Below are 144179 nucleotides of genomic sequence, written 5' to 3'. Positions count from 1 at the left end.
TTTTAATATAGATGGAATATTGCCAAGCTGTGGAAACAGTTCTCTTTCAGAAATAGTACACTACAAAAATTCAAAGAAATGCACTGAATACTGAGAGACCACTAGTGAGCAGTTATAAATTAAGGCCAAGCACGTGCTTTGGTTTTACATGGAACAAATAGTTCCTCTATTCCTAAGGAAAACTCAGAATAGAAAAAGGTAAGCAAGAATTTGAGGCCTTGCAGGTCTGGAATTTTATGAAATAACAAAAAAAAGGAACTAGGGATTAACAAAGTGCATTTGTAAGTTTAAAAACAACCAAACTAGCCAACCAACCAAATACCTCCTTCCCTCAAACTACTAAGGAAATAACAGATCACTAGGACACATCAACCCATAAGTTAATTATAAAATATCAAAAAATGTGGAACTTCTAGGCATTTGAAGACATACAATGTCATACTATCAATAATGTTGATGAATTTCAATGCTTGTAGATCCCAAAGCTGAAGATTTAGGCAAGTGCTGAATTTCTGCCCACAGAATAACTTAATACAGACTTACTGTAAATACTGCAGTGAGAAATTAGTCCCATGTAACCAAAAAAAAAGTAGTGTGTTTGTATGAAAATAATGTTATTGGACAAGCTGCTGTCACACAAAATATGCAGCATTCTTCATTTGACCCAGTTTATTTTTGGAAATTATGTAACCTTTTAAAATTACTGAATATTTCAAGCATTAAAATTGAGGAACAATCAGAATTTTTATGATGCTTACTAGTTTTAAGTTAGACAAGTACAGTGACTATTGCCCATTACCACTTAAAATAGGACAGAAGAAAGTATTGCAACAGAACCATCTACTTCCCCAAAATATTTGGATAGCAAACACAGTCCCCAAGGACCCTAACAGACTTTACCCACCACTGTAAACATCATCTCAGTCATAACACTCATTTTCTTCTTCAGACTCAATGAAATCCTCTCAAACAAGTGAAAACTTCAAGTAAATCTACCATTTTGGTATATAATGAATATGATCTGAACTGCTACCAAATAAACCACATGCAATTGAGCACAAGATTTTTCCATATAAAATACGAAGTCTCTGCAAATACTGGTAATTTGCTGTCAATTACTACAGAATAGCTTTTGTTCTGTTGCTGCTCAATTTGTTAAGATATCCATCAGCTATGGTTATCTGCATTCGCAAAAGTCTACTTTTAAGTTGACTGAAACATATTAAGACAGGAACAGCTGTAGTGTCAGATAGTCCAGAATGATATCCTTTACCCAAGAATATACCAGATGCTCACAGAAAAGCACAAAGAAGAACCTACTGCTAGTTACAGACTTGCAAGACCTAGCCAAGCACTGAAATGTGAGAATTCACCCTTGCCAAAAGGTGTTTCTGTTCTTACATGAAAATCTAATTTCTCAAATCCTGTACCCTGCTCTACTTAGGGTGTTTCCCTTCCTTAAAAGTGTGACCAACAGGAATCTTGAATATGTTCCTAGAATTTTATTTTTTCCAATATTCAAGATTGTCTTCTTAACAAACTGCTTATGACTTTAAAAAAAACAACCAACCAACCAGCCAACAAACCAGAAAATATAAGAAACTAAACCTTTTGCACAGCTTGGTGCTTCCCCCCACCCTTTCCTCCTTCCCTCCAGCAACATATGGCAACATCTTTTGCCTTGCTGCTGGACAACGACTTCTTAGAATTGACTTTTCCACTACTAAAACTTTTTAAAGTAGAAAAATTCAGGTACAACTAAAAAAACATATATAAGCACAAATATGGGCTTTCAAATTCTTGCAGACTGGTGTACTGCATCAACATGCAACTACTTCTCTGAAGTCAACAGACTGTGTATAAAGCCCATCAAGACAACTCTGCTTTCTTGTTGAGAAAACACAAATTAGCTTTTGCTTACTATGTGATCATACCAGCTGTGAACAGGAGGATATTCTCATTTTGCAAAGTTAAAGAGCAGACACTTCAAGTTTCAGACATTTATTAGGCCTCATCAAAAACTTTCAAACACATGACTAAGTGCAGTGTGAGGCAAGTTTGATTATTTCTTGGATGATTAAGCATGACAATTGTGCGGATGACTTTTGGAAGACCTTTCTGTGCAGCTTATGGAGATGAGTGTGCTGTTCAGAAGTCAGGACGGTCCTTTTTCAGTCTACTGTAGTCTACGTTAACTGAGTAGAACTAGGAAAGAGATGGGGAAACGAAAAAATGAGTATCCATTTTCCATAGTATTTACTAAAAAACATACATCATTCGAACTCACGTCAGGGAGCTGAAATCATAGTTTGACTCTGGACACTAAACAATAATAAATAAATAAAACTTTTGAAGAGCAGTAACATTTTAATACTATCTTTATTCCGCATACAGTATTAGAAGCACTGCATTTAAAATGAGGCAGTGTTTGTGTTTACAACTAGAGAAAACCCTGTATATCTCTTGTTTAAACCCAAGAATTAAAAGCCCATTCACAGGAGGTTCTTACAGTAGTGCTGAGTTTATCTTTTTTTCCCCCAAATCTATGTGTTTCTGTATACTGAAGCACCACCTTGCTTACCAAGTGGCACAAAGCATGGTGTACACAATGAGATCACAAGTGAACATTTTAGAGCAGTGCTGGAAAAGCTTGGTTTAAGTATCTGTATACAGAACTGTAAGATATGACAAGGAGGAAGGAAAGTAAGAATAGATCCTTTCACACTCTCAGTTCATATTAATAAAGTTGGATCCCATTACAAGCAATTCAAAACAGCCTAAAAAGTCACTGAGGACAATGAACCTCCAGACTAAAAGCATACTTTGGCATCCCAAACTGAATTGACATCAATCACATGATGCTACAGCTTTTCTTTAAAAACTAAGAAATATTTATATATTAGCTTGATTATTTTTAGTTATGACCAAATTTAGTATTTGTTTTCTCTGAGGAAGTAAAAAAGAAAACAGCCTCCAGCACACTCAAATTAAACCTTTCTGTGAAAATTCTACAGTAATGATCAGATCTTCAACTCTTTGTTTTTTGGAAGACTGAGGAAGTCAACACACCTCCTCAGTCTTTTTTGTAAACTTGAGAGAATCTATGAAAGGAAAAACAACTGCACCAAACACTAAAACTTTTACTCAACACTCATCCTCAGTTTAAGAGTATCTGCTTTTCCATTTCCCACAGTGCAGATATGGAAGAAAAAAAATCCCCAATGATACACACACACCCAAATATGGTAAACCCCGAGGTTGTGTTTGCATGCTAAGAGAGAAGGGGAATGCTACACAAGGCATGAACTCTTTAAGAGAATTTGCGCTGTGCACCAAGTTAAAATTTGCCTCTTTTAGACACTTAAGAAACAGTAACATTCCAGAAACAGCAATGAAAACAAAGTATCGTGTTCTCCTGGACCTTGAGGGGAGACACAACGTATTTTATTTTGGAGCATGGGGTTTTTTTGCTTATTTCAGCAGCTGGAATGGTAAGATACGGTGCTGACCAGACACTAGCTTTGAAAACATTGTAGGTTTACTTTTTTAATAGCGTAAAGATAATCCTTAACTATTCTTAACAGGAACCTAATAAAATAGCACTTTAGTAAAAACATAATAAAAACATAATTTCTGCAAACTACCAAATGTTTTCATATCTTTGCATGCCTTCTCATTAGTTCATGGAAATAACTTGAATATTACTTAAAGAACACTGCTACTGCATCCGGTTACTTACAGAGAACTGTTTTGTTTCCAATCAATCAACTGTAGAACTGAATTAGTGATTATGTTAAACACTGACATTTTCCTGCTGTGCTTCTCATGAGTAAAGGCCAACAGTTTAAAGCTTAGAAAGCTTTAGTTCAGAACTTACATGGTTTTGTCCTTCTCCCTGTAGTTTATTTCTGATTATTATGAGCTGATATAGTCTTCCTCTCACCTATGATTCCTCTTTTTCTGAGAGTGTAATATATACAACTGCTTCCATACAGAATTCTTTCACCCCATTACCAACTAACTCTAGAAAAACTTTAATTCTCAACTCAGCTCTCTCTGCTTGGAGTTCTAAAGACAAGCAAACATTACACAGCAGAGGAAATACATCACTCATTCAGCTACTTCCCAATATACTCAAACATCCTAAAGCAATGATTTTATGTTTACCTTGTACTGGTCACTGGGAGACAGCTTGTTCCAAGGTTCTGGATTATTTGTCTTATCCCAGCTATTGAGAAATATAAGATATGAAAATATATTAAGAAAAATCAAACTACTTTCAAAATAAATAAAATTCAAACGTGTACTATGGTTATTAGGCCATGGAGTATCACCCATCCAAGTACATTTACACAGAAAAAGACTCAGTCCTTTGTTAGCAGTCTCTAAATATCATATGATAAACAAACAAATCTTCTGATCAAGGAAATATCCTCACACTTAGTGCCAATGATATTGGAGCAAGACATTAAGGTCTCCAGAAACATAAAAACCAAAGTAGTGAAGTTTACTTTAATATATGCAACAAATGGACTGGGGACTGTGAATTATTTTATACATACCAGACATCAGGGTTGAACATTGCCAAACGCATAAGATACAGGCCTGCACCAATGCCTCCAGATCCAATGATCAAAAACAGAGGGATCAACTAGAAAAAAAACCCAAAAATGTTATACCAGAATATAACAAACAGTATTATTACCTAGCATTTCTAGCTAGCACAGTGACAAACCAAAGACCAAGCTCACGTACTTTGCGCCGTAATGCACAGCCCTCTAAACCCCTGACATAAGCTTACGGTGTGCAGGACATGCCTGGGGTCAGAGAAAGATTAGTATCTATGAACAGGGAGGCACGAAAAACATACTGCTACATGCAGGACAACCAAACGTCCTGTAACAGCACATGCCTGAAACACAAACATTACTCATTCCACCGTCCAAAACAGTCTCTACTATTGTACCCCTGATCATAAACAAAACGCGAGTGGGGGAGTGTAAGGAAAGAGGCGATCAGGATCAGTGACAGAGCCACCTTGACCGTCGCTGCTGCATTACAAGAAGGGCCTACATATGCTATAAAAAAAAAAATAGTCGTGGCGGTGTCTCGCGGACGAGCTCTGAGCCACCCCCACGCCGTCAGTCCCGGCCAGCCGGAGGGGCCAAGCATCCAGAAGGAAAGGGGATGGGCGAACGCGGAGAAGGGCGGCAGAAGGGCGGCCAAAGGGCCGGGGGCACCGATCACCGCCGGCGGGGGAGAGCGCAGGGCGGGGAGGGCAGCCCGCCGGGACACGGCCGCAGGGCACTCACGCTGGGGTGCTTCTTGGCGTGGCTGATCATAACGCGGAACATGGCGGCAGCAGGCAAAGATCCCCCTTTCTACCAGACTCAAGAACCCGTCCTCCCCCTTCAGCTGCCGAGGCCCAATGTCACCAGAGGCCCCCGGCGCAGCAGGTGCCTGCAGCTGCAGCCCGGATGTAGCAGCTCCGGCGTTCGCCTGTCCGCCATCCGCCGCGACATCCCCGGCCCGCGCTCTCCGCGGCACCCCGCTCCGACACCGCCAGCGCGCCGGGCTCCGCAGCTCCTGTGCTAGCGGGGCCCGGCCGGCAGCGCCGCGCGGAGAACAGGCACCTGCAGGGGCACCCCGAACCCTCTGCAGGGCACCGAGCAGGCGCCAACGTCGCGCCACGTCCCGCCCCGCCCGCTGTGAGCGCGGTGGGGGAAGTCCTTGCGCAGAGGGTATCGCGGTGGCCGCAGGCAGATGATACAAGGTAGCTGTGCGGCGTGAGCTTCCAGCGGCCGGTCCTTGAGGGCCGCCCGCCTCCCGTCGCTTCCCCTCACCTCCGTTTAGCTTTCCCTCTCTGGCGCCTTCCTCTCACGCCGCCTTGTAGCCTCTGCCACGAAGCCGGGGGCCAGGAGCCGCCGCAGTCTTCCCGCTCGGCACCTGCCCACTCCTCTGTGGTAACCGGACGGCTTTGAAGGTGTGCGGCGGCGTGTGGGTGCCCAAACGTGCACACGTGTTTGCCTCCTCCGCTGTAAGGTAAATCTCACTGTGGAGGTCTGTCTCTGCCATCACGCGGGTTAAAGGCTGAGGTGGTGGTTAAACGTGAGGAAAGAGTTAGGGTTTTGTTGTCTTGAAAAACAAAAAAGTGAAATTAATCATAAAACCGCCAAGTTAATTATTATGGTATGGTCAGGGTGGCAGAAGTTAGGTGCATATGTAGCCCTGTGAGAGACCTTTGATATTCACATTCAGTGTACACATGATACACAATGAAACACTTTTCTTTGGCAGAGCAGTTTGTAAGGAAGTCTTTCATACTTTGGCCAACGTTGGGTTGGAATTTGTCATTCATTAGGTAAGAAAGCCAACAGGATGTTGGGTTGCATCAACAAAGGCATCACCAGCAGAGGTAAAGAAGTCGTTGTCCCACTCAGGCGCCTGTCAAGCCAAACCTGGAATACTGTGTTCAGTTTGGGTCCTCATAATACAAAAAAGACTTGGACAGCCTGGAGAGGGTCCAGAGAAGGGACACAAAGATGAGAGAAGGACTGGGAAGCTGCATGAGGAAAGGATGAGAGAACTGGGTTTGTTTGGCCTTGAAAAAGGCTGCTCAGGGGAGACCTTATCACCATGTTCCAGTAGTTAAAGGTGGAGACTTTCTTTTTACAAGTGTTTACATGGAAAAGGGGTAATGGGCACAAGTTAGTCCCAGGGAGATGCCTACTGGACACAAGAGGAAAATTTTTCACAATGAGAACAATCAGACATTGGAATAAACTCCCTAGGGAAGTGCTGGACTTCCATAAATGGACACTTAAGATTTGGCTGGACAGGGTGCTGGGGCATCTAGTCTAGGTCATGCTTTGCCTATAAAAATTGGATCACATGGTCCTTGAGGCCCCTTCCAACTTGCTATTCCATGATTTATGAATTCTAAATCAACAGGGCCACTTACTGTATAACAGTGTGTCTGAGTGCTGCCCCTAGTTTGTTCTACATTGCTGTACATCTTATTTTATACAGAATTGGGAACCTAAAGCCTGTCTTTGGCTAGGATCACTGGCTGCTTTGATGCATGATTTCTTTTACAAAAGGTAACCCCAAAGGTATGTTTGCATCTAGTCATTGAGAAGTTAATTTTTAGGTAGAGGGAATGTCAGCATGCTGCTAATCTAAGACAAACAGTCCTTTTCCTAGGGTAGGAGCAGGATAGCGTTACATGTATGTTAATGGTTTGTGTGGATTTATATCAAAGTAAAATTTAGTGGTAAAGAATAATGAAGTGGCAGAGAATAAATGTATTTAAGCAAACTGATGTCTTTTATGTCATTTGCCAGTGCACAGCCAGGCTTATGCTTATTCTCAAGAATTGTCTCAAATTGTCCCTGTCACAACAAATTAAAAAAAAAATCACATTCTTTACTTATTCCATAATCCAACTTCATGGCATCTAGATTGTGGATCCATGGTAGAAATACTGCCATGCTTGTGTGCTTGAACTATGCTGTAGTTACATAAATTGTATGTATTAATTTATAGTAATGCTGTCAATGTATTGGATATACTTGAAGACTAAGAATTTTCTATTGCCATGAATCCGTCCATTCCCTTAATGGGAGTGAACACTAAGGTGGAGAATTTTACCACGCTTTTGTCTGTCGCTTAGCTACTCAAGCTAAAAATAAACACATTTATTTCCTCTTAAAGTTTGCTGTCTTTATGTTCACACCTGACAATTAAATTGATGCTGCTTTAGTTGGACTAGTCACTTCTTTTATTTTGCATAAAGTTATTTTTGTGTAGGTTTCTGCTTTTTAAATAAGTGAATCCATAAATCCTTCAGATGTTTTGGCAAGGTTTTATGATGAACCGGTCCATTAAGGTCTAAGGAGCTAGATTTGCAGTAGTGCTTAGCAAGTCCTTGGGTTATTCCAGTACTTTATCACTTATTTTTTACTCTTTTCTTTTGTTCTCCAGTACAGCCTCACCTCATGCCTTCTGTCTCTCGCTTGTCCTTCTTTGATTGCTATCATACCTTGTTCATTTGTCCTTTTGGTTTCAGAAACTTTCTTCTATTCCAGATGATTAATTTTCGTATTTGGTGGTCCTTCTGTTTCTAATGCCTTTCTTCCCTAAAGCTTACCTGTTATTATGAATCATATATCCATAGATTTCTTCTCTGTTTAACATCAGTAATGGTGTGCTTCATTTTTTTATATTAAAAGCAATCGATTTTAGTCGCAGCTACAAGCATGTCTGATCTCCTGAAGAACAGGAATATGAAGTCAGTATAAAACCAGAGGTTAATTTTATTTTTTATTATTATTATTTGCTAATACTTTATAAAAAATTGAACTGAGTTTGCTGTCTGAATAAAGGTGTTCTGCTTTACCAGAAAAGAATAATAAAGTATTGACAGCCATTTTCAGGACATACTGCTGCCTAGGAGAAACTGATGCAGCTGCCACAGGAGTGTCTGTCAAGCAGACAGTCTGGGAACAGAGCAAGCTGCTCAAAAGCAGCTTCTGAAATGTAAAAAATGCAGTGTAAAAAAATATATAAATGACTGCAACAGCTGTAAGGAATGATGCATGAGACCTCACATTCACTATGTATTCTAAACATTAAAGAGAATATAATGTTAACAAAGAAACATGAAACCAGCATATATTTACACAGTATAGTCTTATTGCTGTGGTATTATCTGCACAAGCTGTGCCAACAAAGGATTACAGAGAAAAGAATAAAAAGATTCTGTATTCTAATGTATTTTTCTGTATTTTTGCCTTCAACAGAGCATGTCAGTATTTTAATGGAAACACAATTTATAAAAACAATATGACTCCCAAATCTAATAGTTTCAATAAGCTAAAACTTGTTCTCATTTAAGACAGTGATAAAGGCCTTTGAGGACAGTATGAGACACAGATTCATAGATCCAGAGAATGGTTTGGGTTGAAAGGGAACTTAAATATCATCTAGTTCCAACCCCCCTGCCAGGGGCAGGGACACCTTCCACTAGACCAGGTTGCTCAAAGCCCTGTCCACATAATCCTGACCAAGGTATTTTCCACAAACCTGGGCTGAAGAAAATCTCATCTGTGTTCCACTAACATGAGTCATATGCTTTTGTTTTCTGTATGGGAAGTGGAAAGATGTAATCTTGCAATTTATGAAAAGGATACTGCTATTTTGGAAGTAAGACTGTTATTCATGTACCTTCCAGAGGAAAAAAAAAATCTGCCTCTCTTTTCTGCTGTAGTTTTTACAGGAAGGTTATTGGTTTACTGGATAGAACTTGGAAAAGAATGTTTTGCAGGTAGTTCAGAAATGCAGTATGTTTTATGCATTGCAGCAAGAAGAGACATGTCAATCCAGCTGCTAATATCAAATGAGAGAACTATTATTGATTACTTTAGCAGTCTTTGAATTATGCTGCAGATCTTGACACTGCTGGGTAACAAAGCAATCTCACAAGCATCAACGTGGAGCATGTTTTGTGTGTGTTTCAGTGAATGGCAGTGCTGTGAGGCAGTACATTTCACAAAACTTTAGAAACAGAAAACTTAGGGTTTTAGTTTAACCAAGTCTCTGAAAGATACAGATGGCTCCCAGGGGCAATCTAAAGTAGAGCTAGAATAGATGACTCTTTCAGGATGCCATCCTTCGCCCTTGCCAAAACCATTGGAGATACAAGCTGATGCCCAGGGATAGACTTCAGCTGAGTTTCAGAAGATGTCACTGGATAAACGTCATTCTTCACTACGCTTCACAGCAAACCCAAGATATCTGTAGCATCCTGCTATAAACCTGTTAAGACCTGGACAGCTTGTGCAAAACATCTAATAATACCTGTTTCTTGGTATTCTCATGTGGTTCACACTGTGCAAAAATATTCAGCTCAGGGTTCCTCTGACAAGGGCTTGTGGTGTTAGACACTGCAAGGGCTGATCAGTTTTGTAAGCAGCCTGATTTTGCAGACAGTTGCATTTATAACTGAGGATAAACTATTGAGATCTTGGCAGTGGTTTGAACCTGTCCCTGGTTTTGCCACCTGAAGTATAATTTAGAAGCAAACAAAATCTGCATGGAAAGGCATAGTGCCAGGTTCTTCTAAAGAAGGAAGCAATGGACCTCCAAGCTGTCACCGTCTGACAATTACAGTATCTCAAATTATCACATTCACTTGAATCATTAGTACTTTAGGCACATCATTTCTAGCATAGCAGAATATGCATCCAGTCCCAGCTTGCCTCCTTTCTGGGTATTGGCCACTAAATAAATATACGGTACTTGCTTTACTTGGGAGAAAGGAGATAGACCATGTTTCAGCTTGGATGCAAATTGAAGTGCTGCCCTGTACTCCAACTCATCTGCCACAAAATTTTGCAAAATGACTTTTTTTGACTGTATATGCGTTATCTAGATTAGTACAAAACTGTGCTCTGATTCTAAGAATACAACATATCCCATGATCTCTCTTTAAGAAATCACAAAAGATTTATCAAAAAGTGCATGAAAGTAATTGCTTTGGCTACTCCTGAGCTTTAATTGTGGTGTTTTTGGAAGCTCCTACTCTCTTAAGAAGTGTGGTGTACCACTTACCAAGAAGTAGTATTCCCATATAATTTCTTTAAATACTGTTTCCTTTAAATGTAATGAATTGTATTACTGTATTTACGGGAGAAGGGTAACATGTTTGATGGTGACTGAGCCCATCCTCTGTCTCTGAAGAATATGTACAGCATACTGTAAGATTCACATTATGTGACTGCATGAAATAATTACCTGTAATATGACTTCTGAGTAGGAATGTATTATTTTATTTGAACAGTAGAGTCTAGACTTAAATGAAAATCAAGTGAAGGGGAAAGCTACAGTATATCTCGATATTTTGTCTTATGTGTACAAAGACATCAAAACTTTTCTCTGAGAACAGGCAGAGCATAAGAGCAAATTTAATTAAAAAGGAGTTTCATAAAGTACATTCTGTTTTTTATTATTCTGTGAAATGCGGTTTTCATCTTACGTCGCAGAAGAAATGAGATTAAAGACAACAGAATGTTCTGTTTGTTTACTTGCTTGTTTCAGAGTCCAGAAAAGTTGGCTCCTGTCTTTCACTAACCTCTCTGTCTGCCTAACTTACAAGCCTATATACTTGGAGATGTTACTCCGTTGATGCTGTCTCTGCCCATCTGTTTTTCCTCTTTGGGACTTGCCCTTAAGAAACACCTCCTTCAGGCTGCCATCCCTATTTACGAAGACATAAGCAGAACACTAACACTTCTGTGAAAGAGCTGTCTCAACAAACACATATAGTACTCCTAAAGTGTTCAGGCTCTTGTCTTTTCTCCATGGAATGCAGAACAGATGTGGATAAAATTAATAAATTTTAAAATTGGTATCTTCTGCAAGCATAATTTAAAATGCTGGAGCTCTGAAAAGCAATTAAAAAAAAATCATGGTTCTTTTAAATTGACTTGCTGGTATACTGTTTCATGACCGCAGAATCTGGAAGAGAGAGAAGAGTCATTTGAGGGGCAACAGAAAACACTCTGGATTTCCCAAATCTTTTTTCTTTAGAGCCACAGAATACAAACAAAGAGTACTGAGAACACAGACAGGTATAGTTTTATTATGTGGAACAGTAAAGAATGTAGTGGATCACTAAGGCCAAGGTAATCCACAGTAAGTCGAAAATGCTACTCAGTTGTGCCCATCCTTTGCCTTTGGCTACCTGTGTACCAGCATCAGTCAACATACGGCTGTGGAAAAGAGATGGAACAGAAAATTTTTATCTGGATCAGTTCCAGCTCCTTGCTCATGCTAGCATGATGGAAGAGACTGCAGAAACCATCCAGGAGAAGCAAATGGTAGAGGGGTAATGGGATCATCCCCTTTCACTACAGGCTGGACTGATCTGCCATGTAGCCACCACTGACTATGTGTTACACCTGATCTAATGAGCTGCTGGGTGAGTAGGCACTTGTACCTGCTTTCCTCTCTTCCCCTGTGTTCCTGTCCCCATGTCCCTGCCCCTGGCTTGATCGATGGGTCTTGGAGCCACAGGGCTTCTTTGTAAGGTAGATTTCTGTCAGATCAGAATCTGCCTCAATGTATGGTTTGAAGATTGCAAAATTTGATACAGGTATTGAGAGTGGAAGATGGCAGATTTCATGTGAAACTGCATCTTACCATTGCTGTAAGGACTTCATTAGGGTTGAACATTCACATTAGGAAAAAAAAAAAAGTAACTATAATCATGTCAGTGTAACTGAACTTTGCTATTTCATTTTTTACAGCATTTCCTGATTTTGACAAATATTTAAAGCAGTCTGATAATTGATTCCATTCAGTATTTGATGTGAAAAATTCCAGTGGCCTCCTATTTTCTGTTTGTGTTTTGTTTACCTTTCCAGTAGAAGTATTGAAGGGAGAGAGTTTAGTACAGAGTCTCTTATTTGTCACCTTCTCCTCATTTGGCAATGGAAAAAGAAGGGGAATGAGGAAGTGGATATCAATCCTTTTACAATTAATTAAAAAACAAAACAAAAAAAAAAAAAAAGGAAAGAAAAATATAAAGCTTTTGAAACACTTCAGAGGACAGAAAAAAGCATGTCTTCAGTGTCAGAATGTTGTTCCTGCTAAATTTCAAAGACTGTAACAAAAGCTTCTCAAAGCTTCTCTATTATTTTCTAAAATTCAGCTATTTTGTGTTAAATATTTTAAACATGTGGTTTCTCCTATTTCTCCCTATAATTGTCACAGTGTAATATGTGTACTTAATCTGTATAAGCATAAAAATGATAATCATTATAGAATAATAATTAGCATACAAATAGCTTCATGGAGTGGAGTGGAATATTCTAGCTAGGAGTCTGCCTGTGTTTGTAACTGGAGATGTTAAAATCTCTTGAGCATCTCTGGTTTATGAACCATCACAATCACGATGGATTCCTTTCCCACTCACTAAAACTAAACCCTCCAAAACTGAGTACTGCCAAGTCGGATTTTTCATAATGTGGAAATAAACCCTACCAAACAAAACAAAACCCGAATATCTGTATTTCTCTTTTTTACATGGAACAGGTCATCACTCTGAATGGCTCAGCAATAAGACAGAATGAAAGGAAATCTGGTTCTTTTTCAGAAGTCCTGCAGCTGCAGGATTTCATCCCAGTTCTCAAATATTTGAAATTGAGATTGACCTGCAAAAGCTTAAATTAGCGTGATTATTTCTTAAACATTTATACCTTGAAATATTTATTTCACAGTAACATATAAAACACAATTATGCAGAGACTTTTTAAGTTCCAGCTCTAACAGGAACTGCTTGCAGGGCTCTACTTAGAAAGGTAAAATCTCTTTCCCTGACTTGCAAAATCAGTTTACCTTCCCTCATCTGTTTTCTGGAACTCGTGCTTCTTGCCAAGCAATTGATGGTTACAGGCCATAACATTGGTCTTCACTCTAGTCTGTTTTCTCCCCAGCCACAGAATGAGTTCAGATCTATCAGATCCTGCTGCATTCTCCAGGCAAGGTGCCAGTATTTTTGCCATATGCCGCCAGCAGGGTACCTTAACAAAGACATATCTTGGAGGTTGTTTTTCAAAAAACAAAACTGTGTATATATGTCTTGATCAAGTGGAGCCCTAACGTAACTGAATGCCTTTTCTTCTGCAGTAAATTGGATCTTAAATCCATTCAAATTCCTAAAATACACTTTTTCGAGAAAAAAACCTGAATAATTTGGCAAAACCAGATTAAAACCAGATTAGTTTCTATAAAATCTGTGATGATAAAAGATACTTTTTGTGTCTTTGTTACACATTGTGCTAATCACTGGAATACAGAATATTAGAAAAAGAAGCAAATTGATTCCTAAATGTCACAATTACATTTAACAGAGAACATTAAAAGCAGTTATTTCCTTTCTTTATTGCTTCCTGGTTTTATTATTTCATTATATTTTTCATACAAATCCAAACCAGGTCAGCTCAACTTCTGTTATTTACAGATAATAACTAAATAGAATTTAAAACGAAGCTATAGAAACCCCTTCACTAGGGTTTATTTTAGAGCAATTCACAAAGATTTTTGTCAGTGTAGCTGAAGTATCTTTTGTCCTCAGTGAGACCAAAACAAGATTGTATTGGAAAAGCTTTATGTGAGACGGGTTATTGGCACTCACATTCAAAGTAATTATTCTTGTAAAATTAATTAACTTTTTTTTTTTTTTTTTTTTTTTTTAATTCAAGCCCCTTGACTACTTCCCATTAGTAACAGCAGGTCTGTGCCTTTTATGTTCATTGTGGCAGATGTTCTTTACATCCTAGATTTTTTCAGAACAGCAGAATGGTTTGATGGATGAAAGACTGCATCTGGAAAATGTGTATCAGTCAGTGTCATTAAAAGCCTGAGCCAGAGCCCACTGAAATCAGTGGGAATCACTGGCTTATGATCACATTTTTCATATCTTGTTAAGAGGGAATAAGTCTTCATTATTAGAAAACAAGGGGATGGCTTTCTTTACTTGATTTGCACATATTTCTTTTTCCAACAGTCAGGAAGAGAAAGGTTGTATTGGTGGAAGAATCTGTCATTATAACTATTGATAGCTGGGTTTGTGATCCCATGAGGGTTGCAAGCTTGCATAGTGTCTACCAGGTGGAAAACCTCCTCAGGGAGTCTGGATAGGCTCCTAAGAAGGGCTGGGAAGGCGTAACTGGCTGTGATGCACCAGTATTACTGACAAAGGGAAGAACATTCAAGCAAGCAAGCTAAAGACTAGGATTTCTATAATTATTTTTGTAAAATGCTTCCTGCCCTCCTTGGGACCATGGAAAGAGGTGGCAGGGAAAATTTTTTACTACCTTGATCAGGTAATATAAGTAGGAAGTATTCACATTCATCATGAATCAAGAACAGTTTCAGAATAAAGGGAGTACTTTATCTGAAATTCATCTGATTGAGGTTGGGGAGCCGTGAGAGGGAGGTACTCCATAAGGGAAGGTGAACAAGGAGCTGGTGCTGAAAGTAAGGCATAGGGAGCAGAGTGCCAAGGCCCCCCCAGAAAAAAAAAACAGCAGAACAAGTCTGGTGATTGTAACCAGGGTTAGCCAGACATTTGATGACTGCCAGCCAGGTATATGTCCATAAGGCAAGCGTACGGCCAAGCCAGGATCAGATAAAACCCCGATGAGATCAGGCAAAGCAACAGTGTTGTTCAGACAGGGACCATGGGCTAGACCTGACCTTAAATGCACCTCCCATAAATGAACCTCCAGAACTAAAAGCACCCCCAGCAAGGCTTCTCCTGGCTTTTTCTCCCACAGCTCTTTCTCCAGAGTCTGATCCAAGGTCACAGGGCTGATGGTCTCGAGCACTGGCAGCCAAACTGTCCTAGGAGGGTGAAGAGCCTGTTGGTGCAGGTCCCTAACAAAGAGTGCTACTCTGTGATTTTGACACTTAAAATCTAGAAAGTCATAACTCAGGGTATTAACTCATCTGTGAAAAAGCTCACAAATGCACAAGAACACATGGTTCTAAATGGTGATTCTTGCTGAAAAGAAAAACTTGGAAGTTTTGTATTCTCCAGTAAAGAATGGGCCAAGGGATGTAAATAGGCAGGAAATGGGAAGCCAGCTGAGTGTTACTTAAATGAGTTCCCAAGATGGGTACAAAACAGAGGTACATATGCTTATAGGCAAATGCTAGAAGTTTAAGAAATAAGATGGAGGAACAGGAATGTCCTCACTTACTTAAAAAGTGACATAGCAGACACTGGAAACTTGGTTTGCGAAGAAGACAGTGGCACATGGTAATATCAAGACAGAAAATATACATGCGATGATAGAATAACCTGTGCAAGGGCAAAGACGTAGTATACATTCAAGAAATCAGAATGAAATAAAATCAACAAATTAACCACCTCACTGAATTTATATGGACTGAATTTCCAGGCCTGAATTGGACAGAGGTAGTACTGGGTCTCTCTTAATAACCATCCAGAGAGGATGGCAGCACAGACTGCAATATTCTGAGAACAGCCAGAAAGGTAGCGGCTATACTGAGGGACTTCAGTTACCTGCCTTCAGACTGGATGAACATGATACTGAGATACAAGCAGAGATTAAAATATTAGACAATATGAATGGCTCTGTCATGGAATAGGTGGTTAGTGAGCCCCCATCAAAAAATACAAACCTTGACTTCATACTGAATAACTAACGAGATCTAATAAAAATTTTACTGCTGAATTTCTCTTCCCTAACAGTGACCATGCACTTAATTCAGCATTCCTACAAAAGCAACAAATTTCACAAACCCCACACTTTTTGTGCTCTACTTCGAAAGGGACATGTAGAAAATGAGGAAGCTTCTTAACAAGGTATCTGAAAGTCCAAGAAATTAAATTCTCATAGGCTTGTAAGATTCTGGAGAACATTATACTGGAACTGCAGCATTAGTGCTTATCACCTATGGAAACAGGAGAAAAATATGAAAGGAACTGGAAAGCACTTCCCAGGAAAGTGAAGGAAACCACTATAAACAGGAAGGAATCGTTCAAATTGTATTTAAAACAAGAAAGTGAAAAGTATCATAAACTCAAATAGATTCATTGTAAAAATATTAATTAGGCAGAATAGAAAAAGAATTTAAGAATCAACAAGATAAAAGAATAAAAATTAGTACTAAGTAATATTTCAAACAGCAAAAAAACCCTGCCAGCATCCATTGGCCCAGCAGGTGATTTGTATGAAACATGTACTTAAGTAGATGAATTCTTTCCCTCAGTATTTTCTGTGGAAAAGAAATGAAGATACTCTTCGTGCTACAGTGATGTTTTCTGGGGGAAGAGGGCTTAGCAGACAATCTGAATTCGAAGTTATTGTGGAAGCAGCTACAGAAAAATATTAAGAAAAAAAGATAAACTGCTCAGATAAAATTCTAGGAAACCATAACTAACAAAACTTCTGAAAGGCTGGGTATGAATCAGTTAAACTACTAATGGTTTAATCTTTTATTTGTCTGGGCAGTAAATAAAATAGTAGGTGAAATTCAATCTAATTAATGCAAAGGAAGTGAAATGCAGTGTAGCTAAATGTAAAGAAATCAGTGCTTCTGAGGAAAAGCAATCCTAGCTTCACAAATAAAATGATGCACTCTGAGTTGACTGTTTCCGCTGAGGAACAAAACCTTGGGATTATGATATTTTTATGGAAGTGTCAGTTCAGTGTAGTCAATGCTCACTCCATGTCCCAAATAAAAAAATCTTAAAGATTACTTGGAAAGGAATAAAGAACAAAACAGAAAACATTATTATTCAACTGAACAAATGCACTATTTGCCTGCATTTCACTGTTGTCCTTTCATTACAGAAAGAGTATTATAAAGCTTGGAAAAGATTTATGGAAGGAAAATAAGGGTCGTTGGAGAAATGGAAGTCTATCTCAGTCACACTATGAGAAGTGACTGTGTTGGCTGTGATTCTTCAGCCTGGGAAAGAGGTGACTTATGAGGTATAGCAGAAGAAGCCAGGTTCAAAACAAATGAAAAAGAGATTGTTTTCATACATAAGATAGCAGATCTGTGGAATTCTATGATGAATAATGTTGTAATAACAAATAACTCTACATGGGTAACAAGGGAGAATGGACAAGTTCTAAGAAGAAAAACTCATAGAAGAAAGACTCACTGCAGGCCACTAAATGGACAAACTACATGAGGATCAAGAAACTCCCCAAACTGAAAATCACCAGAAGTTGGGAAATCAGTAGATAGTATCATATATACTTGTTCTCTTCCTGCTTTTCTCTGGCTGTCCACTTAGGCTAGATAGACCCTTAATCTGAACCAGTACAACACCTCTATAGTCTAACACTTTAATAATTTTGTACTATTATGAAGTATTCTTGTTTCTGAAATTATACATACTTTACAAACAAAAAGAACATGGCTTACTTGATGAGCTCACTATCTGAAAGTCACTGATAAAAATCATTAATATTGCTTCTATAGCTTTTATGTCTAGGAGTTTTAATCATGAGAAAAAAATTCTGCTACTGCTGAAACAAATCATAGGCAGAAAAGCAATACAAAAATGGAAAAAGTCTGCCCCAATTGGACTGGAAATACAAGCATAGAACAAGAAACAGAAGCAGACAGCTATAGCAGGGAAGTACAAGCAAACTGTGAGACAATGTGAGAGACAGTATCCATTGGACCTTACAACATTTTTTGGGAGCATAGTGATAGATTTGTGAGGAAAAATGAACTGAGTTTGCAGGTGTTTACTAGGATTACATTTTAAGTATGAAGGATGCCTGGTAAAAACAACTTTATCCAAAAAATTGAACAGAGAACAGGAGGCCAATACATTGTGTGTACATTATATGGCAAATGTCATCTGCCACAAATAAATTTCAGATGAAAGAGTAATCTGTGAAGTGTACTGAAATCAAACTCAAGAAATTTATGACTGATGTAGCAGAGGCGAATTCACTGGCAGAATAAAAATGTAAAAGGAACATGGTAGAAGCTGAGAAGAATCATTACAATAGACATGGCAACATCAGAACTGTGTTTCTGAAAGCCCAAGAAAGGAATATTTACGTAAATGAAAAGGGAGATGAGCCTAGACAAGAATTTTAGCTGGATGGACGGATAGGAAGGCTGCATGTGAGGTATGTTTTCCATTGAAACTTTCAGATATAACTTCAGTGGCATGATCTGCAGCAAGGTCTGAGTCGAGGATGATGTCCTTTGTATGGGCATGATGGGGTGGTTTGGTAGTGGCTGAAAAGGAAGTAGGCATATAGAGCTTAGAGCTTATAGCTTATAGGGTAAAGGTGGCAAGATCTCTTTTAGCTCTATCAAGCTTGAGCTCACAAAAATCTACAAAATGGCATTTTTTTAAAGTTAAAATAGCTGTCTGATTAAGGGGTTGCAGGACTGGAACTTACCACAGAGTGGGAAAGAGGGTACAGAAGGCAGGAGTTTGCTGCCTGTAAGTATGAGCACAGGTGCCTTATGTGGATCTGACTGTAACAAAAATGCCTGGATCCATCTTTCCTGATTCTTGGCTTTAACACCTGCATCCTGTATCAGCAAGTAAAAGAGGGAGTGGGGCCTTTCTCTACCTAATCCTAAAAAGAGCATCACAATTCACATAGCACTGAAGATATAGGTAGCCCTAATTCTCGTATTTCTTAACCTGTGCAATCTTAATAGAGATATACATCTTTAATTCAGAAAGCACTTCTACTGAAGACATATACTGTTGTTTTTTACTTTTCCTAGACTTTTTTACAACATGTGTACCACATAATAAAAAAACAAGCTCATGGGCTGAGGCTGAGCATGGTATGGCGAGGAGGAGTGCAAGAAATATCTTTGTATCTGATGGGAATATTCCATGGCAGCAGCAGACCTTGTAGCAGTCTGCAGTTTATTATTGCAAAGCCTTATTGTTCAGAGGCTACTGATACTGAATTTCCTTCCTTTGTAATTTAAAACAGTGAGGACATCTGATTCAGTAATTTTATATTTTAACATATAATACTAGACAAAAGAACAGAGATCACTGAGCGAGTTTGTTGTAATGGCACAGTTAGAGGGAAAGCTGGAACAATTTGTATGAAGACAGGCTGAGAAAGTTGGGGCTGTTCAGCCTGCAGAAGAGAAGGCTGCATGGAGACCTCATAGCAGCCTTCCAGTATCTGAAGGGAGCCTATAAGGATGCTGGGGATGGACTCTTCATTAGGGACTGTAGTGCCAGGACAAGGGGTAACGGGTTCAAACTTAAACAGGGGAAGTTTAGATTGGATCTAAGAAAGAAATTCTTTCCTGTGAGGGTGGTGAGGCACTGGAATGGGTTGCCCAGGGAAGTTGTGAATGCTCCATCCCTGACGGTGTTCAAGGCTAGGTTGGACGAAGCCTTGGGTGGCATGGTTTAGTGTGAGGTGTCCCTGCCCATGGCAGGGGGGTTGGAACTAGATGATCTTAAGGTCCTTTCCAACCCTAACTATTCTATGATTCTATGAATTTTCTTTGTTCAGATATTTGAAGAGGTAAGTCTCCCCACTACAGATGGTGATGTTTTGATGGACAGAGTTTGCTGTTTGGATTCAGACAGGCAGGTCATGACTTTAACTGTCTGCTCACTGACAGAAGGGGGAAAAAAAGATACAAGATTTCATACTATTCTTTCTCCATTCACAGTCGATGGATGAGTTAAAAACATACATACACTTGAGTTTATTCCCTTGGCAAGAAAATGTTGTATTATTGTATTTCTTTCTTTGAAAACTCAACACTTTCATTAAGCTAGGAATGATATTTTTAAGGTAATTTATGTGAGTGTGACTGTATTCTCTGCTGACTTGCTTTTGTGTAACTCCTAAAATGGTCTCTACAAAACCACAACAAAGATTCTTTTTTTTTTTGTAGGGCAAAAGTACAGTCAAAAGATACTATTTTCTCTCTTTCTCCAGCAGTTGAAGAGCAGTACTGAAATGGAGATTCAGACACCTACTCTTGTAACAGGCTGTGCACTAAAGGCTCAGTCTGAAGAAAACCACTGGAATGCTGAGATAATTGAAAGATCTGATGTGCTTGATGTGACCTGATATACTGAAATATTTCTAGGCATTTCTTTAGGTATTATGTTAGTGATGGAGATGCCATGACATTTTCATACTAGATGTACTACTTCAGCTCTTCATAATTTTGCTTTAAAAATGACCTTTTAAGATTTTTTTTTTTTTGGTATGTATATGAGGGTAGTACTTAAAGGTGCTAAACTGACAACACGATCTATTTAATGGATATTGCAATGTCATTACAGTGCCCAGCTCCCAGCAGTGTGCCAGTAATACCTCAGTTCTTCAACCAAAAAAGCAACTGAACATTTCAACATCCTTGATTATCTGCTGCGATTGGCAAAGTCCTTGCAGAAATAAGAGGATCAGAAATTCTCTCTGAAGACTTCATTTGGAGCATAAATTCTTCCTTCTTTTCTCCTTATTTGAAATAGTCTCACTCTAGTAAGGAGGTTAGCATCTACTAAGGAGGACTTACCTTTTAACAGGCATTTTAATAGCCAGAAACTTTCAAAGAATGATGATCAAAAGATAAACTGGTAGTCCTACTGAATTTCTATGCTGTATGTTTTAATTACTTCTAATTACTAGATTTGGAGGATTTGTTGGTAAGTAAGTCCTATGTTTGTAGTGCCCAGAACTTTAGGGAAACAGTGAATAAATTTTTAGGTACTTTACAGTACTTTTCATTTTATTGATGTGGGTTTTTTTACCAATGAGGAATGAGGGCAAAGTATGCAAGCTGACTATAGAAGATAACAAAGAACACGTGCATGCTATTTTCAGAAATAAAAGTAAGTGCGTCTATTCCTTTGGAGAGGGAAAAAAGGAGAGGAAGAATAAAGAGAAGGATTTGGAACAAAAAAGAGTAGGAGAGATGGGCTGAAAGTGCTCAAGTATGGGACAGAGTACAAAGAGAGAAAGAGGAAGGAGCAGTTGGGCAATGTGAGGTTCTGATGAGGAGCAGAGGCAGGCAGCCATTAACTTCTGCTTCATCACCTATTCTTGCCAGAACTGTGTAGGCAGAAACTGGAATAATCCTAGCATTGCAGGCTGCCCCAGAGGGCTGAACTGAAAGACAGGCAGTCTATACGTCTGCTTTGACTTTCATGTTTAAAGGAATCATAAGTTCCTCCAATGCTCTACAGGGCGCTCCCCTTGTGTGTGTTACACACTGAAAATGTTCATACTTTGAAGCTGTGTCCCTCAGAGTGCTCTTCTACATAAAGCCAAATTTGGCAGCAGTTCTGTTTACTTTTCATTTTCCTTACAAGTTATTTGAGTTGTCCTGTCATTCACCATGTATGGGACAAGATCACGGCCTTGTCCATTGGCAGGCAGGGGGTTCTGCAGAACTTCTTGCTCACATGCCAGCATGGATCTGCAGAGTCTAAACGAAGGGATCTGAACCCTGCTACTTGTACTATTAAGACTGAAATTGTATGTGAAGAGAAAGGAGGATGGGAATGCCAGTTAAAGAGGAAAAAAACCAACCTTAAGGAATGAAGTGCTAAGACATACACTTGGAACAGGGAAGCTGATCAGAATTTTGAAGGAAAGACTAGATTGCAGGGGCTGATAGCTATGTAGCCAAAGAATTGGAGGAGGAAACAGGAGGTGCTACGGTGAACATTTCAACTATGCATGTGATAATGTGCTACCAAAAAAAAAAAAAACCACCAAAAAACCCTAGGAAATTCAAGAACAGAATGAACATAGAATTCAAATTTTTCTTTGGAATTTTCTGCCCTTCCAAAATACTCAAAATCTGAATCACAGAAAAATATTATTGTGTTTCAGATGTGTAATTACATCACATGCAAACCAGCCATCTCTATGCCCTATTCAAAAAAAGACTAATACCCCCATAACACACTACCTGCCTTTGCAATACCAAGACAAGTTTTGGCTCTTGGCAAGACTTATGTGGGTGACACTGCTGAAGCCAGGACACACATGCAGAGCTGTGCTAAACATAGCGCAGGCTCTTGTCACAAACTGTATACTTGCCAAACGTTATATTCCCTCCATGTTCCATCATAGAACTAGTTTGACCCCACTTGCATTTAACCATCACACACCTTCCAAAAATGCTCTATAATTTTGTTGCCAGCTTTCATGTTTAGCAGAACTCTTGATCCTTGAGCTGTTGAAATCATACCAGTATGTTAGAGCATCAATTCTTTAAGATGCCCCCATTCTTCTAATTCAAACAAACTCATACCTTTGAAGAAAAAGCAAAAAAAAAAAAAAAGCCCTCCAGATTATTCCCTCACTTTTTTTAAACACCTCATGCAGGTTTTGGGCAGCTGGCTCATTTTAAGTGTTGGACTGGCAATACCGTGGAAGCACAGGGGCTGGGGTAGCTCTGTCGACCGAGATGTAAAGGGACTCTTGCAAAAAGCAATGACTCTGCATTGCGCTCCTTCACCCTTCATCCCTCACCATTAGGTTTTGAGTTTAGCTCCTGTGCTCGTGTGATATAGTCAAACAAAAATTCCTGGTTTGCTACTTCTGCAGAGTAAAGAATGAAGCTGACAGTGCAACGAAGTCTCAAGGAACTCGGCTCTCGGGTTAGGTATTAAGTAAAAGCAGTTCTGAAATGCTTCGTTTCCCCACAGGACAACGGAGCAAGTGCCTGAACACGCACCGCACTACCCCCAGAGTGAACGGGTCCGCACTGACCCTCCGTGGCAGGCTCTTGCCGCCACCACCCGCGACCCCTCCCCGAGGAAAGCCGCTGCTCCGCCACGACGCTCAGCGACTTCCACGGGTCCGACCGGGCGCAGTACTGGCACTGCCCCCTCCTGAGCTTCACCTCAAGGTGCGCAGGCGCGTTCGAGCCGCGCATGCGCCGAGGTGCCGGTGGCGGGCAGGCGCGCAGGCGCGCCAGCGGAAACGGCCGCCGCGAACAGGCGGGTGCGGGTCTGCATCCGGGTCGCCGCCGTGTCCATTGTCTGGGGAAGGGGCCCGGACTTGGTGGCTGTGCACCCGAGGGCCCCTACCCGTCCGCCGCTCACCTGTGCAGGCTTTAGTAAGTGATCCGCAGCGGCTCTTCCCGTCCCTGCCCTGAGGGGATGCGGGGTCTCCGGCGGGCGCCCCTGCACCGGGCGGGCGGGCTCATCGTCGTCCCTTAGGCGGCCTTGGCTGTCGTTTCCCCGTGGCTCTCCTTGCCGGCGCTGATGGATCACGCCAAGGCGCCACGTCCGGAGGTGCTGGTGGCTCCGGGGACCTCCGGCGACCCCAGCGTCCATGTAGTTCCCCTCAGGATTCCTGCTGATGACCGGGGCTGCAGCCGGTGAGGTGCCGTGTGGTTTCCCGGCGTCTGTGGGTAGCGCAGCGGCTGTGACTGGGTGCTGTGTGTAAACGTGCCGCTGCCCGCCCTCACCTGTGGGGATGGATGTCCCCGGCACCCCGCACCTGCCGGCGGCGTGGCGGGCAGTGCCCCTGCCTGTCACGGCCGTTCTGCCTTGCCTTTAATTTACATACGTTTAGTGGCTCATATGATATTTTTGTAATGCCACCTAGTAACAGTACTGTGTTTTTTTTCTGCAGTGGACCGCAGTTCGAAGAGGAGGCAAGTGAAGCCTTTAGCAGCTTCGCTGCTGGAAGCATTAGATTATGATAGCTCTGATGACAGTGATTTTAAAGTTGGAGATGCTTCAGGTAAATCGGCTTCCTCATCTCCTCCTTGCAGAATTACCTCATTCTTGTTTCGTTGTTGGTCATTTAATATCGTGTTTGAGACAGAATGTTATTAGTGAGCTGTTGGGACTTGGAGCCACTTAGAAGTTCAGTGACTTGATTGGATGACTGGAAATTCTTGGGCTGTGGATAAGAAACAACTGATGAAACAAAAAATCCATACAATACTTCAATTGTAATTATTTTTTTCTCAACAGACCTCATGATTATCACAGAAGTTTTTGCAGAAGCATTCCATTAGCTGTTGTGCTGACTGCCTTAGCTATATCTACTGCTTTTTATTTTTACAATGTAGACAGAACTTTTGAAATGCTCACTGCATTTAGTATTTAAATGCTCACTGCACTTAGTATTGAAATAAGAATGTTCTGTAGCTGTTTCGTTTTGTCTGGATAATAGTTTGTTGTGGACTTAAGAACTTGCCTCTTTCTCAAGGTTAATTCCACTTGGTGAGTGAAACCCTTGAGCAGAAAGATAATCTGTTCAGGTTTTGTTGTTTTTTTGGTAGACAAACTCAACATGCCCATTCAGATGGCTGTGCAGAAAGATTCATGCATTTCATACTAGAAGGAAGTCCTTGCCTCAGAGTGGTTTTGTTCTGCAGTCTTTTCTATGCATGCATGTGCATATATCTGCATTGAACATTGTTAGAAACGGAAAGTAAACAAGATGCCAAAATGGATAAATCCAAGTATATTGGAGAGAAGGGAAAGAAGGGGCAGGACAATGTTTGTAAATAAACTGAACATTGGAAGTTCTGTGGCATATGCTCAGGGAATTAAGCAAAGAGATGCAGGGTGTGTAAAATATAAGAGAAGCATTATGACAGCTTGCCACATAACTTTGCCTTGTTATTTCTGCACTGGGGACACTAACCTGTGTTTTCATGTGAATGTATTGTGCAAAAATGTTCCCTATCTCCATTTAAAGGCTTATTTTTTAACATCTGGTAAGCTCCTCCTTATTAAAGAACTTAAAAAAGCTTAATAATTCTTTCTGCATTTTTCCTTCCCCCAAGCTTAGACATATTTCCCTTGGTCTGGTAGCAGCAGGCTGCAGTGACTTAAAAGGGTAAAACTGATATAATTTTATAAATTTCATGCTAAGATTTTTGGGGGGCTTGTTAATTTACTTTTTAAGTCTTGTTTTGGGGATTTTTAAGCCTTTTGATTTAAGGGCGCTGCCTTTTGCAAAGACAATTTGCCATAAAAGGAAATCAGTCCTCCAAAAAATTTCCCCATTCTGGAACAGTAATGTAGGCAGGATTTTAGGAAAAAGGAGGATTGGAAATGGAGTCTGGCAGATGGACACATAACTTGGAGCAATGTATTATTTGATTAAAAGACAATCGATAATTAAAATTAATGAATAAAGCTTCCTGATTCAACTATGTCAAAATGCAGAGGATTCATTTGTAACTGATATCCTTTTTGACTTTTAGGATATCATATGTACACATGGTATTGGTCAGTATCTAGCCTAGTTAATTTCATTTTCCCTTAAAAAACCAGTGCTGAATTGTAATTATATCAGAAAAACCCAAGTTCTACTTAGAAAACGTTTTTTGAATTACTGTTTTGTGTTCATATATCTCATACAGCATTGTTTTAACATGTCAGAACCTATATCACTTGTAGTAAAAATTAATGTTTTGTTTAATAAAATGTAAAATCTAGTGAAACCACTTTGAAACAGCAGCAGAGTTTGATGGTATACACTTTATTCTGTGATTTTTCAGTAAGAAGGGAGAAAGTTGTAATGTTTTGGAGAAGTTGGGGAATGGAGAGTTGTTAAACATAGAACCTCCTAAGTTTTGAAACAAAAAAAGAAACATTATTGTGTGCAGTACAAGGTAAATGAAACAGAACATCTGTGATGATTTAAAATGAAGATGGTATTACATAGCCTTAAATATGGTTGTACCTTGTCCCTTTAAGTTTGGATGGAAGAAGTGCTGAAATAAAAGGACTTTTACACACACATACAAATAAAATCGATAATTCTGAAGTTATGTGTATATACAAAGAATCTGTTTACACATGAAAGCAACCCTATTAAACAAATTCTGGATTTTTACTAATAGAAAACAGGTTTTCCTTTTTCCATTGTGGATTCAGCCTTTAAAGTATAATGTGTATTACTCCAGTACAGTCGGGGCTGTTGCTCTTTTTCCTCTTTCAATGACCATAGAGGTCTCGCCATGTGCAGCCTATTGCAAATATATATTCAGTATTTGTTTGAATTCAGGATTTCTTTGTGTAGTTTGCTTACAAAGGGAACTAAATGTGAGAGAAGGAAGGAAGAAGTTTTCTACATGGAAAATGACCACAAATTCTACTCATGCACTCAAAAAAACCTCATAAGTGTGGTAATTCCACAGGTCTGCAATGTATATGTGATTCACAAATGCACATATAGGTGTTTAAAAAAACAAATCTGAAAGTTAAAAGTTAAAGGACTATCTAGGACTGAGTTAAAAGAATTCTGGAGTTGTTTACTCCCTGTTAGTGATGTTCCATCTGTATGTATGAGCTTTAGGATGTTGAGTGATGTGTGCTAGTAGATGATACTATGCAAGTTTAGGAAGACTGAGCCCTGAACATTTAATCTTTTACACACATTCGTTGTTCTGTCAGATTTCTGAGAATATGAGATGCAGTAAGGACTTGAGAAGTTGGTATTAAGTACTTGTAGGAAGGATTCAGCATTTCTGAATTTCTGTATTCAGAGTCCTAATGCTATGGTAAATTTTTTTCATTACAGAAAAGATTTCTAGTCACCTAACCTCCATTTCCACCAAAAAAGTCCATAGGAGTTATGGTCTTTGCCTCCAGTATAGTTAATCTCTTTTCTTTCAGGTCTAGGTCACACCAACAAGCAATTACTGCCTTTTTCACTTAAAAGATCTCATCATTCTGATATCTCTTTAGGGAAACTGATTTTTAAAACTGTTATATTCTTGTAAATTTACTTAATGTAAATAGTTTTCAGGCCTGTGGGCTTTTCATTATTTTGATATTGAATGAAGTAGTTTTTTAATGGCTTCTCTGTTTCTACATAATAGAAAGCACTGTATTTTTCTGGTTTTTATAAATATCTTGAAAAATTTGCTCCTTAAGTAAGAATGTCATATATAATCTTAATGTGGGATCAATCAAAAAACTGTCCCTTTGGAGTCAGAGCATACAAATATATCACTTGAAATTATGGTTCTGTAATGTACTCAATTGAAGTTTTTTAATAATATGTTTCACAGTATGGATCAGTTATTTGAAGTTTTGCTTTTAAGTTAATTAGACAATACTTCTTTCTTGGTGGTTTTTTTCTTTTTTTTTTCTTTTTTTCATTTTTTTTTTTTTTTTTTTTTTCTTCTCTAGTAAGAGCAGCTGGAGATATACTGTTGTCAGAAATCAGTGTATAATTGCAGAGTGATTCCCAGCAGGATTCCAAAGCAAGGATTTACTGCCTTTCTTCTCTGTCATCTTGAAGTCGGTCAGTTTTGGCAGCTCATATATTGAAATCTAAGTAATGCAGAGAAATGTAGTGTGGTCCCTGAACAAGGATGATGTGTGAATTTAAGGCTCTTTGAGTGTAGCTAAGAAGAGCGTAGCTGAATGCTTCCTTGAAGAATTGGTTTCTTTACTACTTTTGCTACAAGTCTTACAGACTCAAATTTTTAGACACATTTGTAAATGGTTTTTTTGGTGTTGAATGTGTGTAGTCTGGCTTGCGTAAATATTATGTATTATTATTGCAGCTGAGGTCAGTAGGTGCTCTGTTTAAAATGATCTTTATAAATGCATATATTAGGTATTCTGAAAAACTTGTGACTTGATCTAGAAATAAAAAGTTGCAAATATATTTATCTTTCTGTAATTCATTTCCTCTTAATGCAATAGAGAATCCACTTTTGCTTTCCTGTACATGATACTGGAATACACAGAAATGTTTGTGAAACACCAAAATACTTGTAGTGGTAAACAGTACTGAAATATTGATGAAGAAACTAATACATTCGTTTTTGAGAATAAATATAAATGATAAGTAGCAGCAAAGTTGTAGAGTGTTTCAGCAGACAGTGAAGGTAAGCAAAAATACTGAATAGCTAATGATAAGTAAATGATCACTTAATTGCACAATCTTAATACAATCATTTCAAGGCTTGGATTTGCAACTGGAATGTGTAGTCCCTCAGAGTGGAATTTGCGAGGGCATTTTCCCACTGAGAAAATGGAAAATATGGGCATTAGGTTTTCTTGGTTTAGCTTTGTCCCAGGTGAGATCTTTTGTCTGTACAAATGTCTGCCACTTGAAGTAACACTTTGAAGTGACTGGCAAGCATTTTGAACTTGCATTCTCTTTGGAAACACTTAAGATTTCCATTTTTCTGTGTGTTTACTGAGAGCAGAGGAGTAATCTAGCAGAAGCCTAGGCCTTCATTCCTGTGTCTGGGCAGGGTGGATTTAGTGATGGGATGACAGTTGTTTTCTTTGTTTTCACCTTACTGTGACTTTGTGCCTTTTCTTCCAATCTGTCTGTCCCTTATGGAACGCTTTCTCATTCATTCAGTGTCATTCTGCTTGTTCAGTCAGTCTTGAACAGGATTTGCATGGTCCCTACTTTACTATGCCTACTTTACTTTCTCTTGCATCTCCTCTTTCCTGTGCCTATGTCTATCTCGTGTATTTCCTGCCACATGGAGAAGATTCTTCTGTGCTTTATTTATTCCAGCTTGGTGGGATGGTTGGTTTGCAGCCTGACCACCTCAGAGTTTAGATATGCCAGTGAGGATGGGATGTTTCAAGTATTTCTTGAGCAAATACTTGTTACAGTGCTTCAGAGACTTAGACTTAGCATGTCTTAGATGCGTGTTCAGCTGTCTCCCAGATGCCACTTCCCTTGCAGAAGATGTGAAATTCTCAGGTGTTTCCTGGAAAAATACGTATTCTGGCTGAGTGTTCTGGCTTATATTGGAATCCAATTTTATGGGTTATTTAGGACTGCAGCTTTACTGAGGGAAGTCATGGGCTACACAGTACTTCAGGCCAAACAAAGTTTGATACCGTTAAAAAAAGGGAAATACAAGCAAATTCAGGAGATAGGGTAACAAATTCCATCTGTGTTATGGCATTATAAATAAGGCTGTTCCCAATGACTCAAAGTTGGCAACCTTTAGTTTTGAGTACTTTTATGACTTGAGTAGACATTACTAAAATGCTGTGGAATTATTGCTAGTGTAGAAGTGAGGAAACTGCTTACTAAGCAACTCTCATTTATGTTCCTCTTCCATCCTTTTTTGCATTAAATTAAAATACTTGTCTTCTGAACTATGTGTAATCATGGATCAGTTATCAGTTTCATTTTTTACTCTGCCCATTTTAAATCTGCAGTTAATACAGATTAGATAGTTTTTTCAAAACACTGAGAAGTGAATCTCCTTAGAGCAGTAACATCTTAATCTATGTTGATTTTTTTTTGTATGTTCTTTATCATATTACTTTGGCCGGTTCCATTTTTTGTAACTGCCAGCATTATCAGTGTTGAATTGCCAGTGGTCTCCCAATGTTTAATCATCATACTCTGCAAAATAGCATATATCTAACTGGTGTTAGATTCTCTTTTTTGAAGTTGCAAGTGAAATATTAAGCCTTTTCAGTTCTTGGTTTTGGTATAGTTATATTAGTCTTTGCATAATGGACCTCTGTGGCTTTAGACTCTTAGACAAATGTGATGAGAATTTTCCTGTTGCATAACTCTGCCTTTGGCAATTTAAAAGTTCATGTTTTCCATGTACAATCTAGTTTTTCCTGCCATATTTTTACATCTAGTTGCTAATACCAGAACTTTCTAGTTATCTTAAGCATTTCCTTAAAGTATTTTGGAGTCTTTAAAATTGCTTGCAATTTCTAGATCAGATGTGTAGGAAATACAGATGCTTTTAGGTATGTTTGGTATAGCACATTTGCAAAGGAGTTTTTTGTGACTGGAGCTATTCTTGTAAGGAAGTTTATGGGCAGAAGTTGGTGTTGACAGACACTTTTTGCAGTGCCTTCCTCTTTGCCTGTCTGCCAGAAAGCAGGCACACCCTTGTGAGGGTTTGTTACATGGTGTGTAACATGGTGTTTCAGCAGAGATGCCCAGGTGATTTCATGTCATCCATGTCAAAGATTTGTTGTCTGCCTTGTGATTGAGAGAAAGAGGCTAAGGAATTACTGGACAGGAATGATGGTGATTGAATAGCTTTAACCTCCAAAAGAATTGACCTCACCTGTAGCCTTTTTTTTGTTACCACCCTAAAAAGAAGGTATTGTGAGGCACACTGGTCTGGATGACTTCTCGCATGATGCCTGTAGACTATTACTGACCTATAATAGGAATAACTTTCGACATGGTAGTTGTTTTCTATATCGCATGCTCAGCTTTCAGGGTTTTCACCCCTTTTCAGAGTCCCAGGATCCTGGATTATCGTCTCTGTATGTAGCTTTGAGCGCCTGGGTGAAACTCAACCAGACAGGACTCAGTGCAAAAAAAAAAAAAATAAAAAAAAAAAAAAAAAATCCAAAATTATTTTAGATGATTCATTTCTGCTATCTGGAGTTGGTTAGGCTTTGTTAGTGGAAGAGGCAAGCCCAAAATCAAGTCTGTGATTTCCTTTATCTAGTATATCCTTCAGACTTCACTTAAAAGCAAACATTTAGGCTGCTTGTTAAGCAAAATACTGCAGTGAGGAATCAGCCTGTCTGCTGTGAGTGGGCGGCCATGTACTTACATCCTTCAGCGTTTACTGTCTGTATACATGGAAGTAAAATCAGCGGGTACCTTGTTTTAAGTTGCTTGTAAAATGGTCCTGCAAAACCCTGGGAGGATTTTTTTTTAACTGTTGTAGTGATTTCAGTAGCTTTCCCCTGAAGTCTTATGCATATTATACAGGACTCCATAGCTGAAGAGAAGAAGGAGAATTCCTCTCTGAATTGTCCTCTTTGGGTTTGACTGCCACCTGCTGTTGTGCTCTGAAGAGCTAAAGGTATACAGGAATAGATGGTGTCTTTCTCATAACCATTCTCTCTCGTATTTGTCCTCTGTGGAACTGTATATTCTTTGCTATTTGATGGTGTATCTGGCCCAGTCTTTCACTGAGAGTAGCATGAGTTCTCTCCCATAGGGAATAACATGATATGGTTGCCAATTTGAAAGAGCTATTCTTTTAAGAATTTCTTTCAAGGAGAAAATTGTATACTACAGCCTCTTCCTAACTGAAAGTGCATCTGACAGAAGAACACCTGCAAAAATAGCTGTTATCACAGAATAGCTCTTTCTAGAAAAGCAGCTATCACACTGAATCCATTCAGACAGAAGAGGAATATCCCTTATTGTAGGTATCTCTGGTGTGTACATGGATGCAGAAAGAGTACAAAGCATAATGTGCAGGCAGAAGGCAAAGAGAATTTGAAGAAGAGAAGTGAATGTAACTAATGTTTATTTGTTCTCTATTTTTTATTGTTGGCGTGGCATAAAGCAGCTAGAGAATACTGTTAGTTCTGTAGTGTTGATGTACAAGGATCACTGTTGGTAATTTAGAGTGCTATTAAAGGCTAATCTATTCCGAGATGGAGATTCTTCCTAAAAATGAAGGGGAAGTATGTTTAGAAGTGGATTGCATATTAGTTAATACTGTCTCTTATTTCTTAGGCATACCTGAGGAGTGTTCTACTATTTCAGAATTTCAGTTAATTACGTTGTACTTATGTTACGACTATTAAGGCTGGTATGCATGATTGAATCAATTACTCTTTTTCTCTAAAGACTGTACAGTAACTTGTGTTACTATATTCTTGTTTTTTTCTGGCTCTCTAAAGATTAGAATGTTTGCAAAAAACTTTTGCTTTTCTATTATGTTGTAAGGGGACTGATCAATAATAGTAGCACTTATGCCTTTTTTATTTTTTTTTTGTGTTGATAATTAAAAAATCTGCTCATCAAATAATTCCACATACAGGTTTATGCAGAAAAAGACAAAAGTAACCATTACATGGAATTGTCAACTGAAATACTCTCTAGTCATAGACTGTGATCTGTGGGGTGGAAATAAACAGCATGTGAAGTGTGTAGCACACTGATCCCACTGTTTGTGTATTTGTCTTTAGACAGATGTGGATGTGCACAGAAATTCTCTGTGTAAGGTGGTATTGAGTGGTTTTTGTATGGTAACTAAAGTGATTAAGGAATTTTTTTTTCTTTTTTTCTTTTTTTTTTTTTTAACTTGGAATCAACATATTTCTTCTTTGCATCAGGAACTTGGTGATGGCTCTGAATAAACTGAAAACTGTAGCTACTGCCTAATTGATCTCTGCGCTGGATCAGTTAGGCAGTAGCTTTATATGTTTGTTGTTAATTCAAAAAATATTTTCTAAGGTTTTCATCCTTAATACTGTAAATGAAAGGTAGTAGGTGAATACTAGATAAGAGATAGTCAACGTGAATGGCGTTTATAAATTTTATCAAGTTCACTTGTCATATTTTGAAATAATTTTTACATGTACTTTATAATACAGATGCCTTATTTTGTGATCTGTACTATAAGGTACAAGTGTACCTTAAAGTACAGATAACAAAAATAAACATATACAAAAAAAATTTCTTCTGTTCTTTTCTGTTGCACAGACTGGCCTGTGTATTCATTGCACAGACTAGCTTTCTATTAATTAATAGAAATAGTGGCTACATACAGAACAATACCATACAGGTGCTATAAGGTTAGAATTTTTGCATTGATGTGCAGCTGCAAGACTGTACCGTAATTTATGTGGGATTAATAAATGAAATAACATTGGAAATTAGAAGAGCCCCCAAACCCAGGAAAACAAATGTGTAATAAATATGAAGGTGTGGAATTATCCATACTTTTGTTAGTACTTGTTATGTAAACTTCATTTTGTAATTTCAAACTTCTTTATTGGATAACTATTTTATTTTGAAGATTTAGAAATCGCCTGCAGAAATTTACAAACTGGGATGCTCTTTCTTTAAGATGTGCCTTCACATGGAAATTATTCTGTGCTACTGGTTGTTGTTAATATGAGCTGCAGTTCAAAGGAACACTTAACGTTCATTTAATAAATACTGCCATCTTTTTTTTGACATCTTAAAATGTACTCACATTTAACAGATTCTCAACATACCACTCGAAATAGCTGGACACCAGCTGAAAAAATAGGTGGAATACCTTATGAGGGAGGAACATGCATCATTCTTTTGTTTAACAACTTACTTCAACAGATTTTATTTTTGGGGGTACATTTGTGTCGGCACTTTTTTTAAATTTTCATATGCTCAACAGATTCTGAAGGAAGTGGTCATGGGAGTGAAGATGCATCAAAGGACAGTGGTGAAGGTTCCTGTACTGAATCAGAAGAAAATATCTTGGAGGAGGAACCGGCAGAAGAGAAAGTAGAAGAGCAACAGCCAAAAAGCTCTACTGAAGAGGAGGTCTCAACAGCAGACAAAGAGGTAATTAAAACTGAAAAGAAAGAGCAAGAAGATGAAGAAGAGAAGCCAAAAAAGAAGAAAGAGAAGGAGAAAGCAGCTGAACCTGATGCTGTAGCTGACGAGCAAACAAATGAACCAAAAAAATGGAATTTGCGCAGGAACCGACCTTTGCTGGATTTTGTATCAATGGAAGAACTAAATGATATGGATGACTACGATAGTGAAGATGACAATGACTGGCGGCCTACTGCTGAGAAAAAAAAAGGAAAAAATACACTGCGAAAAGAGGGAAGTGATGGAGATAATGAGGATGATGAAGATGATGGGAGTGGAAGTGATGAGGATGACAATGATGAGGAAGGTAACGAAGAAGATAATAGCAGCACGGCTAGTGATGGTGGATCCAAGAAGAAGAAGAGTAAAGTTCTTAACAGGAATAATGCAGATGATGAGGAATTGACAAATGATAGCCTGGCTCTTTCACAAAGCAAGAGTAATGAGGTAGTGCAACCAACTTTCTATAATCTATCTGTTAACAATGGAAACTACTCCCTAGTAGATATTCTGTTAATTTGAAAAATTAAACTGATTGGCTGGAATTGTGTTTAGAGGAATAAGAAAAACAGCAAAATTATGCTGAATAGGCACTGCATATTAAATAAACTTGCTTGGACCATTTGGCCAATCTAATGCCACTAAAGTCAGTAGAGTGACTTCTCTTGGCTTTTGGGGGTTGGATTAGTTCTGAAGGAAATAGGAGGTCCAGTATGCAGATCAGGGTGTATTAGTGAGACTTCTAGTTCTGGTTTAGCATAGATGTTGCATATCTATAATGCTGTAAAAGTTAAAAGCATCTATGACATAGTCAGAAAATAGCTAAATGACAGGTTATTCTGTATCGTAGCCCTTCTTTGTGACAAACATCAAAGTCTGAACACTTAAGTTCACTGATAGAAGAATTCTAAGTAAAGAAATACGCACACTGGGTTTAAAATCAAATGGAATAATCATGATAATTTATGTTAAGTTTGCTTATAATCATAGAATCACAGAATCATAGAATAGTTAGGGTTGGAAAGGACCTTAAGATCATCTAGTTCCAACCCGCCTGCCATGGGCAGGGCTCACAGGTGATTTCTTACGGTATGAAAAAGCATTTGGGAACTATTAAATAACTCCTGATTGTAGAATTTGAAAATTTTACAAGTGTTTAATAATGCAACTTTTTTTTCTATGCACAATTTCTACAGTTGCCTGGAAGGTTGTGCATGCGGAAAAATTAAGATATTAGGTTGTCAGGATGGTTGACTTCATATCCTGCAGTGACAAAATTTTGAACAAAGTGAGAAAAGTGGCTGCAGAATCTACATGCAATTTTGCAGTAAATAATTGCAATATCAACATAACATTTGACAAGGGATAGTGATATGACACTATGAAAAGTTTTGCTGTTCCGTTTAATCTTAATTTTAATGTGTAAAATGGCAGGGAGCTAAGCAGAGTATTTGAAAGTAACAGTTGTCTCCGTTTCAGATGTTATGTATTTTTTATATATATGTATATATGTATATATATGATTGCCAATGAGCTGTGCTGTTTTAATTACTAGTTACAGATGTGATTAGAAAAAACATACATAATTCTATTTTTTTTTCTTTTTGTATAGGCATCTTCTTTCATTGTCTAACTCTGTAATTCTAATGTTGTTACCTGTATTCTCTTAGCTCAGCAGCTGTACATGCTCTACCACTAGTGATGATCAGAACATCAGAGATAGGCAATTTTCTTTCAGAGTTGTTTCCCATATTGGAGTGGAGATGTGAGTCTACATTCTTAGGGATATATTCTTGAATATGTCCATAATTTCCATTGACTTTAAAAGTTAGGCCTGTTTCAGAAACCTGCAGCTGTGTCTGGTGTATCTCTTGTGAAGCTTCTTACTATGCATGGACCTCAGATTCTGTTCTTGTGTTTGGTTTAGGACATTGATCAAAAGATAAAATTTGAAAATTTGAAATTCAAATTACAATTTTGTAACTGCTTTACATGCAGTAAAGTTATCAAAGTACTGCTTATGAATACGTCTTTAACAAGAAGTCTTGCAACAATGAGTATCTGTAGATACTCTCCCACTACAATATTTTAAAATAATAAAAAGAAAAAGGTAAAAAATCTTGTCTAGCAGACAAATCTAGCAAAATCGCATTATGCTGCAGAAGCTAATTTCTTAGAAAGCCAGATATCTAGATGCATAATTAATTGATGAAGGAATGTTCAGGTAATTAACTCTGAACATGTTGTAGTGTCCTTAGTATTCATTCTTCTTTTAACTTCTTTACTTTTTGGGGGTTGCTGTTGGGGGGCAGGGAGGAGGGGTTGTTCGTTTTTTGTTTCTGTGGGATTTTTATTTTATTTTTCTACGTTTTTCAAAAGTATTTTGAGGTCTGCAATGTTTTAACCTGTGCTGTATTGCAATATGTGCTTTCCTACTTTATCAAGCACAGAATGCAAACTTACCTTTCCTTTTCTATGGTCAGGCATCATTAGTAGATAAATATGCTTTTCTGGTTTTATAATTGCTACCACTTTATGGGATTCTTCTATTCTTAGTGAGGTGGGGGTTTTCTATTTATTTATTTTTTTAGAATTCCTTTAAAGTTTGAAGTATATAGGCATATCACTTGAAATGCTCGCTTTCTTCATTAACACCAGAGATACAGGAGTTACATAGTGATACAACTGAAGTTGTTTCTCTCACATGGGTAGGGAACAGGAGTTGTCAGCAGTTACCATCTGCACATTAAAATTACCATGCTTTAGACATGTATAGTCAGCTTCTGGTATGGGGTCTTTCAGGTGCTTACATGGTCTAAGCAGGGGAGAGCAGCATATGTTCCACATCACTCTCCGTGTCTGCACAGAAAATTAAGTTATTCTGCTGCTCTGTTTGACCTGTTGTCTGTCTTCACGTAAGGTAAACCATGATGGATGGGGGTCCTATTATTAGATCCATATTTGCTGTCCTTCCATCATTGCGTGTTTTCCCTCTCTCCCACATTTTTACATATGTTCTCACTGTATAAACAGCTTGTGTTTTTTCAGTGTTGTTTTTACAGTTCTGTTTATTTAACCTAAAGTAATAGGTTGTGGGTTTTTTGTTTAGTTTCTGTTGTTGGGGTATTATTGTTGTTGTTATTAGTACTCCTACTATTAATATTTATTATTATTTTTGAATTACCAGACCGTGGGCTTCTCTAACAGTAGAGGTCACAAATTTCTTCTAAACTTCTCTTAGTGAAGCCAAATAACAGTTTAAGTTGAAGGTACTGTTAGTCAAAACTGATTTCTGTAGAGTTGCTAGATGCCTGTGCCATTACACAATTAATCTGCTAAAGTTAAGGAGAACCTACTGCCATTTTTGTCTCTGCCATATGAATGATAAGCTAAATGTGAGTATTTTGAGCAATGATGGGCCACAGGATTTTTGAAAAAATGTGCAAGTTTCTCGCTTTCCTCAAAGTACTTTGCAGCTTTGTCCTAAAAGGAAGATTCTGGAAGAAATGCTTTGTAAGCCTGAACTGTAGCAGAGAATCTTCTATTTTTCACAATGATTTGCCTTCCTTAAACAAGCATGATTGTGTGAATGGTTGCATAATCTTTAATTTTTACTTCTAGATTAGGGTTTATTTTTTTTATAGGTCATGTCTCCTTAGGTTGTTTAGAGAAAATGGAGGGGAAATCCAGAAGTCTTTCCTAACAGCTAGAAGTATGTGCTTGACGTTTCCTAGGTCAAAAACATAAAAATCCACTCATATTATTCAAAATAAACTATTTGAACCCAACTTTAGGTGGTAAGGTTATTTTGCCCTTTTATCGTGCTTTTAAATAAAGCAAAGATTTCCTCCTTTACCTTCCAAATACCCGCCCAGATAATCTAAAGTACAGAGACTTCATTAATGATTCACTAAAAATTTTGTGTGAAGATGTACTATATCAGATTGAGAGGTTATCACGAGATAATTGCATAGATTAGGGTGAGAATTTAAGATGGTTGGGGAGGATTGCCTGCATCAGGTAGCATTCATGGTACTTTTTATCTACATAAGCTACACAGGCATAATACTGGTGCTGTGTTTTATGTTATAAATGGGGGTTAGAATGAGAAAATGATGTTTGAGAGTGCACCTTCCACCTTCTTTTTTGTTTGTTTTTTTTTTCCCCTGGTCTGGTGGCATACCACACCAGTTTTGGAATATTCTCAGATCTCTGATATGTTGAATGATGCCTGAACTTGTCAGCCTCTGCTCTGAAATGGTTTATTTACACTCAGTGTTTATTTTTTTTTAACTAGTGTGCCTAATTTCACACTTCCCTATATGCCTTCTTATCACCAGTAAAGGTAGTTCAAGCTTAATGTTTGCTTTTTAATATAAAAATAAAAGATAATATATGTAAGCCATAAAATTTTGCAGAAAAGACAGTGTCCATATCTCACAGTGGAAATAATAATAAGCCTAAATGGTGTTTATGAAAAGAATTGAATTTACGTACAGCTTTATTTGGTTTTTGAAACACTTTTCTGTGTTTCCTTAGAGAAATTCCTTGTTAAAACCCACATTCTTTTTAAGTGGTCTAGTTCACATTGAAGGTTGCCAAAACAGAGCATTGTGCTTGTCATGCAAATCCTTACTCCTGCATGTAATCAGCAGAAAATAAGTTGTTATATTTTAATAAATCAGATGGTTTTGCATAGAGACATATAAATCTGCATTGCAACAGAATAGAGCTAAGCTGATAATTTGTCATATTTTACATAAATGAAAACTTGGCAGGCTTCTGTTAGCTATTTATTTTCAGATTTTGCAGATCCATGTAACTTCTTTTTGGAAAGTGAAATTTTTAACAACATTTGAACGTCATCTTTGGCCTTGGTGTATTTTTTTTTTTTTTCCCCCCTTTTAAATGGTTTTTCAGGGGTGTGCATTATTTCCTTATAGTAGAACAAATGGTTTAAAAATGTGTATGTTTCTGTTGCGGAAATAAGACCCTTCTCTGGCCTTTGGATCTGTAGGTATCTTGAGATTAGATTGTATCTATACTTTCTCCCAGCTCTTATGTTTGTGAATGAAGCATTTGAATGTTCCAACAACAAAGAAGCTTTTAGTCTTGTGAAATTTGCTTGTTCAAATACTGAGCAAAACCCAGATCTTTTGTTTGTTGTGGATAAAATTGAAGTTCCTGGCATAATCCATGTGTCTTAATTTTTCAATATTAGGACTCATTGATCCTTGAGAAGTCTCAAAACTGGAGTTCCCAGAAAATGGACCATATTTTGATTTGTTGCGTTTGTCTTGGAGATAACAGTGAAGATGCTGATGAAATAATCCAGTGTGACAACTGTGGAATAACAGTGCATGAAGGTAATACAACCCTTCATTCTTACTGTGGGAGGAAAACGCAGGTGTTGCTCTTAATAAAATTTTGATGTGCTTTTTCCAACAAATGAAGTCTTTGAACTGTGGCAGTTACTTTTTGTAATACTACATGGATCCATTTTAGTAGTGAAACATCCATCTTCTGCTTTAGCAAAGCAAATATAAGCAACTATAAGGGCATTTTTTTTCAGATATCTATATAATGAATCACAGTCTGCAAATATTTGACCTGTACATTCTATTTTTAGGGCTTTAGGTTATTCTGAGGTAAGCATGTGAAATTTTAACATCTTTACATAGAAGATGAGGCTGTGTTGTATGTCATTGCTCTTCCGCTTGAGAATGCTAGGGTAGATACTAACAGAGAGAGGCATACCTGTTTTGTTGAAAAACAAAATATATATTTTTCTTCAGTCCTTGAAATTAGAAGGTAGGCTTTCATTCTTCAAAAGCATAGAAGGCATATTTTTAATTTATGTGACTTCATTTGTTTTAATTTTTTTTTTTTTTTTAGCTATTCAGCATACCTATTCAAGTAGGAAGTGCTTTTATTAATTCCCTACTCCCCTTTTGTTTTCTCAAACTAGATTGAAAATTGCTTCGAAACAGTATTTTTCATGCATTGAGGTGTAGCTCAGTTTTGCTTAATATCATTTAGGAAACTGAGGATGGAATTTCTGTCCTCAGGTTCAGGTGCCTTATGTTAAATGTCAACATGTACTCTAATTCCTGAAGTCCTCTTGTGGTCCTTTGAAGAGCTGATCAGCAGAGCTTAGAGAGCAGTTTAATTGACTTAATTTATGATGGATCATACTCTAGGTGCCTTTGAAGCGATTAGTCAGATCTTCATTGGCTGTAACAAGTGTTCGACTCTTAAATTTAGGTGTCTTGGTATGCTGGCAGAGTTTCTTCCTCTGTATCTGAAGTTTTTGAAGTTAAGGTGCAGAATATATTTGATTCCAGATGCAGTAAGCTACTAAAAGTAGATTTATAGAATCTTGATAGATTCCTTCCCCCCGCCCCCAATACAGTCTTATATTAACTTACGAGAAGAAAAACATTGAATGAAAGAGCCTTTTGGTGATAGTTATGAATGCCTATTTGAGAATTCCCCAAATATGAAATGCAGTCAATACATCTAAACCCTAAAGTTGTGGAGCTCCCTGAAAATTATTCTGTAAGATTTATTTAAAGATTGTACAGATAGTCATGTTAAAGTGCAGAATGATTGTGATGGAAAAATGATCTTATGCCTTTTTAGAATAAAATGATAGCAAATTAGTATTTTATTCCAGAAGAGTGCCCTAAAAAATCCCTAAAGGTAATTTCCTTATTTTGTTTAGTTTGCTAAACCTTTTGCTCCTATAAAAGGTAAGATTATAGCTGGCCTTCCTCTGCCAGAAAATAGTTCTGTAGTTCGAACTCCATCTAAAAGTAATTGCTGCTATTCTTCTTTTTAAAGTGTTACAGGCAAAGATTCCCTGTAGTCCCACTGTTACAGAGTACAATGGGTATGTTTTCTTTGTTGTTATTGCAAAAAAGTAAAATAGATTAATTCAGAACATTTAAATTGGTAGTTTGTTCCGATAAGTTCTGCGGTCTGTACAAGCTAATTGACTATGGGTTTTGGTTCATTTTTCACACTTACATTTGAATGTATTGATCTTTACCATTTATTTTAATAATAAATACTTAAAAGTATATGTAAAGTAGCTGTGAAGTTCTATTTGAATAGGTTTAGTCTTGGGAAAAAAAAAAAAAGCAAGCTGTGTAGAATAAAGCAATTGTTGACTGTGATAAAAATGTAAATTTTCCCTGCAACAAGCTGAACTTCAAATCTATGGTAATTGCAGTTTGGAAGTTTACTTGGTGTTTTATGTATATGCGTCATTGCTAGATATGTATATCAATTTGAAAACAAATGAATATAATTTTAAGTAGAGATGAACATTTATTCTGGTGTATTTCTTCTGTATTTTGATATTTTATAATGGTAAGTAAGATCAGGTACTGTTTTAAATTAGAGCTTTTTTTCAGTAATTTGTTTAAATTGCTTGCAGCGAATCAAAATTTTATAAACAAATTTAGGACATTTGAAGTTGTAGTTTGATCCAGTGATCTTACATATATACATGTTAAATAATTTAGAGATTCCTGCACGCTTGCCCAGAGGTCATTCACTCATTGTGTTACTTCTGAATGCATGAGTAATAAATGAAGATGCAGACTACCATAAAGAAGATTCAGTGAAAACCAAAATGCAGTGCAGCAAGTACTTTTTGTTTCTGTTGGCTTAATGATTAAACTCTGGTGATTTCCAAAAATAAATTGAGAAGTAGTTGAAGAAATAATTGCTATCTAATCATAAAACATTGCTTGCAACCTCGAGAATTATTATTTTTTTCTTAATATTCATAGAGATGAGGTTTACTCTTAATAATATTAACTTTAAACTGTACCTCATAAATTTGTGCCCGGATCATGGACATAGGCTATATTGTAAGAAGGCCTTTGTGCTATTATACACAGCTGCTTTGTAGTTTGAAATACGTGTTCCAGAAATAAGCAAGTCTGTTTTATAAACACATTAGAATCCAAGAATCTTTGCAGGTTTCCTTTAGTAGGTATATTACTGTGTCTGCAGACATCATGCTGTGTTCTGAAATTTGTTCTAATAATTGAGCTTTTGAGTTTTTCAGAAAATGCGGTTTCTAGTACAGTATTGAATGAGGAGGCTCTTATTTAAGTTGTACAGAAATCAATGCAGTGATGTTTACCTGTGTTTGCCTGCAGTTGGGGAAAATAATATGCCCATTTCCTGTGAACTAATTTTGGTACTTAGCAGTTGTCTTTTCCCTAGAATCTCAACCCCAAGATGACTGTTATTCTGAAATGCCCAAACAAAACTGCTGGAATTCTGCAGGGGTTTTCTTCATAGCTTTTGTATGCAATTTCAAGTTGTATTATGAATTGATGTGTTTTATCTACTTTTCTATAGAACTGTAGATACTTATTTGGAAGGAAGTCCTCTCCTTTCACACCCTACTGATGTCCCTCCCAGGGACCAATATAATGATACTGGTGATTTGATTGTTCTTTCCCTGAAGACCTTATTTTCTCTCTCCTTGTTGACTATTACGGAAACTGTTTTACTTCACAGGGAGGGGTCTTACACTGTTGGCTTGTGCCTTTGTGCTCTGCTGAAGTAGGAGTTTCTCTTTACCACAGAACCTTTCAGATGACTGGAAAAGATTTTCCTATAGTGGCTGCCTCTGTGTTTAATGTGACATTACCCACTAGCCATAAAAATACTGCTTGAGTCAAGCCTACTTCTTCAGGACAGCAGGGCTCCCTTCCCTGGGGGAGTCCTTTGCTCTACTTGTAGCTAACGAGTCAAAGGGCAGTCAGTCGCAGTCAGTCGTATGTGGTGGTATGGCCTTTCATGTGAAGATGAGCCTTCCAGTTGTGATCCCTAAGTGGCTGCATGCCAGTATAATTATTGGCAGAAATCTGTTACCCTCTTTTAGAGGGTAAGATGATGTTGCTTTGTGTTTTAAGTTAGGCAGGGCCTACATCTCTGTTCTCCCTTGTCCCGATGAGTTTTGGCTTTTCTAGCACAAGGTAGCTTATTGCTGTCCATACTGCTCTGTTACTTATGCTCCTGGGTACTTGGTGCTAGCGCCTTTTCTTTCTCAGTTCTTGATGCAGCAGCTGCCTATTCAATCATAATTTGTATTCCTTTTGGTTTGCTCACTTGCATTAATCAACTGTTACATGAGTCTTGCATGGGAAAAGAGGGGTGATAACTCATCTGGGGGCAACTCTGCCAGTGCTCACGTGGAACACAACAGCATGGCCAAAAGTTAGGGGGGATTCTGATTCAGACCTTAATAAACACTTTTACTTGCTTTGCTGACAGATTTTGAGATTGCTAGGAATTCAGTATCCTTTCCAGTGCAGCCGTTTGCTGGGTAATGTTTATATTGCCTGCATGGTTTGCATCACTTGTCCAAAAGCTATCTTTGCTCTGCAGACACATGTCCAAAAAAATCTATAAACTTTGTGGAGCAAATAACGGGTTCAAAATGACAGAAATCTGTAGCTGCCTCTGAAACTGTAGAGGCATATGTGTAATGCTAATTTAATATCCACTCTTACACTTTGCATTCATCTTGTATGTCTAAATAGCCTGTAATTAATTAATAAGTCCATCAATTAAAAATTTATTCTCATTTCACATATCAGTGTACCGCATATCAAAAAAAGGAAAAATGTTTACAGTGCTAGGGAAAAGTCTGATTAAATTTGTCATAGTACAGTTGCTTTTTTGAGTGTTTACTTCTGTGTGGAGATAATTCTTGTTCCTTTTTATAAAAATCTTCTTTAGGCACTAATCTGTCATTTTGGATAAACACTTCTGTGGCAAGATCTTGTAATAGCATGACACCCCTAACTGTGGTGTCACGTTTCTTCACACAGTGATTGCATCGTGTCTGAAGAAATAGTCTGGTGCATACCATAGCATCTACTATAACTGTAGGTAGTACATTTGCGAGCTATTGCCCTTGGATGAGTTGCTGTGAATTAAATGAGAGAAGTTGTACATTTTTCCAGCTGTTTTTTTTTTTTTCCCCATTTACTCTATTTGTTTCTTACTTTACTGTGATGTGCACAGTACAGAATAAAATTTCTCTTGCTGAAAGCAATTGTGTAGTGGCCATATGCTTTACAGTGTAGTAAAAGGTTTTTGCATTTTAATTTTGCTGCTTACCCTGATCTGCTGTTATCTGATATAAAAATTCATTCTGCGAAATCCTGTACTTTAGTTTACTTGATTTACTAAATAAAAATACTGTTCTGAACTTACGATGCGTGAATTGATTAATGTCTTTATTCTAAGCTGTTGGTCCAATTAAGGATTGAATGCAGTATAGTTTGAATACTGTGATCTCACAGCATTTAATTTTGCAAACCTACAGTTTACCTTAAAGTTCATGTTTTCATGGTCTGTATAAGAAGGTTGTGTTTCAGAGTTATATGTACTTGTAGTTAACATATGCAGATGTTCTCTTTGACAAAAAATTACCCTCCCAGAGAAGTGGAGGAACAGATGCAGCCAAAGCAAGAATTAGATCTCTCTTTGCATTTCCCTCAGTGATATAAATTTCAGAACAATTGTTTTAATGGTAGCATTTTAAAGTGAGTGCAATTTCATTTTAATGGCAATCACATAAAATATAAGCTACTGACGGAATACAATGGCTTTAAAATCCAGGAATAAAAAAGTTTGTTTTCTGTATAAAATGACATACATTCAATAGACAACTTGGCTGTAATAGTAAGGTACAGATGCAGTTAGTGGAACAATAAATGTTATGAGAGTTTTAACTTCTTGCCTTTCATGTGTTTTAAATTCATAGGATATTATACTAAACCAGTTTTATTGTTTAATGTAAGAGGTATTCAAGGAAGTGGCAGACATAGAGTTGTGATGCAGTAGTCTAAGAATATACAAACATGAGGATTTAATGAACTGCAGTTGAAAAGGGGCTTCTGGGTATTCTAAAGATCCAAAATTCAGAATTTTTGTGAACATTAAGGAAATGCAGGGTGCATTTTAAGCCAAGTGTTCAAAAGTTGTTTTATTTTCTTCAACATATTTTCTTGTCAAAGGGGTGGGTGGTTGACTTTGTGCCGAATAGGTCACAGGTGCAATGATAATAACTGGAATCAAACACATGATTTAAAAAAATGTACATCCTTTCCTCTCTTGTCCTTTAATCCTTAAGTAGTAATGCCATCTACACAACTAGAAAGAACCTAAAGATTATCTCCAGATGTTGCTTGGGAGATTTACTTGTAGTGAGCCGTTATGCTGCTTTCTGTTCCAACAGCAGCAAGTCCCAACAATTCATAGAGGAAAGTTGGAGTGGACAACTTTTTCTTGATCCTCAGTTAACCATTTAATACTAGGATGAAGTGCTTTATCAAGGAGCAGCTTCGTATTTGTATGTCTAAGTGTTTTAAAGAGTCATAAAAAATAATGCTTTTTAAGGTTTTTAATAGGACCAAAATAATTATTTCAGCACAGGAAAAAATGGCAGTTGAACCATTGTTGTACTCAGTAGTTTTAAGGATTCTAAAATAATATATTTAAAGAACTTTTGTTTGTTACAGATGAATATTACTGTGGTAAAAATATAAAAGTACTGCTGTTTCTGAAAACTCTGAACTCTTTATCTATATATAGTAACTTTTTAGACAGATTTGGACAAAAGTACATTTAGATTTTTTAGCAGGTGCATTTTGTACTGTAGGACTTACTTAGTACGCAGAAATTCAATTATGACCATGCAGTAGAAAACACTTTTTCCCCAGTTTCAACTTATTAAGAGACATATTAATCCGTCAGCATGACTGTTACGAAGTTACTCAAAATTTGAAAGTGAAAGCCACTGAAAGTGCGGTCTAGAACTCCAGGTTCATCTTTTTCGTTAGTGTTAATTGCATCTGCTTGCTTGAAAGTGTTTGATAATCTTTTTAACCATAATACTAAATTCTGACAGTGTATAAGATGCTGTTTTTTAAAAGATGTTAAAATGACCAAATTAGTTCTTCTGTTTGCAGCTAGTATTGCAGCTTGTGATACCAAGGCGTCCTGGGTTCAGCAGTAGCAGTCATTTTTTTTCTACTTCTTAGTAGCTGGTGCAGCACTGTGGTTTTGACTTTCGGCCTGGGAACAGCGCTGATAACACTGATGTTTTTAGTTACTGCTCAAATGTTTAGCTTGACCAAGGACTTTGTGAGTCTCATGTTCTGCCAGGGAGGAGGGGAAGCCGGGAGGAAGCAGGGACAGGACACCTGACCCAAACTAGCCAAAGAGGTATTCCATACCACAGCACGTCATGCCCGGGGATGTAACTGGGAGTTTTCCTGGAAGGGCACCCTCTGCTCGGTCGGGCTTGTTTCGGCGAGTGGTATTGTATTCTCTTCCCTTGTTATTTCTCTTATTATTATTGGTGGTAGCAGTAGTGATTTGTGTTATACCTTAGTTACTGGACTGTTCTTATCTCAACCCATGGGAGTTACATTCTTTCGATTGTCCTCCCCATCCCTCCAGGAGGCGGGGGGGAAGTAGAAACTGCATGGCTGACTTGCCGACTGGCTTAAACCACAACACAAGGGATGAAATAAAGTCAGTTTATTGAGAAATTCTGAAAATTTGGTTTTTTTTAATTTTGATACCATAGATGGTTACTAGAAGAGCAGCATTCCTCAGCTTTGTCAGCGTTTTCATTATGGTTGCTACTTAATAATAAGAAAGTAGGTTTTCATTTCTAGTGAGCTGTAAGCTATTGAATTTTTTTTTGTTTCTCAGTATGTTGGAACAATTTTGAACTGCTGCAGTTAGGCTGCAGAATTAATAGACAGCTATTACAATACGTGCTGTAATGTTTATATATGGAAGTGCGGCAACTCGCAGAAGGGACTGAGGTATTTATTCTGGAATTACTACCACATGTGATCAGAGCAGTGGTTATGGAACTTGCTCTGGTTTGGGCTGGATGGAGACTTGCTGTAACAATCTTTTCATTGTTCCAAATACACTTACTTGGACTAAAATTCAAATCTTATATATTTCAAAATTTAAAAATTGATCTAGCTTTACAATAGGGTTTCTTTCTGAAAATTCTTTTGCCTTCAGATCTCAGCTGAAGTAAAATAAAGTGGTTTTATTGTTTCTTTTACATTTGAAGAACAAATAGTACATTTGCTGCTGTACAGATCTGACATCTTAGTGTTAAATGGCATCATCGTGTTATCTGTGATTCCTTAAAATAGAGCAAACATATGTTGTCATTGATTATTTTTTATTTTAAGTAATTTCACTCTTTTCTGAATTGTTTAAGTTTTGTTATTTAAAAATTGAGCTACTAGCATTTGTTTTCTTCACCATCTGTTTTTGGCCTGCAAGAAACTTTAGCTGCTGTTTTTCATAAAGAATCTTTTTTTTTTTCCAAACTGTTTTTTGGTGTCAAAACCACATGCAGGATTTGCTGTCTGTCTTGTAGCTTTGCAGACATTTTATAAATACAGCTGTTCAACAGATTTGTGTTATCAATACTGATATTACATTGGTGAAATTTGATCTTTCCTTTGGTTTCTGTTACCGCTTAACCACCGAAAAGCAGCAAATGACTCTTTATAGCAAACATAAGAAGGGTTAAAATTCTTGCCTATCTTTAACAAAAAATACAGCTAAACATGTAGTTTCTAATTAATTTTGGGAGTTGCTGTTTGTTTCGTTGAGTGTTATTAGACTGAATTTAAACTTCAGCTGCTAGGTCCTAAGATCTGAGTAGAAATTACTTATGGTGCATTACCAAATTAACTGCTTAAAAGCACTGTTCATAAAGGTGAGTTTTGTTTCAGTATTCATATGCATTAGTCCTAACTCCTCCTAGAAAGTAAACTCTTCAGACATGTTATACAGAGTTCAGACTTATTTTGGAGCATACTGAAATTGGTCCATGCCACTCTCAGTCAAGAGCAATTACCAAGTACCTTGCACTGAAGTTTTTTTCCTTTGTGGTTAAAGGTAATGATCTGTATGGGTATAAAAAAACTACCACTGAGTGCAGCCTTTTGTTGATGCTTTCTATTGCAGCTTTGATTCTGTAGCTTTACGTGGCAGTATACACCAAGTCAGTGGCAGTCTTTGGGTTGGATTTCCTTTTTTTCAGGTCTGTTGTGTGCAAAGTTGTTTTGATGTATTTATCACTGATGATTAATAGTAATTAAGTCTGTTTTGTCCAGCTAATGCCTACCCCTTTTGGTCATTGTAACAGTATGGTGTTTAGCTTTAGCTAAATGGTAGTTAGGGAAAAAAGTAAATTGGGATCAAAAATTTGAGTTAAAAGTTTACTTTTTTTAAACCTACTTGAAGAAAGGATCTAGATTTGTATTGTTAGAAAAATAATTTTATGTCAACACATGATAAGGATGAAAATAATTGCAGCACATATATGTCATTTTCCAGGAGGAAGGATAAAAAAAATAATTGGGTATAAATGACTGATAAGCATAATAAGGCAACTATTTTAGAATGAAGATAAGACAGTTAAGTCACTATTCTAGTTTTAGCAGGCTGATGGCACATAGGTTAGAAAAGCAAATCTAACTACTTTAAATTTGCGAAGAAGCATCAGTGTTTGAAATAAACTGAAGTTATTTTGCCACGTGGATTGATGACAGTATTATTGCTTCTGTGGTGGTAGGTAATTTTTAATAAGTACATTTAGGAAAATGCTAATACATTAAGAAGTCTGAAGGAATTATAAAATGCTTAATTATTCATTAACTCTATCAATAGGCTGTGTATATGTTAATGTAATTGCTTGAAAGTAGCTTTACTGACATGTATTCAAGACTGTGTTATTAGAACTTAAAAAATTACTTTCTGGAATGCTACCTAAAGCTGATACTACATTATAAAGAAAATGGAGTCACCTTATGTGTGAGCTATGTGGTCTTTTATATACATAATGAAACTTGTCTGTGAATGCAGTTTTGCACATTACCTGTCCTTTAATTCTGGAATACTTTTATAATGAAAAGAAACATTCTGCCTTCTTATTTTAATTCTTATTGATGAGCCTCCTTCTGTAATGGAAGACTGTATTTCTTAAATGGTTCCTACAGTGTTATTGCTTATTTCCGGGGTGTAGTTCTAGTCTGTTATGCAGACCTCTGTTTCTGTCACAAGGGGAGTTGGAGCACTGTTGCTATTTTATTACAGTGAGTGGGTAACGAACCAAAGTAACAAATCATGTTGCTGTTTAATTGCAGAATTCAGTAATTTAACTGATCTGCAAGCACAGATGTTGACTTGATCATTGTATTTGATGGATAGCTGAATTTAATCTCTTAGTATAAGAGTCTCTACTGTGTTTTAAGTGTTGACAGTGAAATCATACTTTTCTCCATTTGAATAACAGATAAATGTTTGAAGTGAGGCATATGCAGAAATACCGTTTTGTGGTGATAAGCTCTAAGATTTTCCTTTTTGTCATTTGTAGTAATACTACTCTTGTGCAAAAATTAAATAACAAGCTTTTAAATCACTTTAAAAATGCTGTTTTCATAAATTTGTAGTGATTAAGTATGCATAGACATCTTAAGAATCATAAAGATTACATTGGATATACTAAAGAAGAATGGAGAAACTGAATGATTGAGTCTAGCCGTAATTTAAAACCAGTTAAAAAAGAGAATGCTTAAAAAGTTTAATATACTCATCGTTCATCAGTATGGCATCTCAAAACTGTCAGTCTGTGCTCTTCAAACCATACTTTGGTTTTGAAGTTGTAGAAGGCCTTTTAATCTCAGACCTACAACCCCTAAAGTATGAAAGTAGTTTTGTGGGTTTTGTGGGTTTGGTTTTGGTTTTTTTTTTAATGATTTCATGTGTGTAGGTTCTCTTTTAGTTGATTTGGGTGCTGAATGCAAAGTAGAAAAGTGGAGTGCATTTTCTGGACTGGATACTACTGGCAAAATCAGCCTTGAAAAAATCACACACACTCCCATCCTCAATTAATGTTCATTTTCAGACTAAAGAGAAGGAGAAAGATAGGAAATATCCAAGAGAAGCCTTAAATGCTCACGAATTCCTTAGCTTGTTGCATTTAACTTGAAATATCTTTTATTATTTGAAAAAATGCCTTGAGTTTTTCTATGCCTTAAGTTTTAATTTGTTGATTGCTTCAAGTGTTCTTTTGTTACTTTCCTTCTTAATGGATAGCCTGGAAGAACACAGTGTTGCAGAATAATTAAGTAAAACAACCTTTTTATTCTTGTTTTTCAGTTGCGATCTAAGACAGTCACATAAAATGGATCAGTTCTTATAGTTATAATCTCTTTAAATTTAAAATTTTGCACAATCTTTGCAAAAATATTTTAAGCTTTCTTGGTATTCTCAGTATCATTTCTCTGAATGGGTATGTGTATATTTTTCTTGCTGAAATCATAACTGACAACTATCTACTTCTACAATTGACTTTTTTTATATTGTTGTATCATTTTTCATGTGTACAGGTTGCTATGGTGTTGATGGAGAGAGTGATTCAATTATGAGCTCAGCTTCAGAAAATTCCACAGAACCTTGGTTTTGTGATGCATGCAAATGTGGTGTCACACCTAGTTGTGAATTGTGTCCTAACCAGGATGGCATCTTCAAGGAGACTGATGCAGGCAGGTAGGACTGAAGAAGTGGTATTTTGAATTGAAGTCATCATACGTTTAAAACATTGGGTTTTTCCCTAGTCTGTTCCTGTTGAAGACTGTCACAAATTAAACTTTGTTGTTGATATCTTTTCTGTCTCTTTGGATAGTCATCTAATTTTTTGTGTTCTCATAATACTCTTCATGGCCATTATAATATTAGGAAGATGTTGTCTTAAGGTGAATTAGTGCAGGAAATTTATGGACCTATGAGCAAAAGATTTACCTTGGTGAAGTGAAGATCACCATTTATTTCAGACACTGATAAACTCTGTTGTTTAGTATGAAGTCACCATGTATTTTTATCACCATATTATCAGCGATGTCCAATTTATGGCTGGTGTTACTCATTTTGGTGGTTGGTTGGTGGTTTTTTTTCTTTGTTTTTAACTATAAGTTATTTTTCCATACATTTTATAGTTACGTAAATTGCAGGTGTGTGGTAATATACAAAGCTTTCAGATGCTGAGCCTGTCATAATTCTGTTGATTGTGTTAACACAGGAAGGCATATCTGTTAGAGATGTAGAAATATGAAATTCTGAAGACATATTTTACAGATGATAGATAAGTTGGAAAGAATCCAGTTAAATATTCACTATTTGTACAAACACTTTAAAATTTAGAAATGTCAATGTGTTATTGTAAAACCTTTTGTGGTTTCTACATTATCAATTCATAGACACATTACTATTTACACTTAGCTACTTAGCTTACTACACTATATATTGTAGAACTACATCTTTAGTACTTGCAAATTGTAAAATATAACCATGTCCTTGCTCAAACCCACTGGTTTGTAGTGGTCTTCATGGATTTTCCTACTCCTTATGAAGAGTTCCCTAGGTAGACTTGCAGTAAAGCTAAGAGGCAAGTTAAAGTAAAAGTTGAATCTTATAATCTGTATTAGTACACTTTTGTATATGGTATCACATAAATATACAGCTGTCTTGTAATGTTTGTATAAACATACCCATATCTATAATTTTTTTTTTCTTTTTCCAGTTCTTCAGTGTTTTCTGTAATTATCTATTTATTTTCTTTCTTGTTGTGTATTAACAATGTAACAGTCTGGTCCTGCCATCATTAAAAGTTCAGCAGAGCTCAGGATGATGGTTAGAAAAGCTTTTTTGACTTACTGTGTTGTCTGTCTTCAGAAAAGTAAATATGGTATTAAAATGTCATAAGTTGATTCAGGTTTTATGGATTAAATTGAACATGCCCTTGCATTTCTCCCTTAGTTTGTGTTTTTTCCTCATAGTCAAAACAATTTTGAGTTTGTCATTGTTTTATTCCCAGCATAAGGGTGTTCATAGTACTGAACTTTGACCATTTGATGCAGATGCTAGCAATAACCTTTGGAGGCTTCTGCCTTTCTCTGCTGAATATACATTGAGCTCAATTTCTCAGTTTGTTGCTGAGATGAATTTTAAAGATACATGCATACAGCATGTAAAAGAAATCTTTTTTATTTTTTTTCTTTTATGTCTTCCACCTGCATCTTGTAAACAGGGTAAAATGAAAGTAGGAGAAAATACTGTGCTATTAAAAACCAAAAAGTTTAACAAGAGAGTCAGGATTCTTAGTGAATAATTTTGACCCTATAGAAGCAGTTGTGCTGCTTTTTAAATGCTTTTGGGGTTCAGGTCCTCAGTTTCTGGTCTGTCATAGATTCAAGGGTGTCTGTGCATCTTCTTTGTAAAGCTGTTGCACAATTAAACAAATTGTACCTTTCAGTTCTCTCTTCTGTTTTAATAATAATTCTGCTATATGGAAAATAGTGTTTTTAAAGACTGAAGTCAGTTGCCTATCAGTTAGGTAATGTGAGAATCAATATCACCTCGCAAATTTTATTTCAACCTTTTTATTCCTGTGTTCTATAAGGCAATTTAAGCATTATATATGTAATTTCCTATATAACTGCAGTAGAAAGTACAGTCAACATTTTAAAAACTGATTGTTTCTTCTTGTAAAATGCTGGTAGGCTTTTGGTTAAAGTGTTTTCTCTGTGATGCTGGTTCTCTGTGCAGAAGCACATTCTTGCTTTGGTGATTTTGGGCATTAACACAATAATTCACTATTATTATTATTGTCTTTTTACGTGCTAGATAATGTGATATGGCTATCGTGAATAGGCATGAGGTTATTCTCCCGATGAATAGAGCCTATGTACTAGAAAAAACAAACACTGTCTACCATGTGAAAATTCCTGTGCTCTCTCCTTCTATCGTTTATTTGCAAATTTGAAATTTCAAGGGCAACGGGACCCTACAGGCTAAGGGTAAAGTCTTGGGGCAGGCAATGTCCTTTATGTTTTCATTGTACTCAGTAAACTGCAATCCATTTCAGTTCCTTTCTTGAAATACTAGCAGAGGCAGACTACTGAATTCATTAACTCACGATTGTTCTCCACCCCCTTATCACCTTATTTTAAAATAAGTTCTTCATATACATTGGTGTTGGAAATTACACACACCAAACCTATTCAGCTTCTCTACATAATGAAGTTGGAATAATTTTATTTCCTATATGAAAGGTGAATCATAATAATAATAATAATGAGGTGCTTAATTTCTCAGCAGAACACTTTTCACATTAACCTGCCAGTTTCATAAGCATAAATGTGAATTTATGAAATTTTATTTTGCAAAATGCTATTATCCAAGAATATGAATTCTGTCCTTGTTTTGGTATGGAGTTCTTTGATAATCAACATCTGTCATCATCTCTCCAAGCTAAATGGGTGGTAAAGTAACAAGGAAGATTATTCTTCTTTGATTACCCAATTTGTCTTAATTACAAGCTTCTAAAACATGTGCAGCTAAACAAATGAGCAAGAAAATATTTAGAACTGGTATTAAAAGCAGCTGAAATTGCTTCAGCTGTGAACTTGATTGACTTGTGTATGTTTTTTAATAAAGATTCAGGTCTGAGTTCGCATATAGGTGGTTAAAGAAATGAGGCACTTGTGTGCCAATCACACTGAAATTGCAGTTTAAATCTGTAATACTGTAACACTTGGGTGACATATACTAAAACATTTTGAGAAGGTCAGTATGAAGCAAGCAGTCAGCTGTTGGTTTTATCATAGATAAACTCCTGCAGAGTGCAGCAGCATTTAATACACCAGTGGAGCATGAGAAAACTGTGCAAATTAAATTGAGAAGCAGCTGCTTGTAGAAGATGAGTATCTTCATATTGAACTTTGGAAGGTACATTTAGGAGGCTGTATTAAAACTTAGTATCAAAAATCTCCAACCAGCATCTTGGGTTTTTGTAAAGAATAGTGATTGTGGAGATACGTAATTTCTGTTTATACAAATTTGGTCTATATAACACATCTTAAATCAGTGGTATAGAAAAGAAGCCCTACAGAATTTCTTTTGAAAACAAGTGGAATATGCTCATTTAAGTGAGATATTTATGAGATATAAATGCTTAATATATACCAAAATACACATTTATGCACAGAGATACGCTTTTTTGGAGAAGAATATTTCATAAAGGTATGGTAGTGATTTAGGCCAAACTATTGCCAGTTCTGGATAGAGTGTGGAAGCGCAGAGATGGTACAAGGTGCTTCATTGCTCCCTCACAGGAGTATGTTGTGCCTCCATTACTTTTGTGGGGAGGCAGACAGAAGATACACTTTTCATATGCTAACAGGAAGAAACTTATTTTTTGCATGTAACATTGTATTGAATTAAGGCATTTTGCTAACATGCAGGTGTGTTTATAATAAAATAATATCATATATAATATATAATATAATAATGTTTATAATAAAACCAGTGATGAGCTCTACTCCCTATAAGCAGCAAGAGGTTTGGCAGAACATTTGAGTATCTCAGTTTGTTCTCTGGCAGCTAGCATGGTGTCGTATTTGTACCGTGTTATTAAAAGACAGGGTTGTAACTCATCTTTAAATTTTCTTTGACTCTTCCAGTAGTTACAGTGCTATGACCAAATAATTTTGTGGATGTGGTGAACCTTGTTAAAATCTGTTAAGGCAAAGCAATGCTGTTGTCACATGCAAATGTGTATTTGGGATATACATTATTCTCATTGTTTAAACATTTCACGTTTTAAAGGGAATATGCCACTTAACATCTCAAACACGAGTGGTTTAACAATAGAGTAAAAACTTGTTTTTAAATATGCAGGTGAAAAGAGTTGTCAAGTGTGACGCTATGGATCAGTCAGTGTTGTGGCTTATGTTAGATTTACTGAGAAATTTCTTAGAAACCATTAACTCCCTTTGTAAGTAGCTTTGTTGCTGGATTTTTTCTATTATCCATTTATTAGCCTGGACTATTTTTGGGGAAAATGCTAAATAAACAGTGTGTCTACCAATTTTGTACGTTGCAAAATCATTGTTGTCTTTTGTAAAGACTTTAATGTATTTATGGTTTTGACCTTGCTGCTAAACTTTTGATACCTTGCTTTTTTGGAATTTCTGTCATATATATTAACATGAAATGTAATAATTCTGGAGTGTGGTAAATTTCAGCCTTGTAGGTCTAAGGACCCCTGATCAGAAAAGTGCTTTTTTGGGAAACATGGGAAATTGGGGTTACATGTAGCTTTTGATTAGTATAAGCATCAGTTTTAGTATTTCTCTAATCTGTAGATAGCCAATTAATAACAGGTTAATAAAAACATACTGTTTAAGTGCGTCTAAAACCTTGGGTCTTACTGCTCTGGTCCCAGTTGATTTTGGGTTTGGTTTTTTTTTTTTTAATTGACACACAAAGCAAAGGATAGGGAGAAGGGCTCGGCTAAACAGTGGTAGAAGATTGGGGGGAAAAAAGCCCAGCAGGTCTGTGCTGAATCGTATTTAAGGAGCTGGGAAGATTGCTGTATGTGAGTAATGAAAAAGCCAAGGGAAGAAATGTTTCTGGCATCGTTGTGAGTCATCTTGAGTACAGGGAGTAGATTTCTGTGATTCTGTTAGAAGTTTTAGTCTTCACCAGTTGATACGTTTACTATTACACCTTACTAACTGGGAAGATCATTAGGTGCTGAATTAACATACTTTCTAAGAGTTAAACACAGGATATTTCAACACAGTTATATCCAAAGTCTAGTTGTATCTCGTGTCATCTGGGAGCTCGTAGGTTCAAAGTGGTAGTTACAGACCTCTGCATTTGTAAGGCTGTCTTCTTGCATATTTTAAGATGACAGAAAGTAGCAATCTTAACTTTCTGTCTGCGGCAATCTGGAGCCACCTAGTGACTTATCACGGGGTGGCAAATAGTTTCTGGAATTTTGGTAATGCATTATTTTGGGGAGGAACACTTTGGGTTTTGGAGTAGTTTGTCTCAGTTGATTTGAGTCATACATGCTGTGTTTGAGTTTGTCACTAATTGATGGTTTGTGACAATGACAGCTGGATCTTTTAGAAAGTGTTTGTTACGTAAGAAGAAGAAAACGTGTGTTCTGCTGCAAGGCTGCCTTATGGCAATTAAGAGTTTCAGGAGATTACAAAGATTTTTGTCAAAGGCAGACTTGAGGCTGAAGCCTTCACCATTGTGTTATATTTGATTACTGGACACTGAGGTCCAGATTCATGCTGTCTGATTTTATGCCACTTAGAGCTGAAGATTTGGACCTGTTACTCTTGAATTTGTTTATGACCAGTAAAGAAGAGTACAGCTGGATGTGTTTCTGGATGGCCTGATCTAGTTCAAGATGTCCCTGCTCATTGCAGGGGGTTGGAGGAGATGACCTTTGAAGGTCCCTTCCCAAACTATTCTATAATTTTGTTCAACATCTTTGTTGGTGACATGGACAGTGGGATTGAGTGTGCCCTCAGCAAGTTTGCCGATGACACCAAGCTGTGTGGTTCGGTTGATACGCTGGAAGGAAGGGATGCCATCCAGAGGGACCTTGACACGCTTGTGAGGTGGGCTGATGCCAACCTTATGAAGTTTAACCATGCCAAGTGCAAGGTCCTACACCTGGGTCGGAGCAATCCGAGGCACAGCTACAGGTTGGGCAGAGAAGAGATTCAGAGCAACCCTGCGGAGGACTTGGGGGTGTTGGTCGATGAGAATCTTAACATGAGCCGGCTTCAGTGTGCGCTCACAGCCCAGAAAGCCAACCGTATCCTGGGCTGCATCAAAAGGAGTGTGACCAGCAGGTCGAAGGAGGTGATCCTGCCCCTCTACTCTGCTCTTGTGAGACCCTGCTTGGAGTATTGTGTGCAGTTCTGGTGTCCTCAACATAAAAAGGACATGGAACTGTTGGAACAAGTCCAGAGGAGGGCCATGAGGATGATCAGGGGACTGGAGCACCTCCTGTATGAAGATAGGCTGAGAAAGTTGGTGCTGTTCAGCCTGGAGAAGAGAAGGCTGCGTGGAGACCTCATAGCAGCCTTCCAGTATCTGCAGGGGGCCTACAAGGATGCTGGGGAGGGACCCTTCATTAGGGACTGTACTGATAGGACAAGGGGTAGTGGGTCCAAACTGAAACAGGGGAAGTTTAAATTGGATATAAGGAAGAAGTTCTTTACTGTTAGGGTGATGAGGCACTGGAATGGGTTGCCCAGGGAAGTTGTGAATGCTCCATCCCTGGCGACGTTCAAGGCCAGGTTGTACAAGACCTTAGGTGGCATGGTTTAGTGTGGGGTGTCCCTGCCCATGGCAGGGGGGTTGGAACTAGATGATCTTAAGGTCCTTTCCAACCCTAACTATTCTATGATTCTATGATTCTATAATTCTATACTAATAGGTGTAACTGTAACAATGCAGGGTCTGACTGATTTCTGTGTTGTAGGTACTTCATAGCTATATGCTTAGAGCTCATTGTTGCTGTGACTAGTTGTATAATTTTATTCCTCCCCTTCCACCCTCCTACCCCATCATGAAATTATCTGTCTGCCTTAGCTTTATAAGTAATATTGAAATCTTTGTGTGTGTTTGAAGTCACATGAAAAGCGGTGTGGAGCCCCACATGAGAGCCATCAGAACAAAAAGGTGATGGTAGCCCAGCCCTTGGTCCAGACAGGCAGAGCAATCCCAGTAGCTTTGAAAAGCCTTACTCTGTGGTTAAGTGTATGAGCTGCTGAATTCCAAAAATGCGTTTTCTCCCTACTTCTATAATGTACTTTCCTTCAAGCATATTTCTTCTAGCATCTGTAACATTTACAAGGCACTTTGATATCTGCAAATGGTAAGTATAATATAGGATCAAAAGGTTGATAGGAGTAACCTAATTTTATTTGCTGTTTTAGGTGGGTCCATATTGTTTGTGCCCTCTATGTTCCAGGAGTGGCATTTGGAGATATCGACAAACTGCGGCCAGTAACGCTTACAGAAATGAATTATTCAAAGTATGGTGCCAAGGTAAATTTAAAAGAGATGTTCTGCCAACAAGTAGCTTTATTTTACATTTTGACATATAATAGAATAACATACGTCTTCTCAACTTTTTCTTGTTTTTATCAATCGCAGTAGTTTTCAGGACTAAAAATGGGATGAAGTTTTTTTATGGTTGTTATATCATTGCTCATGGCATTGCTCTTCCCTGCCTTTTTCTTTCTATTTTCCTTACCACTGTTCTTCATAATTTCTGTCAGTGTTTTCCCCCTAATTTCCCGTATTTTTTTGCACAGGTGGTAATTCCTTTCTTTTTTAAAGTCAGTTAGAAGCAGATTGCCAAAATGTGGATGGAAGTTGAAGAGGATTTATGGGATGCGAAATAGAGAAATGGAAGATCAGGTTGATTAAGAAAGTGACAGATGTACATTCAGGAAGAATTGCTTTAGGGTCTATATAATCATGGTCTAGAGTGTATATAAAAAGGTTGCTGCAAATCAGTATTTTAAAAAAATCCACAACAACATGGAGCCCTCAATTTGAACAAAAAAATGGCTCTAAAATTAAAATGGGTTTGCATGTAAATGTTTTGAAACCAGATAGAAAGTGATTGTGCACAAACAATGCAGAAAACCCTTGCAGTGGACAGAAGGCAGTGCTCCATAATTTCAGTCATCCAGAGCACAGCTCTTTATTTGTTTGTCCTCTGAACTTGTCGCAACTGAACATTTGCTGAGCAGCCATGTTGGTTTATGATACCATACTTATGTAATTAATTGTGTATGAATTGCCTGGGAGGGATTTAGTTGTTGCTCCAAAGGGAAATACAAGACATGGAAGTTCATATAAAAATTCATCCAACATGCTGTTTAGGTTGTTTAAGCACTTTTTTCCATTGCTTGTTGAATGTGAAATCAATAGTGGAGGTTGGGAAGGGGTGAAATTTTAAGTAGTGTCAACTGTTGGCAGCATAATTGGTTTCTGTACCATACAAGAGTAAACAGACCTGATCTGGTTTTATACAAGATGTAAATTGTTAAATATTAGACAAAATGTGCCTGAAATACTTACTGTGGTATTTTCCACCCTTCTGTAAAAGGAGTGCAGTTTTTGTGAAGATCCTCGTTTTGCCAGAACTGGTGTGTGCATTAGTTGTGATGCTGGGATGTGCAGAGCTTATTTTCATGTGACCTGTGCTCAGAAAGAAGGCCTCCTCTCAGAAGCAGCAGCAGAAGAGGTACCTATGGAAAGGATAGAGTAAAAAAGTTATATTAAAAGCTTGTGAAGGCAACCTGTAGTTGCGCCTTTGTTGCTCACTAACCTTGTGCAAAGTTTTTGTAAATTGGTACCAAGTTATAGGCCAAATAACAGAACAGAACTCTTTGCTCACCGGGTTACCCATCTCTGAGCAATTTTTGAAATGGTCTGGAAAAAGGGATTGAGAAGGTTAACATGGAAGTTCACTTAATAGGCTATCAGTCAATATAGATGTGAATTCTAACTTTAATTCTTGAATTTCATCTATATTTGACCTACCTGTTTATGTAGTACAGTAATTTCAGTTTCATACCAAATAGGACTGTCTTCAGAAATTAACTACATTGCTAATGCCATTTCTTCATGCATGTTTTCCAATGTTCTTCAAACTGCAGTACAGGTATATGACTTTCCTTGTGGTAACATTAATCTTAGCAATCAGAATGAAATGCAAACATTTATTACCTACTGATTAACTTCTAATACCTGTTCTTACCAGTTTTCTCCCTGTAATACCGTTAAAGCAATTGAGATTTGAAGCTCCTACTTCCAAATTCATTTTTATGGTAAAAATACTTTTAGGTTGCCAAATTTCATCCTGATATGTATCGTTTGAATTAAGCCTGTCATGTTCATAGCTGCATAATTTTAACTTCTTGTTGCCTTAGGAAGTACCACAGGTAGCACACAAACATTACTTGTGCTATTGACACTGACACTTTTGTTTCTGAAAACAGTGGACAATGAAGTGGTTCTTAAAGGATTCACAAAATACTTTCTTCTGTGAGACTGAGAATAGGAAGATAGCACAATTACCTCATTGTTGGTCCTGATAAATTATGTACAGTGTTGATTCTTCAAATACTCTGTGTGAATTTCTTCTAGGCATATGCGTTACTTGCCTTTCCACCTTAGGATTTTGTTACATGTTTTGGTTACATGTTTTCAATGAAGGCTTCACATATGTCTAATTTTAGCATGCTGCTAATTTTCGGAAGTTGTCACACTGAAAATCTAAGTGAAAATACGTTTGTAGGGAAAGCCTGTATAGGTTTCATTGGTTCATGTGTTATACATGGAGTAAAGGAAACTAAATAATGCTTATAATATTAATATTTTATTACTTTATGAATGAAGACTGCTGTAAGTTTTTCTTCTTAGTTTGTAGATTTATGATGACATTTTTACACTTTGAAAATATACTGTCAATGAAATATACTTCTGAAACCACAGTTGCTTGTGGCTCAGATAGTTCTAGTCTGCTTGCAAGGTTTACAGGTGCTACAAGTTATTACAAGCTTACAGCCATGATAATGTGCAGATCTGACGGAGAATTAAGAAATAGAGAAAACATCTGAAAGATGGTAAATCATGTGGGAGTATAGCCACAAAAAATGTTTGGAAATTGTTTGAGAAAACCAAATATATTGCCTTTTGTGTTCTGCAGAATTGTTAACCCCTTGTAAGTTAACAATGCATGTTACATGTTAAAGGGATTTGTACTTAGGAATTTTTTCTGCATTTTTTTTCTGGGTATGAGAAAATAGTACAGAGACTGAACAGTAGATAGTTAAGTAGTTAATGGATTTAAAAACATTTAGAGTAGCACAATGAAAACAGTGAAAAACCACTTTATATGGCAAATTACATTAACATGACAAAATTGATTTAGAAAGATGTGTATTAGTTGTTTTTTAAATTGTGTCTGTTTGAATGTGTGAACTGATTGCCAGAATGTTTATGCTTTAAGAGACTTTTAGCAATGTATGTCTTACTTTATTTTTGTTCCTTCCCCTTTGTTTTCTCTGAAACAGGATATAGCTGACCCTTTTTTTGCTTATTGTAAACAGCATGCGGACAGGTTAGACAGGAAATGGAAGCGGAAGAACTACTTGGCATTACAATCTTACTGTAAAATGTCCTTACAGGAAAGAGAAAAACAGCTCTCGCCAGAAGCTCAGGTATTATACTCATGACACAAGTGCAGCTGTGTTAATCATCCATGTTAAACAAGAAAGAAACAAAGAGGATGGGACATTTTTATTGTACTAGGAAAGAAAATCTGAAATATGTTGATAATGCTTGGTCATTTAACAAAGCAGTAAATGATTTGTATGTTTTGGTCTCTAAGAACAAGTCTCAATAAAATAATTATCAAAAAGGGATATCTATACTTGTCTGAATTGAAAAATCTTATTTTGGTTGATTTTTGTGGCAAAAAGCTGGTAATGACATTTTCGTTGTAGTTCATAGATTTTCTTTAACATTCTCTTCAAGGTTCTTGAGACAAAAAGACAGCCAGACAAAAATTACATGTATTTCTACATCCAAGCTCAATAAAAATCCACTTCTTTCCTTAGTAATATCTTGAATTTGGCAGAAGAGTTTAGCTTGCCTAAAGTTTTTTCTTGTTAGATACGTGTTCACTTTTTGTAGGCCTAAGTAGAATTCTGTGTGCTGGGTTTTTTCATAGTAAAAATTTCCTAAGAAAAAGTTATTATGGTAGAGAAACTGAGTCTGTGCTGCTGAGTGGAAGTTAACTGAAAATCTTAGACAATGTTTGTATTCCTGTCTAGGGGCAGGTCAGTGTACAAGTGTTAGTTACTACATAAGCTCAACTGATAAATGTCCTCTTGTTGTAAACATTTAAATCCTTCCGGAAGGAATTAGTGCGCTTTGACGCGTTTTAATGTGCGTACTTCTGATTCTGAAAAATTTCAGGCACACTTTGCTTTCACTGCTTAGGCTGACCTGCATTCTGTGGAAAAAAATCATAGGTGTGTAGAAAAGCAGCTTGCTACCTGAATGAATCCTGACTAATTTGTTGTAGAAAGTAGCAGATGCTGCAAATAATGAAAGGCAGTTAAGGGAGAGAAATAACTGTTGGGTTTTGTTTTTCTTTTTTTTTTTTTCCCTGAAGGGGGAAGAGTAGTGTAATGATCAGAAAGTAATTCTTCATATAATCAAATTTTTAATTTAAAAAAATCATACCTTTTCTACCTAGTTCTTCAAAGATCTTTGAATAGAATATTAATTTAAAATGACCTGTGCAGGTGAGAATGAATGCGAGCAAACTATTGCAGAAGAATTTTGAATAAAGTGTTTCTATGGGGTATAGAGCTTTGTGTGGCTTGATTTGAAACTGGTTTTAATTTTTTTATTTTTTGCTGAATACACCACCTCTCAGTTAGGTGAAATGCACCAATGTAGTAGAGACATCACAATAATAAGAATATTACCCAGCATAATTATAAGTGCTGGTTGTGCAAATCAGTTTGAATCCAACAGGGTTTATTAGTTCTGTTTTCAGGCATTTGTTATATGGCACTGAGAATGATGATAAGTTCCCAGCATTTTCCCCCTTTCCTCCTCTTTTCCCCCAAATATAGCCACTGCAGGTTGTTTAATCTAAATTACTTGGATTAAATATTTTGAAGCTGAAAGTTTAGTATTGTGTGTGTGCGTGAGTTTACATGGAAACAAATCGAATGCTTGTTAAGTCCATTTCCATGTCCAGTTGTATGTATGGGATTTTATGAAGTAATTGTCTTTGAGTGGTGCCTGTGCCTTTTTAGAAATGTAGAGCTGTAAGAGGTACTTACTTACTAAAAATGTCTGACTGGGGGGTACACACAAAGTGTGTAGAAAATCACCCCTTACCATATGTTATCTACATGAGGAAGTTAATATCCCACCAATAAATTCAACCATCTTTGCTAAATAAAGATTTTGTCTGAGAAATAACAATCTTGAGACAGCTTAGTCTGGAGAAGAACATTAAGAAGTAAATATATATTTATATATATTCATACATATACATATTTAGATAATATATATATACACACGTATATAGTGTGTGTGTGTATATATGTATGTACATGCAAAAGTTCGCCTCCGGGAGAGATTGTAGGTTTTAAGTAAGGTTTGCAAACATTGAGTTAACACAGGCAAGTTTGCAGTTTTACGAATAAGATATCTGATATTGTGAAAGTGGAATTTTGAGGCACAGTTTTAAATGAGAAAAAAAAAAAAAGAGTATTTGGTACTTTGTAGCCCAGGCAGGAATAACTGAGCCAGTGATACGGCAATTCATGTGGCCTGAAAAGAAAGTAAATCCCTGTAAAGTGTATAATATACAAAACGGTCTAGGACTGTTGATTGTTGGAAGATGTTCTACCTTGAAATACTTCCTTTATGTCCTAGAGTAAAGCATATACTTGAAAATAGCTTAAATCCAAGTAACTTGAGTTCAGTATTCCTTTTAGACATTAGTCATTTTAATTTGTCCTCTATTTCTGGAGTAAGGCTCTGTGTGACAACTTAAATGACAGCAAGGATTTCAGAACTGAGCACGTATTGAGTAAAGAAGTGTCTTAGATGAAGAAGCTATAAACCATCCTTGTCCCTTCCAGTGGCGAATAAAATGAGACGGTGGCTGTAGGCGGGTCTGTTGCTTGCTGTTGTGGGTCAAAGAAAAAAGCCCTTGGGGTCAGAGCTGGCCTGCAAGCTGCATTTGCCATGTTTCTTGGTCATTAATGTTCAAGACCTACTAAGGTAATGTGTGTCAAACTGTGTGTGGTATTGCGTTCAACGATTCTGTTTGTAATCAGAAATGTGGCTTAACCATAGCGTGTATATACTCACACTTTTTAGTGTTTGTCTCAGGAGTATCTCATACCATATGGTCAAGCAGTCAGATTAGTTTAGTTTCTTCTTTCTGCAGGCAAGTAAACAATTTCTAACTGATGGTCAGCTGGAGTTTTGCCTCTGAAGGCTTGTATGTTGATGTCATTTTCTGCCAGAATTGCCACTGCATAGAGTTCCCACAAGACAGTGTTTTCCAGCTGTCAGTAACAACTTGATCTTCTGTGGTGGATCTCCCAGATGGTCACAAATATACAGATGTCATCAACAATATATATTATGAGCTGCTTTTGCCTACTTCACTTCTTTTTGGTCTGTGGTTTTGGCACGTTATAATCAACTAGTTTAACATTTATAATGAAACATGGCATTGAGAAAGGAGTTCTTACAAAAGGATGTCAAATAGGGCAGAAATGCCCTTCTTCAGCTTTTATTGCTCACATAGATACCAATTTAAAGTGTATCTAAATGTGGTTTTGATAGGTCTGCCAAGGCTTTTCCCTGTAGTGAGTTTTCACAGTCCCATCAAATTGTCATTATTAGATGGGATTGTCTGAAAGCCAGCAGTCATTTGTGTTACTTTCATTGGTGGGAAAATCTCATCAAGAAACCTGTGCCTAGCTCCAAAACCTAGTGAAAGGATAATTGTATTTGTACATACATTTTGAAGTAAAGTCTAATGTCTGTCAGTGGCTGTTTCTTGAAACATAGAGTTCTGGAATAAAAATGGCGTTGATTAGATTGTGTGGCTTTTAAAATAAAAATAAAATGCAGATGTGATCCTTATGTTTTTAATTTATGGAATTCTTTATTGCAGGCGCGCATCAATGCCAGGCTACAGCAGTATCGTGCCAAGGCAGAGCTGGCCCGCACTACCAGGCCTCAGGCCTGGGTTCCCAGGGAGAAACTACCACGACCACTTACTAGCAGTGCTTCAGCCATACGTAAGCTTATGCGCAAAGCCGAATTAATGGGAATCAGCACAGACATTTTTCCAGTGGATACTTCGGATACTAGTTCCAGTGTTGATGGAAGAAGAAAACATAAGCAACCAGCTCTCACTGCTGATTTTGTGAATTATTACCTTGGTAAGGATGAAAATTTTGTATTTTCCTCACTGAAGAATAATCACTTTGCTGTATTTGTACTGTACTAATTCTTGCTTTTTTCCTTCTATTTCCTTGTTAATAGGTTAATATGAATTATTACTTCCATTTTAGATTAGATATATTATTGCTTAGTATCTCTACACGAAGTTATTTTTTAAAAAAGACATTTAGGAAAAGAAGAGAATCTTTCAAATGTAAACACGAGGCTGAACTGTCTTTGCTAAGAAAGGAGTGGAAGCTTAGTTACCTTTTGGAATAATTTAAGTAACACTATGCAGCAAAACGTAAATGTTATGATTGTTCATTCTACTCAGTCTCTGTAACTATAGGCTATAGTTTTGTGGTTTTGTGTTGTTACAGTTTTATGTTTTTCATTGCTTCACTTTCTTTAGTGCTTAAAACTTGAAAATATACCTAAGGATAGAAAATAATTCAGTTTTCTTTTAAATAGAGAGAAATATGCGCATGATTCAAATCCAGGAGAATATGGCTGAACAGAAGAATATCAAGGACAAATTAGAAAATGAGCAAGAAAAGCTTCATGTGGAGTATAATAAGGTGAAGAAAAAGGGATTATAAACCATTATACTGTTTTAATATTGCTGTTGTTAACTTTGATTGCATTTTGCTTTCCAGACAAAGTGACTTTAGAAAGAAAGATACAAACTATGCTTTCTTTAAAAGTAATACTTTGAAATATGATGTTCTTGTAAAAATATTCTATGGTCCTTTCCTCCTGTACAAGTAGAATCAACTTCTAAAGTGTCACATGTTGGCTTGGTACAAGTTCTTTTAACTGATCCCACTGAGAGCTGCAGTAACAAGCTGCGCATGGACAGACAGATCTCTCTCTCATGAGTGAACTGTATCTTAAGACCCTTCTTGTTTTCATTCTTTGTATGCATTTCATTTGAGACTTTGAGGCAACAGAGATTGATCTGTTTTGCTTGTGTGTAGTTCTAGGTTATTTTTGAACCTGCTTGGTTCTCTGCTTGGAATCCTGCTTGATAATTGGGAATCTAGGATTGTCAAGAGTGCTATTTATTTATTTATGTCAACTCCAACTCATCCTATATTTAATGACTTGGATATTTTTTCAGGCTGAAATAATTCACACAACCATCATGTCCTTTGCATGTTTTGTTCAAGTACAGGCATTGCTCCCCCCAGATGTTACTAATATATTTTTTTATTAACTCATCATAATGGTTACAAAAGCGTTTTGTGTTTTCATTGAATTTTTACTAAATGATTATCTGTTTATTTTAATCTTTGAATATTTTGAAATAGAACATACAAATACTCTATCTGACAGATGACATGCTGCTATTCTTGCTCAATTCAGCAACCTATCAAGTGATGGTTAGTGATGACAAAAACCAGTATTGCTATTAATTGTTAAACTGTTGAGTGTGTGTTTTAAGTGAGAACACATTGAAATGAAGCAGCAGGTTCTTGTGAACTGCCCAAAGATGATAAAGGGGAAGGAGATCGTGCATGAGGCTTTTAGCTAACTTAACAGGTTGTATGTGCTGGATGGTAACTAAAAGTTGCTTCCAGAAATAAAAAACAACTCTTTTTTTTTTTTCTGCTTGAATCCTTTTCTAAATTATATCTCTTTCTATGAGAGTGAGTGAGTGTTCTTTGGTATAGTAATATAGAGCTGGAATTCAGTTATATGGTTGCTTGTTACAATCTTGCTGCTCAAGTAATATCGACAACACTTACAAGATGTATTATTGCTGTATTTTAGGTTTGCTTTCTAATTGCCTTTATGAAACCTTATTTTCATGCTGAAATGCTCCATATCTTTACAAAACAGGTGGCTATCCAGGTTGTAATCTTCGTTCTTTTAAATTGCTGAAAGATTGCACTGGTCTCAGCTATGCTGAAATGAGTTCCATATTTTTTTTAATCCCACAATAAAGTAATGCACTCTAGATAGGTAAGAGGTTGAATAAATTTTATTAAATAATTCCTAATGGATTTTCATTCCTGTTGATATTTTTTCTTTTAAATTTTCAGCTGTGTGAGTCCTTGGAAGAGCTACAAAATATGAATGGAAAACTGCGAAATGAAGGGCAAGGCATTTGGGCTCTGCTGGGTAGAATTGTTGGACAGGTTGGTGTTTGGGATTTTTTTGGGTTTTTTTTTCACCTCTCTTTATAGTTCATACACAGACCTGGTTTTCTGAGAATAGCTCTTTTTGTTTCTGTCTGTTACTGCCAAATAAATTGATTTGATCAGGCTTTACTTTGGGGATAATGTTTCCTGATTGAAATATCTGGATTTCTGCAAACCACCTACTGGGGACCTATAGCTTAATTTTGTTGTTGTAAAAGCGATCTTGTTTGCAGAATTCTTTCATTTGGTATAACTGATTGACCTGTCATTTGTGATGAACCTTGATGTGAAGCATCAGTTAATCCTACCATTTTTGTCTCTACATTGTCTTTAGTTATTGTAGGCTTCAAATGATATAATAACTTTTATATAAAATATAAATAATACATATATTATATAAATATATATAATATATAAAAATATATATAAATAATGGCTTTTATAAGATACAAATCTTTTAAACTTTAGTGTGTGTGTGATGGTTTTTAAATGAATAGAGCAGAATATTTTTGTGATGAATATAAATATGCAGGGGATGATGTGGATTACTTTCTGTTGTCAGCAGTTATCTTTGTTCTCATTGATGTGGGGGAAAAATAAAGTATAGATTCTTGCAGTATTTTGATGTTTTATGTCAAAATTATTAAATGGACATTTTAGATACCAGAGAGAGATAAAAGTTGTTTCCAATTATGATTTTAAGGAAGATTGAAGAAACTTGTCATTGTGGAAATGCAGATATACAATTAGGTCACAGTTTTGTCACGCCCTTTGGTATTGCCTAATTTGTGCTGCTCTTGAGAAAATGAAGCTTACCCTTTCTTTACGCAGTAATAGTTCTTAAGGTATGCTAGCTTATTCTAGTTCTGTTCACGCTCCTGTCTTTTCTACTTGTGAAGAAGGATTCTCACATAACATACCTCTTGAGTCAAGATTATTTTTTCCCTCCTTTTTAAGATGAGTTTGAGTACATATTCAGAAATATATCCTGCTGCAAATGTTACTAAATTAAAAAAAAAAAAAAAAAAAAAAAAAAAAAGAAGTTGAGTAGAATTCATTTACACAGCTTGCATGACATTTCTTTTCCAGTTGGTTGAACAGATGCAGACCCATGGGGCTGGTGAGAAATGACTTTGATAGATGGTTGCTGTCTGAGAAGCTGGTATACTGCAGATTAGTAGAAACCCAAAGAGAATCTCGTCTGCTTTGTGGAGTGCTTGGTCCAATAAGATAATTTTTCTCATTAACCTATCGAGCACCAGGGTAGCAAGGATGTTGGGGAAAATAAACTGCCTCAGTATTCTTCTGTCATTTCATGAATTTGCCTTTGCTTGTTTCAGCTTCCCAGTAACATGCATCCTTGTCCATCCATCTATTTGAATCTTGAATTAAAAAATTGAAAGCTAGTATTTCAATGTGGGTTTTATTTATTGAATTGAGAAAATAAGTGTATTACTTTATATTTCAAAATCATGCTGGGGTAAACATCTGTAGTTCCTCTTGTCTGTAGAACAGCTAGCTAAGCAATTTCCTACTCATAATTTGATTCTTGTTCTTCATGAACTGAGATTGTATTCTTTTAAAAGTCTCAAGACTCACGTGTACTGCATTTGTTCAAATCCAACAGAAACTGAACATACCAGCAATTTTACGTGCTCCTAAGGAAAGGAAACCAAGTAAAAAGGAAGGAGGAACACAAAAGACATCTACGCTTCCAGCCGTACTTTATAGGCAAGTAACGGAGTCTTGACAGAATAGGTACAATATCTAGTAAGTCATAGTTTCACAAAAGTGCTGAGAAAATTGTTTGCTTTGGTTTAGATTAACAGAATGCATCTCTGGTCTATATGTTTTACTTACTTCTGAAGGCTAAGTTGAAGAGTAGTGAGTTCTTCACCTTAGCACACATCAGTAAGGTCTGGGGGGCTTTTTCTAATATGACAGCAGCACTTTAAGGACAAAGGTAACTCTTTACAGCTGAAATAAAGGGTCCGTTTTTTCTGTTGATGTGAAAACTTATAATTGGTCATCTTGTGTTTTGAATGCAATCATCTGTGTTGATTTTGCAGACAGTGCTGCTGAGATTTAGTCACAGTGGCTGGGTGCATAAAACACTTGTGATACAAGAAATTTTACTCATAGGTTGTGACAAACTTTGGGATATCTTATGGTTTAAATTTCCCTACTTGTATTTCTAGTATTTCCCAAGAAAATAAAATGTATTCACTTATTCTGTTATTGTTCCCCCTTTTCCCCTCTCCTATAAGTTGTGAAGCTACTGACTGCGTTTTAAGTAAGCCTAACAGCGGAACTTATACTGGGATCCCAGAGCATGACTGTGCAAAGGATACATGTCATTTTGGATCTTCTCTTGCCACCAGTTGAGAAACGTCAGTCTGTTGCTTATCAAGAAGGCAGCAGTCAGGCCTTCACCCACAGATACAGTGGGCAGTATCTTGCCCAGCTAGCAGGCTGAATAAAGAAAATGGGTTACATGAGGAAAAATTAGTTCTAGTGCTGTGGGAGGTGGAAATCCTGAGAACACGGCAATGGGCTGAGGCTTTGGCAGTTTAAATGTATACATAAATTATAGGAGTCATGCTTTACTAATTCTGTTTTGTTCAAATCCAGTCATTTAGTTCCTCCCATTTTATAGTGGAATCAATGAACATCTGATCTTTTGGAAATAACTAAAATTTCAAAGTCAGTAAAATAATAATAATGATAATAGAAAGGAAATGTAATTTCTCATGAGTTGATACGTTGCCCAGCATAATAGCAGCACAGGCCTATTTCAGGGTGCTTGCATAAAATAAGGATATGATTGCTAAGACTGGTAATAGCAGCATAATTTGCCATTTGGATGGCACAGGTAGTATTTTTTCCCTTTGCCATTTGGTACATTTTGTTGAAGTATCATGTGATTACTTGAGAGTTGGAAGTCCTCAAAAAAATCAGATTGAAAGTCGTTTTCTTGATAAGTTAACTGTATTAGGTGCTTTTTATGCTTTACTGTACATAGGTAGAAGCTTCTTAAAAAGTAATTATGCAGTTAATTGGTGCATAAAAATAGAAGTTGCCACGTTTGTATTGAAACTGGGGAATGTGCTGGGATGTATCGTTTATTCTTTATGATATCAAATGTAATTATAATGCTTTTCTGCTACCTACATTAAAAGTTGTGGAATTTGCAAGAAGAATCATGATCAACACCTACTGCTGCTGTGTGATACTTGTAAACTTCATTATCATCTTGGTTGCCTGGATCCACCTCTTACAAGGATGCCAAGGAAGACCAAGAACAGTTACTGGTAAGAATGCACTTGATGATAGTTCTGTTATCTCTGTACTTAAAGTAGGACATAAATGTGAATATATTTGCAAATCTATTTATATCTATAGACATTGCTATAATGCAGTTTGAACTGAGTTATTTTATTTTCAGGTTATTAGCAGTCATATTTCAAGGAAAAAAAATAAAGTTGTAAAGATTTTCTCATTACTAGTCACTGTGGAGAAACGGATTTTAGCTTTAATTTTCTTAGGTTCTGAGTTCATTTGTGATTGTTAATGCTGCTATATAGTAATGGTAAGAAACTATAGGCTGCTTTCAGGAAATGAAAGACTTGGTCTTCTGTTTATCTTAGGATGCAGAGATGCAATTCTCTGTTCAAATCTTTGAGATAATACCCGTAAATACTTAAAAATACCACTTGTAAGTAGTAGATCAGTTTATTGCAATATGAGGAATCAGTTGGGTTTACTTCTGTCTTATGACTCAAACCTGCAATGCCAGTAGTGTATGTATAACTGTCCTTGCTGCAGTTACATTTCCATGAATTAAAAATTATATTTTGTGCCAGTGGAGCAGAACATAAGCTAAGTAGTACAATAGAGAACTGGTAACATGGTAAAGGTGCTGATTTCCAAACTGCAATAAAACTAGTGTGCTGCTGTATTGTGTTATCATTCTTTATGTTTCTAAACTGCTCTGAAAGCAGTTATTTAGAAGCAATTTTTGTCTGGCAAGAAGTTCATGTACAGCATCTCTAGAAATCACCATCGTCTTGTCTGAACATTAATGTAACAAATCAGAATGGTATAAGAATTCCTTCTAAAATGTAGTAAACTTTTTTTATCAAGAAAACTTCTTTATATTTTTCTTCATAAGTTTCTTTTTTTTTTTTATTTTAAACTTACATAAAACATTTACTTAAGTATCTTTCTGTGTAGTTTTAATGAGTGTGAGCAGGGCAAGATGGCAGGTACATGAAATGGGAGGTCTATCATTTTATTATATCTTAACATAAGAAAAGCTGGATTTACCCAAATAAATTTTAAATTATAAAGGAAATCTCAATAGAGATCACCATCACTAATACTTTTCTGAATTTAATTTTGCTTTAATGACTTAATGCTCCCTGTGATTTTTGACTTTTAATTATTTTAAAGGGCATTCTGAGCTCTTTGGTTAAATTCGTTACATGGAGGCATTTTTTAAAACCTTTTTTTAGGAGCTTCTGTGTTTGCCAGGAGGTTCTTGATTTTTTCTTTTTTTTTTTTTTCTTTTTTTTTTTTTTTCTGCCTTTTAAGCAAGTTGAAAAGGCTCACAAAAGGCCATCAGTCCAAAAGATGTAAGACTACAATTCTCAGTAGGTGTTAAAGCCAGAATAGGTCAGGTTAGGTAGTAAAACTCTTTCATTTCAAAGCTATAACTTATCTTTGTTATGAATTTCATGCTTCAGTTATACCTCAGATCACAAACTTAGCTTTTACTTTTAATTAGCTGAAGCATATTCTGAAATGTGAGATTATAGCAATCAAATTGAGCTGTATTGATTGTATTCTTTTCATCGTTGAACATGCCCTTATGCATTCTTTTCAGGATCAGTACAGAGCATATAGAATGGACCCTTAATCTGTGTTTGATTTCAGCAGGTTCCTCCCCCCCGCTGTTTTGAATACAATTTTAATCTTTTGATTAAGCTATGAAGAAAAGTGTGTGTGGGGTTTTTTATATGGTGCCTGTGTACTTTTCAGATATTTATATAGGATATAATGTGAATTTATGCAAAAAGATAAAGTGCGAAAATGAGTGTAGTGGGAAATTCCTTGAAACGTTAGGCAGGTTGAAGACTGAATACAGTGGTTAAAAGTTTTGCCTTTAGTTGTCTTTTAAAATAGTATGCAGGAAGCAGTTAAAAATAAATGTTTGTTACTTTTTACTTTCTATTTCATTATCACTGCTAATCATTTACTCACAGTTGCTAACTTGAGCCTTTGCAAAAAGTTTAATGGCTAGAGTCATATACTTGATCAATGCATATTTATTTAAACATTAGGTAGTTTAATTAAGCATTAGGTAGCATGAGTTTATTTCATATGCTTCATATTTTAGACTGTGTTTGAGCATGTCAAGTGATGAGGCTTATATGTGTGATGCCACATAATCTTATTGGTTAGTTACTCTTTTTGTCCATTTCATACTCAGTATTTAATAGAAATGTGATTTACAATATACAAAAAAGGATTTTGAAATTGTTTAACTAAATCCACTGTTGCATGTAATGGTAAGGGAAAAAAAAAAGATAGTTTTTTTATAGTTAAAACCTAATTTGTTAAAGCACAAATTATAATTAGTTATCTGAATGTTTCTAAACATGCAAAGGAGGTAATGATTTTAGTCTTCATGAAATCATAGTAGGAGTTTAGACCTAGTGAGCCCCAGTCTCTTACAGCTTATTAGAAATGGGTTTCAAGCATTTAATACTAAGAATTTTCCCTGTTCAGGGGCCTGACAGTTTTCTCCAAGGTAACATTTATACATATTGAATATTTTAGAAAGAAATTTTTTGTAACATATTAAGTTCAAAGCCTGTCCTCATTTGAGATGGATTTATTTTGAGAGGAAGAGCATAACAACTATTTTACATAATAAAACGTGCAAGCATTAGTTTCTGTCTGTTTTGATGTGATGCCTTCAAAGTAGACCAGCAACTCTAATCATAAAATAAAATGCTGTGGCATACTTCTATTTAAAAATTTGGAAATTTTTCATTTCTTAGAAAACCTGTTGATTAAACACTAGAATATTCTTTTGATTCACATTATCATAAAATTAAGTCTTGTTATTCTCTCTAACAGCTGTGTACTCTTACACTCCTGCCTATTCTGGATGGACTGGGAACTGTGTACTTTCCTGGTAGAGAATGATCTGAACTGATACATAAACAATGCACAAGTGTTGCCAGACAATACAATGAATCAAAATCTGGTTATGAAGTATCAATATTTTCAGTAAGAAAATACTACACAGACTAGCTCTTTCTGTTGAAATGAGATTGGTGAAAACCAGTGATGATTGCAAGTAACATAAAAATGCTGGAGATGCAGATGAACCAAACAAGGATTAGTGATCAAATTAGGCTTGGTGGGTTTTAATTTTGTTCTGGAAGACTAGGTTATTTTAGTGGTAACTTTGCGGTAGGCAGTATTGGCCGCAGTACAGAGTGAGCTGTGGAGTTCCTGACCAGTAGACCCATGAACACAGGTACATGTCAGTATCTGAACATTCATTCATATTCCTGACCCCATTCATTCAGTACTGATCCAGCACATCTTGATTGTTTTTGCATCCTAATTCATTTAATGATGATATAAAGTTATTAATTTTTATACGTGTGGGTGCAGTAAGATGTTGTGTATAACATTACTTTTTATATGTTTGTCACTTGTCTTAATTGGGTTGTTGCAAACAGCAATTTTTCCGTACCTTGGCTGTCTGAAAAATGCTCTTTGAAGCTCTTAGATGAACTATTTTTGGTTCATATACACTGTCTTTTATCTCCAGAATAAGAGCAGTTCTTCCTTTTTCCACTTCCAGTACATCATTCAACATGTGTGATTTATTCAAATTCCAGAGCATAGGTGTTATCTGAAAACTGTAATCCGTGTTTCTGAAGTTCAGAGTGCTTTATTTCTTTGTAAACAGTGCAAGAAGTGATATATCACAGAGGATGTCTGAGATCTGTTTCCTCCTAATTAAAACCAACTCAAACTCTAATACAGTTTTCGTTTTTATATACTGAGGGCAGGACTGTTTTCTGGAAGCACTGTAGTGGTGTTCACTTAGCACAAAAGACTTGGCTTCTTCTGAAGAGGAAGTTGGCTCCTTTCACAGTAAGCAGTGTGCACAGGGTGCTGGTTTCTTCTAAATCTTCTTCCGGCCTAATGCCCAGTTGTGATTATAAGAATGACTTTCTTGTTCAGGCTGGGCCCTTTGTATTTTCGTCACATAAGCCATTCTGAAACTGTGCAGCATAACACAGCTAAGGCAGTTTAATTCATCTACAAAGTGATATTGGAGTAAAAGCTCAATTTTTCCTAATTTTTGTAGTGTTAGCTTTTCAACAAAATATTTTCATACGTTTTTATCTGGTTTTCTCGTATAGCAAAGATGTTGTTTGCTTTGTTATTAAAATTTCAAAAATGAAAACAGATTTGTGTTAAGTTTACCAGTATGTTGTTGGCTTTGAGCCCTGTTTGTGAGGTCTTCAACTTGGTGACCTTTCATTTACAAAGGAATGGTGTTCAGTGTTTCCTCAGCTTTTCTCATAATCATTTTCACAAATTTCCATGTGCCAGGCCCATCAGTTAAAGTGCATTTAGATATTTTTTTTTTGGATGTGTAAAGCTGCAGTATAAGGAAACAGGGTTTTCTCTCTACAGTTTTTGTTGCCACTTTACTAAAAAGCACCACATCTCCAAACTGTCCCTCCATCCTTGTTTTCTCAGGGTTGTAGATACTCACATTTTCACACTGTAAATTTCCAGGCGTCATTCTGTTAGTTTCTAGAACTTCATAAACAGAGAACAATTTGATCCTTGAGTGTTTTCTAAAGCCCCATTATAGGTTCACACATATTTTGAAGCTGCCTATGCTCAAAAATTTATTCACCACCAGGCAGCACAGAAACATTTGCATTATGCAGTTACAAAAAAACAGTTTAGCCCTGGACCATTAATAATTTTTGAAAATCAGTAATGTATGTTCCTTGTCACTGGCTTTTCTTGTCATTTCCTAGTGTGTTGAAAGCATCCATTTGCTTTGTGAGATGGGAACGTATCTGGTACCATTGATTCTTGTATCAAGTCAGATTGAAAACACAACAAAACCGTGCAACTGCTTTTCTTCTGTAGGTAGTTGGTGCGTTATCAAAGACTTTCTGTATGATTAAAAGGTTTCAAATAATGATTGAGATTTCTTGATGGATCAAGCATTTTCAGTAATTTTTAGTAATAGGCACATTTTAGCAGTAGGCATATCATTGCCTATAGCTGGTTTTCTCTAAATCTAGATTAGGCAAATCCAGACTAAAAGCAAAACAAAACCTTTGTACAGAAGTTGAATCTTTGGCACCATTTCTCCTGTTAATTTGCATGTGCTGAATGGCAATACTTGCTAATTTAGAGGCAGTAGAAGACTGTTGGAGTAGTTGGAAAGGTGACCTGTTGTCATAGGTTCTCTCTTCACTGATTGTCCTTGAAGAGGTGAAATTAAAAGAGCATGACTTTAGCATAGCCAAAAGGAAGGGGGGTCATATGACTGCTTTCTATGAATATATTAGGATTAAACAGCAGAATGGGAAGAGAGTTCTTTAAAATCAAGAACCATGTTGAAATAAACCATAATAGGAGCTGAAGGTTAGGAGATTGTTTCCAAGTCAGAGGCATGTGTGTCTGTAATAGCTTTTCTGTGGGCCCTATGGGAGGTAACAGCCAAAGCACTTTATGGTTGAAGCCTGACTGCTTTGTAATAGGGTTGATAAGATGTGGTTGCCTGTAATAGTAGAGGCTATTCCAATAAATCAAGAGGTTGCTTGTAAGTTCATGTTTATAACTTTGCTTTTTTTCCTTCACCTTCAGGGTATATGTGAAGTTTTGTTCTGTGATTCATAACCTGTCCCTCCCCTCCCCCATACTATGATTTTGCAGCTCTCTTGTTGTAGCTCTAGCTTTTTTCTAATTTTGATTGCTGAGACACTTGCACCACCTGTTTAAGAGCAAGCTCGGTCATAACAATGAAATTTCAGGAACTTGCATGCAGTACCTCGTCTGTTGGCAGAGATGTTTCTTGTCATCTTCGGTAACATCAAAGTTAAAATACATAATTTATTTATGTTTAAATATGATCTTAATGAAACTCAGGTGCTTTACATATCTGCATAGTTATTTTCTGTACAACTGTCTGAACTTAGGTAGCAGAAAAACAATATATTTCCCTTTTAAATAGCATAGAGCCAAAAACCATGAATGATTTAATCTAAAGCTTCTCTCTCCTGCTACATCATTGAAGAACCTTTCTCCATAAAATTTTAGAATAATAGTAGTTTGGTCTGTGTGCTTTTGTTTATTTACTGAAATGCTTTGTGTGTATATATGCAGATGAAGTTACTTTGTGTGAGTAGATGCACACAAATTTAGGTAAACATATAACTGTAAAAAGTAGCATTTTGTAACAGTGATTATATCTTGTATTTTTCTATTGATTTTCCATGCTGGTGGCCTGAAGAGGCCTAGAAATGTTAACAGGTACTGTAGCCACAGCAAACAGATTTGTAAAGAGGAGGAAGAATAGAGTATTACGCGCTTGTACGCTGGCCAAAGACTGTTTGCAGAGTACAAAAAACTGCATGAACTGACTTCCTTGTGTTTTGGCTACTACTAAAGTCTCCATGCTTACATAAGGGAGGGGAGACGCTGTTATCTTTTGTGCAATCTACCCTGTATTACTTCTGTTTTTTGGGACCAGCAAATACTATTAGCACTAGCATGTGTCCTATGTCCTGTGGTCTCAAGTGCTTTAGAGATAAGAAGTGATTAATCTTCATGACATTATAATGTAGCCACAATTACCTTAATTTTGCATACAGAAAAACTGAAGGGGAAAAGTGTTGACTTAACCGTGGTTACACTGGTAAGTTGCCCAATCCAAGATTAGATTGGTCCCATATCCTCTAGTTTTACTTGGTAGCTACTGCTCTTTGTCTGGGTGACCATAATGACTGCTGTTGTCTGCTGGTACAGTCAGGACAGATCTGAGATTATACTGCTTGGATTACTTTGAAAGAATTAGAAAACATAGAAAGTTGATGGAGTTTATATTGTGTTATTTTAGTATGTTAATGCATTTAATAGCAGGACATAATGTTGATTTCTTACTTTTTTGAATTGGAAGTGGAATGTGAGAAGGAATTGAAAAATCAGCAGGTCTCAATGGGTATAATTTTTAAAGTTTTCATTAACATGTTTTAGTTACCATCTGCATTCTTATTTATCATTCACATTTATGACTTTGCATAAGATTCTTTTTTTTTTCTGCAAATAAGGACAAAACTTGATGAATTCCCATCTTGTTAATTCTGTCATGGAGCTTGTTTTTAGTATCTCTTCACTTTTGAAGTACTGATTGCAATTTTGTACTTTTTCAGAAACTCAGTAGGCGTTTTCTTCAACTCATTGTTCAAAGTTTGCTAATAGGTGTCTTCAGCTTCTGTATCTTTGTCTCTTAATTATTTTTTTTTAGCTTAAAACCCCACTCTGTTAGAAAATACATAATAAAACTGGTTTTTGTAACAGACATATCTTCTAAATCACTAGCACTAGAGTGTGTTCATCAGAATGAATTCAGGAGTGTGTAATGGTCAAGATTAAATTGCAGCAGCAGTTACAATAATGAATATATTTGAGCGACATCTTTAGGTGTCCATTGGGATTCTTGACTTTTGAATTTATTTTAAACCAAAACACTTCAATATGTTTCTTTTTCTGCTTTTGTGACTGCAGTTTTAAATAGAAAATCTTCCACTTTGCAGGCAGTGTTCAGAATGTGACCAGGCAGGTAGCAGTGACATGGAGGCAGATATCGCCATGGAAACCTTACCAGATGGGACCAAAAGATCAAGGAGGCAGATTAAGGAACCAGTGAAATTTGTTCCTCAGGATGTGCCACCAGAACCGAAGAAAATTCCAATCAGAAACACGGTAAATGATGGTTGAGTTGTTTTTATGCAGCTCATATTCGTAATAATGTTGTCTTAAGATGACTTACGATTTAGACTTTTTTTTTTTTTTTTTTTTTTGAATTCCCTTTCCTTTGTTTAATGATTTATTACTTAAGTGTATAGTTTTGCTAAAGTAAAAAGCTGGGAGATGTGATACTGAACTAAAGCTTTTCCTTTCTTTTCCTTTTACCTGAGTCACAAAGTCCTCTCAATGGCAGAAAAAGAGAAAATTCAGTTTGTACTTAAACTTAGCCTTTACAGCTGTTCTTCACCATAGTAGTAAGGACACTTTGTTCTTGTATGCTAAGATTTAAATATATCAAATTGTCAGTCACAGCTGTAAAGTAATTAGTCATTTCCTTATGTACAGGCAACCTACTGACAGACTGCACATTTTGTGATTATCACAAGACCCTTTTATTTCAATTTGTTTAACTTCCTAATCTTATTGTATGTTTTCTCAAATTTTCCTGGTGGATAGTTTTCAGAGAACAGAAGCTTTCATTTGCTGATGAAATATTTAGTATCTTTCTTTCGTTTAAATGTACAACTTTTTTATTAATCATTGTGTTCTAATCCCTATAGCTTTGCTCTCCTGCTTTTACTTATTTTGATGTGTCATGTGTCATGTCACCTATGAAATGTACATGAAGGTATCAAGGGCTTTTAGATCCAGTTTAGGGAATGAGTAGTGTTCGCATGACCCTTTGGACATGAGTAGTAATTTTGTATAAACTGATGGTTTATCTTTCAATATATTTCTTAGTATTTGGAAATAACTAAGATCTTCTCACATTAGGTTAGACATGCTTTTTCTCTCAGCAGCACAACTTTATTTTCCTTGCAGAGCTTTCCAGACTTTTTATCCGTGTACTAGCAGATACCTTACTTAACTTTTCTGAGTATAGCCTAAGATTACCAAGTATTTTCCTGACCTAACCTTAAATGTTTGGTTTTGTTACATTTCAATGTATTTTAACTGTTTCAGCTACAGCTTTGATTTATCTAATGGCTTCCTTTTCCTGGTCTGTTGCTAAGAAAAACTCAAGTGACTCAAGCCAAGCTGATTAATTTAGCTCAAATTACTAGGTTTGCAAGTAATCCAAAATAAAGTTTTGTGAATAATTGAGAACCTCTATGTAGTGGAGAAATGTTTTTTTCCTTTCGTCTTGTCATTGAGGGAAAGTTCCTTTCTTTCCAGTATGTAAGAGCACATAGGTTCTTAAAGCTGTCTGGGTAGGTTGCACCAACTGTTGACATACTGTTATTCACACAGACAGAAGAATCTGGTGTTCCTACTTGCTGAACGTTTTGCATTTCTCCCCTTTTAATTCTTTGTCTCCTGTCTTCCTATATGTAAGGTAGTAGTATGAGGGGTGGAGATTCATGATCTTGAGACTTAAGAGAACTAGAAGTATTACAGGAAAGACATATAGCAGTAGTAGGCAAAAGAGTGATATAAGGCATTGTACAGAAATCCATAGGAAAATAAGATTGTTTTGTTCTGAGGCCCATGTAATAACTGCTAGGCTGCTTCTGTGCTAAATGGAGGGAAGTCTGGTTGCTCTGAAGTGTTCCCCTCATGCAGTGACACTGTGATGTGCTACACTAATTCTGTGTTGGTGATTTGGCACCTCGTGTTTTAAAGAGTATTTCTACACACATTGTGGTATGTAATAGAAAGACTAAATTTACTTTGAGTGGACTAGTATGTTGGCATGGTTTAGCATTACACTGTGAAAAGATTGCTGGTACCAGTTTTAAGAAAGACTGTTCCTCTGCTTGAATTTTTAGGCGTAGGTCTCTGCACTGTTTTTTGTTTTTTACAACATGCAGACTTGCAAAGTAACATCTTTGCAGCCCTGTGAGCAGGGCTTCTCTGTCAAAGTTATTATTCCCGCTCTCACAGCTTTCCCATGGCTGACAGATTATTGGGTTGTTTGGTTTTTTGTTTTCTGTTGTGTGGTGGTTTTTTTTTTTTGGTTTTTTTTGTTTTCTTTTTTTTTTTCCAGTTTCCTGTCTTCTACTTAACTATGGAAGAGAAGGTTCACACCCTTGGCACCTGCTGGACTTCTTTCTGTGAACAATGCTGAATTCTTTTACTTCAACTCTTTCATGATCTTGGGGCATTTAAAGGCTGTATGCCAATATTAAGACAGCACACCTCTGAAGACTTACCAGATACTTCCTGGCAGTATGGGATTCCCCCTCACCTTTGTTATGAACCCTGAAAGTTGCTGTTAGTTTTTGTTACGTGTTTGTTTTGGTTTGCCTTCTTTAGAAAGAGAATGCTTTTAAATTTATTAGGTCTGGGGTGCTCTGAATATTTGAGAGGGAAAGACCTGACCTTTGAAAAACTTTTCATATGAAGTTGAGTCTGACTCAACTATGTGGTGCTTTTCAACAGGTTATTTGTTCTGTGCTTTGTGTCCTCACTGCTCAAATACTTCTAAATAGTTTAAGGAATTAAAAATGAAAAATTCAAATATATATATATATATAAATATATAAAGAGATAATTTATATAAATTCTAATATTTATATAAAAATTGTATATAAAGTATATACTTACTTCATAGTCCTCTCTTCTCAGAGTACTTTGTATCTCTGGGCATGTTTTATTCAGTCTAGTTTTGTGTGAGCAGCCTTGCTAACAGTTATAATCAACAAGTGCAATTATAAGACTGAATTGTGTACCTGTTGCTCTTAAGGGATTTCCATTTGTTTTGCATACAATTATTTTGAATTGATATAATTGAGAGAAGGTTTTTTTGTGGCACTCCTTAAGAGAATAGAAAGTGTCTTACATTTTTGGATTTCATCGTTATGGTTTGTCATTACTTTGTTGACAGAAATTGTGTGTAAGCCCCAGTATTTTGATAAAGTTGCATTAGGTGTTATACTGATGACAAAAATAGCGGAATTTGTAAGAAATTTTATACAAATGCATAGGATTAAGCCTATATGCTAACCATATATACATATATATGTGTATATATATATATATATATAAAAGTTAAATTGTACTTTCAGACTTGATATTTTTTTTTATCAGCTTGTCCTTCAGCTCCTGTTTGGTAACACTGATTTCAGAGATGATAAAGATACCTCCTTTCATGAAAAAAATGCTTTTTCCTTATGCAGAGTATTGTCTTTTCTAATTTCTGTCTCCTTATACAATGAAGAGTTAAAGACTGTTTTAGAAATATTCATAATTTTACCATTGCTTCTAATCCAATTTAAGGATGTGTACCTAAGTCCTGCAGAATTGTATTTCTTATTATTCTTCAAAGCTGCTGAATTCATTGATGATGTGTATTTTCTCTTCAGGGTTAAATATTTTTTTCAAGAAAATTGTGGTGGTTTTTTCCCTCTTTAAATGTAACCTTAGAATTAATTTTGAATTATTGCAAAAAATATTAAGGATATCTAATTTTAACTTATGCAGCCTGTACCATTTCTTCTCTTTCTTTTCCCTTACGAACTTAACAGTTCTTTTCAGGTTTTTCTTGTCTTAAGTCTCTTAAGTATGTAGCCTTATATCTGTGTCAGGATAGTTTTAGCAGAGATTTAGAGTAGGATGCTCTGCATTATTTTGCATGAAGTACCTTTTCTTCATACCTTCTTAATTCTGCTTATACAAAAAGCATGGATCATAACTAATTAATGGCTGGGAAGGGCTGTGAGGAATATTTATTTTCCAACTCATTGAGACGAAGGTGAGACTGTTTAATGAAAACACAGGTTTTCTCTTGGGTCTGTGTTGTTCAGATCTTAATTCAGTCTAATGTTACATCAGAACAATGATAGCCAGAGACCTGTGGCAACTGGAGTACCCAAGTGTTCACAGCTTCTGCATGGTGTTAGAGACTCAGCTTCCTTCTATAGTCTGGAAGTGTGAGAAGTGACTGAAGCAGGTTATTCAGAGTCAGGACGCTGCTTCTCTCTTGTACATTTATCTACATAAATTGTGTGTCAGGGCATTATTTTGCATCCCAATGCTGTATAGGTTTTCAAAATTACCTTGTGAGTGCTCTGTAGTATGTCCATCCCCATAGCTTTCAAAAGTGTTGGAGGATATTTATATAAAGATCAGCTCGTTCAAAGAAAAAGGGAGGGCAGAGTCCAGCCATTTGGATTGCATTGTTTTGGAGAACACCCATCATATTGTATATAAAAAATATAACTAAAATGTACAAGAAGACCTTTCTGATTTTAAACTTCCCAGGACAAACCATATTAGAGAATATACCAAAGTGCACAAGCATAGATTTAAACATGGCAGAATTATACTCTGAGTCAATGTCTAGACAAATTATAAATAAATGTAAATAGACAAGACATTAGCCTTTAAACTTGAGCCTCTTGTATAAGGGCTGTATTTGTGGGCAGAGTTTAATTCATCATTTATGCTTATACACTTTAAGCGGTGCATCACTCCTTAAACTAGCTTTATTGAAAATCTCTAATCTTTATAATTCCAATTTCATACTTGTATAAGCTTCACAAATCATTATTTCTGCTGCTAGTTGACTTCATAGAAATTAATAGCTAATAGCAATCAGTAGCTGATCTGCATAAACCAGATGTCTGTAAACGTTTTTAAATATTTTTTTTAAATCTGAATAAGTTTTTAAACATTTTTGCAGAACTGTACGGTTTTTCATATTGGATATTTTTATTATAAAGATTAAGTGTACAATGGTTTATTTATTTGGAAAAAAATCTTTAAAAGAGATATGGGTAGTGCTGTAGAGCAGTAAGTTGAATGTTTAATGTGTTTCATCTGCTCAGCTATATATGTTCAGTTTTTCAGAGATGATCCATGTATACAAAACCAGCTTTTAACAAATTGCCAACTTCTGCTGTTCTTGAATAAAAAAGGACACACAGGTTTTGCTAAAATAATTTTGTTAGTCTGATGTTATATTTTTGCAAAATAAGTGTTCTCCTATCCCTTGAAAAAAAAAATTAAGTGTATTTCAGTGACTTTAGTTTAAAATTCCTTGACGTATGTTTTACCTACTGTACGTGCTGTTGTCTGGAAGCGTAGTTGAGTTTCTGGGAGAAATGTCACATACGTGCACATCTTCCTGAGCCATATTGCTCAGCTGTAAGAGGTGGTAAGGAATGCTTTCTCCTGTAATTCTGTTATATCTGTTGAATTAAAGTAGTGTCGGTGTTGTTTGAATATTCCATCTTCCAACAAATGCTGTCACATGCTGGTACTCTTAATATGCTATGTTTTCTTTTGTCTGGAAATTCCATTTCTGGTTCCTTTTTACTGAGTAGGAAGTTTCTACCTTGTGTTGTAAGGGTGAAAAAGGCTTTTTTGTAAAGGCATTTTGGGAACTGAATAGTGTGTTGAGGGATTTAAATAAAACCTTCTGATGTTTTGATATCATACTTATTTTCATTATCTAAAACCTGAAAACCTGAGGTTTTTTTCTATAATTGCATTGTATAAAATCCAAATAAACAGTGATTTTTCTGTTTAGCAGTAAAACGTCTGTGTTCAGGGAAAGGAATTATTAGCCAACACTATGCTGTTCATTCTTCGGAACGTGGAAGAAAACAGTTCTGTGCCTGAGGGGCTGTAGTCTAAGTAGATTAGTTTTTAAAAAATAGTGATAAAAATACTGACAAAGCACCTACAAACTGTTCTTAACGCAGGGAGTGGTTGTGTATACTGCTTTTGTTTTACAAATAAATACTGTTATTTAGAATAGATGATCGTTTCTTGCTTTTGTTTCAAATAGGAAAAGATAGCAAAGGGAGTGATGTATTTTATTTTTTTTTCTTACCAAGCGCATTAAAAGATAAACAGGATTGTTATCTTGTATTTAACTGAAGCATTTCCACTGAAGTGGTTTCCAGGCATCTATTGTGTAACTTAATTATGTGATGTCATAGATACAAGTTTTGAATAAAAGATGGATGCAGAAGGAAAACAAAACAGCAATTCCAATTTGAATATAAGTATCAGTGCTTCATAAAAACATAAGTAATTTTAAAGCACTTTATATATATTTATCAGTCATCATTTTAGTTAACGTTGTCAATGATTGGTGAACTCATTTAAATAGGAATTCTAAATAAGTGCCTGAAAGACCTTTCAAATCAATGATCTGATGGTGGGGTGTTTGACTTATTCAACTTTAAAGAAATTGCTGTCAGCTGAGCATGAATGCTCTATTAAAAATCAATCAGGAGTTACACAGCTTTCTGAAATGTAATGTTATCATTATAAAGAACATCGTAAAATACTTATTTTTTTACTTCATCACTGAATGTAAAAGCTTAACTGAGTCTATAATGTGTCAATACAGACTTAAAAACTAAATCATCTTGCCAAATACACGGATGCATGACAGTATAGGACTCTTGGCTTGAGGTCAAATTTAGAAAGCAGGGAAGAAAGATAAATTCATACAGCTCTTCCACAATGCTTGAAGCAGATGAAGTATATCAGAGCTTTGCATTTTGTTGGATTTCTTTTTGTTTGTTTGTGGATCATTTTGTTTGTTTGATTTGTTTTTTAAGAAAGTGGAGGAAAACCCATAGGTGAAAGGTCACTTCTTTTTAATGTAGCAAAGGCATGAAGAGATGGGCATATTACAAATAGTATTCTGATGGCATAAATGTCAATACATAAGTTAACTAGTGTGTCTGTCTCTTATGCAAATAGTGCGTTAGGTCCAGTTTTCCACAAGAGCATCACTTACTTTAGCCACATCTGCAGACTGACTTTTTCTGACCTTTTTGCCCTTCTGCTTCTGTCTCCGTTCTCCAAATGTGCATGCTTTGGAGTAAATTAGTAGTAAAAAAGCTAGATCCTGCTAGTTCTTGAATTCTGTTATATGCTTAGAAGTCTTAGAAACAGTAGTTTCAAGTTAATTGCCAGATTCAGTGGTAGTATGCCATGACGGCAGGAATGTTGCAAAATTTTTACTTTTCTAGAAAATAAAAGTATTCAAGAGAATGGGAACCAAAAAAAAAAATAGGGGAAAACTGCAATTCTGTGTAATTAAGCTTTGTGGTAGACTTGTTTCTCTTTATAATCGTGTTTTGATTTACTGCTGTTTCTTTTTGTTTGTCAGCTCTCTTTTTATTGCTGTCAGTTTTCCAGAAAATTAAATGATTATTTCAAAGGTATTTTGAATAGTATTGATATGTACCATTTAAGGTATTCACTTTGATCTGTATTGAGCGAGTGTGCCATCTGCTGTCTATGTTGTTGTCCTTACCGTCATTTAAAATAATTTTATGCTTGCGTGGTGTGGCTGATAGAATATTTTTACCTGCCTTTTAATAAAGCAAAGGGAATCAAAGGGATTTTTCTGCAACTGGCTTGATTGTAACTTTCCATTGGCAAAGGATTCTTGGAACATTGAACTCTTAATAAGGATTGGGTGACATCATGGATTAAAAATTACTATCTTTGAAAAATGGTCATAGTTTGTGTTTAACAGAGGAAAGAAATCATGTTATCTGTGCAGTTTCAATGTGATTTTTTGAAAATCTATAGTTTGCTTTATGCATGCTTTTAATAGTTAGCACAGTGATTTCATTAGGTCACCTTTTTGGTAGCAGTGGAAGTTTTCCCAATTCTGTTTCCTGAAAGTGTTCTCTGCTTATGTTTCATATCAGAAATTATGTTTCATACATCTTATGTAGTAATTAAATGACTCTTTGACATGACCTCTTTCTTTGGAATGATTTGAATGATTCCATAGCATTTTAATATTTAGTGATTTCTTTTTTTTTTTTTTTTTGTTTTTAGATTCTCAATAACAAGTATATGTTAAAACCTCCAAGAGTGAGAGGGTTAAAAAGTTTCTTGTATGTGTGATATATATCAGTGAACAATTGTTTGATAAAAGGTAAAACTGTGGAAGTATATCATTAATATCAGTGTGTTAACTATAAGGTGACATAAGATAATGAAAATGCCTGAAGAATTTGGATGGGAAACAGAATTAAAGCATGGTTGCAATCTTCTACTGGTCCTCTTCACTGAGCATTGTATATGTAACTATGTGCCTTTCTCGAGCAGTCAGTGTAGCTTCTGGTCAGTCAGAAACAAAAAGCAAATATGTTTTATTTCAGAGAATAAATTTGAGATTTGTAGGTCTACAAAAATCAAAGCATCTGAAATTCTTCCTATTTGTCCCTCTAATAATTACAACACAAAACATCATATACAGACTTTTTATACATCAGTGAAATTATAGTACCAATAGTTTTGTGGGTCAGGTGTGTCCTTAATAATTTAATCAATGTTTAAATATGAAATCTGTGACTAGTTTTAAATTAACTATATGAAATTCACAGATGAAAATGCACTTTCATAATAACATCATGTGCCCACAAACTCCAGGAGCACTTGGAGTACTGACTGAATTTCCTGTGCTCACCTTTATGAAGTAGAGTAATATTTATTTCATAGTACTCATATTATTAGTGGTATCAGAAACTCAGTGAAGAAAAGAAAGGCCCTTTATGTATGACGGTATTGTTTCTGTGACATCCAAGAGGTATGGAAGCACCAGCATGATAAGGATCATCTTTCCTGTCTATTAGCAGAAGCAGTACACACTAACATAGTGAAACCCCTGAATTCACACAAACAAAATGGCATAGGCTGGTGTGCTGGGCCTCTTTGCTGCCTTTGCGTGCATGTGCAAACAATTAAAAGAAATTACATTAACCAGTAAATGCATTAAGGAAAGGAGAAACCGGGAGCAGTGCATTCTATTTTGATATTTGAAATATTGGCAGAATTACTAAAGCTGTTTTAAATAACTCTTAGGTTCTGTTAAATATCATTGTTCTCTCTGGGGCTCAAATTCACTTTCTCAAAGAGCTTTTTGAAATTGCCGTGTACAAATCACCTCTGGTTTTCTGCAGAATAATGACTGAGCAGATCACATCCAGAACCATGCTAGTTTACTTTATGTGAAGTGGACTTGAACCATTGCCACTGACCTCAGATGCTTTTAGTATTTCATATTCTTTTCCATTTCTTTGTAACACTGGTAACTCCTGTATATCTTTTCATGTACAAGAAGAAATGAAGTAGGTGACAGTATAAATTCTTATCCTCCAGGAGCACTTCAGTGAACACTTAGTATTTAACAGGAGCATATACTTGTGACTCTTGGGAGTTGCCTCTGCACTTTTGATCTGTTGAAGAGTTCTGGATCATGGCTGGTTTTCCTTTCCTTCCAGCTGACAAAGCAAAACTGCTCTAATGGAATGCCTTCTCTTCCTGCCTTTGGATGTACTGGTTTAAAGCATGTGTCTTCCAGAGGCATAGCAATGTGGTTTGGTGATAGCCATGGTGGTTTCGGGTCAGGTGGGCACCTATTCTATTATGTTCACCATTCTGCTTTCATGTTTGGAGACTAATATGTCGACTTGTTGCATCTATGAGCGTGGCAAACAGACTGTTTCCTTTGGGGCTTGGTTTTGCTGCTTTGTTTCCTTTACTGTTTTGTAAACAAAATTACTTGCTGTTTTGCAAAACCAGCCTATTCTCAGAATGTAGGATTCATCACAGGCTTTGTTTGTCCCTTACAAATGTCTTTCATTTCTCTCATGTACGGAATTTCTTTTTCTGAGAGTATTCAAAATCATATAGTTAATGCATTAACTAATAGTTTTAATTTTACATGTTTTATATTGTTGTCCAGTTGTTACCAAATTGCTTATAAATAACTTGAATATGATAATTGAAGCATTTGCTTTTCACTTTTACATGTCCAAAATAGAGACTCCCACTTCAGTCTTCTTCTCCCAACAACATCTTTCATTCTATTTTGGGCTGGGTTTTTTTTGGGTTTTTTTAATGGTCTGATTTTTTGAAGTGTCTTCAATACGCTACTTCCTTCCATGGATTGGAATCATGTTATTCCCATACCTCTACTGATTTCTTGTCCATATATATTCTAAAAATGTCACCCCTAATCACTCATGCATTTGATCCACATCACATTGCATCATTTATGCTTCATCATTAATTTTTCATTTCTTATGTCAGTATTTTGGTTTTTAGCCATTTATGTCCTGATTCTTTTAAATCTCTAAGCTGATACGCAAGTTATATGCATCTTATACTGGATTAACATCTCTTTTTCTAAATAAGTTCTGAATATGAGCAAGCTTATCTCAGTTGTAGTATTATCATTGGACATACACAATAACACTGTTCATTTAAGCTTTTCTTTTATAAGAAATATTAAATTGTTTATGGCAGGTGCATTCAGCTCTAATATTTTATGTCTATAATCTGATTCTGAGCCCACTAATGACAGAAATTATTCAAAGCATTTTAAACAGCAAATACAATATGGTGAGGCAAACAGCAATGAAAAATATCGGAAAAAGTAGTCCAGGCTTATCTGATTCTTTTTGGTGAACCTGTAAGGTAACTTCAGTGAGAACGTATGTAAAGTCACATATGCTTAGTTACTGGAAGTCTGTTGTTGAAAATCAGAGAATATTCAATATTTTGTTGTGAATTTTATGATGTTATTTTCCATTGTGAATGCTGGCAATAGTGTAATGATTCTGTGAAGAAGTTAGCATTGCCAATATTTTGGAAGAAATATGTGTGGCAATAGGTTTGGAAAAACATTAGTGTAAAATTTTGTTACTTTAAAAGCATAAAAGATTTACTACAAACGTGTATGTCAAAGATACTGGTTTTAATGTTTGTTTCCTAGTGATTGTCAAACAGATTCAAGTATGTTTGAAAGTTTAGAAATCTAATGGAAGCATAATGCAAGTATAATTTAATGTGATATTCCTTGTCATATACATCACGCTTTTTATAGCGGACAGATGAAAAGCAACATTTTCTTGACAAAGGTGACTAGATTATTTATGGATCTTGTGTTTCCACTTGCTGAAGTTAGACTATGATTCTTTGCTTCTTAAAATGCAGTTATTAGCTTGTATTCTTTTACACTTTGGGTAAAAAAATTTGGTGTTACCTATTTTTCTAAATTGCATATCAGTTTTCAAGATGGCATTACTCTAATTGTACAAAGCATGCATTATTGTCTCTTCTTGCTTAAGCATGGAGACAATGAGGACCACAACACTGGTTACATTGGCGTGTACCTTTACATCTGCTTCTTTTTAGTCTTTATGCAGCTGCATTCAGCAATGCCTATATGGCTTAAAATTGTCAAAATTTGTAAGTGTACTTAGGACTAATGCCAGAGATTGAAAGTAGTAGAATTGGCAGTTAACAGTGCTGATGTCTGATCAAACCCTTTTTTGTCTGGTTTTAAATTCAGTGACCTTGGGTTGTGTAACATGTAGTTGACATGTGCTGGAGTTGGAGTATTGTGTACAGTTCTGGTGTCCTCAACATAAAAAGGACATGGAACTGTTGGAACAAGTCCAGAGGAGGGCCATGAGGGTCATCAGGGGACTGGAGCACCTCCTGTATGAAGATGGGCTGAGAAAGTTGGGGCTGTTCAGCCTGCAGAAGAGAAGGCTGCATGGAGACCTCATAGCAGCCTTCCAGTATCTGAAGAGGGGCTATAGGGATGCTGGGAATGGACTCTTCATTAGGAACTGTAGTGACAGAACAAGGGGTAACGGGTTCAAACTTAAGCAGGGGAAGTTTAGATTGGATATAAGGAAGAAATTCTTTACTTGTAAGGGTGGTGAGGCACTGGAATGGGTTGCCCAGGGAGGTTGTGAATGTTCCATCCCTGGCGGCGTTCAAGGCCAGGTTGGACAAGACCTTAGGTGGCATGGTTTAGTGTGAGGTGTCCCTGCCCATGGCAGGGGGGTTAGAACTAGATGATCTTAAGGTCCTTTCCAGCCCTAACTATTCTATGATTCTATGTAGCCCATGTTGCACAAATACCTCTAATACTACTCTGATAAACTCAGTTACCTGTAATAAATAATTTCGTTCAGATCTGGACACTTAGGTACTATGTGGATTGTGGAAGGTAGAACGCCTCAATTATGACTGTATTATAGAATGTATTGTAAATATTGAGATGTATTAAATATAAGCTTTTACAGATTTTTATAAATTGTCTTTAAGGAAATGTGAAAGAAAATCTCAATGGTAAAAGAGGCACAAAGTAGAATATTGTTTTCTGTTCTGTTACAGTCCTTTCTACTACAGAGCTAACTCTTACCTAAAAAGAAAAAAAACTTCCCAAACAGTATGCTGTTCACATGTGCAGATCAAAATATGCATTGGTAGAAAGGTATAGATATGTTGAAGTGATGGGTTTATTTACAGTGTAACTATCTTTAAATATTAAAATACAGTTATGTACAATAAATATATTTTAAATATTTAATTAAAAAAGTTTAAAATAGAGACCAGTTTTAATTTGAAACTAGTATAAATCCCCTTCAAAGAGGACCCCAAACAGGAGAAACATGATATTCCTAGCTTCTTTGCAATTGAATTTATGGTTGCTTGTGATTTTAAACTCGCTGAAGTTTTTTTCCATCAGTTGGCTTTTACTTTTTCTGCGATGAACACCAGCTGCTTCAAAAAAAGTTTCAAGACATCATAAGTAGGCAGTGTTGTTTTAAACATAAGACAAATGATTTTCTAATGTGATGATTCCCTCCAGAAAAACAAGCACTTAAAAGTTCATTTTATTATGTATTTATTTTATTAGTGTCAATGTGTCAGACATTGTGGGTTAGTGGGACAGTCTCTGATGTTTTTAATTTCCTTTTGCATCCCTTCTAATTTTCTTTCCTTGTTAAACAAGGAGGAGAGAGTTTGATATTGTTCAGCTTGTGACAGTTACTTAACATGCAGGTTATAATGCTGCTATTTGAGAGATAAAAGCATTTTGACTGAAACTGGACTCATATGAGTTGAGTGTATTAACATACAGCTGGTTGTAAAGCTTTGGTGTTTACGGTTAGAGTCTATGGAAACCTCTGTTCCTCCTCACTGTTGATATTTAGACCTTTTGCTGCAATACTGAAATAATTTCCACTTTTTTTATTACGCATTCCATCATTTGTATACTAGTCATAAGTTAGTATATGTTACAGCTTTATGACCATCTGCCATATGCCCATTACACTGAGCTTCAGTTTGAAACCTTTAATTCTTGCTTACTCCTGAAAAGCTAGAAGAATTATTTTCTGCTTCTGTTTTAATGATTTTTTTTTTTTTTTTTTTAGATTTTGATTACTTTTTTTTTTTTATCTGATCACTTGGCTTACAAAAAGAGCACTTCGGGTGCTCAAGGAATTTACTGTAATATACTGTTCATATCGGTATTCAGATCATGAATTTTAGCGTTGGGAAGTCTGTGCAAAGTTGGTAGGAGATTTGCAGTCCTGATGGCAGTCTTTAGAATAAGGCTTCACATGCTTAGGTCAAAAAATGTATTTATATTTACTTTTTAGTTAGGTCTGTAGGTTTATAACCAGAATCTGAAGCTATTGTTCTGACATCAGTTATTATAATTGTCTTGCACTGGTTCAGTAGTTAATGCTTTAAATTATTTCCTATGGTATGTTTTTGTTGTTGTTATGAATAATAGATAAATAGCAAAACCATTATGTTACTATCTAATATTGAATTTTAAATGTATTTTTCTTCCAGAGAACTAGAGGACGGAAACGAAGCTTTGTGCCTGAAGAAGAAAAACCTGAGGTTGGAATATAGTGTTTTGTTTGTTTGTTTGTTTTTTTAACAGTTTCACAAAAAAATTAAACTTTGGGCTGAAGTGTTATTTTCAGTGCTATAATTGAAAATATTTGCTTTCCTTCCCTCCTTTCCCCCCCCCTTTCCTTTCTTTTGCTTTCTGATATCACAGGAACGGATTCCCAGAGAAAGAAGACAACGACAGTCTGTTTTACAAAAGAAACCCAAGTCAGAGGATTTAAGGACTGAATGTGCTACCTGCAAAGGGACTGGAGACAATGAAAATCTAGTCAGGTAGGTTTGATGCTCTGACTTTAAGAAATTAAAGTTCCATCTTCATCACTTTGTCATTGTGATTATAACAAAGAAGATGTGCTTAAAAAACAAACAAAACCAAAACAAACAAAAACTTATTTAGGGGAAACATTGCATTAAAAATATTAGCTTGATTCACTTATTGACCTGCCAAACACGTTTACACTGTGAATTAAGATGTAAATAACCAAGGTAATCTGTTTTTCTAAAAGAAGAGAAATAATTTTCTCTTTTCAGGGTAAATTGTCAATGTTTCTGAGCAGGTCAGAAAGATAAACCAGTAATTTAATGACATTTAAGCTACAGGAGTATCCTAAAAATAATTAAATTAGCATCATTAACAATTTTATGAGCTGAAATGTGGATTATGAGGAATGTACGTTTTTAAAAATGTATTAATACACATCCATTAATCATGCAGATTATGGCAGTGTTTGATAATCATGTTTCTTATCTGAAACAGAAGTGAAAAAAAATCTGTTGAAAGGTTTTTTAGTAGGTGCAGAAATCTAATTAAAGTGTAGAATAGCTGCCATTGAATAGCTACTGTTGATCGCAACTTCTGCTGATTCTGACATTATAGCTAGCATTGTCGCCTCTTTGCGAAGCTGTAGAAATTGCTCACAATTCTTTAAAGAAGAATAATGAAGCTTAGCAGCCAGAAAGTGGATTTCAATTGAATCTACTGAGTTTCCATTAAAATGATCTCATAATAAGTTCAGATAAAAATAGTGTTATAGTTAGGTCCCGTGTGCTTCAGCTAGACTACTTGTCTAGATAAGATCTCCTCTTTAGCTCAGGTTGGAACTGTTGTTTTTAACTGGAGGGATGATTCCAAAATACATCTTTTAATTTCTTTCAAGAGGGTTATGAGCAAAGTCAGTCAATGATATATGCAAGCAATAGCCTTAGAATCAGGATGTGTCCCAGATACAGATGTCTTGTACTCAGAACAGCTAATTTTAGTATCAATTACAGCCTGTGATTTACTGAGGAAGTTGATACAATGTCAAGGGTTGTGTGCCATATTGTATTTTTATTTCCGAATTAGAGACAAGAGTGCCTGTACAAGCTCATCAGTAACTGTATGACTCTCATACATAGACAGCCTACTCCTGCTAGGTACTCCTAGATCCTGCTCAGTACCAAACTCTGAAGTAGGGGCAGGATGTTAGGGTGATTGCTGATACAGTTACACTCATGAGAACTGATAGCAGCAGTTTTTAACTGCCCATGACAAGATAAAGGGCTTTCTTCAGCCCTATGGTGCACAAAAAATGAAAGATGCAGGAAGACCTTTTTGTTGTGGGAAGGAATCCTGGGAACACCATGACTGCGCTTTACTGTGAAAAAGCTAGTCAGTTAGTTTTCTTCTTCTTCAAGCTTTTTCTAGAAGTGTTAAATACCACATTTGAAGACATAAAGGGTAAGATGAGAAAATGCCATGAATAACTGTATATTTAAGTTGCAGTTAAAAAATATGGTAGAAAATTAGTGGTATGTCTTGTTTACTACATGAAAATATTTCAGTAGCAATTTAGATGGGCTCAAAATAAGCATACTACATGCCAGTATCCAATAACTTCTCTTATAAACCATCCTTAGAATTGGGCTTGGAAATGGATAGTAATCCTGCATGGGAGGAGAGAGGAAATTCTTATGTTCCAGTCCTTTCTTCATAATTGTCTGATTATTTTTTTTTTCTTAAATCTGTCTTATTTTCCATATTAGTTTTTAAAATAAATTCCTGATGTAAAGCTTGCTTTTCTTCAGATAATTCCTATAAATACCTGCAATTTTATTCAGGTTATTTGACCACTGCTGTGCAGGCTTATTTTTGATAATTGCAAAATGGTGGTAAAGTACTTAGTAAATTTGAATTATTTTAGTTTGGGGTTTTTTTTTTTTATAATCTTCATGGGCCTTCTAGCTTTTTCTGCTGTGTTTCCTCTGTCAGGGCTGGTTACACGACTCTTGGACAATCTGCTTTTAAAAATTGTAGGTTTTTCTAAACTGCATGTGATGCTCTCACTTTGGGGTTACTAACTGAATAAAGATAAGAGGAAGTTAAGCAATGATTTAAAAAGTGTAGTGTATAATAATGAATCTAGAATAAAAGCATAGATTGTTCAGTTATTACTGTTTGACTAATGGAGATTCACTTTTTTTAGACTCCATTTTAGGTGCTTCTGTGTAGGACTGGATGGCTGAGGGATTATTTGTTCTATGTGCAGTGTGTTTACAGGACCCGTTTTTCATATGGTTTTAAATCTTTAAATAATTCCTTGTGAGAGTATTTGAAAGTGTTCCTAAAAAAGTGCATTACCTTCTGATAAATGATGATGATTCCTTAGTTGGCTGAAGTTTGCCTTAGTGACTACAGTTTTGTACCCAAAAAATGGTTAAACTGAGAATATCTTAAGTTTAGCTTTGCTAAAATATATTGGCATGTTCCCTGCTAATATTTGCCATATGTATTTATTATAGACATGCCAAGGCAGTACTCTTTAGTCACTGATGTCAGGTTATACAGATAGACTGTTTCAGCAGAGTAGCATGGCCTAGAACTGAAAGTTTAGGTTTTGTGGTTTTGTCCACAAGAAAGTATGAGTCTTGTGATCCTTTTTGTGGTACTTTTCAATTTTATATTTGTTTTTAGAATTCACAGTTAATTTACTTTATAAATTCCTTTCTATACATCTGTGTAAGTTTTATTGAACTTTATACTTTTGAAATTTTTAACTTTTACAAGATTAGTGAGTGGTACAGTCAAGATTTACAAATGAGACGACCAGTGAAAAGTTAATTGAAAAAAATTTACTCAAATGAGGCAAATTCTGATCTGTAGCACTCTAAATGACAGTAAGGAAGCTGTATCTGTAATTCAGGTGTGGATTTTGAATAACTTTTTACTCAAATGAACTGTAATTGAGTTTTGAGAGGAATAATAGTAAAATATGGAGGGGTTTTCATATTTTATGTTTGATGCAGATAGGTTTGATTTAAGGCATGGAGACACAGCACTTTTTTTTTTTTTAAAGAGATAAGTGTTCATTGAAAGGAGTCATAATGTGTGCTTCAAATTAAAGTATTGTAAAGCCAGAGGGTACCTATAACAACATACTGCTATATCTTAAGGAGTAATCAAATGTTGAAAATATTTGCTTGAAATTGAAGACCTCTTTTGAAACACAGGAGTTTCTAAAGCTTGATGTGAAAGATAAATTTTCTGATAAACTCGGAAAATAGTTTTGAAGGATAAATTTGTTTTTAGAGGTGATCTCTACTGTTTGGTTTAGAAAACATTTAGGTAATGATGTTTTCATTCTTTTTGTGAATCTTAAAGTTGTGTATAGTTTAGACATTTTATAGGTTTCCTGAGTGCTTTATTACTGTCTTGCATGTGTCACTAATAAATCTTTAAAAATATCTCCCTTGTAGCTCCCTCTAGAACTTAACCATATTTAGTAGAAACATGGGTAAGGAAGCATATTTCAGCTGGCTAAATATGAAATAGTTCAGCTAGCTCTTCATCTTGCCCCATACTTCAGAGTAAGTGACTGAACACAAGAAATGGTTGTAGCACAGCATTACTGTCTATTCCATTTTGTTAAAAGAAAAAAATGTGGATTAATTGTGCGTTTTATATTAATATGTAGAAAAAGTTTTTTTCAAAAGAAGCGTACACAGGCTAATCTAGGTCAAAATCTCCCTAGGGAAGACTTTTGAATGACTTCACTTCTTTAGAAGTGGCCTCTTCTCAAAAAATAATCCAGCCCTCACAACTGCTGCTATTAAAAAAATAGTATTATACCTTCAGTCACTGCTTTGAAGACATCCCTGGGTAATATTTAGGAATATAGTGCGTCATATAAAGTTGATAACTCAATACTAGATTTGAGAAAAGCAGAATAAAATTAGAATATAGTTTACGTATGAGGCAAAATCATATTTGACCAGGTTAAAGAAATCTCTGAAAAGCATTGCATTTCTTCATCCCACAATTTAAAGCACAAGTGTATTCTTGTATAGTTTTATGTATTGAATTTTTATGCTTTGTTGTCAGTTAAGTTAAAATGTCCTATTATGATTGATTTATAGCAACTGAGGCAAAATTATTTCTTCAGAGAAGGTAAAAAATACTTAAGTCATGTATTTGAAAGAGTATAGAGTAAAATTTTTTTTAAAGATTTGAATGCTGCTTATACACTATTCAAAAACATAAAGCTGCAAAAGAAATTGTTAAGCGTGTATGTTGTTATTTTTAGCGCGCATGTTTACTAGGAAATAAGCTACATGTGGAAGTATTTGTTTTTCCTAATATACTAAGTAGTATGTTTCAAGCAATTGTAATATTCTCCACATGTAGTATCTCTCATTCTGTCAAGGCAAGCCTTAAGGGGGAAGGTGAAGAGTAGGAAGGGAAAAGCAAAAACATATGCAGTGTTATTTACTACAGAAAAAACCCAAAACAACAGAACAAAACTCTCAAGTAAATTGAGTCTTGGCATAACTTTGAGTCATCAAATCATACTATAACTGAATATCTTTAAAATGTATGCAGCATTTGTAATACTGGTGCTACAAATGTATGTATCAAATTTAGGTTTGATAACTTAGACTGTATAAAGGATTGAGTCCTTAGCTACAAAAAGTGATCTACTTTAATTCTTGCTTTGACAGAAAGCGTGTTCTAGTCAGGCTTTTCTGAATTCTCTGGAAATTTTCTCTCTGAAACTGTGAATTGCCATATTCCTTAGATGAACTTGTCTTGTATAGGTTAATCTTTGCGTTTGTATTTCTTATATTTCATTCAGAGGCTCATTCCACCCTTAAAGATTTCTTCCTTATCTGTTAGCTGCTAGTTTTGAAGCTCTGTGTGAGCTGAAGTTTATTCTGGAACGAGCACATTAATTATTAACTACTTTAAATGCACTGCAACAAAGTTAACAAACCATCTTAGTAATTGAAAGCCCATGATTTACGGCTATTTCAGAAGTTTAAGGCTGCTAATGTAGAGATTAATCACAAAGAAAATGTTGCTTAATTCAGCCACCGTTTACAACAATTTCATGTTTTACAGGGGATTACAAATGCATTATTTTACTGAAATGAACTACTTGAATGAAAGGAAACTTAACATTCAGTTGTGTAGTTTATTTCTGCCAGATAGTTTATAGGGATTAATTCTGCACATTAGTTTTTCCAATTGCTTAAGTTACCTGTTAGATAATTTTATCTGTCATTTACCTTATTTTATTGCCTTCTAAAAAGTGATTCTTTTTATGCTAGATAGAAGGATAATACATATAATGACAAATGCACATTTTTGTTGACAGGGGATTTTATTCACTGAATAGCCTATGCTGCATTGCATTTTACTGTAACATACCACAGATTTTTCAGTATATTCACGTGCTAGGGCAGATATTCCAAAAAACACTGTAGGCATTTGTGAAGCTCTCTTGTGGAGTACCTGGAAGTCAGGCATAGATCTGGTAGCAAGACTGCCAGTGTTTGTCGAGAAGCAGAGTGCAAAGCATCTCTGCATTTGGGCTACGCAGCTACCTAAACCTGCAAATGCCTGGAACATTTGAAGTTTTACTGCAAAAAGTCCATGGCAGGCTCTGGAATTTTCTGTTTATTAGCAACCAGTCTATTTATCTGGTACCTAAAGGATTTCTTTAGTACATTTGCCTGTTACTTTTCTGAAATGAGACAGCAGAATCTGAGCTGAAGCCCACACTATTTTTTTTTTCTCCTGATTTATGGTTAACTCTCATGGAAATTGAAGCCATCAGAACAGAAGCTCAGGTCTTTGAAAACTGATTTTGTGTTCCATCTCTGATTTCATTCTTAATTCCTTCGAGATCATACAGTATTATCTTAAGAGTTAATCTGCATAGGAGTGACCCAAACCAGAAATTTTGGAGAGGTTGCCATGATTAAAAGAGCTGTTTCTATTCAATTCTGCATTATCAAAATGAGGAAGCCTTAATAAAGCTATGTAAATGTAAAGCTTATATGTAAATGTAAAGCTTAGATTTGAGCCTTCAATTTAAAAAAAAAAAGAGCAAAATTGGATAGAAGGTTATTTTGCCTACCAGTGCTTTCTGGTCAAGGGCAGGCATAGCAAAGGGTGATATTTGTTTGGGTTTTTAGTTATTATTTTTTTCCCCTCCGGGGAACAGGTAGGAGGTCTGTGATTTGGGGGGTTTTGTTGTTTGTTTTGTTTTTTTTTTTTTTTTTTTTTTTTAAATGCATTTCCTGTTGAAACACTGTAAAGAAGTGTAGTTTTTTAAATTAGATCTTTTTATGACTGTAGACCAATGACTCCCAAGCTCTTCTATGCTGGGCTTTAATCTGGAGAACCTTTGTGAACAGTAGAAGTTTATGAACTCTTCAGGTACAAGTTGAAGTCTGCTGGTCTGAAAAGCTTGTGTACCAGTGTCATAAACTTTAGAAGTCTGTAAATAGATGACCACTTGTAAATAAGTGATTTGATTGGTGATTTTTAAAAAATATAGTTCTCTCCTTCAGTTATAGCTGCTTGATAAGTTTGTCCTGCAATCATGGATTTGTATGTTACAACTTGAAAATATATTCAGAAGTTGTCATGTGTTCCCAAACCAGCTGTGAATTTCAGTTTTATGTATTACTTTCCTGGCTGCCTTGAGAAATACATGCATCAGAGACCTTTACACTTTTTTGTCTTCTGTAACTCCTAGGATTTGGAAGAATTAATGAAATAAGAAAGTATAATGCAGATGATGCCCTAGTTATCTTTTCTATAAGTAATGAGCGATTTTTTTTTTAGATAAAGATGTCATTGAGTGTAGTGTCTCTTCAGAAGATTAACATTACTTGAATGAAACAAGAAGCAAGGAAGAAATCACATTACCTGTGATGGTGGAGGAAAGATGACGTATCAAATTGTTTCCCAGTCTGGTTATCACTAATAGGTTATGGCTGCAAAAATACCTATCTTGATGGGGTCATTCTCAGTAATTTTTTCTTCCAGTGTCAAAATTGCATCAGATCATTCAATTCACTTGGTGTTTAAATGTGTCAGATACTCCATCATTCTGGCCAAACTGCTTCAGTCACTTTCAGTGCATCAAGGTTATCACATCAGCGCATTTCATAATACAGGATATTCGGAAAACAAATGTCACATTCTTTTATCAGTTCAGTTGTGTTGCATCGTTAAGCTGAGCTATTGCTACAGCACCATGAAACTGAAATTTATACATATGAAATTTATAACCTGAGAATGTTTGTGTTCAGGTATTAATGTGGTAGAAGACCACAGCAGGACACAGTAGCCATTTAAATGCTATGTTGCAGCATCAGTTTTGGCTTGTCACAATTAGTATCAAGTGGGCATCTGTGCAGTCAGTTTTCTGAACTGTCTGTCCACAGAGCCGTAATGTATATTATGGACTATTTCAGTAAGAAATCTTAATATGCAAAATAGTGATACTGTTACCCATGTATCTTTTCTCATTTTTGTTGCTGCTGACCAATGCTTTACAATTTCTGATCTGTAGTTAGTTAATCTGTATAGCGTTTTGATAGTAGGAGGTCTGAGGTTTGGGTGTGAAACTGCATATACACTATTCAAAACAAATTTTATCTTGGAGTAATGTGAGAGTGTGTTTTGTATTGCCAAAGGAGCCTATACATGAAAAGCAGTTAGATGTCAGGAAGCTTAAGGATTTTGAGTCAATTTTTGCAGCATTGACCAGAATTATTCTTCACATGATTAAAATGGAGCGTAACACCATTTTCATTAATAAATCAGTGGATCAGAGTTGCCTACAGTTGGTTACTGATTTGGGTCTAAATCAAGAATTTTGCATATGGCAGTATTACATAATTGGCTATAGATAATCTGCATGTATATGAGCTATTGCTCTTTTTAGTTTGATAGTTCTATAGCCTAAGATATTGCAAAGCTACTTACTGGAGAACATATTTTTAAAACCATCAACAATGAAAAATAATTTCAGAAAACACCAATAAATCTCTCCTCTCATAATGCTTCTTCAGTATTATATTTAGTAAAGATTGCTTTTTTTTGCAGTATATACTACAGGAAATTGAGTTCTATTATTGAACTTTATTTTGAGGTAGCTGAAAATAATTGGTGTATAATAGTATCTAGATAATTTGAGAATGGTGAAATTTAGTATTAATCATTTTACAGAATGGGATTTTTTTGAGAAAGGGTTAGAGTTGTGCATTTTATTTGTTGTTGCTGTAAGTCAGCATAGTGCTGACATCCACTAGATTTTTCATTTTATCTGCTGTCGCTGTTACTTTAGCTCTCTGTTGGTGTGGTTATTGAAATTACAGATTGGATAACATAAAGTTTGGGGTTTTTATCCTGTAAGCAAATCTTAGGAATTTATAAAATAGAATTATATGGTTTTCATTTATTTTTCTGCCTTATTAATTTTATTTTCTTTTACATTATTATTACTTTATTTTGATTAATTTGGGGTTTGGATGTTTGTCATGTATACCATATCCAAGGCTAAAATAAGGTTTTGCTTTGCCTTGCAAACAATAAAATCGGCTTCTCCTTTGTAACAGTTGAAATTGTTATTATTACTTCTGCTTTGTGTGATTCCTTTACATTCTCATCTCAATGAAATTAAATCTGATTTGCTTCAGGCCATTCAAAATGCCAAAGGCAAAATTCCGTATCAAGGCAGGAATTCAGTATCACTGAATGTTTAAAGTAGCACTTAATTACCCCTTGAATGGATTTTTGAATCTTGCTGTTTGCCTTAAATTGTCCTTTTTTTTTCTTTTTTTTTTTTAATTTTATTTAATTTTATTTTTGCATTTGGACAGATGTTCTTTGGGTATTGTTGTCTTGTGGAGATGAGAAGCACACAATTTTAAGAATTTGCCATGCTGTTTTGACTCAGGTTACAGCTTAATTTTCAGACCTGTCTCTGACTTCATCTTGAGAAGGCCTAGTAACTTCGCTTAGTTTTGAGAAGAAAGGTGTGGAAAGGATATGTAAGAGAAAAAAAGAGAAGTGTATGTTTTCTTCCAAAGTATCTAAAAGCTTTTAGCAGAAAGTAGTATGGGTCTGTTTCCTTTTTCATATCACTGATTGTAACAATGCAAAGGTCAAGTGTAAATTAATTTTCAGTTGTTTGATTAACTGGCTGAACTGATTCTTCCCTCCTCTTCCCCCCAGTTGTCAAACTCAGTAATGCTATTGTATTTCATGTGTATTTACCATTGAGGAACATGAACAGTATGTCCCTCTGATTCTGACTTTGAGATCTGATATGATGCCGTTATTAGGAAAATATACAATAAAGTATAAGCTGGCATTGGAATATGGTGCAGTAACTGACTTTTACCATTGCAGATAAACAGAGTAATTATTCTAAATCATAGCATCACTTTCAGCTGGATACCCACTAAAATCACTGCACTGTGGTTTCCTGAAAATGCCACAATCCTTCAACTGCCAAATTAAGCCCAGGGAGAACAACCATCAGTAGTGCCTGCACAGTTATGTGGAGGGATGAGCTCTGAACCAAGTGAAAAGATGTTCTGGAAGAACAGTAACCTTTCCCATGATGTGCACATTTTCCATTACATTTCTGACACAAAATGCTGTGAAATGATTTAATGGTGACATTTTGTTTTGCTGACATTCCCTTTTCTTATTAAAAAGAAACAAAAGTTAGGTTAAGAAAGTGGAGGAAGGGTGGCCAAACATTTGAATTTTACTAGAGAAATCAGTTATCTTTTGAAGGCAAAACCAAAGCCATTCTAGATAAACATTGTTTCTGACATAGGCTTTGGGTTTGGGGGAAGGGAAAGGTATGTATTGTCAGCATCAATATTGAACACCTTCTTCTGTAAGGTTAATTTATATTGTTGCTTTGGAGTAATTGCACACCAAATATAATTCAGTAAAAAATTCTAATTAGCAAACATAGGCACATCAGCTGTACAGCACAGCACACTTCTGCTTGTTGTTCTTGATCTATATTACTAGAAAAGATTGTAGAAAGGAGCAAAGCATGAGCAGACGTACACTGAAAGGTCAGCACTTGTCACTTGGGAAAGGATACATATTTATGGAGTGAGAAAACAGAAATCTGCTGCCCATTGATGTCATACAGGAGCTTGTCTGCATCTGAAGTAATAAATGTAAAAACACTTGGGCAGAAAAATTGCTTGTCTTAAGTGTAGTTCATGCATCCTTTGGCAGCTTTCGATTTCCTGTTTCAGAACTGATGAAAAGCCCTGCTTGTTTCTAGCACAGTATAGAAGTTTTATCTTTGAAAACCACAGCTTTTGCTTTTGTTTTCTTAAGGATGTACGAAGTTTTCTTGGCACATCATTTATTTTATCCTTCTGCCATCCATTTCTAATTTGTTGGATGATGGTTGATGTCATTGTAAGTAACTCTGTTTCCCTGAGGGGACATCTGAATATGAATAAAATATTTTAGCTTGAAGTCACTGGAAATAAACATAGAGTTTCATTTGTACAGTAACTTACTTGAGAGAAAATATATACGTATTAAAACGTTTGGTGTCACATTATTTGTTACTTGGCCGAGAAGGCATGCTGGCTTTAAGAAATTCAAAATAATTTTAAGTGCTGAGCAGAGAACGTCAGTTTGTTGTAATTTAAATTTTTGTAGCTAAAAGTGAATGCAGACTAGCATATCCTGACTCTTCCTGAAAGCTAATGTGCACAATTGGGTTTTAAGGGTCGGATGTGTCTTGGGAAAACTGTGTGGCATCTGATTGCACCTTCAGGACTTTATGAAAGCTTCAGCATCCCACATGTGCTACAGCAGTTCTGATGAGGTTTTTTTGTTTTGAGAGAAAGTGGAAACTGTAGTGATAGCCAAAGGTGAATATGGTACTGATACTTAAAAAGTTGAAGAACTGCTTAGTTTTAGCTTAAATAGATGGAAATAAATACAAGTATAATTCAGTCGTAGTAGTGGACTGATAGCTAACTTAATAAATTCTAAAAAATAATGTTCTAATAAAGTCTAAAAAAAATTGTGAAAATCCTAATGACAGTAACCCAAATGGTACAATTTGTTGACATTTATTTGACCATAATTTATTAACAATAATTTTAGAGCTGTTTCTTACAAAAGGCTATTAAAAATGAAATAGATGTGGTGAAATTGTTTTGGCAGCCTTTAGCTGTTTGCTAACAATTTAATACAGCAATAAAAGTTAGCAATAGCAGCACCAAAAGTGCATAAGAGAAACTTGATTGTAATTTGGTAATACTGTATGAATAGAAATACATACTTCAGAGTAAACTGCAGCCAAGGTTTATCCTTGGGTTTAAACATCTCATAAATTTGAAGAGCTTTCTAAAGTGTTCTTGTTACTAAACGTCAGAGACAAATTATGCCTGGTGCTGATGTTGCTACCAAGGGAAATGGAGGAAAGGAAATAAATCTTCTATTATGTAAGTATGCCTGTAGTAAGGCTTTCCAGGCCTCAAATGGAAGTCTCTTTGGACCTTGTGATATGGACTGCTTATTTAAGTATTCCCATCTCTGCTCAGCAATCCAGGTGAATAAAATGTAAGAGAGTAAATGTAAATGAGACTGCTGCCTGTATTTTTGTATCTAATGGAGAGCATGCTGATTAGCATAAGCACAGTTTTGTGGTTTATACCTGGTGAAAGGCAATTAAAAACAAACAAAAAAACCAATCTTTAAACTGTCTTTATGAAATTGTGAAGTCCACTGAGATGGTGAATTTCCTTTGTAGGGCTGTTTTAGAGGTAATGGAGTCTATATTCGTTTGCTTTCCTTTAACTTGTGTATAAAAATTCAGACTACATGAGGTGGAATGTGGAAAAGTGTTCTGAAAGTGTATTTTATTATAAATGCTTACTGAACTAGGCAGTAAGTAGGTGCAACAGAATACATAGCTGGTTTAATTGGTAAGAATCTGTGCAAGTCCAGAGCAATCCACATCATCAGTTTTTGATACATTTAGGATATTAAAATTATTTTTCTATTCAAATTAATTATACTTTTTAAAGTATTTTGGGAAAAAGGTGAAAATACAGAAGTGCTGCTCAAGGGGGGAAGCGTTTGGGAAACTGAGGAAAGAAAATGAGATGAAGGAAGGGGTAACTAGGCAGAGAGAATGAGAATAAGTAATAAATAGAGGAGAAATCAGCTTTCAAATTCTGTAAACCTCAAAGTAGTGAACTAGAAAGAATCTAGTGTAGAATTTTTTGCATTACCATTTGGTGATGCAGAAATTAAGAAGAGGAAAGTTGAAGTGATTTGAGGATGGAACAAAATGTGACCAGAAAATTGGCACTAAAAAGGAATAGTTGATATTTTTGAAGATGTTCATAAAGAATAACAAATGGGATTCAGTTAACAGCATGAGAAATTGTGCCAGGGATAGCCTTATTTATAAAGCTGTTTGCTTCAGTATTGAAGACCGTTTTGTAATAATTGACAGGAAAAGAGAGCAACTCTTATATTTTTTCCAGCTTGATGAAGACTGAAAACTTACCTGTCTGTGGAGGGATGTTAAGAAAAGCACTTGAGGAGAAAATACTTAAAATGTCATTTTTTTAAAACCAAAAGTAGTATCTCTTAAGATTTTGCTCTCATGAGTTAAAGATAATAGTGCTAGTTTTAGTAGTCTACTTGTGTGATGTGAATCAATCTAGTAATATTTAACTGAAGTTTTTCTCCATTTTTGAGAGATTGTGCAAACACTGGTATGGAAAAAGTGGGGAAAGCAGCAGTATAGTGTCTTAAAATGCAGAACAGATGAAAAGAAAAAAATAGTGTTACTTTGTAACCAGTCTTAGTAAAAAATTGTTTAAATTTACATAAAACCAGCCTGTTGTCTGCTGGTACCTACTGACAGTTCTTTTAATAACACTTGCTGTGAAAAAGAGATAAGAAAACCAGCGGGCTTTTAAAACTCCAGTGGTAATCTTAGTTTTTCACATTAAAGAACAATAAGTAAACGGCAGGACTTTAATTTTCATCAGTTCTGAAAGGCTTTTCTGAACCATTTCTGCTTTTATTAAAAGCAGAATCACAGAATAGAGTTTGGAGGAGACCTCTAGGGCTGGTCTAGTCCCCAGCCCCCTAACTCAAAACAAGATCAGATAGAGTATGTTACTTATGGCAATGTCTTACTGGGTTTTGAGTATCTCTATGGATGGAGTCTCTGTAGTCTCTCCAGGCAGCTTGTTCTGCTGTTTGTTCCTCCTCACAGTGAGAAAAGAAGATTCTTCTTATGATTCAAAAAAAAAAAACCCAAAAAACCCCTTTATTTCAGTTTTTGCCTATTGCCTATTATCCTTTCACTGGAACACTAAGAAATTTGTTTTCTCCCCCAAGCTTTCCCAGCTTCTTTTTGTATGATGCATACTTCAGCCCCTAAATCATCTTCACAGCCCCTTGGCTGGATTTGCTCCTTTAACTCCATTATGTTTTTTGTACTGGGAAGCCCAGAATTGGGCACAGTGCTCCAGGAGTAGTTTCACCACTGCTCAGTTTAGGAATAAAGCATATTTATTGTCCATAGAAGTAAACTACTAAAAAATTGGTTTATTATAAAAGAAACATTTTTCTGTAGTCAATATAGTGAGTTATTGAGGACAGTACTTAAGGATGAGAAAGTATTTCAGTTATTTTGTTTATTTAATCCATGTCTTTGGAAATCTGTGTCACAGTTGTAGTTTGTAGTTTAAATGGTTACTTTGTTGAGCAACATACTAGAGAACCACCAGTGCTAATGCTTGCTGTTTTCCACTGAAATTCTTATCTCTTGGTGGAAGGTTCCACTATGTAAGTTAAGGTAAGGCATCCCAGTTCGAGCTGTTTCCTCTGATTTCTTTGAAAAGTGACTTTTCAAAATACAATATATTAGAATATCATCCCATCTAACAATAACTTTCAGTGGGCACCTGTCAAATTGCAAGGAGAGCAACATCATCTAACCTAACAGTGGACCGAGAGACACACACATAAACTCCCAAAACTCAACTGTGAAGAGTTGTTTGCCATTTCCTTTCAACCCCAGAAAATTATAAATAATGTTATAGCTAAAACTCATCACTGTTTCTTAGCTACAGAGAAGGAGTTAGAAGTGCTAGGAGTGAAAGTCTAGCAGTGTTAGGAATAATGTGCTTTTCCCAAGGGACAGAGAACATAAGTACAGGAGATTTGTCACTCTAAATTATCGTCTTTGGTGAGTAGGGTGTACTCTACAAAGTGGGGTTGTGGGTGCAGGTTTTATGGATGCTAAGAGTTAAGATCTCCCCTTTCATTCAAAACAAAAGCGGGAATACACAAGCTAGCTTTCTGAGGAGTGACAGAAGACTACTAACCATAAGGTTTTTATCTGATGCAGATTATAGTTCCTCGAAGACTTCATCCGAACAGTTTGCGTGAGCTAGCCATTAATTTCTAAGCTATACCAAAAACACTGTGGCCTCTTTTTCACCTTGTAGATAAAACTGTGTATTTAACTTAACTTAAGTTAAGTTAACTTAACTCTTAACTGTGTATAGACTCTTAACTCTTAACTGTGTATAGACTGTTGATAAGTATATCTGCACACGTGTGTGTGTTTGGAGTGGTCAGTGTATGATCTCAAACAGTATTAAGCACGTGCTATGTTCCTGTTTACTGTAATTTCCTCCAGATTCTTCTCTGAAAGAAAATGACACCTTAAAAAAGAAATTTGCCTTTGCTGGCCCATTTGATTGCTGGGTATTTGTAACAGTATGCACTTTGCATTTTGTGGAAAAGGAAACATGCATTAAGTTTATAGTATATGATACTTGAAAATTCAATATTTTTCCTTTTTTCAGTTGATCCTCTTACCATAGAAAACACATAAGATTATATTATTAAAAGACCTGAGACTTTTATTTTGAAGCTTCCTTTATTTTGCAACTTTGTAACAGCACCCCCTCCCCAACATATATAGGCCTTTAAGAAGAAAAGTGAACTGAAGTCTTTGATCAGTTAATTGAGTTTTGACAAAGACCTCCCATTCTTTCCCAAGGACAAAGAATAAATATATCTATGTCAGTTTGACTAAATCCGAAAAATTGGAAGCCTTTAAGAATACTGGGAATGGAATGCTTTCCTCATAACTACAGGAGTCATAGTACAGCAGTTTTTATATCTTTTGTCATCTGTGCTTTGAGTTGCTTATCCCTGCCTTGGAACAGTAAGTTGCTACACGACTTGTGGAGAAATTGAGAGCAAAGTGGTCAACAGTGGTGTCAGTGAATGCTGATTTTAAGTCTGTTTGATTCAAATGGAGATTGGGCAAGTGCTACACTAGACAAGAAGAATAAAACGAGGCATTGAATTTGGGCAGGTGCGTAACTCTCCTGGGTCACTTGTCGTTTGTCATTCACAGGGAGGTGTGAGCAGAATGTACATAACTCAAGAATGCACAATTGCATATTCACTTCTGGTGAGGACTAGCATGTTGCCAGGCTAAGCTTTATTATGAGCATCATACACATAGTATGAATGCAGATGTCTAATGAATCTGCTAGTCAGGCAGTCATTGGTAAGGTGAAGATGTTTCAGGTTCTGTTGTTCCTGGATCAGGCTAGTCCTGATCTTGCTGAATGTCATCTTCAGATTCTCCACTGTATTCTCAGGGGTTCTGATTTCTGTGTCGTTTTTTTGTTGGGTGATTTCTTTTTTTCTTGAGTCATTAATGTTTACCATTTCAAATCAACAGGCACAATGAATTTTTTTACTTATCTAGTGGAGTCTGGCTTTCTCCTGTATTACATCTTGTTTTCCTTCATAAAGCTAAGCCAAAGTTATGCAGATTGCTATATGAACAGGGCCTTGGGTTAGACAGAGAAACCCTTGAGCTGTGGTTGTCTGGGCAAAAAACCAGGCAGTTACAGCCAAGTATGGAGATTGGCAGGACTGAGACTGGTGAGCTAGAGAAGGACCTGAGTTCAGATGGTAAATGTGCGGAAACAGTATTGAGAGACAATCTTAAGCTCATGTGGAGAGGCAGCAAAATACAGACTTTTCAAGCTCCAGGACTTGAAAGAAGAAAGTCAGGCATGTGAAAGAAAGGCACTGGAACAAGAAAACTGTGTGGATGGATGGCAGTCAGAAGGGAGGAAATACTGAAACTGTTTAAAGAGCCATGGACAGGGAGTTGTGGATAGGAAGCCCCTGTGGAAAGGAGAGGTTTGTTATGGTTAAGTCAGTGAAGCTGAGAGGGGAAGTGACTGGAAAATGGTATCTTAGTAAACTTTCAGCTACTGTAATGGTACAGTGGCAGAGGATGTTTATTTATTATGATCATGAAATATCTCTGATACTGACTTGTTATTTTGAAAATACATGAATAGAAGACCTTTATCATTCCCAATCATTATTCAAGGTGTTATGATCGGTTTTTTCTTTTTCTGTTAGCTTCCTGGTGGTATATTTGAGCATCAGCATGTGCAGTTCATAGGAGATGAACTGTTGTTTAAAACAGCATCTGTCCAATTCCCTTACGGGTTGAGAGGCAGAGAACACAAGCTAGACAAAGTGGCCTCTAAGGTGCTTGTTTATGTTTATATACCTCACTCTATGATACACAAAAATATCTAAGTACACTAAATAGATGAAGGTTCTGCTGAATTTTTTTTTACTGATTGATGAAAAGCTATCTGAAAAAGAAAGTGTTAATTTAAAAGTATGAACAGCAAGCATTAACAAAAAACTAGTGCTAAACCATAATTAGCATTGCTTATATGATTATGGTTACAATGTATTAATTTTGCATACTTAGAAACACTTTATTCTAAAAGCAGAAAAATATTGGGTTTATGACTTAACTAATCAAGTATGTATTGATTATTAATCCTCCAGGTTTTTTGGGTGAAGTTCTTGGTTTAAGTTTTTATATATTTTCTTTGATGTTACATGCTATCATTTATCTTGACCAGTTAATTAACAATAGATTAAATAGTTAAGTCCTCATTTGGAATACTTCAATTTTTCTCTGTTCTCCAGAAAAAGTGAGAAAGGAGAGAGCTCAGAAATCAAGTAATCACAGTCACAGATTCAAGCACTTTGCAATTTTCTTGAAATAAAAGTCTTTAACTTCTTTGTATCTGTCATTTTTACCTTTTGTATGTCTATCATTCCAATGGGTCAGTACCTTCACATTCTGAGGTGTTTTTATTTTTTTCTTGAGGGGACAAAAATAGTGAAGAGGAATAGGGAGGGGGCAAGGGCATTTCAGAATGACCATGAGCATTAAAAAGGCAAAAAGCCAAATCTACTCTCTGTAGTTCTGAAGTCATACAGAATGATGTACAGTCTTTTATTTCGTATTTTTCTTCCCAAGTTCATGTTCTGAAGACAGAAATTATATATATATATATATATATATATATATATAAAGTGCGTTGTCTGAAATGCATTTAAGCCTGTTACTAATTGCTTTCAAAAGTAGTTTCATTTCTGCCTGGACTAAATGTTGAGTTTGTTGATGTGTTGCAGAAGGAACTGTACACTGCAGAGCAGATCTGGCTGAAAGTGCCCAGCAAGAGCAGTAACAAAAGTTTAGGAAACTGGTAAACTTAAAAAAATAATTACCTTACACCCAGCATGGCATGGGGTAAGGCATCATTTCACTCTATTGGTTTGTTTTGCTTTAGTTTTATTTCATGTAGATTTTACTGCCAAGATATAATGAGAATATATATTGCAAATAAAGTATTGTTTTCCTGCCTAAAGAAGTTACTGCATCTTTTGATTCAGTTGAAACAAACCACGCTTCATGCTTTATCTGCACTATGTTGTTGATGTACTGCTGAAAGTAATATTCAGTAATACAGTTAAATGGTAATGGCATTGTGGAAAATATGCAAAAACTCTCTTGACGTCCATTTTTGTTATAATGAAATAATTTTTGAGAGCCCTTTTTTATATTATTTGAGAAAAAAATAAACATGGTACAGTGTAGAACATGGTGGGTTTATTTATTTTTTTGTTTCTGTTGGAAATTATTTCTATGATATTTAGCATAAAGTTCCTCAAATAGAGCATCTTCTCATTATACTTTCATCAAACTTCTGGCATTGTCTTAGATGCTATTAGTAGATTTTTGTTTATCATATAACTGATCTTTGTCACTGCTTTTGGGATCTATCTGTGTATGATACCTGAATTTTATTTACATGCCCATTTTCAGCCATGACATAGAACAACCATGTTATAAGAACTGTTGTTCTAAATACTTTGTCTGAATTCCGAAAGTGCTGTGTGAGGCTTTTTGTATATAGCTCAATTATGATACAAATGTAAATATATCTGTTGTTTATACATATTGGTTAACTTCAGGCTTCATTTGAAAAAACTGTCACTAAATATTGCATGTTCCAGAACTTGTTTGAAAAGGAAACATAATTCCTGCTTTTGTGTACTTCAGATTTATTCTATTCTGAGTGCTTTTTCACCTAGAAAACTGTCAATTTTGGTGTAGAGTTTTAGAAATTAAGAGTGAAAATGAATTATGAAATTATAATGGAATGTATGAAATATTTGCCTTGTAAGTTAAGCAGATGTATTTTGAAGCACATCTTCCCATCTTTTCTATACCTATCAATCAGTTTGAAAAACTTTCTGGCCTTTACAAAAAGATGATCCAGTGTTAATGTGCATTTAAAAATACGGGGTGTGTATATACTGTGCAAGTGGATTCATTATATTTTCCATGCTTTTCTTTTTTGACTTGTGTTTACAAACAAAATAAAATGTATTTGGGAGCTTTTCACTTAGGCCATTTCATGCATAAAAAATTTATTGTGGAGTTGTAAATATACACAAATAGTACTAGTTTTATGTTGTGGGGGTTTTTGTGGGTTACTTGATGGTTTTTTTTTTTGATGTCTACAAATATGCTTTAGATATGCTCACAGTTACAGAACTTACCCCTATAGCTTTCCTGACTTTGGTTTATAGTGTCTAGGTTTCTGTAGAATATAAAATCACCTTCCGATCAAAGAAGAGGGTCTTTATTGTGTCAAATACTATTGGATTTTAGGATGGCATCAGGGGCTAAATGTTTTGTTATTTATGCACAAGAAGTATGATTATAAATCTTGGACTGCACTTAGAAATCTAGCAAATTTTGGATTGCAGCTTTACTGTTCAGTTTGTCAGCCACCTTTCCTAATTTAGTATTGTTCTGAAAGATGCAGAGTTTATCATTATAATAATTATTTAATGAATTCTGTTAGCCCCAAAATCACCCCCTGTGGTACTTTGTCTGTTATTGGACACTATCTAGATCTCAAGCTATTGTCAGCTGCTCTTTGAGTCCAGCTGGCTTTTAACCAATTCATCCAGCCTTGTACTTAAGTTGATAAGGAAAGTGCTCTAGGGGACTGCTTGAAAAACCTTATGCTGAATACATTTTGGTATGTAGCCACCACTGCTCTTTCCTGTTTCGCATAGCCAGTCATTTTATCATGGTCATTTCAAACATGAGCAACTCATCTATCCCTGTTTATCTTGGCTGAATGCTCTGGGTAACTTTCTGGTCCTTCCTGTGTTTGAAAATGGATCCTGAGGGATCATGCTCCTTGATCATTCGCAGTGCAGGAGTGATTAAGCCTGTGATTTCCTAGGTCCTACTTACTGCCTTTTTCTAATGGGCATGTCTTGAATCTTTAAGATGGGCTGAATATTTTTCAGTTGTCAAACTTGCTTTGGTTGTCATGATGTTTCTTAGATCTTACACAGGAGCCCGACTGAGGTAACAAGCATCTCTTTCAGACCCATTGGATAATCCCCATGGACTGGAATATGTTGAAATGTAGTAGCCCCTGACTTGTCGCTTTCATGCTGTTGGCTGTTCTTCTGTTTCCCATGTCTCACTGCTGGAGGTCTGAGAGCAAGTTTTCACTGTGCACACTGAGGCATTGAGCACAAAGACATCAAGCATCAAGACATCATCCCTTTCTGTGTTACCAGTTGAAATCCAATCTGTATTTTCTCTGAAATTCTTTTCACTGCTAACGTTCTCGTAGAACTCCTTTCTGTTTCTCATTGGATCCATCTGGGGTTTTGCCTTCTCAAACTTACTGCCAGTCATTTTACACATTTAGTTCAGTAAAAAGCTTCTTGCTTAATCATGCAGACCTTCTGCTGGAGTTCCTCATTTGTACAATGGGATGAGGTGTTTCTCTGAGCTCTGAGTAAATTTTATATGAAAAACCATCCATCTCTCTCACTTGATAACCTTCCCTTTCATGACAGCCACCTGCAGGGTTCTGCCTAGCGTTTCCTTTGACAAGCCAAGGTTTCCTCTTGCAAAGCCATATTACAACTTTTTATAGTCTTCGTTATGAAGTAGTAAATTATTTTATAATTTTAAAACCGTAGCAGTGATGAAAGACTGTACTTACACCTCCCTTTGTTCTCTGGACATGATGTTCCTATACGTAATAAAGTTTCAGTAGTGTCATTAATCTTCTCAATGTAAATTATAAATAAAACCTGATCTTAATTGATTTCTGTATCAGCAAGTGCATTACAGATTATGAGCTGGGCTCTGATACACAGCAGCTTGGTAAAGAGGTTCCACATGATGCTGTAGAGGCTTGAATAGCTCATAGGAGAACTGTTACAGTTTAAAGATTTCTAGGAGTGGGAGTTTTGGGAGATAAAAATATTTCTTGAACAAGAAATTACTTTTAAAACAAAGAAAAAAAATACTCTTCTGTTAGCCCTGAGTCTGTTTTGGAATGAGCAGACTAATACAGTTACGTGAGCAGACTAATACAATTACATGAAGCTTGTTACCTATAACAGCAAAGCTCACACTTATTAGACATGTGCTTGATAGAGCAGCTAAGCAGGAAACCACTGGGCCTACTTTGGCTTGTTTTGTGGTGCTCTGATAGTCCTACTTAGGTTTTAACATTCTGAAGTCACACGGAGGTTCTGAATGTTTCACAGATACCAATAAGCCATCAATAAGTGATGCCTAACTCGGTGGCTTGGGCCTGCATTGTCATTAACAACAGCATGAAAACCATGCAGTCCAGTGGCTTTGCAACTCATTTAGACCCTGGTGGTGACTGCTGAGTGTTAAAACATAGACACTGGAGTGAAATTTAGATTTTCCGTTTAGAACACATCAATCACCCTGGTGATTAATATTTTTATATCAAGTCTCCCTCATAATCTAACTATATAACTGCTCATTAAAATATCGCACAGTGTATCCTAATAATAGTCACAATAATAAGCGATCAAAGCCAGTTCTGTATTTGAAAGAAGTTTAAATTTTTATTTCCAATAAAAGATTTGATCTCAGAGATTAATGGTGTGTTGGTATATTTATACAGTAGTTAAATACACAGTTCTCATGCAGTGAGTTGTAGTACAATAAAAAGAAATCATGTAATATATGAAATTTAAGAATTTTTGCTGAGGTCGTGCCATTGACTTACTTAACTGATAGATTAAGTTTTAATTAGACACAGTTCATGCAAGAGAGAATTTTACTGGGAACATACACTGTATACTATTATCATTAACAGAATGCAAAGCCCTTTCAGCCTGCTTTGGAATAAGGCAAAGTGGTTGATGCTGAGGGCCAGGTTGTGGTTTTTCGGCAACTGTTTCAATGGGCATGCCTGTAGCGCATGCTGCGTCAAAGGAGCCTGAGTGTTCCTGACACTGTAGATACCTTAATTCTTAAAACTTTGACATATATAGATTAGACATAAACTGAATTGCAGGAGAACTCATGTCATCTTCTGTGATGCAGGAAGTTGGGAAGGGATTGAAGGACTGGCAGTTGATTTTTAACTCCCATTTTCATTGCTAGTTAGGTTTTCTGAGGAAAGCTCAGAGTTTTGTCTTTAAGCCAGCTAGCCATGTTTAGTTGGTAAAGCACGTTATGTGCGCACAGCCAGCCTATGGTTAAGGTTGAGTGAGTGAAGTCCAACTTAGCTGACCTGCCAGCTATGTACTGCTGGCAACATCTATTGCCACATTGTGATTCAGCTATAGTCTCATTACCATATAATGGTGATTACACTGTTCATCAATCTTCAGTTAGTCAAGTATCTGAGAAAGATTACTTCCTGAATGAGGGACAAAATAACTCAAGTTGAAAAAGTTGTACTGAGCTCGGCGAAAATATCTTTGTTAAATAGTACACTGACATATGTAAATCACTTGGCATCTGAAGTGCACATCAGTGTCAGTGTTCCCCTTAGTTCTGATGAAATGTAAACAAGGTGTCCAATGTTTAGCAGTGCATCAACCTACGTGAACAGGATCCATGGATAGTGGCCCAGTTGTCTCCCCTCAAGGCTGTGTTAACTCCCCATCTATACCACAGGTTTTTTATGTTTAAAACTGAATTTAATTGTGAAGTTCCTACTGGTACACCTCTTTTCTGTTAAAATTGGTGTAAACCAAACTGGTATGGGAAGATACGATTTCATATATATCATATCTGTGCTTAAAAATTATTATGCTCATTGCAAACCAAGCAGTTTTGTTTTTTTTTAATTTTGAATGCATCTATGTACTCAACGGAAAATAAGTACAGTCTGTTACAGTGTAGATCACATGATAATGTGCAGTTGGGATTTAGAATTAGTTATGTAGTGTCATGACTTTGTATTATGCAAACCCTAACTCAGTATTTTTGGTTAATAATAATAATGATAAACATGTTCTAACAGCCTGTTTTTGCATAATGAATACGCTAGCAGTCACAAGATTTGGTTGAATTCATGGTTTGACTTTCAGTTGAGTATACCTTTTCTTACTGTGAGTACAGAGATTAAACTTGAAAATGCTCTCCATATATGCTCATTCAAAATAATAGGAGAAAGAAAAGAGTTTTGCTTTGAGTGGGAAAGGATAGTCACTCCTTGCACTTGCACACTGAATCAGATAGAGACAGCTGCAGAGGGAAGATATGCATTGCAGAAACTAGATCAATTGGATTCAGTCACATCCAAATGAAATTACATCACTCAATAACCTTCCTTTCAAGTTACTGAAATCTTCCTGGCCCAAATTTCTCTTGTCAAGTTACTGAGTTTTGCCAGTGATTAAAGTATCTTGAAATTGCTTTGATAACATCAAGGACCTTGTTGTGACAAGGTCTGTAAATGTAGTCTCTTTTAAGAGAAAGCTGGGTTTCATGTGGAGTATTGAGTGTATTAACTGAAATTTTTTTTCACGGGTTCTCAGAAGCTTATATTCACGAAGACAGTGCAGAATGAAGGAAAATGACACTTTTATTACTGAATGAAACAATTTCACATACGTGAAACCGTTATTTAATCTTTTGTATAGCATCTGTCTATTCTTTAGGGCTTTCAAATAGTTTGAAAATGTGTTCTTATTTTGAAGTGGACATAGTAGTACTTGGAGAACAGAATTCTGTAAATCAGGACTACTGTTAGTCTTATTTGTTTACCTCAAGTCAACATGTTTGTGCAGTGATCAACTCTGTGTCGCTATTTATGCTCCACTGTTCTAGTTATTGAAATGAAGCAGAGCTTTTCTATTCAGGTGGTACCTCAGATACTGTGCCGTTTTGTCCTGCAGAGAACTTTTTTGCGGGCTAATCAGTGTGTGTATTAGCACATAGAAATCCGTAACCATTCAAGAAGCGTTTATTAATATTTAAAACTTGATCAATACTGAAAATAATTGAAGTAATTAACAATGTCAAGAAGACACATTGATCATCATTGTTTTAGGGGTCTGGTTTGTTGTTTGGTTTTTTTTTCCCCACTAAAGAGCTCTGTAACTCTTATCCATTTAATGGAGCTGTGGGTGCACATTAATTCCTGGGATCAAGAGGTATATCTTTAGCAGCCTGAATTTTAAAAATGCCTATTACTTATATCACCTCCAGATGGTTTGGTGTTTATTGCAGATACGGTTCCTTGCCTTCTAAGATTGGTCTCTGTCAGCACTTCCTCTATAATTAAATACTCCTTTTTTTCTTCTCTTTCATTACCATCTTACCTTATTGCAGTTTTTCCCAAATACCTCTTTAGGCTTGACAGACTTACCTGGTGGGAGAGTCCTAATGTTTCAGAATTGGTAAGGCATGCTGAAGCAGCTTCCTACCCTCAGACCTTTGAAGAGACCTAAACTGAGCTTGCATGATGGTTGCAAATGTATTTTACTTGTGTCTGCTTAACAGCCAAAACCATTGTTTCACATTGGTACTTAACCCGATGAAAGCAAGTATTAAGATGGCTAAAAATGAACAAGGATTAAAACTACTGACACAAGCATTACGTTTATCTGGAATTGGTACTTTTCAGTAACTGATACACAAATAGAGAGGGCCTTTGGCAATTCCAGTAGAAAGTATTGAAATAATTTGTGGGTTTTCTTGTGCTATAAATTCTTTTGAAAGGGAAATTGTCACATATTCATGCACACACACAATATTTACATAACTGAAGAAGCAGATTGCAGCCATATGTGGTTAGGGAGGAGAATGAGAGAGGTTGGTGTGGTTTTCTCCCTTTGTACTAAAACTTGAAGGAAAGTGCTTTCATTGTTATCTTAGTCCTGGAATGAAAGAAAGGAATGGGAAAGAGGAACTCTTCTAAAGGACCAAATATGCAATTGGAAACCTTCCTGCTGAAAGCATCTATTACGGCATTCCCCATGATGCTTTTTTTCCATCTGATATTTGTTCCATCTGCTGGTGAGAAGGGAAGGCTGTTCAGTTTTGCTCACTTTCCTCATTTCAGGTATTTTGTGTTCAGTAAATCTTTTTTCTGGTAAGGCTGAAAATGCTAGTTCAGCTATTGCAGGCAGCTCTGGGTACAGCAGTCAGTAGAAATTAGAGTGGATGTATAGGAATGGGAGCAGTTCTTTGGATGAGGGAGGGCTGGGAAATTACATCTAGGGGTGGGAAAAAAGCAAAAACAGAGAATAGAACAGGAGAAATGTCTTCAATGTGGGAGGTCCCAGGAAAAATTTTCAGTAAGTAATTGTCCAGAATCAGTAGTCAGATGAGTTTGTGGGTTATAAGCTTAAAAAAAACCCTATTGTATTTATCCATTTATATTCCTTTCTCTTTTACCAATCTGTGACTGGTTAGAACTGTGTTTAGACACTCAGTAGTGATTCCTTAACTAAATAATACTTCAAAGATGAGAGGGGGGAAGATAACCCTGAATCATGTAAACTAAATGATGTCAAGTCAGATTTTAAAAACAGTAGAAATGGAAAAGTTGTCCAACCATTTAAAAAGTAAATTCCCTTGAAAGTATTGGTAACTATTATTGATGCCTGTGTTATTACAGCATTACCTGAAATATTACAAAAGATCAGGATCTTGGCTTTGCTCTATAACTGTAAGTTTCTCCTGTGAGCCTTGTTTGTCTTACTACTTCAATTTGTGAGCTTATTGTTAAAATGTAACTATTTTCATAGTTCAGCTATAAAGTTTTTTCATATCTATAAAACATTTACATAAATATAATTTTCATCTAAAAATAATATATAAACATAAATTTTTATAAATGCAATCATAATATGCATATACATATATGTATATTTATATACACACACTCATTTTGAGAAACAGAAATAAAAACTTGTATTAAAAGCATGGATTGCTGTATTCATGTCCAAACCTTGCTTAGCCCAGCTGGGACATAGCCCATCACATTATGATGACCTAACTTCAACAGTACATTTGCAGCTACTCATACTGCAGCTGAGAGGATAGAGGTGGCAGAAAGACCTTGAGCTTATCTCAGATTGTTTGCTGATGCTACCCTTCATGTTTGTGCACTTCAGTGTGCCCTCAGGTCACACTCACCCACTCTGAGGTGATGAGAACAAAATCAGTTGCACTTGCTAAGGGAAAGTGGTTGTAATAAGATTACTATTAAAAGTATTTCTATTTTACAGCTCAGCTTTTCCTCCATTTTCTTTAAAAGTTCAGTATTGGAGTGTAGAATTACAGTTCAGGACACCAGAATTAAAATTCTAATTGTGTCCTAACTAAGAGATGAAGTGAGGATTTGCATATCCTACTTCCTTGATGTCCCTCTAATTCTTAGACTCAAAATCCCTACATTAAAAATGAGTTTGCAGTGTACATGCGGCAACACTACAGCTGCTGTTGATCAGATTGTTAATTGGTTTTATTTTATTAAAGTGTGACAGCAGTTTAGAATTATTTTTATTTACAATTCTACTTTAATATGTCTGAAAGAAGAAAACAAAACAAATGCACTGGGGACCTTATATAGGTATTCCCTCAAAAACCGACGTGTTATGCCAGCACAGCTTAAAAACAACATGGATTATTTTTCTACTTAAAATCTCACAGTGGTATCTGTTACATTGATTTGCTGTGTTGCAAATAGTTTTAGAGTTAAAATATAGAGAATCATCACCTAAAATCATATTAACTTTAAAAAAAAACAATTCTTGAAAAGTATGTCTGAGAGTGTTAAGGCAGGAAATACAAGTAGGAGAAAACCTGTGAAAGCTTTTGAATTATTGCGTCAAAGACATTGTTTCAGAAGTGACTAAAGATTACTGAATTGTTACATTGCATTATGAAAGAAATTCTCTCTTACTTAATGCTTCCTAAATCCTAAGACTCACTTTCTTTCAAATGCTATTCTATAAAACAAGCACCCATGTTGTTTGTGCTTGTCATGTAGTCAGTCCCACAGCTGCATTTGTGTGGGATTGAAATCTGAGGAAAATGCTAGCTTAACAGTCAAGGCCGCTTGTCATAAATTGTTACCTTTATGATTAAACAAAGAAAAAAATTATCTTCTCTGTCTTATTTTGGACTGCTTTTGTTCTTTGAGCTGTATTGAGAATAAGTTAAAAGGATGTTGTACTTAATTAAGTTTAATGCTTTGGCACTTAGGGACTCCTGGAAGTTTGGTTTGTCTTAAGCTGTTTGTATCTGAGCATACACATTGCTTGAATTTAGTGTGATGTTAAAATGTTTCATAAGACAGAGCAGAGTTGCTATGATCTTTCAATGTTAATATGTTTTTCTTATCACTTTACTGTGTAGATATCCTTCATGAGACACAGCTCTGCCACAACTCATCCTCGGAGGCAATCGTGGAAACCTTTTATAATATGATTTTTAAATGTGGATAAAGCTCTCGATAGAGTACCTAAAGTAAAGGAGAACAGCTACCTTGTCGCTACTATAAGCTCATTATGACAAAAAGTTGAGTTTGCTTGTCAGGCTTGGATAGAATGTAATTGATTGGTTTGTTGTTTGGACTGACAAGGTAGTTAATTTGCTTGCAATTTTTTGCACTAATCAGGAACATTTCGTATGTGCATTGTTGAAAAATCCCGGATAAATGTCTTGTCAGAATTGTCCTATTAAAGTAATGTCTTTTTCCCCTGTGCTTCATTGGCAAATGATGTTATACAATGCTTGGATTCACTGAAGAGTGACAGAAGCCTGTGGGACTTAAATATTGTGCATTCCTCTATGGTGATACTGAATGAAATAAGCAATGGTTTGCCATCCACCTGCCACTTTACTTATATGTGGTTTAATAAGAACATTTCTATATAGAACATCATGTTGTACATAGACCTTGCTGTAAAAAAGATTGTTTCCTAAAAAAAAAAAAATCTGTTCAGTCACAATGAGACCTGTAAAACACTTGAGACTTAACTATTCTGAAGGAATAGATTTGCCATGGAAAAATTTATTTTCTGCTTATTAGTATGAACTAATTGTTTCTGACTTCAGACACTCAAGTGATTAGAACTATACTTATATTGCTTTCTAAAAAAAGTTTATGAAAAGGAAAAATTGAGTATATACAGACATTTGTTTTATTTGGCTTACTTCTCTGGCAGTGTTCTGGACAAGCTTACCTCCTCACAATTCAAATATGAAATTGTTGTGTAAGTTGGGGAAGGAATGGAGAACTGATCACACAGCGTGACAGCTGAGATCCTCGTCTTCGTCCATATATATCCTGGTAGATGCAGACATAGTATTTTGATCTACAAATGGTACTGATCCAGTTCTTAGATCTACGGTAGCAGTGTGTTGACATCTTCATCGTTTTCATCTTGAACTTGCTCGGAAAAATTCTGCTCAAATGCAATCACACTTGTGACTTTATGACATAATCTTTGAATTTCTTGAGATATGGTGGTTTTTGTCATCTATCAAGGCACATTTCCATTTGCAAATACTTTTTAAACTTAATTAAATGCTGTAATAAGTGATAGGATAAATATACAAATTTGTGTATACTTACCTACAAGTCATATCTTACCAGGGCATTTCATGTTTGGATATTATATTAAATAAAATTAACCTGATGTCTTAACACGTCGTTTTGTTTTAAAAAGGGGGTGGGATGATGTTAGAGAAAGATTTTCATCTGAACTATCAGAAATGCCATTGTGTATTGGCAAGGCACACAAAGACACCTTAAAATCAAAGAAATTTGCACTAGGAAATAGACATTAATGCTGGAATTTGATCTTTCAGAATCTGGTAATCTGTTTTCAGAAGAAAAGACCAAGTTTTGTGGCCACTTGTGCAAATACTTGAAGTAAAAAGTTATGCCCAAATGTTGTGGTAATGAGGGGGGGAAAAAAAAAGAAAAAAAAGGTCTTTACTGTGCTGAGTTTAGGGGAAAAAGAAAGAACAAACAGAAAAGTAACATTCACTGTGATTTATGATCAGTTATTAAACTAACACAGTCAAGGTACTGTGAGTGGGAGAGAATGATAAATGTAGCATATCTTGGCTTTAGTAAGACTTAGAACACTTCTGTGTGTGACATTCTACTAAATAAGCTAGAGCAATATTCTGTTAATTAAGCTGCAGTGAAATATGTAGCTGATTAGATAAGTACGCTAGTTACTATGGACTCGCTGTCAAATGGTGTTCCACACACTGAGTTACACTCAGGACTCTCCTGAGTATTATTATGTTTTTGTTAATTTTTGCTTTAGTATATTAGGTGCTGGAATAAAGTGTTTTGTTCCATTTGCAGGTCATGGCAATATGGTGTAAGGGACCAGTTTCAAAATTAAAATTAATATTTTAAGAAAGCATCCAGGAAAAGCACGCAAGGCAGTAAAGGAAAAGACAAATCACTGTTTATTGCATTGTTATGATACCAAGAATAAGTAGTTAGATGATATATCTTCAAAAAAGAAAGTATGGGGGGTCTGGATCACATGCTGAGTGTGAAGCAATTTGGTTATATGTAGAAAGAGGTGTTACATTTAACTGATGAAAGTACTCCTCCTGAATGTTCTGAAGACTGGTGTATCACCTTTGGAAAAGCCTCAGATAGCATATTCTGTCCACTTTGGCAAGAAATATGTAGAGATGATCCAAAGCAAACCGAATTGAATGATATGAAGACTACAGGGGACATAAATGAATGAAAAAGCTTTAAATAGTTGGATTTCTGTAATTTAGAAAAGACTGAGGAATCTTTCTTCAAACAGCCTAAATTAATACAAAAGTGATGAAGAGAGAAGTTGCTGCAAAAAAAGGCAAAAAAGTTGTTCTTCAAATCTGGTCAGGCCAAACAAATTGTAGCAGGATGATTTGGGTTAGGCTTTTGGGGTTTTTTTTCTCTTATTGTTAGGAAGCTTTTTCTAACAATAAGAAAAATTGCAATAGAGAAGTTTGTTAGGGAAATTGAAAAATCTCTTCTGTTGGAGGGTTTTAAGTACAGACTAATTTGTGTTTAAAAACTGTTGTGAGTATTGTCGATACTCCCTGGGCATTCTTGGTAAACTAAGGCGACTTCCTGCTCTGTTTCGTATGTTTGTTCCCCAGTACAGCTTTTGTGTATTTTTTTATTACTATAATTTTTTATTTTTATTTTCCTTCTTTGCCACTTTTCTTTTGACATTAGGCATTAGTTTAATTTTCAGTATCTCTCTCTTTGTCTCATTCACGGGACTCTTTCTGTCACTTTTCTCTCTTTTTCTGAACAGCTAGATGTTAACACTTGGTATTTCACCTTTTGAAGGAACTTTGATGGCAGTATTCAGAGCCATAATGGACTTCTGTACTAGTTCACAAACAATACACCATTCAGTGTAGTTACCAGTCTGAATACCTGAGAATGGCACATTAGATGTAATCATCAATTATGACTTTAATGTACTTCAGAATAACTAGTGCAACATTTGCTAATAGCTGTCTTAAATTTTATACTCTTCAGTTTGTCAAGGGGGCTGTCCTGGTTCCTTCAGAATTTCCTGTATTTTTGGATTTTGTTCTTTGAATTGGGGGGTGGGGAAGGGCCTGTGATTTGTGTAGCATTATCTTAATACATGCCTTGGAGACATTGTCTTCACAGAAATACTTAATTTAAACTTAAAAATACTGTAAATAAAAGCTCTACACACAGGCTGTATAATATTAACAAAAACAAACACATTTTGATACAGTGTATTCCCCTTTGTGGGCCTTTAATGAATTTTACAAAATAATTTATCAAAGCAATGTGTTTTATAGTTTTGGCATACTACGAGAGAGAGGGAGAAAAGTGAACACTTCTTGTGAAAGGAAGCTGTTCACATACAGGTTAGTAAATGAAGTTTCTTTATAGCATTCTTATAATTCATTGTGTACATACAAGCTCAGTTTCATGAAACAGAAGACTTGTGGACCACTCAGAAAAATACGGACTGCATAGGAATGTCGCATAACGATATTGTGTGATTCTTCCTTACCCATAGATTCTTCAGATTCTTCCTTACCCATAGATTGTCAGTGTTAGGTTTTTTTATTTGGGGGGTTGGTTGTTTTAGTATTACAAAACATAAATTAAATAAAGTAGGAGAGGTGGCAGTTTCAGAGAGGAGTTCAGCAGAATAAATTTAGCTCCACAAATGTTTACCAGATTAATGCTTATTTTCTTTTGATATAATTGATGGGCACTATTTGTGAGTTCTGTTAAAGTGAAGTGTTTGGGTTACATGATGATTAGCATCTGGGGGAGTTCAGAGTAGAAGCATAAAATGGTTTTTGTTTTTCCTTTTGAATTTATAGGTAGAATGTTTTGTTTACTATTTTGCTTTAAAGTAGAACTTCCTAATGTCAAAGCCGTAGAAATTCATGCTATTATATACTATAACTAGTGCTAAATACAGGATTAAAAACAAAAATTACTTCATGTAGCAGATGCTGAAAAGTGTAGTGCAGATCCTCTGAGTGAAGGGTTTTCCACAGGATTATTGTATACTAAAGAGAAAAAATAGTCATTTTAGTACTACCCTTGAGTCTGGACAAAAACTTGAGCTATAGTTTCTCACCTTCAAAATTGTATAGGTACTTCATTTAACTACTGGTACCTGAGGATCAGTAAGCTCATCCTGCTCTGTCAGGCCACGTTTCCGTCTTGCCTGTCTTCATCAGTCGTAGGTAGACGTAAAAACCAGAATGTAAAACTCATCCTGCAACTGGTACATTCACTCACCTTTCAGCAATAGCCACATCCCTTGTCTTCCAGCCATTACAGAAGAGAGTAGTAGTCTACTGTCTTCTCTAACGCAAGTCAGAGACTTCCTTTGGTATGCTTGTGTTACACCTGGCATAATAGAAATTTGAATGTATAATACCATAAGCATTACTTTGTGTAATACCATAAGCATTATCCTACCCAGAAAGAGTATTTCGTTTACTTCACTCAAAATGATTAAAATACTAGAGTCCAGAAAGGTCTAGGTTGGACACAGCCTCTGGACGACATCTGTTCCACTCAAAGCAGGACTAATGCAAGGTTAGATCTAACTCTGAAATTAGATCAAATTCATTAGAGTTATATGCTGTTGAATTTTGAGCATCTTAGGTGACAGAGAGCCTTTCAGGGTAACCATTACCTGTGTTTGAAGAGGCTGTATAATTGGACTACATCCTGGTTTACATTCAATATTGTGTGCATGTGCAGTCATATAAGGATTTTAGTGCTGGAATCATGCTCCTGATAGTGAAGTCACTTAAAGCTTGGCTGACCTATGTGAGGACACTTCTAAATTATCCTGGTGCTAATAGTTTTTTTAAATGGTTCTGTAGAACAGAAGCTGCAAGATGACTTGACTTACAGGCAATGGAAAACATGTAGAAATCAGGAAGAAGAAAAACATCTTTTTCCATTTTGTACTTATATTTTTGTCTTTTGACAACATTCTGCCTAAAAACAAAAGAGTTGCTAAGGATCTAAGACCTTATTTTAAAATAGTGTAAATACAACACCGCCTCACTTCTGTTTTTTTCTTGGCCTATGACATATCACAGCAAAATGAAGGGAATTTCTGTTGGAATTCGTGGGTCTGAATTGAAGAGTTTCAATGTAGAATGGCAGGGTAAGATACAAGGATGTATCCTCACTTATCTTCACTTTTTTTTTAAGAAATGGCAGAAGAGAAACTAAAAAGAAGAATGGTTTCCACATATTCCGTAATGAAAAAGTACTATTGTTTTGGGCTTTTCTCTCGCTAAGTAGAAGTACTTTCTTGGACAGCATTCATAACAGTGCGCTAAATATAAAATTGTACAGTTACTTTACTATTAGATCTTTAATTTATTTTATTCTTTAAATAAGGGCACAAGAAAGTGCCTTCTTGGATACTAAATGTAAGAGTTGCTGATATAACCCATCCCACATTATTAATTCCTGTCAGCCAGAATTTGTCACCTATGTGGTCTGATTGCAGTTAAGGTATCACAGGACCACTCTTCATCTGCCTCAGTCCAAAGTCAGTCATCTTGGTTCTATGGTTTGAATTCTCTTTAGCTACATCAGCTTACTCTGGTTTTGGGGGAATGCTTAAATGCTCCTTTTCATTGATTCTATCATACGGCCACTAACAAGAAGTAAAACGTTACAGTGCCTTAAACTGTCATGGCTGGTTTTAGATTGTTCATCTGAACCCAAGAATGTACTGCAATTTAAAATTAACCCAGTTCATGTCTCCAGCTGTTTGCACATTCAGAGTGGCACTTGCCACAGGGTGGCACTGAGGAATTAAAAGAGGTGAGGGATCACTGCCTGAGGAGAAACATCTCTTAGGTATTCAGGGCCTTAGTCAGAAATGGGGTCCAAAACAAGCCTGCAAGGAAAGTTGCATGTCAATAGTTAAATCCACACAGGTGTAGGAATAGCCATCCCCCCAGCTAATGGGTGAGTGAATGAACACCCATCCTGCTGCAGCTCTCTGAGAGTTTAAAAATTCTGGATGAGATTACTTCTAATTTTATTCTAAGTTTGCCAGCATAAGACTTACATGACAAGTTCTCTAATTTTAATGGTGATGATGGTTTGTCAATATGTATCAAAGTTTTATATTGTTTCTTCCATTAAAATCTTTATAAGCTGATGTGATGAATAGGGAGTGGTGCATATATTTTGCAATTCTGTATTTTGTTCAACATGGTACCTTTTGGCATGACACTGCAGACGATGTGCAGTGATGTGTACATAAGTGAGAGATTTTCTGTAGTCTCTGAAGCATATTTGGAAAGTTTATTTAAAGATTAGCTTATTAATGTTGTGTTTCAGGGACATGTAGGTAATTACTTTTACAGCTATAGATGGGTGATGCTGTCTTGTGAATGCACAATAGGTTTCTTCACTCTGGCTGAATCAGCTCTTTGTGGTTTTCAGTGATATTAAACAGTGACTTACAAATGTGCCAGTGATGGGCAGGTTTTGCATTCACTGTTCCTCTGTAAAAGCACAGGTCTTTCTCCCCAGTGCTCGCAGGAATACTTCTGCAGGCCAACTGATAAGACTCCCTCCTGTGCAGGTAGATGCAATGTAATGAAATTGGATGTGTGTGCTGGGCTTTGTAAATAAAATGAGATTGACCCTAGCCATTATCTCATTTATCTCATTTACATTGTAAAATCGGTATATACACTATTGATTAGAGTATAATTAGTTAATTAGGAACAGGAAGATGCAGACTTATGTAGGGCTTGAGCACAGCCAGCTGAACTGCTAAAAAACTAATAAAAACAATCCAAGGGCATGAGCAGATGGAGATCACTTTATTACAGAACAAAGCAGACAGTTTTCAGGTATGGAAATGCCTCATCGAGCTTTCTTGCTGTGAAGATGTAGCTGACCTGCATTCTATACTTTCAGAAGTGAAAAATGTTTTATTATTTTTTAATTTATTAGCCTAACTCTCTCAGAATTCACCTTTCTTCTTCACACCCCATTTTCTTGGTATAGAGCGGGCATATATCCATCCTCATTAATTGCTGAAATGAGAAACACAGTGATTTCTAATTTTGATGCATAAAGTAATTTCAGGCTTGTTAAAACATTGATAGTAAGCAATTACCTGTCAGTTAGAGGTAATTAGGAGGTTAGGTTGGCTTGTCTTTGTATGCAGCTCTGCTTTTATTTTCACAAAGTTTTCACTAGAACTGCTAGCCAGGCCAGTGAGGATGGCTGTGCATTTAATTGCGTTTGTAAATCATATACTTAACCACAAAAAGGTTATCCACAAATAACAGCAATACAAAATATTTGCTAGTTTAAGGGCTGTTTTTAAGGTGTGACCTTGAAATAAAAGGGTAAAATTTTCAACTGAACCTTTAAAATGGGGAAAGTGCTTTCTTTCCCATCCCCTCCTCCCATCCCCATACTTTTAACTTGTACTATTAAGCCATCGTCAGGATGGAAGTGGATGATATTCGTAAATGATAGTGCTGTGTGGCTTCTTTACTTGGTAGGTTATTGTATGGTGATTGATCTGTGAGCGCAGGCACTGAAATGCTGTGAGACTGTCAGCACGACACCTCCTGTGACCCAACGATTTCATTCTCTAATTAAGTTGAAAGTTCCTCTTATTTTGTGTTGCTTTCTTATTTTCTGAATCTGGCAGTGGATTTTCTATCATTTTGTGTTGCTAGACAAAAGAACAAAATTAACAGTATACACTTGAGGGCTTAATCTCATTTTACTAGTGCCATTTTAACCTAGGTTTAAGGTTTTCTGTCAGAACTAGGAATTAAGAATGCCAATTCTGTCTTCTGTACTGTGATGTGTGTAAGCTTCCCATTTTGTCCCAAGTCAGTGTCAGCAGACAAGAGTTGCCAGACAGCTAGGGCATCATCTTTAACCAAGGTACAGTGTGTATTCATCCGTTTTCCCAGCATCGTGCTCTAGGAAGTTCAGAATCAGCGCATTTGCATTCCACAATACAGAATTTGTATTCCAATAAAAGCAGTACAAAGGAAGTGTTTAAAGAGTTTCATTTTTATCACCATGCAACTTTTCATATTTTGATACATGAAAATATGCTTTTGGTATTTGCATTTTCTCAGCTGTGCAGATGCAGATAAAGGCAATTAGAATCTGGAAACTTTCATAGAGATATTTTTAACACACTCCAGGAAAATGCAATTTCGCTTCGGCCAAACTAAGCAGCTTTGAAGTGATAAAAATTAATGACAATAAATATTAAAACCATTCAGCTTTAGAATGGCGCCTCCAGATCTGTATTTAATTTCATACTGTTCTGGTTGTTTCAACCCAGCCTTGCTAACTCCCTCAGCATACTTCTGAAATCTGGCTGAAGGTGCAGCCAGGAAATAACCACATTCTAAATGCCAAATGGAAAAGATGTAAGAAGAGATGGCAAAGTGTAATTTTAAAGGGGAAATATTTTCTTTTGAATGTATAAACACTTGTATTTATAGACAATCACTTCAGAAAAAAATCTAAATCAAGACTGTTTAAAGCCAGATGTAGATTTTAGGATTAAGCTCTGAAAACACATTAAATTGGTCAGAAATAAGTGTGATGCTTTATTTTGTGTTACTTAGGGGACCTGAAACAGTTTACAAGAAGGGAGTTCTGATAACCACTGCTCAAATGCAGGCACTTAGGTGAATAAGGTTCTAGATACTGAAGTAGGTTAGTAAAAATATATTCCTTTACAGATGAGAATATGGAAGCTCAAAGGAGGCTTTATCTTTTGCTGAAGGTCACATATGCTGTTGGGATGTAGAAGTGTAACCTATCTCATCTCCCACTCTCAACCTTTTTGTTATTTTAATATGCCTTTCACAAGAAATAAAGCTGCATATATTCCTGATTGTAAGTAGTATATTTGTACAGTAGAACTCTTCTGTCTTTAACAGAGAATTATTTCCTCTTTTTAAGTGTTTTCTTTGTCCTGGAATTAGATTGAGTTATTACTAAACAATCCTAAGGATATAGCTTGTAATATGGTATATCCCATTTTTAAAAAATGCCCAAACCATGTCAGTCCAGTGTTCCATAGTCTGGATAGGTAGATTATTGCTTTTAATTTCTACTTAGTGGAAGACAGTACACGTCATACCCTTACCAGTGATCATGTCTTACGTATAATTGCTAAAATCAGAAGGCTTCCATAGCAAGCACAGCCTTGACAGCAAGGACCAAAGTATTTACTTAGGTTAAACAGTCGTAATCAGGAAACAGATGCTTCTTTTTAGTTGGAGACTAGAACTTGGAGAAGAGTCACATGAACGTTTTCTTCTGTTAATACAGCAGCATGTTCTGTTAGTTGAATCTTCTGTGATGCACTGTGTGTTCTCTTGATAAATTATATCCCTCTGGTTTTGATCTGCTGATGCCTGTGCCATGCTGTTTGCAATTTTTGCAGATTTTTTTTTTGGTTTTGCAGGTTTTGTGGAGGAGAAGATGAGTGGCCAGGGAAGCAGAGAAATAAAGTGTAGGGGATTTCTTAGAAAATTTTATTTTTAAACATTTACTCTATTTTCTGTTTTTTTGATCATTTTATATTGGCTTTAATTCAGAGCTTAAGGGCATTTAATGAAGAGAATATTGTGAAGTAAATTTGAAAAAATCTTTTTCATACAAAAGAATACAGGGGGATATGAAAGTAAAGTGAGGTTCAGTAGTATATATGAAATTATCTTATTTGCTTTTAAAAGTCTTTTTTATTTTGAGCAATCATTGTACTGGTTTAAAAAGCCTTTCATTAAGTACTTGTTAAACTGTAGCATTTCTTCAGTGCTGGTACATTAAGAATAGGTGAACAATAGCTATGCTACATGTTTTGAACATTTTATGGGGGCTGTACATAGCACAAAACGCTAATGAAAGATTTATTAAAAAGAACATAAAATTGTTGTATGTACATAGTGCAGCTTTATAAGTGAAAGATCACAGTGAAATTCCTTTAAATTAATGCCGCTTTCCAGAAAATTCAAAGTGAATCAGAAAATATTTTGTGCATCTAGTGTAAAAAAATATAATTCATAGCTATAAGTAATACTGGAGTTACTGAATATGTGAGCAAACATTTCACAGAGCTTTCCTTGAAAAAGCAGATGTGTGAAATAGTGTCTTGAAGCTACGAAGAATCAATGTTGTCACTGTCTAAAAAAACTCACAGATATCTGAGTGTAAGTGGTAGTGAATGACATTGAAGTATCTAAAAAAACCTGAGCTGGTTGTATGTTTTTTCTTTAATTTGCAAGTCTCTGAAGTAATGTCATCTGTATAAAATGATGACAAAGGTGATGTATGAGTGTCTGCATCAAAATATTCCAAATTAGGCAGAACCTACTTGAATTGATTGTGTTTGAAAATACCCCTTAGAGAAAATGGATTTTCTGTATCATGATAATGGATCAGGAAATCTTGTTCTTAGAATTGCATGGAAGCTCAATCTAAAATAGTGTAGAAGTACCATTTATATATAAATATATATTTTGGTTTTCTGTTGCAGGTGTGATGAATGCAGGCTTTGCTACCACTTTGGTTGTCTAGACCCTCCCTTGAAAAAGTCTCCTAAACAAACTGGCTATGGGTGGATTTGTCAGGAATGTGACTCTACATCCTCCAAAGTAAGTTAATTCATCCTGTGAAATAGTTCAAGTATTCTGGTTTTAGCAGTCTTACTCAGCATCTGAAGTTTTTGTTGAAATGCAATGCATAGGGCTGCTCTGAAAACCAGTAGGTCATGAAGTAATGATTTCAGATTCTCTGTAAAACAGGTAAAAAAACAGAATGTATGGAAAATTGAAATATTCTTAATCAATAAAGAGAATTTTACTATCCCAGTTAAATGCTTTCTTTTCATATTGTGTTCTCCCTGACAAAGGAGTGAGCATGGACACTGTATCGGGACTGGTAACATTATTAAAAATTGAAAGTATTTCAGGAGTAGCACAGAACGCAAACCTCTAAGGACAGATAGAGAATGCATGTTTTTTGGAATGGAGATTATTTGAATTACTAAAGCTGTTTTTTTCACTGGAAAATCGTATAAAGGTTGTTAATACTTTATATTGATTGGTATGCCTTGGTCAAATACAGCATTGTAAAATTAGAACTAAATTTTTGACATGGATTAACTCTCTTTAGTAATATTGATTAGTATGCTTCTGTAGTATTTTCAAAAAATAAAGATTTTGATTCTTTGTCTGTCTGTACAGATCTTCTTTAGTACTGGTTTTCTTTTCTATCACAACCATAACCTCTGAAGAGATACTTTACAAATTATTTCCAAAATTGTATTTATAAATGCATCTGATACCTCAGTGTTAAAATAACAAAGCATTCAGAAAGCCTTTAAAATTTTACAGGCTTTTCTGCCCCTTTCTTTGTATTTTTGCAGGGTTTTTTAACTAATAAGGAAGTATTTGGATACACAGGGATGCAGTTGGGCAGAGAGGTTGTCATAAGTTACCTGTTAGCATACATGGATACTTAAACCCTTTCATGATGTTACCTTTAAGACTGGAACATAAAAAATGTTCAGAGAAAGTTATAAATTTTTGGCTTGCTAGTGTCCCTTTGCAACTGGAAAAATATGGTATTCTGTTTCACCCCTGGGGGTTAATCAAATCATTCATCTGTAAGGAGATATGAAGACAGACAGCGGAAATTAGCTGTCCACTGCAGTTTGGACATCAAGCAGTCTTTCTTGAATACCACTTACATGCAACGGACATTCCAAGAGTGAATTAAAATTGTTATTGAATTTCTGTCACCTGCTTAAGCTAAAAGGGGTTCTTGATAAGATTAGTTAAAATCTTCCATCTCCTGTTCTTGGCTTCTTCTGAGTAAACAAAAACCCCAGGATTTGTAATTTCTAAATGTGTTTTCCAAGAGATTAGCATGCTGTGTACCATATACAATTTTAAAAATACTTTATCCTTGTTAGGCATGATTACTTTATCATAAATTAGGTTTGATTGACTTCACTTAGTGCAGGGTGTATATCAGTTTTAAGGTGCATGTTGAAAAATACAATGTTCTAAAGGGTAAACAAAGTTTCCTTGAAGGATTTATTTTATTTATCATAAGGATTTTTAATGAGTAAATCTAAATAAAGTCTTCTGCACTTTGAAGTACAGACACTTTGCACTGTATTTGAGTGACTGTGTAATGAATATGAAAGATATTGAAAAATTGTCTTAGGGGGACTCCTTGTGGTTTTGTTTAGTCACTTTCCAATAGCTCTTCCACAGAGCTGTGCAGAGGTATTTCACTGAAAAAGATATGTTGTTGTCTGGGGTTTTTTTAAGTTCTTTTTTTGTACCTTGTTTTTGGTTTATTCTGTACTGTGTAACAGAGTCAAACAATATGGTGTTGAGTTAAACTCCTTGCAGCCTCAATGTGAATGTATTTTTAAAAGGATTAGGGCTTTTTTTTACATACTTAATTTTCAAATTTAGTGTTCTCTATGTCTTTAGGATTGTTTGTTATATATCCACGCTTTTGCACAGTTTTTCACAGCCAGGAGGAGGCTTTTTTTACACTTCACTAGAGAGGGTGGTCTCTCAAATGGGTACTCAGAGTTCAGAAGAAGAAAACCACAGTGAAAGGTGTATTGTTTGCTGCACTCTGCCTGACCTGTGGATGAATTGCAAGCCTGAGCTACCAGCAATTTCAATCTCTCAGTCACTCACTAAATCCAATTTTTGGTGTGTCACAATGAAGTTTCTTGTATGGATTATAACAGCAAAATGGGATTGAATTTCCAGCTTTGGCCAAGGAAACTATTGTTTAGTTTTCATTCCTTCTACTTTGTTTTGATCCAATTTAAATCACTGTTACGGTGTACATTTTAAAATTCCCCAACAGTATTTTCTGTAGCAGTATTGGGCCTTGAAAACAGCTGGTAGGTAGAGTGCACTGTCTCAGTGACATGAGAGATTATAGTATGTAGCATACAGTGGTTCAGTTAATGTTTATTTCTAATTATGAATTTCCATTTTAGATGTTCAGGAAAAGTTGCATACTGCTCACAACAAATAATGTGATTTTATTTTCAGATTTTGCTAAGCACTTGCAGGTGTCAGCAGTACAAAGGATGTAATTTAGCAGATATAAACATATGCTTTAAATTGTATCTATCACAGATGTTGGACGTGGTCCATCCATTTTGCTCATACTAGGCACAGAACTCTCCAGAAATTGTGTCAGTTTTTTAACCAGCATAACATATTCCCATATTACCCTGCCTGTCAAATAAGAAACAGACAGTGACTTTGCTGTAGGGCATGAGGGCAACTGCTTCTCTGCGGGTAATACTAGCTGTCACTTTTATGGAATGGGTGATGCTCACTACTAAGGTCTGACAAGCTCCCTCATCTCAAAAACATTGTAGATTTTGTTACATCACATGAAAGCTGAAGTAAACCTATAAGCTCTCCATTTCTATAACATTATCTACGCTGTGAAAGGATTATGGTGCGCTTTCAGGATTGCCAAGCAGCACTCTAAATCATAAATTTCCCCATAGTTTGAAATAGTGATATTCAGAATGAATATAGAACCTTGTTTTAGTTGGATTTACTAAAAATAAAATGAAATATGAACCAAATTATTTGACAATAGGATGTGGTAATATTCACTAGGAACAAATATGGCCTGACCATTTGTTCATTATCTTCAATAAGGGCCTCATGAGGTCTCATTATTATTATTAGATGTGGATTGCTTTCTGTTGCCTTCCATTTGAAAAGTACTGTTTACTCCAATTTTAAAATCCTGCAAAGGACTAAGGCAGTAAAGAGTTTATATCATGGGGGTTGCAATGACTGTCCTAGTTAGGTTGCTATCGGCTCATCTTTGCGTACAATCTGTTTTGCAAAACACTGCGGAGTGTACATGTCAGGTCATTATTTTAGTGCTGCAAGATCAGCTGCCTTGTCTCTAGACTTCTCTTTAGTTTGCTTTTATTTCATCTTCCTATTGTATTGCATTTTTGCAAGGGAAATAAATTGTCAGTATATATGCATAGAATTCTCATCTAAACCCCTCAGGAAATATTTTCTGAAACTACAAATACCTGACAGACCAATCCTAGTAAAGAGTGTATTTTTGTACACCGTTTGTGCTTGAAAGCAATCATGGATGATTTGCTTATTAGCCAAGTAGAATCATTTCTTTGAGTACATCTTGCTTTCACATAGTGAGTAAGCATATTTAGTTGGTCACTGTTATATTAAAACCTCAACTATAGTATTTGAAATAATGTTTTAAATTAAAAATACTTTTTAAAACGTAAAATTTATTTCATACAATTGGCCAGATAAAGAAAAAGGAAAGAAAAAAGTAAGCTATTTAATTCTCGTAGTTCATGGGATTTTATTCTAGTAAAACTAAAGTTGGTGGTTAAGAAGGCCTGTGAGGAGTGTAGAAGTTTCTGCTCCACACATGAGTGGTGCAGGTGACAAATCTCGTTATGGCTCATGGAAATTAATCTTTTTCATTATCCCCTTTTTTCAAACTGAGGGAGCATTTCCTCACATGTGGAGTTAAAAAATAGTGAACCCCCAAAATCCTGATGTCAGGCTTTCAAAATTTAGGAAATATCAAAATCAAGATGGCATGCAGAGCTTTTAAGTCCTTTTGTGGCTGTATGTGAATTTGCCTTTAGTCACTTCATGCTGTGATATGCTTTTTTTCTATAGGACCCCTGTCTTGTCTGATTTAATTGGCAGGGATCACTAAAAGGGATTAATTTGGGTTGAGTATTAGGAGAAGATGCTGTCTCTAGCTTTTGACAGGCATGAAAACCAAAGCAATGGTTTCAGGAAAAGAAAAAAAACCAAAGCTTGACCTTATGTTTGAAGCAGTTGAGTTGTGACTAGAAAATTGAATTTTACCTTTGTCTCACCCCAGAGCTCCTGTGAATGCTAGACAAATTCAAATTTTGAAATGCTTAGTGTTTCTTTTCTCCTTGTTGCTGCTGCCCAGCTTGGATCCCTTGGCCCGACATACAAAACTGCTGACTTCTCTGAGCTGCCATGGACAATAGCATAAGCCATGTTTTGAAAGGACTGAGTCTCCATAATGATGTGAGCTGGACTATTGCAAATTGAGTGATTTAACAGAAATTATAATTCTTACTCTCCCTGTGTCTTGGCTTCCATTTTGAAGAATGTCGATACTGCTTCCTTATCTTAGACGTTTTCCGTAGATTTGGATGAGTTGTTCTCTGGAGCTGCCTTTTCCTGTCCACTGACTACAGGAGGAAGCCAAGACAGCTATCTTAGATTAGCCAGGGTTATAGTTTAAGGGGAATTCTCCTTGCCTGGGTACACATAGAAGATGATTGAATCAGTGTTGCATGGACAGACTTTAACTGGGCATTTATTGAATGCTTGGAACAAAACATTTTCAGTATAGCCAGTATCTTTTAACATTTTATATATACAAGAAAACTCTATTTGAATACTGTTTATGAGCTTGGCATATGGTGATAGTATATATGCATGCTTAATCATCTCTTAAATATGATTTATATAGGCATATAGTTTATCTTTCAAAACAATGTGATTTTTTAGTAGCTACATTTAAAATGCATATTTCAAAAAATTAACCAAAAAATGTTTAAAGGTCTTTTGTATTAATTCAGACTTCTTTCAGTTGCATATGCTGGCAGAGGGTGACTGCAGCTCTAAAGAAACTGTGACCCTAATTTAATCAGCTTGCATCAGAAGGACTAGTGCATCAGAGCACCTCCTTTGAGGACACAACATACAAACAAATGCACTGCCACCATGGCAAACAGCATTGCAGCTGAAAAGTGATAAAAGCATCCTGCTAATAAATCTGCTTGCTGATACAAGCAGAACATAATAGAATGCAAAAAAGTTCAGGTTTTATGCAACATTTTTCAGCTAGAACTTAGGAGTATTTCAAGGTGTTTTGCAGAATAACAAATTGCATATTATAATTCACTGACTGCATTTGTAAAGGTAGAATCTGTCTGCACTTTACTAGGTGTAGGTACTATGTAAGTAGGTACATTGTACAGTTATCAAAAACGATAGAGTTAATTGTGTGTATTCATATATTTAAAGTTGGAGGAGGAGAGTTGAATTCTGCTACACAAATCGGATTAGGGCTTTAGTTGCTTGTGTGACATGGAACAAAAGATGGGTTTTATATAGCAACTGGAAAATACATGGTTATTTTGAAATCGTTGTCTTCCTAGGTTTGTGAGGAGCAGTCAAACATTGGCACTACACTGATTCCTTTAAAATTGAAGAAGAGAAAATTATCCAAATCTGTAAGGCTGTGTGCAGATTTAACACAAATCCTTGTATCGCTTAGGCCTTGTTTTAAGAACTTCAGTAATGCCAAGCCTTGGCAAAGAAATGAATTTCACTATCAAGATGGTTTAAAACAAAAGGGTGAAATTGCAGTGTACGGTAGTTCTTCTCAGTTGGCTGAAGTATTGCCAACCGTGTTTTAATATTTGCTCCCAAGTGTCATATTTAAAAAAGAGAGCTGGCAGAGCCTCCATTATTTTCTGGCAAACGGGTATAATACATCTATGTAATGAATAATTTCGACCATAAGATGTTCCAAAAATTATCAGCCTTCAAATTAACTTAAGATGGGGCTTGATTTATGAATAGCAGATAAGCTCAGCCTAAAGTTAGTTGGTATTAAATCCCTAAATTAATCCAAATAATCAGATACACTTAGTTGGCAGAAGATTCCCATAGTGTAGGTGGGAATTTTAAATTCTTCAAAATTATTAAATTAAATTAAAACTCTTTTAATTCTTGATATCAAAATCAATTCTACCAGTTCCAATGCCCCACAGTACTAATGGCAGATCCTCATCATGGACTTCTAGTGCTTGTAATTCTTCTTAGGTGAAACTTAACTGTATCAAAAAAGCGTAGAAAAAAATGGACGGTACAGTACAAACATTGTCTTTCCCATTACCCTCATTCACTCTTTTTCATAGACAATCCAACAATGCAGGATTTACTTTCCAAAGCTGAAGCTTTGCACACTGTTCTAAGTTCTTTAACAGGAGAGCAGTAATACCATTTAAAGCCTTCCATAATGCTGAATATTTTGTGACAAAAACAGGAGGAAAAAAGGCTTCAAATACTACTGAAAAAAGGAATTCATTCTGATGTCATGATACACACACATGCCTCATGCCAAGTGCCCACCAGAGCTGCTCTGTCATTCCCTTCCTCATCTGGACAGGGGGAAAAACATGCAATGAAAGGCTCATGGGCTGAGATAAGGACTGGGACATCACTCAGAAATTACTGTGATGGGGAAAACAGACTCAGGGAGATCAGTTTTATTTATTACCAGTCACATCAGAGTAGAGTAATGAGAAGTAAAACCAAACTTTTAAAAACATGTTCTCCCCACCCCTCCCTTTTTCCCAAGCTCAACTTTATCCGCAAATTCTCTATCTCCTTCCTTGAGTGCCACAGAGGGATGGGGAATGGGGCTTGTGGTCAGTGCATCACATGTTATCTCTGCCACAAGTTATATTCCTCCTCAGGGAAGGACTACTCACGCTTCCCCTACTCCAGCATGGGGTCCCTCCCACAGGAGACAGCCCTCCACAAATTTCTCCAAAGTGAGTACTTCCCATGGGCTTCAGTTCTTCATGAACTGCTCCAGGTGAGTCCTTTCCATTGGGTGTATCCTTCAGACACAGGCTGCTCCAGTGTGGGTCCTCCCCAAAGTTACAAGTCCTGCAGGAAACCTGCTCTAGTGTGGGCTCCTCTCCATGTGGCCACAGCTGCTGCCAGGAGCCTGCACACTTCCCATGGGGTCACAGTCTCCTTTGGGCATCCCCCTGCTCTAGTGTGGGGTCCTGCATGAGCTACAAGTGGATATGTGCGCCACTGTTAACCTCCATGGACTGCAGGTGGATATCTGCTCCACTGTGGACTTCCGCGGGCTGCAGGAGGACAGCCTGCCTCAGCATGATCTGCACCACAGGCTGTAGTGCAATCTCTGCTCCGGTGCCTGAATCACCTCTTCCCCCTCCTTCTTCACTCACCTCTGGGATCTGCAGAGCTGTTTCTCTCACATGTTCTCACTCCTCTTTCTGACTGCAGCTTGTTGCACAGGTTGTTTTCTCCCTTCTTAACTATGTTATCCCAAAAGTACCACCACCATTGCTGATGGGCTCCACCTTGGCCACCAGCAGGTGGACATGGGGGAAGCTCCAGCACCTTCTCACAGAAGACATCCTGTAGCCCCCCCACTACCAAAACCTTGCCACATGAGCCTAGTACAGAAATGAAACAAATTATTTTTTTCAAGAGGCTTTGTAAGTATCTCGCAAATCAAGTTAATACTGAGGTAGTCCTGCTTTTTCTGAGTTGTCTTGATAGTTTTGCTTTTTTGAGACTAAAAATATGTTTCTGAAGTAAAAATAAACAATGATGGCTGAAATTAGAAACAAGCTTGGTCATTAATTACTGCTTTGGTTAAAATACACACCCATGTCTGATTTCCAATGGAACATTAGGAGGTACCTGGTAGTGAAGTACTAGACTTAATTAAATCATAAACACAATGTGGTGATTATACATTTTTAATCCATGTAGTTTGAATATACACAATCTAACGTTTAACTGATTAAACCTCTTGTTTAGATGTGTTTTAGTTTAGCTAGAATAACTATTACCTACCCTAAAGTAGTGGTTAAGGAAGCAAATGCTCTTCATGGGCAGCTGTTAAAAATGCTACTGCTGCTTTGCACCTTCTTTAGGTTATGCTTCTAACAAAATCTGCTTACAATGACGATTTATCTGGGAAATAGCTCTTCTACCGAATCATGACTTATACTTCCTAAGCCATGACAAAATGAATTTACAGCCTACATTGCCCGCTGCTGTAGTGCTGAGTGGCAAGAAATCTCTGCAGGGACTTACGTGCAATTGGGAAAAATCCAAAAAGCAGCTAGCATCCTGTTTGAAGTAAAGCCACTAAACATGGTTTTATGCTAACACAGCGTGAGAGAATAAAAAGCAAGAGCGCCTTTTCAGCCCTGAGCAGCACCCCGCAACAGGAAGATTTTATACCTTCTCTTTGGTATGCAGCTATGTGCACTCTCAGAGGATGTGAGAAGGCTGAAAGAGGAATAGTGTCTAGGAAGGACAGGGGAATGCTTGCTCCTTAAAGAACTAGAGGCTTTCTCTTTCTTGCTTTGATAATCAATTTCTAGATATTTCTAATATTTGAATAATTTGAGCAACATTGACAGTTAATTTTACATATTAAAGATGCTATATTGAAATGTGAAAGACATGGAGATGGTAGTTTTAACCCAAGTTGTCTGTTTTATGTTCCTTTTTCAGTGAAGTCGCGAAAGATACACACCCGTGAAAGTCACTGAACTGTAGCTGCCAGAGCATCATAGCTTGCACCACTGATACACGTTCAGATCTATGCCGTCAGTCCAGTTGTCTTCCTACTTCTAGAGTTCCTAAAACAATGAGCCTTTTGAGTATTGATAATTAGAGGCTTCATGCTGACAGTGGAGCCATAAACATATTTACCAATAAACTGTAATTGATCATTACTACTTTCTATTAACAACACTATTGCTTAATTAGTATAACATGTTAATTTTGAAAACATCTGAAAAAAAATTGTGAATGAAACGCTTATAACTGACTTTGGAATTTTTTAACCTTTCACACCTTGATTAAATTCTTGTTTTAGATGGTATAAGCTGCCAGGAGGGCAGTATTAAAAACATTTCCACTGTGCATAATCATTTCCAATTTGAATATTCATAAAGAATTAAGATAATTATTTTTACCTAGAAATATATTTCTTGCCTTATGTTTTATGTAGAGATAGAATATATATAATTAAAGAAATATGTATCTTAATTCCTCACTATTCCAACCTTATTACCCTGCAAATTATCTTAGCACATTACCATATTCTATGTGATCAAAGAAGAATTAGTTCTTTAATTGTTAGTCTCTGGATAAGATCTGAACATACTGTCATAGTTGCCTAATTAAGTGCTCATGTATACTCTCAAGGTTGATTTTGTTTTAAAGTCAAAGAAATGCAGCCACATACATCACTTAAAGTAATGTACAAATTACTGATGCTGCTGGGGCAAAATCTAATCATACCAAACCACGAGAGAGAAAGGAGAGTGGGAAAGAAACCAAAAAAGTACGATTTTGTGTAGTGCTAAGCAAGTAATGAATTTTAGTGGAGTCAAGATTTGCTTTTCGTCGTCATGTTAGATAGTGGTAGTGAGGTAGTCGCCATTCTCAAATAGAGATTCACTTAGTGTCAGCCACATTTAATCACATTTTGCAGAAGACAGCTGGGCATTGCTGATTTGTGCTGTGTCAGCCACTTTCTGTGGAAGAGTGTCTCATTGCTTGAATTTTAGCATTCTGTAGCAGAAAAGTTCACTCATCTTAAAATTGGCTCAGCAAATAGCTTGTGTGGGTATGTAACTGTAAGAGCATTACAATCTACCAAGAAAAAACACAAATAAATGGCATTTTAAGATAGCTTGTGAAAAGGTTTTCACAAAACCTTTAAAACGTATAGCGCATTGATAAATTCTGTTAGCAATTAAGTTTATCTCTAGATTTTTTAGTAAATGTGTCTTTGGTATGATTGAAAATTATTATCTGGTTCAGTGGTTTGAAACGTATTTGGGCGTGTTTGAAAAGTCTTAAGTGTATTTCTGCTGTGTCAAACGGTACTGAAGTATTTCATATGTGGAAAACCTTGGAATCTGTAGATACCAAGATTTCTTCTAGCTACTAATCTCATGAAGACTGAAGGGCAGATGGTATCCTTTCAGTTATGGTATAAATAGCCGAAGAAAAGAAGCGTCAGAAAGGAAATAGCAAGATAACTCAATATTTATGGAAGGTACACACAAGTGTACTTAGAGTGGGTTAATCACATCACATATTTATTTTTGGAAAAAGAAGGGTATCAGCAGATTGATACAGTCACTGACATAATGAATATTAAATATGTAACCACTCCTGTCCAGTAAATAAGGATACATATCAGGTACTAATATTTGCAAGGATATTGTGTATTAAATGAATATGCAGTTCGTCCCACCATTTTCTTTTCATGCATAATACCTCCACTGCTTGTTTAGGTTCAAAGTATTGCAGAAGGCAGAGGAACTTTATTGCAAAAATGAGATTCTAAATACGGTTTTTAATTGCTGGTGGTAAGGAACTTTTTGAAGGTTATTATAAGATGTCTGGACTGATGTAAAAATAGCTTCAAGAATCATGCATTTGAAGGGTAATTATGAGAAAATACAAAAAGTTTGAGATTTGGGAGCTGTGATTCATTGATCTCTTATTAATCCTCTCACTGAAATGATCTACAGACCTGCTGTTGTTTATGTGCTTTCTAGGTACAGCATAGACAGAGACTGAAAAGCTGCTTGATATAGTAAAATATTGGAAGACAATTTGTACCCTTTCTCAGGTACCCTGGTTAATATACAATGGATCATTTTACCCACTGACTCGTCCTTCCATCAAAACTACCTGCTTCAGCTAAAGAATAGAAAGATGGCTTAAGCAATCCCTTATGAAATAATGATTTTGAACCTTCTTAAGAGGACGAAGAGGGAAGTGAACCAAGGTCTTCCTGGTGGTGGTTGAATGTGTTCACCAATTAATTTATGGCAGCAATCAAGCTATTGTCTAAAAGTAAGGCATTAAGTGTGTCTGTCTCTCTCTTTTTTAGTTTTTTTTTAATTTGGAGGTGGAAGTAGAAAAGGAAAGGTGAAGGGGAAGTTTTTAGACCCCAGAGAACTTTCGGTGTAGTGAATCTCAAAAGGAAGAAGGGAACTGTTGATAATCTGGGGTTACATTACTGAATTCTGAATAAAACTGGTATTTAAAATACCCTGTTGTTTTGAACATTTTCGACTGATTAATTTTAGTTGGATCTATATTTCAATATGCTCATTTTCATGGATCTTAATCTGAGGTATCTTAGTGTGTATTTATCTTAGCATGTTGTTTAAGATCAGGAATGCATTTTTGAAAGTAATCCCCCAGTTGTCACCAAATGCTACGCTTTGGTTCACATTAGAGAGTGGTCTCAAGAGTGTGCAAACTGGTTCCTATTGGGGACGCTAAAGCTGAGGACGTATTCTGACTGCTAATAGGCATACTGCCTCTATGACCAAACTAGTCCTGTCTTTGTATAGCATGTCTGGCTGATCCTCAGTGCTTGACTGTTCAGCTGTACAGAGCTGGTCCGCTCACACCACAGTACTTACTGGTATGAAGTGACAATTAAAACCTCTCTCATGCTTGCTGTATCAAAGGTGTATTTGTGTTTTAGTTTCATTGACTGCAAAAGTTATTTAATTCCTGTTTTGAGAAGAGAATTTGTGGAATTTGCATATCGGTAGTCTCAAGGTCAAAACCCTAAAAATGGATATATACATATATACTGCTAGGGTATAAAAGTTTATAATTTGTGTGTTTGTATAATCACTGTATGTGTATGCTTTTAACTGAAAGAATCTGGACTGCAATGTTATTAAGCAACTACATATAAGAGTAAGGGACTTGGTGTGTGTTTTCTACTACAGATCAGAAACATAAAAAGGAATTATGTCTGACAGATGTAATCTTAAAAAAAAAACAACAACAAAACAGGGAAAATATGCCTCTTGAAACAAAGCAGTGACATTGACATTTCAAGTGAATTTAGCCTCGTCATTCCATGTATCATTTATAGTGTTCTTAACTGGGGAAGAATTAGGAATTTCCAGGCCTTTCTGAGGATGCTTTAAACAGCAGCAGTAGTGGTGACCTTTCAGTTCCTGTGGGCTCAGCAAAAGATGGCTGATTAATGTCACATCTTAAACTGTGTCAACTGGGCTGTTCATTCCCTTTTTAGTAAACAACCTGTTGTCAGTGTAGCTCAGTTTGTCAGAATAAAATAACCTTGTGTTTAAGCTGGCTACTTTCTGTTAAAAAAAAGTGTCTCTATTTACTAGTGTAAAGTTATATGGAAATTTTCATTAATTACTCTAGCGACTAGCTTCAATGAATTAACTCAGTGGACAAAATAGTATTCCTAATCTGTGTTAGAAGCTTCTTAAAGGATGTCCTTTAAGTTCTCTTAAAAAACCAGATTTTTTTAATTTGGCACATTCAGATGTTAGAGAGATCTGAAATGGAGGATGTAAGAAACAGTTTTATAGAAAGCTTTTCTATAGATAGATTCATTCTTTCAAAATATTTTTATAGCCTTGAATTAATGTTTTAGTTTTCTGCTTTATCAGTTGAAAATAAATGATGGTACTTTTTAAGAACAGAGGGAGAGAAAGAGGGAAAGAAAGAGAAAAGCAGAAAAATAATGGCACAGAAGGGGAAATGTGGGCACACACATTCATAAGAATAAGAAATTTCAACTTGCAGGAAAACATATAAACCCTTATAGGGGAGAATGGTGTGAATTAAGAAATAGGTCCTGGGCAAAATGGAAAGAAGTATGTGGAGGGCACACAAAGAGCCTTCCTCCAGAGCAGTATTTACAGAAAACCTCTGGAACACAGGCAGATAAGTGGGTGCCACAGACAGGAATTTTAGGGAGCTATAAAACTCGCATAATAAACTTAGACTGCACAAAATGATTTACCGGGCAATCCTTTATTTCATCTTGTTACTAGAAAAAATTCTGGAAGTGGGGAGAGATGAAAACCAGTCGTGATTTAATAAGTAGCCTTTGATAATTTTGTGATGCTTTTGGTGATCACACATTTTAATATCACTCTGGTTTGCATTATGTTGGGAAAATCTGGACTTCAAGGAGTTGAAAAGCAAGAATCAGTGCTGATGAAAATGTAAGGAACTGAATAAATATTACTTAAAGGACTTCTCAAAGGGGAGAAAAAAAAAATCAACCCTATGAATGAGCTGACCCTGTCTTGAGAATTAAGTTAGATGGTACAATTTAAAGCTTTGTTCCAACATCTGACAGACACACACTGCATGCTGATGCATAATATCTGAAGATTGTGTGCTTGAAAGAAAGCCTTTTCTGAGCTACATTCTATTTTTGTTATAATAAAGCAGCTGCTTTTTGGAGCAGAGATCTTCTCAAGTGCTCAATCTTCTAGTTCAAGTTAAGTGTTAGCCACGTATTGTGAGCAAATTTTGTGTATGCTTTCTCGCAAGCTGCTGAAGTGCAGTAAAGCAAATTACTTTGGCCATAAATTGTGCAAATATACAGCTTGACCCTATGACGTTAAAGTAAGTTTCCTGCCCTACCTTAGTCCGAAGTGGTCCCTGCCTAGCAATCCAAGAGCACAGAAAGTTTGGGGCAATTCAAACATGATGTGAAAAGAAATGCAGATGGACTATGTGAATGGATTACTGTGGTCTGCCTCTGATCATTTCTGAAGGAAAAAAACAATTGCTTAAGGAAACAGAGAACTGCAGGCCTGAATGTAGCCTTACTAATGGAGCAATTGCAGCTGCAGCACTGCCTTCCATAAGTAATAGTAGGTGGCTCTGTATGGTTGTTGTTTAGAAAATCTTGTTAAGATGTCTGTGTCATTCTGTAAATATGTTGGAAGTCAACAATTGCAGTTATATACAACATACATACAGCTACACAGTAAGCACCACACTTAGTGGCCGTAGATTCTTATGGTGTGTTTCAGAATTTGGTTTGCAAGTTTTGGGTGTTGGGGTTTTTTTTCAGAGAGGTGGGGGAGGGATCGGAGAGATCAGAGCTGTACAAAATGAGCACAGGGAAGATGAAATATCCTGATCCAGCGGTAACAAATTATGTGTGTATTGTCTTAAGAAGCTTTTAGAAC

At 36.1% G+C, this 144179-nt stretch overlaps 2 protein-coding genes across 2 annotated transcripts; one reads left to right on the top strand and one right to left on the bottom strand.

Moving 5' to 3' along the window:
- Positions 1-1985: 1985 nt before the first annotated feature.
- On the bottom strand, positions 1986-5636 carry NDUFA4 (NDUFA4 mitochondrial complex associated). The gene is made up of 4 exons (XM_080610686.1): positions 5313-5636; positions 4563-4651; positions 4168-4228; positions 1986-2205 (listed from the first exon to the last, which is right to left on the bottom strand). The coding sequence occupies exons 1-4, from the start codon at positions 5352-5354 to the stop codon at positions 2149-2151; spliced, it is 249 nt and encodes an 82-aa protein (XP_080466812.1). The 5' UTR covers positions 5355-5636; the 3' UTR covers positions 1986-2148.
- An 18490-nt stretch (positions 5637-24126) lies between these two features.
- PHF14 (PHD finger protein 14) lies at positions 24127-91985 on the top strand (the record flags this gene model as incomplete). Its single annotated transcript, XM_080639433.1, is given in 16 exon segments — positions 24127-24150; positions 24152-24275; positions 33652-34301; positions 39076-39220; positions 50330-50489; positions 57749-57860; positions 58933-59070; positions 60905-61051; positions 64552-64822; positions 65295-65401; positions 66869-66964; positions 68595-68698; positions 70147-70278; positions 77842-78010; positions 91646-91696; positions 91860-91985. Coding segments are annotated over 16 exon segments (2556 nt in total).
- Positions 91986-144179: the final 52194 nt, after the last annotated feature.

The sequence above is a fragment of the Psittacula echo genome, assembly GCF_963264785.1.
Source record: "Psittacula echo genome assembly, chromosome: 2".
Classification (NCBI taxonomy): Eukaryota; Metazoa; Chordata; class Aves; order Psittaciformes; family Psittacidae; genus Psittacula; species Psittacula echo.
The sequence above is the reverse complement of the archived record's forward strand: the minus strand, read 5'-3'. Positions and strand labels throughout refer to the sequence as shown.

Bases quoted from the DNA above. Each gene is read 5' to 3' on its own strand.
- NDUFA4 (XM_080610686.1), bottom strand. From the start codon at position 5,354: ATGTTCCGCGTTATGATCAGCCACGCCAAGAAGCACCCCAGC. The intron at 4,229-4,562 runs GTATGTATAAAA...ATTTCTCAATAG, and splicing joins ATGTTCAACCCTGATGTCTG to CTGGGATAAGACAAATAATC. The intron at 2,206-4,167 runs GTAAACATAAAA...TCTCTTTCCTAG, and splicing joins CTCCCAGTGACCAGTACAAG to TTCTACTCAGTTAACGTAGA.